At 58.3% G+C, this 133,649-nt stretch overlaps 6 protein-coding genes across 13 annotated transcripts in view; 3 read left to right on the top strand and 3 right to left on the bottom strand.

Annotated features, from left to right (window-relative positions):
- Positions 1-11,353, bottom strand: part of LOC135192466 (tumor necrosis factor receptor superfamily member 10A-like) — a 16,215-nt gene extending 4,862 nt beyond the window's left edge. The window contains exons 1-4 of the mRNA XM_064175612.1: positions 10,725-11,353; positions 2,571-2,679; positions 1,755-1,883; positions 1-77 (exon numbers count right to left, since the gene is read on the bottom strand). The exon at positions 1-77 is cut by the window's left edge and continues 38 nt beyond it. Coding sequence (XP_064031682.1) covers positions 1-77; positions 1,755-1,883; positions 2,571-2,679; positions 10,725-10,790 — 381 coding nt within the window. The 5' untranslated portion in view covers positions 10,791-11,353. The remainder of the gene's footprint in view (positions 78-1,754; positions 1,884-2,570; positions 2,680-10,724) is intronic.
- Positions 11,354-20,399: 9,046 nt separating this feature from the next.
- On the top strand, positions 20,400-33,689 carry CHMP7 (charged multivesicular body protein 7). Of its 3 annotated transcripts, XM_064175506.1 has the most exons (11): positions 20,400-20,766; positions 24,053-24,227; positions 25,508-25,693; positions 26,704-26,837; positions 27,208-27,256; positions 27,698-27,817; positions 28,457-28,555; positions 29,587-29,647; positions 30,791-30,943; positions 31,822-31,924; positions 32,043-33,689. In XM_064175506.1, exons 1-10 carry the CDS (start codon positions 20,477-20,479, stop codon positions 31,875-31,877), a joined length of 1,323 nt encoding a protein of 440 aa, XP_064031576.1. In that variant the 5' UTR covers positions 20,400-20,476; the 3' UTR covers positions 31,878-31,924; positions 32,043-33,689. The 3 variants fall into 3 exon arrangements, with proteins under 3 accessions (XP_064031576.1, XP_064031575.1, XP_064031577.1); XM_064175505.1 differs by having other exon boundaries at positions 31,822-33,689; XM_064175507.1 differs by having other exon boundaries at positions 20,401-20,766; positions 30,794-30,943; positions 31,822-33,689.
- A 6,880-nt stretch (positions 33,690-40,569) lies between these two features.
- Positions 40,570-48,641, top strand: R3HCC1 (R3H domain and coiled-coil containing 1). Its single transcript, XM_064175448.1, has 8 exons — positions 40,570-40,681; positions 41,303-41,432; positions 42,920-43,057; positions 43,303-44,455; positions 45,062-45,234; positions 46,120-46,190; positions 47,702-47,797; positions 48,048-48,641. Exons 2-8 carry the CDS (start codon positions 41,338-41,340, stop codon positions 48,203-48,205), a joined length of 1,884 nt encoding a protein of 627 aa, XP_064031518.1. The 5' UTR covers positions 40,570-40,681; positions 41,303-41,337; the 3' UTR covers positions 48,206-48,641.
- A 1,232-nt stretch (positions 48,642-49,873) lies between these two features.
- Positions 49,874-94,641, bottom strand: LOXL2 (lysyl oxidase like 2). Of its 2 annotated transcripts, XR_010308974.1 has the most exons (15): positions 94,535-94,641; positions 88,728-89,155; positions 86,300-86,475; positions 73,656-73,867; positions 68,489-68,711; positions 65,684-65,867; positions 61,617-61,768; positions 60,600-60,767; positions 57,374-57,539; positions 56,040-56,283; positions 53,962-54,077; positions 52,890-53,026; positions 51,880-51,991; positions 50,970-51,174; positions 49,874-50,636 (listed from the first exon to the last, which is right to left on the bottom strand). XR_010308974.1 is itself a non-coding variant. In XM_064175447.1 (14 exons), exons 2-14 carry the CDS (start codon positions 89,086-89,088, stop codon positions 51,095-51,097), a joined length of 2,331 nt encoding a protein of 776 aa, XP_064031517.1. In that variant the 5' UTR covers positions 89,089-89,155; positions 94,535-94,641; the 3' UTR covers positions 49,874-51,094. The 2 variants fall into 2 exon arrangements, 1 of the variants encoding a protein (XP_064031517.1); XM_064175447.1 differs by having other exon boundaries at positions 49,874-51,174.
- A 9,908-nt stretch (positions 94,642-104,549) lies between these two features.
- ENTPD4 (ectonucleoside triphosphate diphosphohydrolase 4) lies at positions 104,550-119,797 on the bottom strand. Of its 3 annotated transcripts, none has more exons than XM_064175566.1 (14): positions 119,726-119,797; positions 117,864-117,973; positions 116,589-116,786; positions 115,368-115,573; positions 114,171-114,321; positions 113,972-114,075; positions 112,610-112,669; positions 111,445-111,599; positions 109,759-109,925; positions 108,870-109,194; positions 108,333-108,418; positions 107,937-108,098; positions 105,928-106,465; positions 104,550-104,743 (listed from the first exon to the last, which is right to left on the bottom strand). In XM_064175566.1, exons 2-13 carry the CDS (start codon positions 117,869-117,871, stop codon positions 106,237-106,239), a joined length of 1,851 nt encoding a protein of 616 aa, XP_064031636.1. In that variant the 5' UTR covers positions 117,872-117,973; positions 119,726-119,797; the 3' UTR covers positions 104,550-104,743; positions 105,928-106,236. The 3 variants fall into 3 exon arrangements, with proteins under 3 accessions (XP_064031636.1, XP_064031638.1, XP_064031637.1); XM_064175568.1 differs by having other exon boundaries at positions 111,469-111,599; XM_064175567.1 differs by lacking the exon at positions 119,726-119,797 and adding an exon at positions 119,354-119,662.
- A 9,873-nt stretch (positions 119,798-129,670) lies between these two features.
- The window catches only part of SLC25A37 (solute carrier family 25 member 37), a 16,523-nt gene continuing 12,544 nt past the window's right edge, over positions 129,671-133,649 (top strand). For all 3 annotated transcript variants that reach the window (XM_064175681.1, XM_064175680.1, XM_064175679.1), the window contains exon 1: positions 129,671-129,946. In XM_064175681.1, coding sequence (XP_064031751.1) covers positions 129,737-129,946 — 210 coding nt within the window. In that variant the 5' untranslated portion in view covers positions 129,671-129,736. The remainder of the gene's footprint in view (positions 129,947-133,649) is intronic.

The raw sequence follows: 133,649 nt of genomic DNA, 5'->3' as shown, positions 1-133,649 counted from the left end.
GGGGGAGCAGAAGGTGCCGTTCCTGCAGGCACACTGAGTGTTCCTGGTGGCTTGGCAGGGACTCAGCTCCACCTGATCTGCAAGGAGAAGAGAGATGGCTCTGCCCCAAGCCCTCCACCTCACATTCCTCCACCCACTCCCTGCCTTAACCCACAGGCCTGAGGAACACCAAGGCACAGAATCCTGGAAGGGCAAAAACACCCAACCAAGCCCAGGGTGACTCGGGGCCAAGGCTGGGCTGTAAGCAGCCAACTGCACTCTGTGATGGACTCCCAGGCACAAGCCAAGCTCCTGGGAGATGCTCATGCCCCTGCCCTTCACCCTAGGCATGGTTGGGATCTCTGGTGCCATGGACTACCATGAGGGTGGGGGAGGAGTGGAAGAGGTTGCCCAGGGAGGTGGTTGAGGCTCCATCCCTGGAGCTATTCAAGGTGAGGCTCTGGGGAATCTGATCTAGTTGAGGATGCTCCTGCTGACTTGCAGGGGGGCTTAGACTGGATGAGATTTGGAGAGCACCACAAGGCTCAGCCAGTTCCAACCTCCCTGCCATGGGCAGGGACACCTCACACTAGAGCAGGCTGCCCACAGCCTCACCCAGCCTGGCCTTAAACACCCCCAGGGAGGAGGCAGCCACAGCCTCCCTGGGCAGCCTGTTCCAGCCTCTCACCACCTTCCTACTGAAGAGTCATAGAATGGTTTAGGTTGGAAGGGACCTCAGGGATCACCCAGTTCCAACCACCTCCCATAGGCAGGACACCTCCCACCGGAACAGGTTGCTCAAGGCCTTGAACACCTCCAAGGAGGAAGCAGCCACAACCTCCCTGGGCAACCTGTGCCAGTGTCTCACCACCCTCACCAGGCTGGATGAAGCCTTGAGCCAGCTGGGCAGGTGGGAGGTGTCCCAGCCCATGGCAGGGAGGTTGGAACTGGAAGCTCTTGAAGGTCCCTTCCAACCCAACCCATTCTGTGGATCTATGCTCTGAAGAGAGCTGCAGCTCTGGCACAAACCTCTGCACTCCAGCCCCAGTCTGAGCCACTCACTGGGGATGCTGCAGGTGACCAGGAACAAGGACATGAGCAGAGTCCTGCACCTGGGGAGGGAGAATGAACTGCAGCAGCACAGGCTGGGAGGGGACTGCTGGAGAGCAGCCCCAAGCAGAGGGAGCTGGGAGTGCTGGGGGAGAGTATCCCTGGCACAGCAATGTGCCCTGGGGGCCAAGAGGCCAATGGGGTCCTGGGGGGCACTGAGCAGAGTGTGTCCAGCAGAGCCAGGGAGGTTCTCCTCTGCCTCTGCCTCTGCTCTGCCCTGGGGAGACCTCCTCTTGAGAGCTGCCTTCAGTTTGGGGCTCCCCAGTGGAAGAGGGACAGGAACTGCTGGAGAGAGTCCAAGGGAGGGCTGTGAGGATGAGGAGGGGAGTGGAGCAGTGCCTGGGGAGGAGAGGCTGAGGGCCCTGGGGCTGCTTAGGCTGCAGAAGAGAAGACTGAGAGGGGATTGAATCAATGTTTGGAACTCTCTGAGGGCTGGGGGTGAGGAGGGGGGGACAGGCTCTGCTCACTGCTCCCTGGGACAGGAGCAGCAGCAGTGGATGGAAGCTGCAGCACAGGAGGTTGCAGCTCAGCACAAGGGCAACTTCTTGGCTGGAAGGGTCCCAGAGCCTGGCACAGGCTGCCCAGAGAGGTTGTGGAGTCTCCTTGTGTGGAGCCTCTCCAGGCCTGTCTGGATGTGTTCCTGTGTGCCACAGCCCTGCTCATACCTTCCCGGCACACCTGGCAGCGCAGGCACTTGGGGAAGTCGTTTGGGTACTCAGTGAATTCACTTTCATTGCAGGGCAAACACTTGGTGAAGCATTTTCCTTCCTCACAGTGCCTCTCAGCATGTTGACCTGTAAGAAGAGGTGGAGGAGAAGGCAATGAGCCTGCCTGTGATCCTGCAGCACAGGATGTGCAACAGGCAGAGGGGCAGTGGGCTGGAAGTGGAGCAGGGGAGGCTCAGGGTGGATATTCAGGAGCAAGTTCTGCTCTAGGAGGCTGATGGAGCACTGCAACAGGTTGCCCAGGGATGGTGTGGTGGAGGCTCCATCTCTGGAGAGATCCAAGGTCGGGTTTGCTGGCACTCTGAGCAGTCTGGTGTAGATGGGGGTGTCCCTGCTGGCTGCAGGGAGCTCCAGAGGTCCCCTCCCACCCAAAGCATTGTCTGATTCTAGGGCAGGATGAAGAGGTCTTTGCAGAGAGGGAGTTGATTCCACTGCCAGCAGAGCAAAGAGGCAAATCAGGAACCAACCAAAGGAAAATTCCAAGTCAGGCTCAAGAGGGCTCTGGGCAACCTGATCTAGCTGAGGATGTCCCTGCTGACTGCAGAGGCCCCTTCCAACCCAGACCATTCTGTGATTCCAGGAGACTGTTCCCTCCATGAGTCCTCAGACCTCATGGCTGTGGAGCAGGGGAGAGCTGGAGCCCCTGCTGCCTCCTCACAAGCAGCAGGGACACACTGGCTCAGCAGGCAGAAGCATCAGGAGGCTGACCATGGTGTGACCAAGCTTCAGTGTCACCAAGGTTTGAGTCCATCTTACCAGCAGGGCACTTCTTGTAATAGTGCTCAGTGTCTCCAGTTGGCTCCAAGGGATCCAACTTGTCCCTTCTCTTCAGTGCTGCTGCAGCAGCAGCTCCCAGAGAAACCTCCTGTTAGGAGCACATGGAAGAACCTGGGTTAAAACCCACCCCAGAGTCATGGGGCAAGGGAAGAAAGAGGTGGGCAAGAGGTGCCCTGCCCAGTGTGCCTGAGGAGAGCAGGAGAGGAGCTCAGGGCCCCTCCCTGCAGGTGTTCAAGGCCAGGCTGGATGAAGCCTTGAGCAATGATGGAGCTTGAAATCCCAAACACAGCTCCAGGCTGGGTGGGGAATAGCTGAGAGCAGCCCTGAGGAACAGGACCTGGGGGTCTGGGCTGGGGGTTCAACAGGAGCCTGCAGTGTGAGTGCAACCAGGTCTCCCCTCAGCCTCCTTCTCCCCAGCACCCTCAGCTGCTCACAGAACCAAGCAGGGTGGCAGAGAGCTCCAAGCTCACCCAGCCCAGCCTAGCACCCAGCCCTGCCCAACCAACCAGAGGCTGGAGGTGAGGAGGAAGTTGTTGGCAGAGAGAGTGATTGGCACTGGGATGGGCTGCCCAGGGAGGTGGTGCAGTGCCCATGGCTGGAGGTGTTGCAGCCAAGGCTGGTTGGGGCACTGAGTGCCATGGTCTGGTTGGTTGGGCAGGGCTGGGGGCTAGGCTGGGCTGGGTGAGCTTGGAGCTCTCTGCCACCCTGCTTGGCTCTGTGAGCAGCTGAGGGAGCTGGGGAGAGGGAGGCTGAGGGGAGACCTTGTGGCTCTCTACAGCTCCCTGAAAGCAGGCTGGAGCCAGGCAGGGCTTGGGCTCTTCTGCCAAGGAGCAAGGGCCAGGACAAGAGGAAATGGCCTCAGGTTGGCCCAGGGCAGGTTTATGTTGGCCACAAGGAACAATTTCTTCCCCTCCCTGACAAAGCCTGGCCCAGGCTGCCCAGGGCAGTGGTGAAGTCCCCATCCCTGGGCTGGGGAGGGTGTCTCAAAGCCATAGAGCTGTGGTGCTGAGGGTTGGGTGGTGCCCTGGGGCAGTGCTGGGTTAAGGCTTAGACTCCAGGACCTAAAAGCTCTTTTCCAAGCAAAACAATTCCCTGACTGCAGGCTGCACCTTCCCCTTCCCCTCTCCCGTGCTAAAACCTGCCTCCTCAAGCAAATATTTCTCCTGTGAGTCAGAAGCTGCCTTCAAAGGCTGAAACAATAGAGGAGCAACTTGTCTGGCTGTCCCCTGGGCCAGCCTGGCCATCTATGGAGCATATCAACCCCCCTCCCCCACCAAGACACTTCCCACACTGGTCCAAGGGAAGGGTGTGAGCTTCCAAAGCAGCAGTGCCAGAGCTGCTGAGGGTATTAATCATAGAACCAAGCAGGTTGGCAGAGAGCTCCAAGCTCATCCAGTCCAACCTATCCCCCAGCCCTATCCAGTCAGCCAGACCATGGCACTGAGTGCCTCATCCAGGCTTGGCTTCCACACCTCCAGGGACGGTGACTCCACCACCTCCCTGGGCAGCCCATTCCAGTGCCAATCACTCTCTCTGCCAACAACTTCCTCCCAACATCCAGCCCAGACCTCCCCTGGCACAGCTTGAGGCTGTGTCCCCTGGTGGCCCACACAGCGCTGCTGAGAGCAGCCAGGCCACCCAGAGGACAATCTTAACCCCCCACTACCAACCCTCATCCAGGCTGGGAACGGGGCCAGAGCCAGACCCTGACCTGGAGACCCAAACCTACAGCACCACAACAGCTCCTGGCCCCGCAGCGCACAGAGCCGCAGGATGCTCTGGGTCAGAAGGGATCTTAGAGCTCATCCAGTCCCAACCCCCCCTGCCATGGGCAGGGACACCTCCTGCCAGCCCAGGCTGCTCAGACTCCCATCCAGCCTGGGCTTAAACACCTCCAGGAATGAAACATCCATGACCTTCCTGGGCAACCTGTGCCAGGGTCTCCCCACCCTCACTCTAAAGAGTTTCCTCCTCGCCTCCAGGCTCAGTCTCCCCTCTCCCAGCTCAGAGCCCTTGGCCCTTCTCTTCTCACTCCAAGACAGTCCCTCCACAGCTCTTCTGTACTGGAAGGCTGCTCTAAGGTCTCCCCAGAGCTTTCTCTTCTCCAGCCCTAACTCTCTCAAGCCTGCCCCCAGAGGGGAAGGTTCTGCAGCCCTCTGACCATCTTGGTGGTCTCCTCTGGACCTTCTCTGACAGTTTCTTGCCCTTCCTGTGCTGGGGTCTCCAGAACTGGACACAGTAGTCCAGATGAGGTCTCATGAGAGCAGTGCTGAGCAGCAGAATCTCCCTTGAGAGAATCACAGAGTGCCAGGGGCTGGAAGGGGCCTCCAAAGCTCATCCAGCCCAACCCCTTCCCTGCCAGAGCAGGATCACCCAGAGCAGATCACACAGGAACACATCCAGGCAGGGCTTGAATACCTCCAGAGAGAGAGACACTCCACAACCCCCCCTGGGCAGCCTGTCCCAGGGCTCTGTCACCCTCACAGTGACATCACCTCCCAGCTCTCCTTGACCTGCTGGTCCCACACCTTTTGGTGCAGCCCAGGACAAGCTTTGCTCTCACTCCTTGTTTGTTCCAGCTGGGAGTGCTGCCAAGTGTAGAAATTGCTTTCCTAAGGGAGGATTCTTGCTTTTACCTCTCAGTTTTCAGGGTCTTACCCACTCTGGTCTTTAGAAGTCCTCAGGGACTGAAGCTGGGCAACCTGTCCCATCCCCTCACTGCCCCCCCCCCCAAAGTGAAACCGCTTTTTTCTTCCCCATTCAAACAGTGCCAGGCTGAGAAGGTGACCAAAGCATCATCCTGTCACTATCAGCCCTTTGGAAAGGCCTCTTCAGCACAGGATTTTCACTGCTGCTCAGCAAGCAGCAAGGCAGCAGAGCTTGCACAAGTGCTCGATAAGGTTATCAGCCCACAGCACCTTCCCCAGCAAGTGCAGTTCAAGTGCCTCATCCTACCAGAGAGCCCTGGGCAGGCAGAGGCTGCCAGCCCTGACTCACCTATCAGCCTTGCAAAGCATGGCAGAGCCCAGGCTGGGAGCTGTGGGCGAGTCAGGATGGCACTCAAGGCTCATTTGTTCACTCACAGCAAACAGCCAAAGAAAGCAGAGCTGCCCCAAGGCAGAGGAATCAGCAGGCAGAGGAATCTCCACCACCCCCAGCAGCTTTTGCCTTCTGGCAGGAAAAAAACCTTTGGGAAGCATCAAGCTTTGAATCACAGAACCAAGCAGGGGGGCAGAGAGCTCCAAGCTCACCCAGCCCAGCCTAGCACCCAGCCCTGCCCAACCAACCAGACCATGGCACTCAGTGCCCCAGCCAGCCTTGGCTGCAACACCTCCAGCCATGGGCACTGCACCACCTCCCTGGGCAGCCCATTCCAGTGCCAATCACTCTCTCTGCCAGGAGCTTCCTCCTCACCTCCAGCCTCAACCTGCCCTGACACAGCTTGAGGCTGTGTCCCATTCCTCTGGCCCTGCCTGCCTGGCAGCAGAGCCCAACCCCACCTGGCTACAGCCTCCCTGCAGGCAGCAATGAGCTCTGCCCTGAGCCTCCTCTGCTGCAGGCTGCACCCCCCCAGCTCCCTCAGCCTCTCCTCACAGGGCTGTGCTCCAGGCCCTTCATCAGCTTTGATTCTTGATTTGGTTTCCTCCTGAGGTGATCCAGATGAAAGGATTTTAGGGTTCTGTGATCCCAAGGCAGCAGCTGGACCCCTGCTTACTCAAGGAGCAGCTTTGTTGGTGCAAGGCTGCTGGAGGGCTGGAGCAGGCTGCCCAGAGAGGCTGTGGAGAGAGCTTCCAACCCCACCTTGGCCACTGTGATCCTGGGGCAAGCTGCTGGGGGTGTCCTGCTGGAGCAGGGTGGGGTGGGACTGAATGACCTTCAGAGGCCCCTTCCAACCTCCACCATGCTGGGATTCTAGGATCACAAAATGGGTCTGGGGTGGAAAGGTCCTTAAAGATCATCTGCTGGTTTCAACTCCCCTGCCATGGGCATGGGCACCTCCTGCCAGACTAGGTTGGGCAAGGCCCTGAACACCTCCAAGGAGCAGGCAGATGCAGCCCTCAGTGACTCCTTACCGAACTCCTGACCACCAATGCCCACTTCACTCAGCATCAATATGTCTGAAGTGCCCAGTTCTGGAGCTCCTGGCACAAGAGGGATGTGGAGGGGCTGGAAGGTGTCCAGAGCAGGGCCACGAGGATGAGCAGAGGGCTGGAGCAGCTCTGCTGTGAGCAGAGCCTGAGGCAGTTGGGGCTGTGCAGTCTGCAGAGGAGAAGGCTCCCAGGGGACCTTATTATGACCTTTCAGTATCTGAAGGGGGCTACAAGAAAGCTGGGGAGGGACTTCTGAGGCTGTCAGGGAGTGACAGGCCTGGGGGGAGCAGAGCAAAGCTGGAAATGGGGAGAGTGAGGCTGGAGGTGAGGAAGAAGTTGTTCAGCAGGAGGGTGGTGAGAGCCTGGCAGGGGTTGCCCAGGGAGGTGATGGAAGCCTCATCCTTGGAGGTGTTCAAGGCCAGGCTGGCTGGGGCTGTGGGCAGCCTGCTCTGGTGTGAGGTGTCCCTGCCCATGGCATGGAAGTTGGCACTGGCTGAGCCTTGTGGTCCCTTCCAGCCCTGCCTGATTCTATGATTCTAAGAGAAGCTCTTGGCCAAGAGTGCTGAGACCCAGGGATAAAAAGAGATGCCAGGAGACTGCAGGCATCTCAGCCCCCCCTGGGGTGGCTCTGCTTCAGGTCTGACAATTCCTGGGGGTTTCCCACTGGAATTTGAGCTCCAGCAGCAGCTCTCCACGGGCTCATGTCCAAGTATGATGCAAGCAAGGAGAGGTGAGCAGAGGAAGGAGCTGGAGCCACCGGATCGCGTGACTGTCACACGGCCACCATAGCCCTGGGTGGTTCCTTCTCCCCTCATCTCTTACTGAAGAGGGGGAAAAAGGCAACAAGTATCTTAAATAAGGTAAAAAGTAGCTTAAAAAAGGCCTCTCAAATGTATCTCGAAAAAGGTATCTCAGGGGGGCTACAAGAAAGCTGGGGAGGGACTTTTGAGGCTGTCAGGCAGGGAATGGAGCAAAGCTGGGGATGAATGGGGAGAGTCAGGCTGGAGGTTAGGGAGAAGTTGTTGAGCAGGAGGGTGCTGAGAGCCTGGCAGGGGCTGCCCAGGGAAGAGGTTGAAGCCTCATCCCTGGAGGTGTTTAAGGCCAGGCTGGATGAGGCTGTGTGCAGCCTGCTCTGGTGTGAGGTGTCCCTGGGCATGGCAGGGGGTTGGGACTGGATGGTCCTTGTGGTCCCTCCCAGCCCTGCCTGATTCTCTGGTTCTGTGGAGATGGGGACAGGGCCCCTGGCTGAGGCAGCCCTGACTGATCCTATGACTCTATAAGGTGGTCAAGAGTGTGCCCTGAGGTGATGGTTTAACAAGGCTTGGCTCTGTCAGGCAGGATCTAAATGAGCTCTGATGGACAGCACAAGGAAGGAACTGGATGAGGAGCTGAGGTCTTCAACCTGGTCCAGGCACTGCTGAGTTCCACCACAGCAATCCCAATATAGGAGCTGCAAGCCCAGGGCAGCAGCTCTGCTGGGCTTCCCTGTGGCAGCTGAGGCTTTGGCCCAGCCTTGGGATCTCTGGGATAAAAGACAAGGCAAAAGATCCCTGGAACAAAGGTCAGAGTGAGATAAAATCCATTAGGGGATCCAGGGGATACAAGTCAGGGCAGAATCCCTGAGAGAAAACTGAAGACAGAAGCCCTGAGATAAAACCCAGGGCAGGAATTCAGGGATAAAACTCAGGGCAGGGTCCAAGGGATAGAGCTCAGGGCAGGGTCCCTGATATAAAAGCCTGGGCAGGATCCCTAGGATAAAAGTCAGAGCAGGATAAAATCTAGGGCAGGATCCTGGAGGTACAAGTCAGGGCAGAATCCCTAGGACAAAACTGAGGGATAAAGCTGAAGGCAGAAGCCCTGAGATAAAACTCAAGAATAAAATTCAGGGCAGGATCTTTAGGATCTGCTTGCCTGGGCAGGTTCCCTGGGATAAAACTCAGGACAGGATACCTGGGATAAAAGCCTGGGCAGGATCCTTGGGATAAAACCCAGAGCAGGATCCCAGAGTAAATTTCAGGGCAGGATCCCCGGGATACAATGGAGAAGAGGATCCCCCTGAGTTCAGGTGAGACAAGACCCAGGGCACTCCTGAGCTCTCAAACCACCCCAAATCCCAGGGGACATGAGAGAGGTGCAGGTGGGATTTAGTGTCCCTAAAACCCCAGCAGCAAGAAGAGTTTGGGCATCATCCAGGCAAGGTGCAGAGGCAGCACTGCTGGCAGCTGCCCACATCACCCACCCTGCCCCTTTCACAGAATCACAGAACCAGGCAAGTTGGCAGAGAGCTCCAAGCTCACCCAGCCCAGCCTAGCCCCCAGCCCTGCCCAACCAACCAGACCATGGCACTCAGTGCCCCAGCCAGCCTTGGCTGCAACACCTCCAGCCATGGGCACTGCACCACCTCTCTGGGCAGCCCATTCCAGTGCCAATCACTCTCTCTGCCAACAACTTCCTCCTCACCTCCAGCCTCAACCTGCCCTGACACAGCTTCAGCCTCTGTCCCCTTCCTCTGGCCCTGCCTGCCTGGCAGCAGAGCCCAACCCCACCTGCTGCAGGCAGCAATGAGCTCTGCCCTGAGCCTCCTCTGCTGCAGGCTGCACCCCCCCAGCTCCCTCAGCCTCTCCTCACAGGGCTGTGCTCCAGGCCCCTCCCCAGCCTTGCTGCCCTGCTCTGGGCACCTTCCAGCACCTCAGCATCTCCCTGCAATGGAGCAGCCCAGAACTGGACCCAGCACTGCAGGGGTGGCCTGAGCAGTGCTGAGCACAGGGGCAGAAGCAGCTCCCTTGCCCTGCTGCCCACACTGCTCCTCAGCCAGGATCCTCCAAACCTCTCGGGCAGGCAGAAGATTCCCGAGCCAGAGGCAAGAGGCAGTGGAAATCCCCTCCGGACCCCGCGGGGCCAAGTTCCAGCCCCACATCACCTCCCAGCCTCACGTCACTCTCCCTGCCCCACACCCAGCCTTCGAGCCGCCCGTGCCGGTGCCTCCTGCGCTCCTTACTTCCACCTTGTGTCCGTGCCCCCCCCAGGCACCCGCAAACCTGCCCGGCTGAGCGCCCCCCCATAGCCCAGCTGCCCTCCCGTGGCTCCTGCCCAGCTGAACATCTCCCCCTTGGCCTGCGCTTGCCCAGGTGAGGACCCCCAAAGCCTCTGTGCCGTGGAAGCTGTGCCATAGGATCAGCCACCCCTCCCCCCCCCCAGATATTCTGGACCAGGCAAGCCCCTTCCTGCCCCCCAAAACAGGTGAACCCCCTAACTCCTGCTCCCCTCCACGGCCCCTGGACTAGGCAAGCCCCCCCCATGCCCCCCAGAACAGGTGAACCCCTAACTCCTGCTCCCCTCCATGGCCCCGGGACCCGGCGACCCCCCCATACCCCCCCAGAAAGAACAGGTGAACCCCTAACTCCTGCTCCCCTCCACGGCCCCTGGACTAGGCGAGCCCCCCCCATGTCCCCCAGAACAGGTGAACCCCTAACTCCTGCTCCCCTCCACGGCCCCGGGACCCGGCGAGCCCCCCCATGCCCCCCAGAACAGGTGAACCCCTAACTCCTGCTCCCCTCAATGGCCCCAGGACCAGGCGAGCCCCCCCAGAACAGGTGAACCCCTAACTCCTGCTCCCCACCACGGCCCCGGGACTCGGCGAGCCCCCCCAGAACAGGTGAACCCCTAACTCCTGCTCCCCTCCACGGCCCCGGGACCCGGCGAGCCCCACTATAGCCCCAGCTGCCCCCCATAGCCTCTGACCCACGCAAGCTCCAACCCCCGCGATCCTCCCCCCCCTTTGCTCCCTTACACTCCAGGGGCTCCCCCATTCACACCTCCCCCCTAAACCTCAACCCCTGAACCCCAACCAGCCCCTACCCACCCCTACACCTCTCTCCCTCCCTTACCCACCCCCTCCGCTCCCCTCCAGCCCCTCGCTGGCTCCGTTCCCAGCCCGGCGGCTCATGCCCGGGCATGCCCAGGCGGCACCGACAGGGGTCCTGGCACCCCCCGCTCGGCACCCCCCTGCCCCCCAGCCATGCCCGACCCCATCCCCACGCACCGTGAGCAGCAGCAGCGGCGGCAGGAGGCAGAGCCAGCGAGGATCGCAGCGCGGCACGGAGCGCATCTTGCGCGTGGGGCAGCGGAGCCGCACCGGGCACAGGGCACCGGGCACGGCTCGGGGCTGCCCGGGCAAGGCTTTGTCACCACGGGACGGGCAACTCCGAGGGGGAGGACTGGAGTCGCATGAGAGCGAGGAGCTTGGCGGGATGAGCTTATATGGGCGGAGGAGGGGAGGGGAGGGGAAGGGGAGGGGAGGGCTGGAGAAGGACTCTCCCCCGAGCGACTCGACCCAACCTCCTCCTGCCAGCGCCGCCAAGCCACAGCAAGAGTTGGGTGTGGGGTTTGGTAACAGCCTGCCCGGCCCGGGAGGTTGAACTGACTTTTCACAGCACTGTTACTCTTTAACCGCATCTCCTTTCCCCCTTCCCTTTCCTTCTTCCCTTTCCCCCTTCTTCCTTTTTCCCTTTTTCTTTCTTCCCTTTTCATCTTCTTCCTTCTTCCCTTTATCCCTTTTCCCCTTCTTCCTTTCTTCCCTTTTCCCTTTTCTCCTTTTCCCCTTTTCCTCTTCCCTTCTTTCTCTCTTCCCCTTCATTCTTTCTCCCTTCTTCCCCTTTCCCCCTTCTTCCTTTCTTCTCTTCTTCCTATTTTCTTCTTCCCTTCTTCCCTTTTCCTCTTCTTCCCTGTCTTCCTTCTTCCCTTTTCCCCTTCTTTCTTTTCTTCCTTTCCTCCCATCTTTTCATTCTTTCTTCCCCTCTTCCTTTCTTTGCTTCCCATTTTCTCTCCATTATCTCTTTCCCCCTTTCTCTTCTTCCTTTTCTTCCTTCTTCCCTTTTCCCCTTCTTCCTTTCTTCCCTCCTTCCCTTCTTCTTTTCATCCTTTCCCCTTTCTTCCATTCTTTGTTTCTTTCTTCCTTTCCTCCTTTTCTTCCCTCTTTCCCTTCTTCCTTTTTTCCCTCCTTCCCTTCTTCCTTTCATCCTTTCCCTTTATTTCCATTCTTCCTTTCTTTGTTTCTTTCTTCCTTTCCTCCCTTTCATCCCTCTTTCCCTTCTTCGTTTCATCCTTTCCCCTTTCTTCCTTTGTTTCTTTCTTCCCTTCCTCCTTTTCTTCCTTTCTTCCCTTCTTCCTTTCATCCTTTCCCCTTTCTTCCTTTCTTCTCTTCCCATTTTCTCCCTATTTTCTCCTCTTCCCTTTTCCTCTTCTTCTCTGTCTTCCTTCTTCCCTTTTCCCCTTCTTCCTTTTCTTCCTTTCTTCCCATCTTCTTTTCATCTTTTCTCCTTTCTTCCCTTCTTCCTTTGCTTCTTCCCATTTTCTCTTTCCCCCTTCTTTCTCTTCTTCCTTTTCTTCCTTCTTCCATTTTCCTCTTCTTTCTCCCCTCCTTCCCTTCTTCCTTTCATCCTTTCCCCTTTCTTCCTTTCTTCTCTTCCCATTTTCTCCCCATTTTCTCTTCTTCCCTTTTCCTCTTCTTCCCTTTCTTCCTTCTTCCTTTTTCCCATTCTTCTTTCTCTTCCTTTCTTCCCTCCTTCCTTTCCCCTCTTCCCTTCCCTTTTCCCATGCCAAGGCTGATCCCCAACCCCGCCCAGGAGCCAGCAGGAATGCTGCTTCCAGGGTGTTTCACAACCTGATGTTCTTGTCCCCATCCACCAATTTTCTTTTCCAGGGAAAAAAAATGACTCACCCAGAGGTGCCCTGGTGAGGAATCCTGGCTGCTGAGGGGCCCCTGCTGGGGCACAAGGGGCTGCAGGAGCCCTGGCAAAGACTCCTCTTGTTGGCCCTGGGAAATTCCACCCACTGCTGTCGCTGGTTTGAGGTTTATTTGCAGGCTGAGACTGAACTGAAAGGGAAAAGGATCAAAGTGTGGAACCTTTGGACTGCTCTGCCAGGCCCCAGCTGGTTCCCCTGCACTCAGGTTATCTGCAGGGCATGTGAGAAACCACTCTTGGCTAAATCAGAACCTTACTGGCACCGTGGAGATGTGGTGGGATGGCTCCTGCCACAGGCTGGCAGGGGTGGGAAGGGACCCAAAGAGATCACAGAGTCCAACCCTCCCTGCCAGAGCAGGACCATACAATGCAGCTCAGGTTGGGATGGGGAGGGTACAGGCTCCCCAGGAAGGGCAGGATTTAGGGATTGGTGTTGAGGCTGCTGCTGTTTGAGAGCTTTGCTGGGGATGTGGACAGCAGGAGAAGGACATCCTCAAGTATGTCTGCTATGAGAGTTGGGGCTCTGCAGCCTGCAGAGGAGAAGGCTTCCAGGAGACCTAGGAGTGACCTTCCAGGATCTGAAGGGGGCTCCAGGAAGGCTGGGGAGGGACTGTTGAGAAGGGTTGGTAATGGCAGGAGGAGGAGGAATGGGTTTGAAGTGGCAGAGGGGAGATGGAAAGTGGATGTTAGGAAAGGGTTCTTGACAGTGAGGGTGGGGAGAGACTGGCACAGGCTGAGGGTGCTGAGACCCTGGCACAGGTTGTCCAGGGAGGTTGTGAGCACAGAAGCACAGAATGTGATCAAAGCTGCTTAGCCTGCAGAAGAGAAGACTGAGAGGGGATTGAATCAGTGTCTGGAACTCTCTGAGGGCTGGGGGTCAGGAGGGGGGGACAGGCTCTGCTCACTGCTCCCTGGGACAGGAGCAGCAGCAGTGGATGGAAGCTGCAGCACAGGAGGTTGCAGCTCAGCACAAGGGCAACTTCTTGGCTGGAAGGGTCCCAGAGCCTGGCACAGGCTGCCCAGAGAGGTTGTGGAGTCTCCTTGTGTGGAGCCTCTCCAGGCCTGTCTGGATGTGTTCTGTGTGCCCTGAGCTGGATTGTGTGGCCCTGCTGTGGCAGGGGGTTGGACTGGATGAGCTCTTTGGGTCCCATCCAACCCCTAACAACCTCTGAGCCTATGATCCTGTGCAAACTCCTTACACCTGCCCAACCTGGCCTTGAACAGCTCCAGGGAGGGGACATCCACAACCTCCCTGAGCAACCTGTTCCAGGCTCTCCTCTCCCTCACTGTAAAGAACTCTTTCCTGATCTCCACTCTGAATCTGCCCTGTCCCAGCTCAAAGCCATTGCCCCTACTCCTCCTGCACTCATGGCAGAGTGAGTGCTGAGCAATGGAAACCTTTTTCTTCTCTCAGACCCTGGGGCCTGTCTATGCCAACAATAATTCAACTGAACTGAGAATCAGAATTCCTCCTGCATTTCCTGGGTGGGTACTTCCATTACAAGCCCCAAAAGCATGCAGGGCCTTTTGTTTAACCCAAACCATGTGTTCTAGGCACCACTGACTGCAGCTGAAGTCATTTTTGGGTCCTTGGAGAACAATTCACTGCTCAGTTAGGTCAGGAGAAGTGCAAATCTGCTGTGGGTATTTGGTAGGATGAAGCCAGGCTGCAGGATCAGCCTGATGCTGCTGAAGGAACTGCTGAGGTTAAATTCAGAAGGGAGGAGGTTGGGCATGTGGCCAAGGGGACACTCAAGAGGAGCTTTCCACTTCACACCAGGGCTTACACTGGGCCCTCAGGAGCACCTCACAGAAGTTTAGAATGGCTCAGGTTGGAAGGGACCTCAGAGAGCAACAGCTCCAAGCTCCCTGCCACAGGCAGGGACATCTTCCAGGTTGCTCAAAGCTTCATCCAACCTGGCCCTGAACACGCCCAGGGAGGAGCCATCCACAACCTTCCTGGGCAGCCCCTGCCAGGCTCTCACCAGCCTCCTGCTGAACAACTTCTTCCTCACCTCCAGCCTCACTCTCCCCATTTCCAGCTCTGTTCCATCCCCCCCAGTCCTATCCCTACCCGACAGCCTCAAAAGTCCCTCCCCAGCTTTCTTGTAGCCCCCTTCAGATACTGAAAGGTCACAATAAGAGTGCTCAAGACCTCACCCAGCCTGGCCTTCAACACCCCCAGACACAGGCAGCCACAGCCTCCCTGGGCAGCCTGTGCCAGGCTCTCCCCACCCTCATCCTTCCTCCTCAGCTCCACTCTCACCCTGCTCTGCCTCAGCTCCAAACCATTTCCCCTTGGCCTGGCTCTGGGCACCCTCAGCACAAGCCCTTCTGTAGCCTTCCTGCAGGATCCTTTCAGCTCTTGGCAGCAGCTCTGAGGTCCCCCTGGAGCCTTCTCCTCTGCAGGCTGCACCCTCCCAGCTCCCTCAGCCTGTGCTCACAGCAGAGCTGCTGCAGCCCTTGGATCACCTTTGTGACCTCCTCTGGCTGCCTCCAGCAGCTCTGTGCCCTCCACCTGCTGGGGACAGCAGCGCTGGACACAATATTCCAGGTGAGATCTCACAAGAAGAGCATCAGGAAGCCAATCTTCAGCATCCTGCCCTTGTGACCTCCTCCTCCACACTCGTGATGGAGCTGTGCTGCCTTCTCCTTCCATCTCCCTCTCCCCACCTGCAAACAAACTGAGTTATCTGCAGGGCCAAACCCGAGAGAATCGTTTTGCACAGCTCCCAAAACAAAGCCAGCTTTGTGGCTGGCCTCTGCTCTGTTTGTCTAAGCTACTGCAGGAGGCCAACCCTGCTCCCCCTTTCCCACTCCCCACCACCCCCAAGGGCTGGGACGCTCCAGCAGGTCCCAGCTACGTCACTGACCCACCAAGCAAGAATTTCCACCCTGCTTGCTCTGGCACTCAGACTGCTTCCATTTAAGGCTGGTCTGCAGGGCAGGCTCTGGCCATGGGTGGAAGTGTGGGGTGTGTTTATCAGCCAGAGACAGAGCTCCCCACAGAGCCCCCCACTCCTTATCTCCTCCAGCCTGCTCATCCCCACGGCTCCTTCTCAGCCAGGAGCCCCCTCCCTAGAAGCTGGGGAGGCTGCACTGCAGCAGAAGCACATTGAAGGGTGGGAGAGAGGATCCACTGTGGGTTTGGGAGATCAAATTCCTCTCCCCTGCTTCCTCAGTGCTGCTGCAAGTGGGAAATAAAAGAGGTGTAAGGGTTTGAGCAGCACCATGGCTCAGGGAGAAAGGAGACTGAAGCCCAGACTGGCCAGGGGGAAGGGAAATTTGAGCTCTAAATGCCTGAGGAAGGGGAGAGTGGAGTCCAAACTGCCCAGGAGAAGGGAGATTGGAGCCCAAAATACCTGGGCAGAAGGGAGATTGGAACCCAGACTGCCCAGGAGAAGGAAGATTTGAGCTGAGACTGCCCAAGAGAAGGCAGATTGGAGTCCAGACTGCCTAGGAGATTGCAGATTGGAGGCCAAACCACCCAGGAGAAGGGAAATTTGAGCCCAAATTGCCCAGGAAAAGGGAGGCTGGAGGCCAAAGTGCCGAGGCAAAGGGCTGCTGGGGAAGCTTGGTCTTATCAGCCACAGTTAGTGGTTAACCCCACAGGAGGCTGCCTGCCCCTGTGGCAGTTCAGACCCTTGAACTCTTTGTATCCTGTCTGGTGCAGCATCTGTTTGCTCATCAACCATCTCTAGAAGAGCCCGGGGGGTGGTGGTGCTGAAGGAGGCTCTAATCTCCCCTTCCAGAGCATCTTCCTCTTAACTGTGCCCCTCAGCACACCCCGGGAGGGGCTGGGGTCTGTGCTGCCTGCCTGTTGTTTGTGCTCATCCTCATACTGCTGCTGCCTCCAGAAGCACAGAACCAGGCAGGGTTGGAAGGGAGCACAAGGAGCAGCCAGTGCCAACCCCCTGCCATGGCCAGGGACACCCTACCCTAGAGCAGGCTGCACACAGCCTCAGCCAGCCTGGCCTCAAACACCTCCAGGGATGAGGCTTCCACCACCTCCCTGGGCAGCCCCTGCCAGGCTCTCACCACTCTCCTGCTCAACAACTTCCTCCTCACCTCCAGCCTCACTCTCCCCACCTCCAGCTTTGCTCCATCCCCCCCACTCCTGCCACTCCCTCACAGCCTCAAAAGTCCTTCCCCAGCTTTTTTGAAGCCCCCTTCAGATCCTGGCAGGCCACAAGAAGAAGCTGAGGGAGCTGGGGGGGTGCAGCCTGCAGCAGAGGAGGCTCAGGGCAGAGCTGATTGCTGCCTGCAGCTGCCTGCAGGGAGGCTGGAGCCAGGTGGGGTTGGGCTCTGCTGCCAGGCAGGCAGCAACAGAAGAAGGGGCCAGACGCTGAAGCTGTGCCAGGGCAGGTTGAGGCTGGAGGTGAGGAGGAAGCTCCTGGCAGAGAGAGTGATTGGCACTGGAATGGGCTGCCCAGGGAGGTGGTGCAGTGCCCATGGCTGGAGGTGTTGCAGCCAAGGCTGGCTGGGGCACTGAGTGCCATGGTCTGGTTGGTTGGGCAGGGCTGGGGGCTAGGCTGGGCTGGCTGAGCTTGGAGCTCTCTCCCACCCTGCCTGACTCTCTGACTCTCTGAGTCTGCGTTTTCTGTTTGCTTTGTGTTTTTTCCACGTGCTAGGATCCCAGGGGAGCTCACTCACACCATCACTTGGCTCTGCTCCTGGCCAGACATGTGAGTCCCCAGCCTGGCAGCCTCCAGCAGCACAGGTTCAAGGCTGAATGCTCCCAGGTGCATAAACACAACCCCCGCGGGTCCTCTGAACAAGCCTCCAGGTCAGACGCTGCCTTTGTGCTTCCTGCACTCGGTGTTTGCTCTGCTGCCTGCAGCCAAACTCTGCCCTCCTTCAGCAGGGAAGAGCTGAGCTGCTTTTGGGGCTTGGCAGAAGGGCTGCTGGAGGTGGCAGCTCCTCGGTGGTGTGAACTGCTGCACTGCTGGCAGAGGAAGTCGGCTTGGGGCTAGCACTGAAAGGATTAACATGAAATTTTAAGCTTGACACAGAAAGCTTGGGAGGAGGTAAAAATAGACTCTTGGCTCTGCTGAGTCATCCTCCTCACTTACAGCCAGGAGCAGGGTGTGGTGGAAAGGCTGCTCTGAGACCTGCTGGGCACCCAGCACCACAGAGCTCTGGAAGTGCTGGAGCAGGTCCAGAGGAGGGCAATGAAGCCTGGGAGAGGCTTGGAAGTCTGCAGTGAAGGAGGCTCCACAACCTCCTTGAGGAGCCTCTTCCAGTGCTCTGTGACCCTTCCAGTCAAGAAGTTCTTCCTCGTCTGGAGGTGGAACCTCCTGTGCTGTAGTGTAGATCCATGGGGAAGAGCCTGGAGAATAAATCTGATGAGGAGAGAGTGAGGAAGCTGAGGATGGGCAGTGTGAGGAAGAGGAGGCTGAGGGCAGAGCTCATTGCTGTCTGCAGCTACCTGAAGGACACTGTGGAGAGGCTGCTGCTGGGCTCTGCTCACAGGGGACTGGAGGCAGGAGAAGGGGAATGGCCTCAGGCTGAGCCTGGGGAGGTTTAGATTGGACTTCAGGAAAGAGTTTTTCCTGGAGAGAGTGGTCAGGGAGTGGGATGAGCTGCCCAGGGAGGTGCTGGAGTCACCCAGCCTGGATGTGCTCAAGGTCCTGTCCAACTTGGCTCTGAATACTGCCAGGCTTGGCTGGAGCCTGCACAGCTTCTCTGAGCAGCCTGTTCCAGTGCCTCAGCATCCTCATGGGGAACAATTTCCTCCTAATGTCTCATCTCAGTCCAGATTCATTCCAAGCCTTTGTACAGAGTCCCTCTCCAGCTCTCCTGTAGCCTGTTTCAGATGCTGGAAAGATGCTCTGATGTGTCCCTGGAGCCTTCTCTTCTCCAGGCTGAACAATCCCAACTCTCTCAGCCTGTCCTCACCACACCAAGTGCTCCAGCCCTCAGATCACCTTGGTGGCCTCCTCTGGACCTGCTCTAACAGTTCCACCTCACAGAATCATGGAAGGTTAAGGGCTGGAAGGGAGCTCCAAAGCTCAGCCAGTCCAATCCCTGCCAGAGCAGGAGCACCCAGAGCAGAGCACACAGCAGCACAGCCAGGAGGGTTCTGAATATCTCCAAAGAGGGAGGCTCCACAGCCCCCCTGGGCAGCCTGTGCCAGGCTTCTGGAACCCTCACAGGGAAAAAATTCCTCCTCATGTTAAAGTGAAACTTCCTATGGCTCAGCTTTCACCCAGTGCCCCTTGCCCTGGCACTGGCATCCCCCAGCAGAGGTTGGCACCACCCTCCTGGCACTCACCCTGCACATATTGATAAACACTGCTGAGGTCACCTCTCAGCTCCTCTGCTCCCAGCTCCCAGCCCCAGCTCCCTCAGGCTCTGCTCCTCACAGAGCTCTTCCATTCCCTGCAGCATCTCTGGGGCTCTGTGCTGGGCTCTCTCCAGCAGTTCTGTGTCCCTCTTCAACTGGGGGGCCCAGAACTGGACACAGCACTGCAGATGTGGCCTCAGCAGGGCAGAGCAGAGGGGCAGGAGAACCTCTCCTGACCTACTCACCACAGCCTTTCTGACCCACCCCAGGCTGGCATTGCCCCTCCTGGTCCCCAGAGCATATTCACAGCATCACAGAGTGCCAGGGGCTGGAAGTGACCTTGAAAGCTCATCCAGTCCAACTCCCCCTGCCAGAGCAGGAGCACCCAGAGCAGAGCACACAGGGACACAGCCAGGCAGGGGTTGGGTAGCTCCAGAGAGAGATACGAGGTCACAACTTGGCAGATCTCTCCTTGCCTTCCGGAGACAGCCTGCAGGTGGCTAAAGGGTTAAAGCTGCTGGCTGCACACCACAGCTCTGACTCAGAACCGGTCAGAGGAACAGCAGCAGGACCTGCAGATGCTCCTCAGGGAAACCAAACAGCTCAGGGAAACTTGGAAAGCCCAAGCACAGTGATGGAGGCGTTAACGGCTCCGTCTCCAGCACCCCAGCACTGATTAACCCCTGAGTGTCCTACCAGGGGCAGGGCACCCAAGTGCTGAGCTCCCACACATGATTTGGTTCCCCTTTGCTCCATAACAAGGCCAAGTGTCAGGTCCTGCACCTGGGTGGGTGCAAGCCCAAAAGTACAGCTCCAGGCTGGGTGAGGAATGGCTGAGAGCAGCCCTGAGGAGCAGGACCTGGAGTTGTTGTGGCCAAAGTGCAGAACCTGCCCTTGGCCTTGTCCAATCTCATCCCCTTGGCCTCTGCCCACCCATGCAGCCTGGCCAGGTCCCTCTGCAGGGCTCTGCTGCCCTCCACCAGCTCCACAGCTGCTCCTAGCTTGGTGCCATCTGCAAGCTGCCTGCTGCTGGACTCCATCCCTGGCTCCAGCTCATCAATATAGACACTGAACAGAGCAGCAGCACAGGTTGGCACCAGCAGCTGCACAGCTGCCCCTGGCTTGGTGTCATTTGTCTCAGCCACTCTGGCCCCATCCTGCAGTGCTGCTTGGGGTTGTTGTGGCCAAAGTGCAGAACCCTGCCCTTGGCCTTGTTCAGTCTCATCCCCTTGGCCTCTGCCCACCCATGCAGCCTGGCCAGGTCCCTCTGCAGGGCTCTGTTACCCTCCCGCAGCTCCACAGCTGCTCCTAGCTTGGTGTCCTCTGCAAACTTACTGCTGCTGGACTCCATCCACAGCTCCAGACCATCAATGAAGACACTGAGCGCCAGCCCCGGCAGGAGACGCTCAAGGGGTCGGGATCGGGCAGCACCTGACCGTGTTTGGGGCGCTGAAGAGCGACCCCAGCCCAGCCCAGCCCAGCCCCGGCCGCGACCCCTCCGGCCCCCGCCAGCCTCCCCCCCCCCCGCATGCCGGGACGGCGGCGGCAGAGCGCAGGACGCATGCGCAGGGCCGTACCATTGCGGTCGGCTCGGAGGAGGGGGGAGTGTGGGGGGGGCGGGAGCGCCGTGGCGCAGCCCACACAAAGGCGGCCGCGGGGGGGGGGAGGGCTGAGGCGCGGCGCGCGTGCGCCCTGCGAGTCACCGCCGCAGGCTGCTGCGTCCCGGGCGGGCGGAGGCCGCGGCCGAGCCGGGGGCTGGCGTAGATGTGCAGCCCGGAGCGGGCGCCGCCTGGGCCGGCCCCGGCGGGGGACCTGCCGCCCGAGTGGGAAACGGACGACGAGCGCATGGCTTTTCTCTTCTCGGCTTTCAAGCAGAGCCGTGAGGTGAACAGCACCGAGTGGGACAGCAAGATGGCCTTCTGGGTCGGGCTGGTGCTGGCCCGCGGCCGCCGCCGGGGGGTGGTGCGGACCTGCCTGCGGGAGCTGCAGCACAGCTTCGAGCGGCGAGGCAGCCTCCCGCTGGGCCTCGGCACTGTCCTCCGGGAGCTCCTCAGGTACCTGTGGCTGCGGGTCGGGGAGGGGGGGGGGGGGGGGGGCACTGCTGGGTCTCCTCAGGTACCTGTGTCGGGGGGGGCACTGCTGGGTCTCCTCAGGTACCTGTGTCGGGGAGGGGGGGGGGCACTGCTGGGTCTCCTCAGGTACCTGTGTCGGGGGGGGGGGGCACTGCTGGGTCTTCTCAGGTACCTGTGTCGGGGGGGGGGGGCACTGCTGGGTCTCCTCAGGTACCTGTGTCGGGGGGGGCACTGCTGGGTCTCCTCAGGTACCTGTGTCGGGGGGGGCACTGCTGGGTCTCCTCAGGTACCTGTGTCGGGGGGGGCACTGCTGGGTCTCCTCAGGTACCTGTGTCGGGGGGGGGCACTGCTGGGTCTCCTCAGGTACCTGTGTCGGGGGGGGCACTGCTGGGTCTCCTCAGGCACCTGTGTCGGGGGGGGCACTGCTGGGTCTCCTCAGGTACCTGTGTCGGGGGGGGGCACTGCTGGGTCTCCTCAGGTACCTGTGTCGGGGGGGGGGGCACTGCTGGGTCTCCTCAGGTACCTGTGTCTGGGGGGCACTGCTGGGTCTCCTCAGGTACCTGTGTTGGGGGGGGCACTGCTGGGTCTCCTCAGGTACCTGTGTCTGGGGGGGCACTGCTGGGTCTCCTCAGGTACCTGTGTCGGGGGGGGGCACTGCTGGGTCTCCTCAGGTACCTGTGTCGGGGGGGGGGGCACTGCTGGGTCTCCTCAGGTACCTGTGTCTGGGGGGCACTGCTGGGTCTCCTCAGGTACCTGTGTTGGGGGGGGCACTGCTGGGTCTCCTCAGGTACCTGTGTCTGGGGGGCACTGCTGGGTCTCCTCAGGTACCTGTGTCTGTGTGTCGGGGGGGGCACTGCTGGGGCTTGCAGCCCTCCCGTTACGAGGGGGCTGGAGGGCAAGGAGGGCCGCAGTGGGCTCTGTGGGAAGGGGCAGCTCAGCCAGCGGGCAGGGGAGCTGTGAGGAAGGATGGTTGCAGGAGGAGGGGGTGCGAGGGAGCTCTGCGCCGTGGCTGTGGGCAAGCAGAGCTCCGTGCGGTGCCAGCCGGGAGGATGCGGGCAGGGAGCTCCGTGCGGTGCCAGCCGGGAGGATGCGGGCAGGGAGAGCGCTGCAGGTGGTGGGTGAATGGAGGGGGACGGGAGGGGAAGGCTCGGTGCTGTCCGCGGAGGGGTGGCTGTGCCTGCCAGCGCTGAACGCTGCCCGTGTGGGAGCGCACGGAGAGGCTTTTGCGGCTGTGCCAGGGCTAGGAGAGGAGAGCGCAGAGAAGGGAATGTGAGATGATGCTCCAGGGTCTGAAGGGGGCTACAGGAAAGGTGGGGAGGGACTTTTTAGGCTGTCAGGGAGTGACAGGGCTGGGGGGAATGGAACAAAGCTGGAAATGGGGAGAGTCAGCCTGGAGGTGAGGAGGAAGTTGTTGAGCATGAGGCTGGTGAGAGCCAGGCAGGGGTTGCCCAGGGAGGTGTTGGAAGCCTCATCCCTGGAGGTGTTTGAGGCCAGGCTGGCTGAGGCTGTGGGCAGCCTGCTCTGGTGTGAGGTGTCCCTGCCCATGGCAGTGGGGTTGGAACTGGCTGAGGTTTAAGATCCCTTCCAGCCCTGACTATGCTGTGCAAGGGGAGTTCAGGAAGCCAGCGCAAGGTGAAGCATGAGCAGGGAGCTGAGGAGCTCTGCCTGAGGGTGCTGGGAGGGCAGCAGGCTGTGGGGAGGTGCTGTGCTGAGAGAGCCTGGCGCAGGAGGAGCTTTGTGTCCCGTTGTGGTGTTCCCTGAGCCGGTTGTTTTGGTGATCCGGCTGGGAATGGCATGTGTAGGGGGTGGGGAGGAGGATACGGTGTGCTGGTGTTTGCAGCCTGGTCTTGTGTGTTGTCAGACTGAAGTCTGTGTTGCCAATCTCCAGCCTGGGACTGACACCCTGGGTCTTAGGGCTGTGACTGTTCTCAGATCCCAGAGGTCTTTTTTGGGCTTGCAGTTCCCCACTCAAGCACCCTGAAACGTGCAGCTGAGCCCCTCTAGGAGCTGACCTTCCCTGGCAGTGGCTTTGCTGGATGTGCCTCACCAGTTTCAAGGCAGGAAGCTGGGAGAAGCTTGTGAAACTGGAGAAAACAGAAGTCAGCAAAGGAGTTTGGTGTCCAGGGGAAGCTGCAGGCCTCTGTTGGCTTCCATACCCAGTAGCAAACCATCAGACTTTAGCTAGAAGCTAACTTCTGCCTAGGAAGTGCCCCTGGGGATGTGGATGTCCAAAGCACAGAGCAGCTAAACGTTGTGCATGCTGGCAACTCTGCTTGCTGGCAGGGGAAGAGTTCAGACAGATCACAGGATATTAGGGGTTGGAAGGGAACCAAAGAGATCCTCCAGTCCAACTCCCTTGCCACAGCAGGACCATCCAGTCCAGCTCAGGGCACACAGAACACATCCAGACAGGCCTGGAGAGGCTCCACACAAGGAGACTCCACAACCTCTCTGGGCAGCCTGTGCCAGGCTCTGGGACCCTTCCAGCCAAGAAGTTGCCCTTGTGCTGAGCTGCAACCTCCTGTGCTGCAGCTTCCATCCACTGCTGCTGCTCCTGTCCCAGGGGGCAGTGAGCAGAGCCTGTCCCCCCCTCCTCACCCCCAGCCCTCAGAGAGTTCCAAACATTGATTCAATCCCCTCTCAGTCTTCTCTTCTGCAGACTAAGCAGCCCCAGGGCCCTCAGCCTCTCCTCCCCGGGCACTGCTCCACTCCCCTCCTCATCCTCACAGCCCTCCCTTGGGCTCTCTCCAGCAGTTCCTGTCCCTCTTCCACTGGGGAGCCCCAAACTGAAAGCAGCTCTCAAGATGAGGCCTCAGCAGGGCAGAGCAGAGGCAGAGGAGAACCTCCCTGGCTCTGCTGGACACACTCTGCTCAGTGCCCCCCAGGACCCCATTGGCCTCTTGGCCCCCAGGGCACATTGCTGTGCCAGGGATGCTCTCCCCCAGCACTGCCAGCTCCCTCTGCTTGGGGCTGCTCTCCAGCAGTCACCTCCCAGCCTGTGCTGCTGCAGTTTATTGTCCCTCCCCAGGTGCAGGACTCTGCTCTTGTCCTTCTTGAGCCTCATTTGGTCACTCTGTGCCCAGCTCTGTCTCTGCAGGTCTCTCTGGATGGCCTCACAGCCTGCAGCTGTCTTAGCTAAGCCTCCCACTTTGTTGTCAGCAGCAGACTTGCTGAGCAGACTCTGTCTGTCTGTCTGTGCCCTCATCAGTGTCAGGTGAAGGGTTTAGGAGTGTCCATGTTCAGCTCTGTGTTGATGTCTCTTCTCCAGACGGGGCAAGCTGCAGAGGGAGTCAGACTTCATGGCCAGTGTGGACAGCAGCTGGATCTCCTGGGGTGTGGGAGTCTTCATTCTGAAGCCACTCAAGTGGACTCTCTCCAGTGTGCTGGGTGACAGTAAAATACCTGAGGAAGAGGAAGTCCTGATTTATGTGGAGCTGCTGCAGGTGAGTGGTGCTGGAAAACTCAGGAAGCATTTTATGTGCCAGCAGGGGGGGTTCAGGGTTGATTTGATCTTCACTTGCACCTCTCAGAGGTTTAAAAGCCTGTAGAGAGGGATAGGTGGGAGTATCTCAGGGGTAAGAAGTAGTTGATGCCTACAGATGTTCCTTGAAACTGCTGGAATGACTTCACTGCCTTCCAGGAAATGGGAAGGGAAGGCAGGGAGGGTGCTGGGAGGCTGCTGGAGAGCTCAGCTTGGAGCCACCTGCAGGTGTGGTGTGGATGGAGGGAGCCACCTGCAGAGGCTCTCAGTCCAGTGCTCACTGAGCTGACCTCAGAATCATGGAATCACAGAATGAGGCAGGGCTGGAAGGGAGCACAAGGAGCAGCCAGTGCCAACCCCTGCCATGCCCAGGGACACCCTACCCTAGAGCAGGCTGCACACAGCCTCAGCCAGCCTGGCCTCAAACACCTCCAGCCATGGGGCCTCAACCCCCTCCCTGGGCAGCCCCTGCCAGGGTCTCACCACTCTCCTGCTCAACAACTTCCTCCTCCCCTCCAGCCTCACTCTCCCCACCTCCACCTTTGCTCCATTCCCCCCACTCCTGCCACTCCCTCACAGCCTCAAAAGTCCCTCCCCAGCTTTTTTGGAGCCCCCTTCAGATGCTGGCAGGCCACAAGAAGGTCCCCTGGGAGCCTCCTCTGCTCCAGCCTGCACAGCCCCAACTCTTTCAGTCTGTGCCCACAGCAGAGCTGCTGCAGCCTCTGAGCATCCTCCTGACCCTGCTCTGGACACACTCCAGCATCTTTAGGGGTGACTTTTGGCCTCCCCAATTCTAAGAGAGACAGGGATCTGCTGGAGAAGTTCCAGCAGAGGGCTCTGAGGATAATGAGAGACTGACACAGGTTGAGGGTGCTGAGACCCTGACACAGGTTTCCCAGGGAGGTTGTGGAGCACAGAAGCACCCAATATGATCAAAGATCATATTGGGTGCTTCTGTGCTCCACAACCTCCCTGGAGGTGTCTAGGACCAGGCTGGATGAGTCCTTGAGTGACCTCTTCCCCTGGGAAGTGTCCCTGCCTATGGCAGAGTGGTCAGAACTGGCTGAGCTTTGCGCTCGCTTCCAACCTTAAACCATTCAATGGTTCTCTGACTTCTCACCTTCAGTGCATGGGAGGAGGGGGGGGTGGGGGGGGAGAGCAGGTGTTGATTTGGCAGCTGTTGGGTGAGGATGAAGACTTCTGTGGTGTAAACTCAGCCCCAGCCCTGCTGCTTGCTCACAGGAGAAGGCAGAGGAGGTTTATCGCCTCTACCAGAACTCGGCGCTCTCCTCCCACCCTGTCGTCGCCCTCCCCGAGCTGCGTTCCCTCTGTGCCAGTGTCTGTCCAGATGAGAGGACCTTCTGCTTGCTGCTCCTCCAGCTTCAAAAGGAAAAGAGGGTCACAATCCTGGAACAGAATGGAGAGAAGGTACAGGGTAAAGGTGACTGCTTTTGGGTGGTATTGTCCCTGTCTCGCATTTTACCTGGCTGCAGAGGGCAGGTCGCTGGCTCAGTGTGGCTCTTCTGAGTGTGGAAAGGTCAATTCTGTCTGCTCCAAGCTTGCAGCTTGGCTCTGGATGAGTTGAAATCCTCCTCCTGGCTTTACAGGTCCTTGAAACAGGTCCTTTGTGCTATGGAATTGAGCAGCTAGAAAAGGGGCAGGCTCAGGGGTGGCTTGGGGGAGCCATAGGGTGAATTGTGGGGGGCCATAGGGTGGCTTGGGGGAGGAATGGGATGGCTTGGCTTGGGAGGGCCCTAGGGTGAATTGTGGGGAGTATAGGGTAGCTTGGGGGTGCCATAGGGTGGATTGTGGGGGGCATAGGGTGGCTTGGGAGGGCCATAGGGTGGATTATGGGGCCCTAGGGTGGCTTGGGAGGGCCCTAGGGTGGATTGTGGGGGGCATAGGGTAGCTTGGGGGAGGCATAGGGTGGCTTGGGAGAGCCATAGGGTGGATTGTGGGGGGCATAGGGTGGCTTGGGGGAGCCATAGGGTGGCTTGGGAGGGCCCTAGGGTGGATTGTGGGGGGCATAGGGTAGCTTGGGGGAGGCATGGGCATGGCTTGGGAGAGGCATAGGGTGGATTGTGGGGGCCGTAGGGTGGCTTGGGGGAGGCATGGGCATGGCCTGGGAGAGCCATAGATTCCTTCAGGTTAGAAGAGACCTCAAAGCTCATCCAGTGCCACTCCCCTGCCATAACCAGGGACCCCTCCCACCAGCCCAGCTTGCTCAAGGCCTCATCCAACCTGGCCTTGAACACCTTCAGCAGGGAGGTTTAGTTGAGAGGTGTCCCTGCCCGTCGCAGGGAGGTTGGACTGGATGATCTCTGAGGTCCATTCCAAGCTGGGCCACTCTGTGATCCTTCCCTCAGAGTGAAAGCATTTGCAGGGCAGGCAGAGCTTGTGGAGAGCAGTGTCTGGAGCTGGTGATTCTCTCTCCTTAGATAGTGAAGTTTGCTCGAGGTCTTCATGCCAAAGTCTCCCCCATGAACGATGTGGACATCGGAGTCTATCAGCTGATGCAGAGCGAGCAGCTGCTGTCACAGAAGGTGGAGTCCCTTTCCCAGGAAGCAGAGAAGTAATTCTGGGGGAAGGGTGGTGGGAAGAACATCTGTGTGCTCTGGACACCTCTGTATTGCTGTGGCATAGTTAGAAGGAAGCTGCTGGCTGAGAGTGCAAGTTGCATCTTCCTGTCAGGCAGAGTCGTGGGGCAGGGCAGGTTTGGCAGCCTTTTGTTCTCCTCTCCCTCTGAAAACAACGTGGCAAAGAAAAAGCTTTTCCAAGGCTTTGGAATGGGTTCAAGGACTGCTGTGGAGAAGTGACAATGGCCTAAAGGGTGGGTAGGCAGCTCTGGATTTAGAGCAGGGCAGTGAGGCTAGGGGTTGATTTGTGCAGTGGCTGCTGCTTGGCAAAGCACTGAGTTGCTTCTCCCCCTTGAACCCCTGCAGGTGTAAGGAAGATGCCAGAAGTGCTTGCAGAGCTGGGAAGAAGCAGCTGGTAAGTACCCCTCTGCCTGGGAGTTGTCTAGGAGCTGAGCTGGGACTGAGATCATGACTGGACGTGAAAGACCTCAACTTAGCTGTGCTGAAGTGGTGCTGGGACTCAAAGTCTCTCTGTGCTGAAGATGAGAATTGATTTGAGATTCACCATGAGAGTGGTGAGAGCCTGGCAGGGGCTGCCCAGGGAGGTGGTGGAGGCCCCATGGCTGGAGGTGTTTGAGGCCAGGCTGGCTGAGGCTGTGTGCAGCCTGCTCTAGGGTAGGGTGTCCCTGGGCATGGCAGGGGTTGGCACTGGCTGCTCCTTATGGTCCCTTCCAGCCCTGCCTGACTCTGTGGTTCTAACTAGACCCATCCGGCTCTGGGCACTGCTGTTCTTGCACTCTGCCTTTGGCTGCTGCCTGCTGTTGTTAACCCCAGGCTGTGGCTCTGCTGTCTGCAGGCACTGAGGTGTTTGAAGTCCAAACAAAGGACAGAGAGACGCATCCAGGAGCTGCACTCCAAGCTGGATGCAGTGCAGGGCATCCTGGACCGGATCTATGCCTCCCAAACTGACCAGATGGTAACTTTGGCTCTTTCTGCTTCTCATTTTTAGCTCTTCACATTCCTGCTGCTCTACCTGCTTGTGGTCTGAGGGGTGCTGCTGGTGGGACTTTAGGAAACAGCAACTCTGCTGTTGGGGTGTGGAAGGCAAGAAACTTGCTTGGGGGAGCTCCACTTGGCTGCTTCTCTGAGGGGACTTGCTTGGATAACTGACCTTGAGAGAGGCCAACATTGCCTGCTGGGGGTTCTCACTTAGCAGATTCAGACTGGGTCTTAGGAAGGAGGTCTTCAGTGGGGGAGACACTGGCACAGATTGCCCAGGGAGGTTGTGGGTGCCAGGATGAGGGAAAATGGCTTTGAGCTGGGAGAGGGGAGACTGAGTGGTGATGAGGAAGGAATTTGAGGGTGGGGAAGGCACTGGCACAGGTTGCCCAGGGAGGTTGTGGAGCACAGAAGCACAGAATGTGATCTTTGATCACATTCTGTGCTTCTGTGCTCCACAACCTCCCTCGAGGTGTTCAGGGCCAGCTTGGATGAGGTCTTCAGCAACCTGGGCTGGTGGGAGATGTCCCTTGGCCTTGACAGAGTGGTTGGAGTAGATGATCTCTCAGGTCCAATCCAAACTGGGCCATTCTATGATGTTTCTTCTCTTTTAAAGGTATTTAATGCATATCAGGCTGGCATGGGAGCTCTGAAACTGTCCATGAAGGATGTTACAGTGGAGAAGGCAGAGAACCTGGTGGATCAGATCCAAGAGGTGCTGAAAATAAGAGGGCATCAAAAGGGTTCTGTCCAGTGAGGGTGGAGGAGACCCTGGCACAGGTTGCCCAGGGAGGTTGTGGAGCACAGAAGCAGTCCTGTGTTTTAGTCCCCAGTTCAAGAGAGACAGGGAAGTGGTGGAGAGAGTCTAGTGGGGCTGTGAGGATGACGAAGGGACTGGAACATTACAGTTGAAGAAGGACAGGGATCTACTGGAGAGAGTCCAAGGGAGGGCTGTGAGGATGAGGAGGGGAGTGGAGCAGTGCCTGGGGAGGAGAGGCTGAGGGCCCTGGGGCTGCTTAGTCTGCAGAAGAGAAGACTGAGAGGGGATTGAATCAATGTTTGGAACTCTCTGAGGGCTGGGGGTCAGGAGGGGGGGACAGGCTCTGCTCACTGCTGCCTGGGACAGGAGCAGCAGCAGTGGATGGAAGCTGCAGCACAGGAGGTTGCAGCTCAGCACAAGGGCAACTTCTTGGCTGGAAGGGTCCCAGAGCCTGGCACAGGCTGCCCAGAGAGGTTGTGGAGCCTCTCCAGGCCTGTCTGGATGTGTTCTGTGTGCCCTGAGCTGGATTGTGTGGTCCTGCTGTGGCAGGGGGCTTGGACTGGATGAGCTCTTTGGGTCCCTTCTAACCCCTGATACTGTGATCTCTTCTGTGGAGAAAGGCTGTGAGGCCTGGGGCTGGTTAGTGTGGAGCAAAGAAAGCTGAAAGGAGACTTTATCAGAGTCTGGGGGGATCTCAGAGCTGCTGCCAAGAGCTGAAGGGATCCTGCAGGAAGGCTGCAGAGAGACTTTTACTGAGGGTGCCCAGAGCCAGGCCAAGGGGGAATGGTTTGCAGCTGAGGCAGAGCAGGGTTAGAGTGGAGCTGAGGAAGAAGTTGTTGAGTGTGAGGGTGGTGAGAGTCTGGCCCAGGCTGCCCAGGGAGGCTGTGGCTGCCTCCTCCTTAGGGGTGTTCAAGGCCAGGCTGGGTGAAGGCTTCAGCAGCTGAGTCCAGTTTGTTTCATACCAAACACTTTGTCCTTCTCCTCAGCTTTGTGATACTCAAGATGAAGTAGCTCAGACTCTGGCTGGAGTGGGGATCAATGGTCTAGGTAAGTCTTGGGGTTCATCTGGTCAGCTCAAGGGAGGTTCTCTTCTTCCTCTACTCTGCCCTGGTGAGGTCACAGCTGCAGTCCTGGCTCCAGTTCTGAGCTCCCCAGGGGCAGAGGGACAGTGAAGGGCTGGGGAGAGTCCAAGGCAGGGTGGGGAGATGCTGAGGGGCCTGGAGCAGCTCTGGGGGAAGCAAAGGCTGAGCCCTGGGGCTGAGAGCCTGCAGGAGAGCAGCTGCAGAGGGCATCTGAGCAGTGCTGAGCAAGAGCTGAAGGAGCTGTGGGGGGCAAGAAGCTGGGGCCAGGCTCTGCTGAGTGGTGCCCAGTGCCAGGCTAAGGGGCAATGGGCACAAACTGAAACCCAGGAGAAGGAGAAAACTGTTTGGTGTGAGGATGTTGGAGCTGCCCAGAGAGGTGGTGGAGTATTCTCTGGAGAGCTTCCAACCCCCCTGGCCACTGTGCTGCTGGGCAAGCTGCTGTGGCTGACTCTGCAGGTGAGGTTGGACTGGATGATCTTTGAGCTCCCTTCCAACCATTCTGTGCTCTCCAGAGCTCCTCTCCACCCCCCTGCCATTCTGTGTGATTCCTGTGATCTTCTCTTGGCAATGCCTTTGTGCTTCCATCCCTTCTTTGCTCCCTCCCCACGTGTCCAGTCCTTGCTGGGAGGATAAGCACTTAATGAAACACCAAGGCTGCTGCTGCTGCCTTGAAAAGAGGCTGAGGACTGACAAGAGAAGTTCTCTGACAGTGGGTTGCAGGAAAATCAGCATTTGGGCACCTGCAAATCCTTGCAGCCTCTCAGTGCTGCTGGGGTTCACTTCAGAGCTGCCCCATGTTGGTTTAACTCTGCTTTTAGAGTGGCTCCTGCTGTAAGTGATGTTCTCTTCCCTCTGGCCCCTGTGTTGCTGCAGCTTTCTTGTCTCTGCTGAAAGCTTTTCTTGCCCTTTGATGCCTCAGCACAAGGGAACAGCTTCTCCCTGAGATCAGGAGGGAATTTACAGCTGCAGAAGCAGAAGGAGTTCCTTATGATGATGGATGAGAGTAATCATCACTCTGTTAGACTTGGGCTGCAGTCTGTGCTGCTGACAGAGGTCTGTCTGTGCTGCTGCTTGTTTCTGCTCAGGGTTTCATGTTTGCTTTGTTCAGCAGAGATGGACACAGAGGAACTGGAGAAGGAGCTGGACAGTCTCCTCCAGGACTCAGCTAAGGAGCCTCTTGTGTCTCAGAGTGTGCTGAATCCACCCATTTCTGATGCTGAGCTGGAAGCTGAGTTGGAGAAGCTCTCTGTTTCTGATGGAGGTATGGATGGCAGCAAGTGGTGCTAAGCCTGCTGCTGGCAGAACTGAAATCTGAGCCAGAACCTTACCCACTTCAGTGACATCCTTGAAAGCCAACTCCTGTGTCTTGGCAGCTCCTAGAAATGCTCCTTAGCATGGGGCATGAGGAAGTGAGAAGGCTCTGTGAAGGGAGTCAGTGCTTAGACTAATGAATTTCCACTGTCATTTAAGGCCTGGAGGGAGCCAGGAAGTGGTTTGGGAATCTTCTGCTGGGGGGGTGCAGCCTGCAGCAGAGGAGGCTCAGGGCAGAGCTCATTGCTGCCTGCAGCTGCCTGCAGGGAGGCTGTAGCCAGGTGGGGTTGGGCTCTGCTGCCAGGCAGCCAGGGACAGAAGAATGGGACACAGCCTCAAGCTGTGGCAGGGCAGGGTGAGGCTGGAGGTGAGGAGGAAGTTGTTGGTAGAGAGAGTGATTGGCACTGGAATGGGCTGCCCAGGGAGGTGGTGCAGTGCCCATGGCTGGAGGTGTTGCAGCCAAGGCTGGCTGGGGCACTGAGTGCCATGGTCTGGTTGGTTGGGCAGGGCTGGGGGCTGGGTTGTGCTGGGTGAGCTTGGAGCTCTCTGCCAGCCTGCTTGGTTCTATTGTGAGGCATTTCCTCGGGGCAAAGGCTGATTAGGCACTGGAGTGGACTGCCCAGGGAGGTGATGGAGTCAGCATCCCTGGAGGTCCTTGGTGGCCTGGATGTGGCACTTGGTGGCCATGGATTAGCTGATGTGGTGGTGTGAGGCTGGACTGGCTGATCCCAGAGGTCTTTTCCAGCCTCGGTGATTCTGTGATCCACGTCACTGATTTGCCTGGCACTCTTCCTGCTCAGAACTGATCTCTTGCCATTCTCTTTCTAGATTTGGCACAAAAGACTCCCTCTGAACCCAAAACAGCTCTGGGACTGAACCTCTAAAGACCCAACAGTGTCCTGTTGCTGCAGCTCAAGAAGTTGGCTTAAAGGTTCCTTTACTAATGACTTAAAACTTCTGGAAGAGAGGAGTTGGGGGTGGGGGAGGGGTGTGTGTGGGGGGAGAACCACTTCCCTGCTCTTCATGGACACCACTTTGCTCAACAACAGGATCTCCTGCCATGACAATCCACTCTGGAACTGGCCCCAGCTGGTGTTTGTCATCTCTGTGCCAACATCTGCACTGCTCTCAAGTGGACTTGTGGACCCTTCCCCTCTTTCCCCTCCCCAAGTCACTCAGTGACATTCGACCTTCCCTTCTGGGGATGCAGCTCAAGATCCTGCCCAGAGAAGGCAAAACTTCTATGTCCATAGCAGTGCTCCTTCCTTTTGAGTTCGGTTTGGTTCTCTTTGGCTTTGTTTTGGGGGTTGTTTTTTGGTTCCTTTGAGGGTTTTGTTGCCCCTATGCCGTGGCTGATGTTGAGGAGCTGAGTTGCAGTTGCTCAGCAGTTGGCTGGTTGTGCCCCTGTGGTTGTTTTAGACACTTGAGCCACCTGAGTGCTGTCCCCTTTGATCATGAAGTTAACCTTCAGCACCTCTTGATAGTTCTCCTCCCCCTGGCCCCTGTCTGTATCTTTGCACGGTCGTGGACAGCTGAACACTGTAACCGTTTGACTCTAGGAGGTTTTGGTGCTGCTTTAGAGGGCAGCAGTTGCAAGCACAAGACAAAATTAGATCCACACTGAAAAGTAATTCCTCTTTTCTCTACTGACACTAAGGCCTTAAAGGGGAGACCTGCAAAAGATGGGAAAGGAAGGAATTTTCTCCCTTACAGAGGTTTGTGGGCACCAAGGATGCAGCTTTCTGCTTGCTCTGACTTGGCAAACAAGCCAAAGCAGCTCAGATTTCATCTCCCTTGGTTGCAAGGGAGCTGAAGGATGATCTTCAGCTCCCTTGATCTTGGGAGCTGCAGGATGATCTGCTTGGAGCTCTTGGAGCTGAGTGGGAGGGGGAAAGGGATGCAGCCTTTTGCCTTTTGAGAGGAGAGGGCTTCATGTAACAGCTTTGACCTTGCCTTCAGCCTTGATGTTGGTCATAAGTTACCTAAAAGCCCCTCCAATAAAACCCTGGAGGTGTTCCTAAGGCTAAGAAAAGCCTGAGCAGGGCTACTGAAGGTTTGGGTTTGGACCATGAGATGTGCAGTGATCATCTTTTGCAGGTCACCTTTTTATTCTGCCTGTGCACATGGAAGCCTGGTGTCTGAGATGGAGAAATGGCTCCTTTCAGGAGGGGAATGTGCTGTGAACTGGGCTTCCTGCACACACAGCCTGTGCCTGGCAAGGGCAGGGACTGGCAGACTGTTGGTCCAAGCAGTCCTCCTGTCCCTGACCCTGGAATGTATCCCTGGCATCCTTTCTGCCCTGCTTCCTGAGCTCCACGTGGATAGGGGCAGCTTGGAGGAAGGTGTGAACAATAAACCAGGGCTGGGCTTGCCAGGTCTGGTTCACTACTGCTGACCCAGGGCTGGGCTTGCCAGGTCTGGTTCACTACTGCTGACCCAGGTTTAAGCCCAGAGGAGCAGGGAACAAAGCCCAGGTGCCACTAAGGCTGCTGGCTTGGCTCTGGTTTCCTTGTGGCTTTGTCCCAGAGGGCAGATCCCTGCCAGAGAAGGTGTGCTGGAGCCAGCAGCAGTTTCCCCTCAACACATGGAGCGGTGTGAGGTGACTTGAAGCTCTCTAAATCCTTTCCTTTGTAAAAGTGAAGGGGAGAAAACCCTCTGTGTTTTCTGCCTGCCTGTAATAAAAGGGAGGAATCAAACTCCCTTGTGGTGCCTCCTTTATTTCCCCTTTGTGCCCACAGCTCCCTGCCATGTTAGTGCTGTTCCAGCTCTGCTTCTGCATCTATAAAACCTGTCTGCTGAAACTAAATGGGTGCTTTCCTGGGCTCCTTTTGTCACAGACCACCCTGAGGAACTGCTGCCCCAGCCTTGGATTTCCCTCAGCCTCTGCTCTGGCTCTAACTAAGCCCAACACTCCCTGGCTTTAAGCTGAAGTCTGTTTTGTTTCACTTAGGAGCCTCTTCTCTTTTCTTCTTGTGCTGCCTTTGCTGCTTTGTCTTTGCTTCTGCCACTTCTTTTTCCTGTGCACTTCACAGATGTGCAGGCTCAGGGCTCACAGAATCAACAGAATGGGGCTGGGGTAGAAGGGAGGTTAAAGCTCACCTGGTGCCAAGCCCCCTGCCATGGGCAGGGACACCTCCCACTAGCTCAGGTTCCTCAAGGCCTCATCCAACCTGGCCTTGAGCACCACAACCTCACTGGACAACCTGTTCCAGTGTCTCACCACCTTGACTGCAAAGCACAAACAGGCCTTTGGCTGTGGCCATGGAGGAAATGGCTGTGCTGGGTATTTAAAGCCCCTTCCTGACCCCCAGTCACTACTTAAACCTTATTCTGGGATAGATTTTTCTGTCCAGCTTCTTCTGGTGGTAATTCAGCAGCACAGCAGAGGTGCCTGGTGCTGCATTTCCCCCCTCTTGACTAAAGACAGCTTAGATGGAGTTAACCTGGTGTAGCAACCACTCAAACCAAATTACTTCTACTTCCCTGTGACATGAAGATACCTCGAGTAAGCTTTGGCCTTGCAGGCAGTCAAAGCTGTTTCCTCTGGCCAAGAGGTTTGATTGGAACTGGCATGTTGGTCCCTGGAGAGCTCCTGTGGTTTGTTGCAGGGAGGAGGAAGCTTCTTGTGCTCCTCTGCTGATGTTCTCCACGGTGCAGCTCAGGTCTTGCCTCCAGCCAGCATCACTGAGCCTTGCTTTATAGGATCTGACTCTGCCTCCTTTTTCCTCACTCTCAGAACTTGTCCCCAGCTCTGGAAGTGCAAAGTGATTCCTGCAGGAATAAACCCCTGCAGCTCTGTAAGGGATCTGACTGAGTGATCTCTACTCTCTCTACACCCCCTGCAGCTCTGTAAGGGATCTCTACTCTGAGAGAGGCACCGAAGAGTTAAAGCCAAGCAGCTGCTGCTTGATTTGAAGTGGTTTGTAATTGTCTTCCTTTGATGCAAAGTGGGGAGGGGGGCAGAGATGTAATCAGGATGGCTGAAGGGAGGATTTGAAGTGTATTTTGGTGAGACAGCAGGGAAAGGGAAATAAAAGGGCAGCTTCTTGCTGGGTGAGGAAATTAAATAGAAAAGCCTAGAGCTGAATTGCCACCAGACTTGGAAGCAGATCACATCAGAGTGGTGTTTAAAATAGTCCTTCAGTTGATTCTTGGAGGGGGAGGTAGGGGGGGAGGGAAATAGCAGGTGCTTAAGTGAGGAAATGGAGCAAGTGCTCAGCAATCTAATGCAGCAGAGCAGCTTGCTCTGGAGAGAAGGATGCCTCTAGATGGCAGGAGGAGTTGGGTCCTGCAGCTGGGTTGGGTGCAGAGTGGGTTGAGAGTAGCCCTAAAGAAAGAGGCTTGGGGGTGCTGGGTGCTGAGCAGCTCCCCAGCAGCCAGCAGTGCCCTCCTGCAGCCCTGAAGGAAGAGCCTTGGGGGTGTTGGGTGCTGAGCAGCTCCCCAGCAGCCAGCAGTGCCCTCCTGCAGCCCTGAAGGAAGAGCCTTGGGGGTGTTGGGTGCTGAGCAGCTCCCCAGCAGCCAGCAGTGCCCTCCTGCAGCCCAGCAGGCAGCTGTGTGCTGGCTGCAGGCAGAGCAGTGTGGGCAGCAGGGCAGGAGAGGGGATTGTGCCCTTTGGCTCTGCTCTGCTCAGACCTCACCTCCAGTCCTGCCTCCAGTGCTGCTGTCCCCAGCAGGAGGAGGACTCAGAGCTGCTGGAGGGAGGCCAGAGGAGGTCACAAAGATGCTGCCAGGGCTGGAGCAGCTCTGCTGTGAGCACAGGCTGAGGGAGCTGGGGGGGGTGCAGCCTGCAGAGGAGAAGGCTCCAGGGGGACCTCAGAGCTGCTGCCAAGAGCTGAAGGGATCCTGCAGGAAGGCTGCAGAGAGACTTTTGCTAAGGGGATGCAAAGCCAGGCCCAGGGGGAATGGTTTGGAGCTGAGGCAGAGCAGGGTTAGAGTGGAGCTGAGGCAGAAGTTGTTCAGGTAGTGAGAATCTGGCACAGGGAAGTTGTGCTGCCTCCTCCCTGGGGGTGTTGAAAGCCAGGTTGGATGATTCCTTGAGCAACCCGAGCTAGCAGAGAGCTGTCCCTGCCCATGGCAGGGGTTGGCCCTGGCTGAGCTTTGAGCTCCCTTCCAGCCTGAGCCGTCCAGCGCTGAGCCATGAGGCGGCTGCGGCTGCCCCCTAGCGGCGCCTCCTGGCACAGGCAGCTGGCAGGAGCAGGCTGCAGACGGTGGAACTAATGAGGCTTAATTAACCAAAGCCTTCCGAATTAAACGCTGCGAGGCCTTGGCAACAAGTGTCTGCGACCTGTCACAGAGCAAGCTGCTGTTTGCTTTGGGAGGGAGCTCCTTGCCGCTGGATCTCCGCGGGCGTAACGATGCTCTTGGTTGAAAGTTGTTCTCGGGCAGCTCCTGCACCCATCTGGGCTCACCAAGCCTGAGTGGCAGGGTCAGGTTAATTAAATCTCTGTGTGTGTGTGTGGCTGAGCTGATTCTGTGTGGATTGGCTGCTGCTTTGCCTCTGAAGTGCTGTCTGTGACAGGCAAAGGCAGAGCTCTCATCAGCACAGCAGCCACACAGCTAAGGAGGGAATCAATGCTGCTCGGGGGGGGGGGGGAGGTGTTTCAGCTGCATTTGGGAAGCTTTGGTTGCTCTTTTCCCACCTTGGCCACTTCTCAAAGGCAAGTCCCCACTGGAGCAGCTGTTCAAGAGCTGTCCCCTGGAGCAGCCTTACCCCCTGAAGGGGTTTGTTGTGATGGTTTGGGTTTTTTTTTCTTGCCTGAAGAAGCCTTTTTTGCTTGGAGAGGATTTAATTACAAAGGGATGGATTCCAGGGGTCCTAACCCTTGGTGCAAGAGGGCAGAGAGTTGCTTCTCAGTCTGAGTAAGAAAAGGAGGAGTTCTGGTGGGGGGAATACCTCCAGAGCTGCCCTCACCCCCACTTCTGCAGTCTCATGATGCTTGTGATTTGAGGCCTTTCAGGCCCAGCAGACCACCAGGTTGTGTCCTCCCTTTCCTTCCTTAGTATCACAGCAGGACTGAGGCTGTCCAGCTTTGCTCAGCCCTTGGGTGAGGAGAAGAGAAGGTGGGCAAGGGTGGTGAGGGCAGCTCTTGGGGGTGCCCACTGTTTGCTGCCAGGGCTGGAGGCTGCACTGCAAGGACACCTTGCTGTATTTCCAGCTGCTGGGGCAGTCAGTGAGGTGATAGCTGCTGTGGGATTAGGTGGGAGTGAAAGAATGATGCACTTGGAAGAATCCTGGAATCATTTGGGTTGGAAAAGACCTTCAAGATCCTCAAGTTTAACCCTCCTCTAGCTCTAGAGCAGATCCATTTTATCACCTTACTGATTTATTCAGGGGCAAAGTGGTTACCCAAGGGCTGCCCAGCATCCTCCCCTTGGCCCTGTACAGCTTCTGCTGAAGGAAAGAGCCTGAAAAGTGCTTTTGTCTGCTGCTTTCAGAAGGAAAAAGCTTCCAGGTCTGTACAAATTTTACTTTCTGTGTCTTTTTTTCCCTCTTTCTTCCCCTCCCTTATGGATTTAAAAGGATTCTTGCAGTGGAAATGAAATGCCAGCTCTGGGGGGAGTAACTGGTTTAGGATGCATTACCCATGCCTGTGCAGTGCATTTGGCTGCCCCTCATTCAGAAGTGAAGCAGACAATTTCCATCCTGGCCCCCAAATCCCACTTGGGTGTTGGTGGTTTTATCCCTTCCATCCTATCACCTCATTCCCAAGCGACCTGCCCTGGCAGCTGTGGACTGCCAGTGCCATGGCTCTCAGCTGGCAGAGGATGGAAGTGAGTGGGGTGCGGGCAGAGAGAGCTCTCAGCTGCGTGGCAGGCAGAGGGGAGAGCAGCCAGCAGAGCAGCCTGGCTGCTGAGCAGAGAAGGTCCAGCTGCAGAGAGATGTTGAGGTGCTGGAAGGTGCCCAGAGCAGGGCAGCAAGGCTGGGGAGGGGCCTGGAGCACAGCCCTGTGAGGAGAGGCTGAGGGAGCTGGGGGGGTGCAGCCTGCAGCAGAGGAGGCTCAGGGCAGAGCTGATTGCTGCCTGCAGCTGCCTGCAGGGAGGCTGGAGCCAGGTGGGGTTGGGCTCTGCTGCCAGGCAGGCAGGGACAGAAGAAGGGAACAGAGGCTGAAGCTGTGTCAGGGCAGGTTGAGGCTGGAGGTGAGGAGGAGGTTGTTGGCAGAGAGAGTGATTGGCACTGGAATGGGCTGCCCAAGGAGGTGGTGCAGTGCCCATGGCTGGACGTGTTGCAGCCAAGCCTGGCTGGGGCACTGAGTGCCATGGTCTGGTTGGTTGGGCAGGGCTGGGGGCTAGGCTGGGCTGGGTGAGCTTGGAGCTCTCTGCCCCCCTGCTTGGTTCCATGCTTCATTCTGTGCTCTCTGTATGTAGCTGTTAATATTTGCAGCCCACTCTCAGTATCTGCCCCTGTGCTGTGCTAGGCTGTGGCTATAAAGCTTCCTTCCTTAACTTCCAGCTGGCTGAGTCTAGTCTGAGTGATTTCATTGTGGGGGGGGTGTAAGTAACTCCCAAACCATCCCAGACCAGGAGGGATGGATGCAGGGACACAGCTGCAGGTCCCTACCCTCTGAGGAGGTTGAGGATGATGTGGCTGTTGGTCTCTCTGGGCAGAAGTTTGTCTTAGTAGGCAGTAGGCAGCCAGAGTGACTCAGGGGGTTCAGAGATGTGGGTTTCTGGCCTGCAGTTTCAGATCCACCCGGGGTTGGCAGCAGAGACCTGCTGGCTGCTCCCTCCAGCTGAGCCATGGAAAAATGCTTTCTGCAGAAGACCAGAAGGCAAAGGCTGAAATTCCACCGTCCTTGGCACCTCAGCTGAGCAAGCAGAGACCTGTGTGGTCTGCTGAGTGTCTCCCCCACAGCCCATGCAGTGCAAACGCAGCTGTGCTGGTGGGGACAGAGCCTGCTTTGGTCCTCTCCAAGAGGCTACCAGCCCCAGGCTGCTAAATGGACACCATCCAAATGCCACCACTTGGTGGGAACTGCTGCTGGCAGAACTTGGCTGCTGCTGCTGCCTTCTGCGTGGTGGGACCCTGCTGTGCTGCATGGGACAGGCAGCTCTGGGGTGGGCTGTGCTGGGAGGAGGAAATGGCCTTGCTGGGAGAAGCCTCTTGGGCTCACCTCTGCCTCCTTTGCTCAGGCAGGTTATTGTCCTGCAGGTCTGGGCAGGCAGACCTCACCCGGGGCCCTGAGGCTTTGCTTGCTAAGCAGCTTGGCTGGAGCATGTTGCAGGGAAGGATTCTGCATAGCAAAGCTTGGTCCTGGTGCCTGGAGCAAGAGGCAGCCTTGCTCTGCTGGGACACGCATGGCCGAGGGCAGCCAGGGATGAACAAGATGAGTGAGACCTCACCTTGAGTGCTGCCTTCTGTTTGGGGCTCCCCAGTTGAAGAGGGACAGAGATCTGCTGGAGAGAGTCCAAGGGAGGGCTGATGAGACCTCACCTGGAGTCCTGCATCCAGCTCTGGAGCCCCTGGGCCAAGAGGGCTGTGGAGATGCTGGAGAGTGTCCAGGAGGATGCTCAGAGGCTGCAGCAGCTCTGCTGTGAGCACAGACTGAAAGAGTTGGGGCTGTGCAGGCTGGAGCAGAGGAGGCTCCCAGGTGACCTTCTTGTGGCCTTCCAGGATATGAAGTGGGCTACAAGAAAGCTGGGGAGGGACTTTTGAGGCTGTGAGGGAGTGGCAGGAGTGGGGGGAATGGAGCAGAGCTGGAGGTGGGGAGAGTGAGGCTGGAGGTGAGGAGGAAGTTGTTGAGCAGGAGAGTGGTGAGAGCCTGGCAGGGGCTGCCCAGGGAGGGGGTTGAGGCCCCATGGCTGGAGGTGTTTGAGGCCAGGCTGGCTGAGGCTGTGTGCAGCCTGCTCTAGGGTAGGGTGTCCCTGGGCATGGCAGGGGTTGGCACTGCCTGCTCCTTGTGCTCCCTTCTAACCCTGCCTGGTTCTATGGTTCTGTGATTTTTGGCGTGCATTTAACTTGCACAGGGAAGCTGCCCCCGAAGAGATGTTTCAGCTTCAGGAGGAAAGGGTTTAGCAGAGCAAGGAGCGAGAGAGAGAGGGGAGGAGATGTGGCTGCTGGAGGCTCTTGACCTGCCTGATTTAGCTTCCACTTTGGAGCTCCAGCAGCCGTTTTTCTCATCAGCCAAAGGCCAGGGCTTGGCCTTCAGGGAAGGCAGCACCAGGCAGGTGCACTTCCTAGCCGCACCTCCCGCCCTGCCCGGGGTCCCTCGCAGCTGCCCCGCTCCGGCTGCCAGCACCGCGGCTGGGCCGGGGGCAGCGCTGGGAAGGAGCCGGCGCCGGCGGCCGCGGCCGAGCGCGGAGCCAGGGGGCGGAGCTGAGGGAGGAGCTGAGGGAGGAGCTGAGGGAGGAGCTGAGGGAGGAGCTGAGGGAGGAGCTGAGGGAGGAGCTGAGGGAGGAGCTGAGGGAGGAGCTGAGGGAGGAGCTGAGGGAGGAGCCGAGCCCCGGGCAGGGGCGGAGCTTCCCGGTGGGAGGAGCCGGGGCTGGAGCCTCAGGCCTAGCGCAGAGCCGGGGGGAGGAGCCGAGGGAGGAGTTGAGGGAGGAGCCGGGGGCGGGGCTGCGCGGTGGGAGGAGCCGCGGCGGGGGCAGGGCCCTGGGCCGGGCGCAGGCGCCGCAGCTGCGGGAGGCGTTGGGCCCGGCCTGGCGCTGAGAGCGGCCTCGGGGGGAGCGTTGAGCGGGGGCCACCGAGCCGGTAGGGTGCAGGGGGTGTGGGGTTGTGCCGGGAGAGGCGGTTTGGGGGCGCACGGAGCCGTGCGGGGCGCCGCGGATGGGTGCGGGGAGGAAGGGGTGCTGGGCGTGCATGGGGATTTGGGGGGAGGGGGAAGGGTATTGACGGGGAGCTGCGGGGGGGTCACGGGGAGCTGGGGTGCGTGGGTATGGGGACGGGGAACAGGGTGCTGGGGGTGCGTGGGAATGGAAGGGGGAGGGCAGAGGGGCGCAAAGAAGAAGCAGCAGGTGGTGCCGAGGGGGCAGAAGGAGAAGCAGGAGGCATTGGGGTGCCCAGAGCCGCGCATGGGTGCGGGGGGGGGGGGCGCAGGGTGCTGCCGAGGGGCGCACGGAGCTACGCGGAGCGCTGGGAGGGCTGCGGCAGGGGGCTGGGGGCGCAGCGGGCAGGGGGGTGAGGGGGTGCCCGTGGCAGTGCGGCTCCGCAGGGTGCCGAGGGGCGCAGGGAGCCGCACGGGGTCGGGGCTGCAGCTGGGTGAGAGGTTTGGAGGAGGAGGAGGAGGAGGAGGAGGAGGAGGTGTGCCGAGTGCCCATGGGGGGCATCTCCGCTGGGGCCACCTCTCCATGCGTCCTCCCCGTCCCTCCCCAGGCCTCCTGTTCCCTGCCACCCTGGCGCTGCGCTGCATGGACGGAGTGTTCCTGTCGCCCAACGAGGATGAGTTCGTGGGCAGGATCACGGAGGAGCTGGAGCACTTCATGCTGCAAGGGCAGCACCACAGGTAGGTGCTGAGCCTCGGTGCTCACCTTCCCACCCTGCCCCCCCCTTATAAGCTAGCTGCAGAGGGGTCTTTGCACAGGGTGACCCCTGCCCTACCGCTGCCTGCAGTCCCTGGGTGGGTGGCACAGTCCCTGGGTGGGTGGCACATGCCCCCTCGGGAGCACTGGCATCTTGTCTCCTGTTCTGTGTCAGCTCCTTGGGATGGAAGTTCCAGCTGGGTTGGTGCAGCAGTGTTTGGAGCATGGCTGCAAGGTCTGGCAAGCTGCAGGGCTCCAGCCTGGCTGGCAGCATCTCTGCAGGCTGAGCTTCGCCGCTGGGGTTAGTCTCTTTGTGCTCCTCCGAGCAGAGTAGCTGTGGGTGCTGGTGCCTGTTGCAGCACCACCTCCTCATCCAGGTGGTGCTGGGCACAGCTGGGCCGAGCTCAGTGTCAGCCTGATGAGTTTCAGAGTGGAACTGTTTCACTTCCCCTCTCTGTCAGGGCTTTCCTGCTGGCAGGATCCTCTCCCGTGGCAGCAAACCCCATCCTGTAGGATTGCTGCAACGTTTTCCTTTCACCAAGCTGAAGTTACCTGGACCTGAAACACTGGAAAGGGTTGCCCAGGGAGGTTGTGGAGCACAGAAGCACAGAATGTGGTTAAAGGTAGTGCTCCACAACCTCCCTGGAGGTGTTCAGGACCAGGTTGGATGAGGCTTTGAGTGACCTCTTCTAGTGGGAGCTGTCCCTGCCTGTGGCAGAAGGGTTGGAACTGGCTGAGCTTTGAGCCTCCCTGGGAAACCTATGCCAGTCTCTCACCACCCTCAGCCTGTGCCAGTCTCTCACCACCCTCACTGCAAACAACTTCCTCACAGCCACTTTCCATCTCCCCTCTGCCACTCCAAACCCATTCCTCCTCCTCCTGCCCATCCCAAGCCCTTCTCAACAGTCCCTCCCCAGCCCTCCTGCAGCCCCCTGCAGACCCTGCCAGGCCACTCCAAGCTCTCCTGGAAGCCTTCTCCTCTGCAGGCTGCACAGCCCCAACTCTCTCAGCCTGTGCTCAGAGCAGAGCTGCTGCAGCCCTCTCAGCATCTTGGTGGCCTCCTCTGGACTGGCTCCACCACTTCCATGTCCTGCTTGTGTTGGGGGCTGCAGGGAGGTGGTGGAGTCCCCAGCCCTGGAGGTGCTGAAGAAACCTGTGGCTCTGGCACCTGGGGACAGGGTTTAATGTCTATGGTGGCCTTAGGCTGATGCTTGGACTTGATTCCTCCTCCTGCCATTCCCACACCATCTCAACAGTCCCTCCCCAGCCCCCCTGGAGCCCCCTTCAGACCCTGCCAGGCCACTCCAAGCTCTCCTGGAAGCCTTCTCCTCTGCAGAGCCCCAACTCTCTCAGCCTGTGCTCGGAGCAGAGCTGCTGCAGCCCTCAGGCAGCCTGAGAGGAACAACTCATGCTTGGGTTCCTTGTTCCTTCCTGCCAGCTGCTGATGCCTTGGGCCCCTCTCTGTCCCCAGGGTGCTGCTGTTCCCTCCCCTCTCCAGCCGCCTCAGGTACCTGATCCATCGCACCGTGGAGAGCCTGGATCTGCTGAGCAGCTTCTCGGTGGGAGAAGGCTGGAGGAGGAGGACTGTCATCTGCTACTCTGCTGTCAGGTGTGCTCTGGGACCTGCCACCCTGCTCCTCTTGCCCCTCCTGCCCTGGGGTTTTGTGGCACAGCCTCCCTGGGCAACCTGTGCCAGTGTCTCTCCCACCCTCACCCTCACCCCTCCAGCTGTGGCCTCAGCAGCGCTGAGCACAGGGTGGGCAGGATCTGATGCTTTTCCTCTTGCCTCTTTCCCCCCACACCCCCAGCCCCCTGCCTTCCTCAGCTCACACCTTGCCCTTCTCTTGCTGCCAGGCTGCCCACCGAGCCCAGACCCAGCGAGCAGAAGCCCAGCAGCAACCCCCCGCGGCTGCTCCGCCCTGCGCAGCCCTGGGGCCGGGGGGGCCGAGGCAGTCGGCAGCGGCACGGAGGGGACGTGCATGGGGACAGCCCTCGAGCCTGCGTGGGGTCGGGCAGGATCCAGAGGCCCCCCAGGAGGAAGCCAGACAAAGCCTTGTACGTCCCCAAGGCCATGCGCAGGAAGGCTGAGTGGGGCCAGCAGGAGAGCCCAGCGGCAGCGCGGCCAGGAGAGCTCTGCCCCGCAGCTGCCCTTGGGGATGCCCAGCAGGAGCTGGGCGAGGCTGAAGGTAGCTCGGATGGAGTCTCCTTGCCCCTCGGTGCGCACCAGGAGCCTGCTGAAGAGTGCCCTCGGGGAGGCAGCGATGGCAGCGGCGCTGAGCCTCCTGCGGGCGGCCCCGCGGGGGAGAGCAGCTGCGGGCAGGAGAGGCAGGACAGAGACTGCTCAGGTTCCCTTCCTTCTGTGCACGACAAAAGCCCAACTGCAGCTGAGGAGCAAGCTGGGAGCTGTGGCAGCGTTGTGAGCCCAGAGGGTAGCGAGGTCCTGTGCCAGCTGCAGCCTGAGGAGCAGCCCGGGCAGGATGGCAGTGCCCAGGAGCGTGGTGAAACCTCCTCCCCGTCGGAAGGTGCCAGCAGGAGCTGCTGCCTGGGCCCCGAGGGAGCAGAGCTGAGTGCTGCTGTGTCGCTGCTGCTGGAAGCCCAAGATAAGAGCTGTGCTGCTGCCAGCAGCCTGCAGACAGGTGCAGAAGTGTCCAAGGACTCTCTGAGTGCTGGCACACAGGAGGGAGCCTCCTCCAAACTGCAAAGCCAGGATCGAGAGTGCCCCAGGGGTGTCCAGCTGGAGGCTGACCACAACCCCCTAGAAGCCCCAAATGAGCCTTTGGCTGTGCCTGAACCAGAGCCATCAGCTGCTGAGGAGCAGAAGCAGCCCTGGGTGGATGCTCCTGGGCAGAACCAGAGTGGGAAGGTGCCTGTGGCAGAAGAGGAGGACAAGGAAGCTCCAGGCCTGTGGGATGAGCTGCATTTGCCTGCAGGAGAGAAAGAGCAGGGCAGAGGCAGCCCTGGGTGGAGCAGCCCCGAGGATGACTGCACTGCAGAGCTCCTGGCAGAGGTTTGGCCATGGGGGGAGACTTGGGAGGGCATTTATGGGGGCTCAGGGGCTGACTGGGGAAAGGTGGGAGGAGAGTCCCTGGGCTGGGGACAGGCTGAACCTGTTGGCAGGAGCATGGCCCCAAAAACTGTTTGCAGGGAGCAAGGTGGAGCTCTGTGAAGTGGAACCTGGAGCTGGTTGAGCAGAGCCTGAGGGGGTTGGGGCTGTTCAGGCTGGAGAGGAGAAGGCTCCCAGGGGACCTTCTTGTGGCCTTGCAGGATCTCAAGGGGGCTACAAGAAAGCTGAGGAGGGACTTTTGAGGCTGTCAGGGAGGGATAGGACTTGGGGGGAATGGAACAAAGCTGGAGATGGGGAGAGTGAGGCTGGAGGTGAGGAAGAAGCTGTTGGGCAGGAGGGTGGTGAGAGCCTGGCAGGGGTTGCCCAGGGAGGTGGTTGAGGCCCCATGGCTGGAGGTGTTTGAGGCTGTGTGCAGCCTGCTCTGGTGTGAGGTGTCCCTGGGCCTGGCAGGGGGTTGGCACTGCCTGCTCCTTGTGCTCCCTTCCAGCCCTGCCTGGTTCTGTGATTCCTTGGGGTTAATTTGGGGTTGCTTTGTTGAACCTTTCTCAGATCGTGGGGAACTTAACTGTGAAGGACATCAGCATTGAGAGGCTCAACTTGGACTATTCCAGCTATGGGAGTGCCCAGCTCAACGAGGGGGATTTTGGCCATGTCACTGAGATTTATGACTTCTCCCCATCCATGAAGACAGAGCAGCTGTTGGAAGTGTTCTCAGACTTCCAGTGAGTGCTTCAGGGGCCTGGGGGGCAGCAGTGGTCAGACCTGAAGGCACTACAGAACCTGCTTCACCTTCATGCCCTCCTCTCCTCCAGTTTCTGTGCCTTTAAGGATGTTTTCCTGCAGTTCATGCATGATTTAGGACCCAACCAGGTCCTCAGGGCTCTGCCATGCACCCACTTAGCAACCTGCAGGCTTCATAGAACCAGAATCAGGGACTGGGTTGGGTTGAAGGGACCTTTAAAGCTCATCCAGTCCAACTCCCTGCAGTCAGCAGGTTGGTGCCAGCCCCCAGCCCGAGCAGGTTGGTGCCAGCCCCCTGTCCAGAGCAGGTTGGTGCCAGCCCCCAGCCCGAGCAGGTTGGTGCCAGCCCCCAGCCCGAGCAGGTTGGTGCCAGCCCCAAACGACCTGAAGTGGTTCCAGGCCTGGGGCAGCTCCCACATCTGTGGACAACCTGGGCCAGGCTCTCCCCACCCTCGTGTCAAACATTTCTGCCTTCTCTCCAGTCTGAATCTCCCTCTCTGAGCTCAAACCATCCCCCCCTGGCCTGCCCCAACAGGCCCTGCTCAGAAGTCTGTCCCCAGCTCTTTAGGTCCTGAAAGGCCACCAGGAGAAGGTCTCCTTGGAGCCTTCTCCTCTCCAGGCTGAACAATCCCAACACTCTCAACCTGGCCTCACAGCTTGCAGTCCTCTGGCCCCTCTAAGGTCCCTTCCACCCCAAACCACTGCAGCATTCCCTGTTTCCATCCCCTTCCCCTCGTGGTGCCTGAGCAGAGTGGTTTGAACAGCAGCAGCTTTGCTCTCCAGAGGGCTCTGAAGGGTTTCCCTGTCTTGGGGGTTTGATTTCTCCTGAGTCAATCTTCTCCTGCTCTCTTCTGGTTCTGTTACAGTGAGAGTGGCTTCAAAATCCAGTGGGTGGATGACACACATGCCCTGGGGATCTTCTCCAGCCTGTCCACAGGTAGAGTGGCTCCATCCCTGGCTGGGCTTCCTCTGCTCCCTGCAGCCACTCTGCTTTGTGGTGTGCCTGCCCTGTGCTGCATGTGGGCTGAGCCCTTGCCCAGGGTGGTGAGGGAGCACCACAGCTTCCTGCCTGTGTGCTTGGAGAGCTGCAGTTGGCCTGGTGGAGTGGGAGGACAGCAGGATTTGAATTGGCCTGGGTAATGAGCTGGATGCATGTGGAGGGACTTTGTGCCCTGCTGTGCAGCTGGGAGTTAATTTTGGGGTCCTGCTTAGGTTTTTGTTTCTCCCCTCATGTAACTGGACAGAATTCCTGTGAGCCTGCAGTAACCTCCTGGGGACCCTGGGAGGGTGGCACAGAGGTCACTGAACCTCCTGGCAAAGTGACCTCCTTGGGGGTGAACACTCCCAGGCTCAGGGCAAAGCCATCCCAGGGGAGGCTTCCTTCCAGCAGTGTGTGTGGTCCAGAAGCTCCTGTCCCTTCCTTGGGTTTAGTCTAACAACAACAGCTTTGGCTTTTAGAAGAGGTTTATATTTCCTTGGGACTCTTCCTATGTGAGGAGCATGGGATGGAAACCTGAGGTGACCACAGTGAGTGCAGCTGTGGAGAGTAAGTCTTGAGGTTCAGCAAGTGCAAGGTCCTGCAGCTGGGTTGGGCCAGGCTGGGTGCAGAGTGGGTTGAGAGCAGCCCTGAAGGAAGAGGCTTGGAGGTGTTGGGTGCTGAGCAGCTCCCCAGGGGCCAGCAGTGCCCTCCTGCAGCCCTGAAGGAAGAGGCTTGGGGGTGTTGGGTGCTGAGCAGCTCCCCAGCAGCCAGCAGTGCCCTCCTGCAGCCCAGCAGGCAGCTGTGTGCTGGCTGCAGGCAGAGCAGTGTGGGCAGCAGGGCAGGAGAGGGGATTGTGCCCTTTGGCTCTGCTCAGACCTCACCTCCAGTCCTGCCTTCAGCTTTGCTGGCCCCAGGAGAAGGACACAGAAGCTGCTGGAGGGAGGCCAGAGGAGGCCACGAAGATGATCCAAGGGACCTGGGGGTGTGCAGCCTGGAAAGGAGAAGGCTCCAGGGGGACCTCAGAGCTGCTGCCAAGAGCTGAAGGGATCCTGCAGGGAGGCTGCAGAGAGACTTTTGCTGAGGGAGTCTAGAGCCAGGCCCAGGGGAATGGTTTGGAGCTGAGGCAGAGCAGGCTGAGAGTGGAGCTCAGGAAGAAGCTGTTGAGTGTGAGGGTGGTGAGAGCCTGGCCCAGGCCGCCCAGGGAGGCTGTGGCTGCCTTCTTCCTGGGGATGTTCAGTCCCAGGTTGCATGAGATGAAGCAGCTGAGTCTAGCTGAGAGGTGTCCCTGCCATGGGCAGGTTGGAGCAGCTGAGGTCTCTTCCATCCTTAGGCCATTCTCTGGCTGAGATGACAGCACAGCAGCTGCTGCAGCTCAGCTTTTCACTGCTCTTAGACCCTGTGCTGAGCTTTTTCTCCCCCTCAAAGCCACCAATATCCCCTCTCATTTCAGCACTCTTTGTTCCTTGCAGCATCTCAAGCCCTGGGACGTCGCTACCCTGCGTTAAAGATCCGACCCCTGATCCATGCCACGAAGCAGTCCAAAGCCAAGGCACTCCAGAGGCCAAGTAAGGCAACCTCTTGTCTTCATCACTACTACATTACTATCAGTAGTCCTGGGTTAGCTCTGTAGAGGAGCTAAGAACAAGTGTCTGAGTGGCTGGGGGTGAAAGGATTTGCTCCCACGCCTGAGTTAGGTCTGTACAGGAGGTAAGGAAACAGCAACCAAACCTTTTATCTGCCAGTCCTGTGCTTTAGCCCCAAACCTCTCCCTGAACCAGCACTAATTTACTGTTTCTTCACTCTTTTTCAACCCAGAACTCCTTCACCTTGCAAAAGAAAGACCTCAGACCGACACTGTGGTGGCCAAGAGGTTGGTGAGCAGGGCTCTGGGCTTGAAGAACAAGCAGCAGGCTGCTGATGGTGGCTCAGGCACGGATGTGATGCTGCCAGAAAGCTTGGAGCAAGAGGAATGAAACCATCCCAAGCTCAAAAACAGAGCAAAGATGTCTGGAGGAGGAGGAGGGCTGTGAAATTTCATCTGCATGCAGAACACTGTTTGAGTTGCCATGAGGATGTTCTCTCTTGGAAAGAAAAGGTTGGGAAGGGACAAAGTTTGCTGTTTAAATGAGAATCTTGAGCTCAAGAGCCAAGGTTGCTGTCAGCTCTTCCTTAGCATCTTGCCCTGCTCTCTTTTCATCTCATCCCTTGCAAATAGCAAGGATAAAGCCTGCTCTGGAAGCTTCAAATTCCATTAGGTTAAGAGAATTGGATCTTGGTGGTCAAACTTCAGCTGAGCATCTGCAGGAGGCACCAACAGAAAGAGCTGTTTAATGTTTACTTGGTTGTAATGTTACTGTTAAAGCTGTTCCCCAGCAGGGAGGAGCAGTGAATAAAGCAAGTTTCAGGGTTTGGGGGTTTTGCCTCCTCCTTTGCTTGATCTCTGAGGAGCCTGAGTGGGTTTGTGGCAGTCTGGGTGAGGAAATCATAGACTCAGTCAAGATTGGAAGGGACCACAAGGAGCAGCCAGCTCCAACCCCCTGCCGTGCCCAGGGACACCCTACCCTAGAGCAGGCTGCACACAGCCTCAGCCAGCCTGGCCTCAAACACCTCCAGCCATGGGGCCTCAACCACCTCCCTGGGCAGCCCCTGCCAGGCTCTCACCACTCTCCTGCTCAACAACTTCCTCCTCAAAGTGTCAGGCACAGCTGAGGAAAAGCAAACCCAAGCCTGGCAGTGGTGATTTTAGTCGGAGCCTGGTGTGAAGAGATGCTGCCAGCCCCCTCCTTGTGGCAGCTGCAGCAGAGCATCCACCACAGCTCAGGTTCAGCATCCTGAGACCAAAATGGAGTTGTCCAACTTAGAGAGTCAGAGTGTCAGAAAGGGTGGCAGAGAGCTCCAAGCTCACCCAGCCCAGCCTAGCCCCCAGCCCTGCCCAACCAACCAGAGCATGGCACTCAGTGCCCCAGCCAGCCTTGGCTGCAACACCTCCAGCCATGGGCACTGCACCACCTCCCTGGGCAGCCCATTCCAGTGCCAATCACTCTCTCTGCCAGGAGCTTCCTCCTCACCTCCAGCCTCAACCTGCCCTGCCACAGCTTCAGCCTGGGTCCCCTTCTTCTGGCCCTGCCTGCCTGGCAGCAGAGCCCAACCCCAGCTGGCTACAGCCTCCCTGCAGGCAGCTGCAGGCAGCAATCAGCTCTGCCCTGAGCCTCCTCTTCTTGTTAGCTTTAGCCACTGGCAGAAGTCACAGAACCATAGAATCAGGCAGGGTTGGAAGGGACCACAAGGCTCAGCCAGTTCCAACCCCCTGCCATGCCCAGGGACACCCTACCCTAGAGCAGGCTGCCCACAGCCTCAGCCAGCCTGGCCTCAAACACCTCCAGCCATGGGGCCTCAACCACCTCCCTGGGCAACCCATTCCAATGACAAATCACTTAGGAGGAGGCTAAAAACCTTCCCTAGATGCCACCACCTGGGCCAGAGGATAAAGAACAGGATTGCTCCTGCCAGGCTTTAGGAAAAGACTTTCTCACATCCCTGTGAGGTAGGTTCTGGAGAGCAGAAGTTAGATGGAACCATGGATTAGGTCCATTTAACCAATCCATGCTTCCATTTGGTTCAATCCCCACCTGGATTGGGGTCAGCTGTGAGCATCTCACTGACTTCAGCTGCTTGCAGAAGTCTTTTTTTTGTGCAAACACAAAGGAGCAAAACCTCAGCAGCAGGAAGGGTGAAGGAAAGCCCTAAGGTGCCAGGGAGGAGAAGCAGACAAATGGCAGCTAAAGCAGTTTTGGTTGTCTGGGTAAAACATCTTTTATTCAAGTAGCTGTGTCTGGAAGAAGGAGAGAATCAATTCTGTTAGCACTGTGTGTCCTCAAACAAACAGAGGCCACACTCTTAGCACCATTGTGAACTTCACACAGGTATGGGCTGGGCCAGCACAGGTCCAGATCCCTGCTGCTGAAAGCATGAAGTTACCTCTGTAAGGTACAGTGATGCTGCTACGATGCCTCCAACTCAATCCCATCTTTGGACCACAAGAGAGACTTTTAACCCAGCTTCCCAAAGCAACCTTTTTAGGTGTGCATAGGTGAAGAGCTTACTGTGCAGTGGGAATTCCCAAGCCACTGGACTCAGGAGAGCTGCAGAGGCTTCAAGGTGCTGCCTGCATGGAGCCCTGATTGATGGGCTGGGAGCAAAGAGTTCTGCAGGCTGCTGCGGGGAGTTGGTTCCCTGCGGCGTTAACTCACTCTTCAGCCTGCTTTGCCCAGGAGAAGCTGCTCCAGTTGGGGGTTGGGGTTTGGATTTTCCTGTGTTTCTTTGCTCAAATGGAGGAAGGAGGTGACAGCTGTGCTGAAGAAGAGGCTTCTGCATCAATGCTGCAGCCAAGCTTGAGTCAAAGAGCTTAAAAGACACCAAGATAAATGCCTTGAAGGAAGCCAACGGCGAAGACACATTGAGGGTGCTGCTGCCCAAACCAAGGCAAACTCTTGCTTGCTGCAGCCTGGAGCTGTGGCTGTGAGCAGAGAAGGTGCTGCAAAGTGCTGGGAGAAGGTTGGAATGGTGGAAGGTTGGAATGGTGGAAGGAAGTTGGAACTCTGAAGGGATGGAGCCAAGTGTTGAGCTTCAAAGCCTGCTCCTAACTACCTCAGCAGCAAGAGCCGAGAGCGCCAGGAGGCAGAGGGTGATCTGAACACCTAAAGTGGGGAGGAAGGCACCTGGGAGACAATAATTTACCTTGCTAATGAAGAGTTTTGATTGGTTTTGCTTGATTTGTTTCTTCTTTGTGCAGTGGTTTAGGGAAATCACTGAAGCAGGAGGCCCTGGCTTCGTTAAGTAGTGGGCTGGGAGGCGCCGCTGCTCTACCGGGTGCCCACCCTGTTATTTGTCAGTCCACTGAAGTGATCAAACTTCTGCTCTGTCTCCTCGCTGAAGGAGCCACCTGGGGAGTTGACAAAGAGAAGCACAGGCTTGAGCAGGAGGCAGCAGGGAGGCAGCTCACAGCAGGCTGCAGGGGCTTGCACCGCCTCTGAAATCCTAGAGCGGGTTGGAAGGGACCTTAAAGTGCCAACCCCCCTGCCGTGGGCAGGGACACCTCACACTAGGTCACAGCCTCAGCCAGCCTGGCCTGAAACACCCCCAGGGATCAGGCTTCTACCACCTCCCTGGGCAGCCCCTGCCAGGCTCTCACCACTTTCATGCTGAAGAACTTCTTCCTCAGCTCCACTCTAACCCTGCTCTGCCTCAGCTCCAAACCATTCCCCCTGGGCCTGGCTCTAGACCCCCTCAGCAAAAGTCTCTCTGCAGCCTTCCTGCAGGATCCCTTCAGCTCTTGGCAGGCAGCTCTGATGCCCCCCTGGAGCCTTCTCCTCTGCAGGCTGCAGAGCATCTTTGTGGCCTCCTCTGGCCTTCCTCCAGCAGCTTCTGTGCCCTTCTTCCTCTGGGGACAGCAGAACTGAAGGTGGGATTGGAGGCGAGGCAGAGCTGCTCCAGCCCTTGGAGCATCTTTGTGGCCTCCCTCGAGCAGCTCTGTTCTCCTTCTGCTGGGGCCAGCAGAGCTGGAGGCAGGATTGGAGGTGAGGCCTGAGCAGAGCCAAGGGGCACAGTGCCCTCTGTGCCCACCCTCCCCCTGCAGTCCCCCCCTCACCTATGTGGCAGTTGTACATCCAGATGCGCTGCCCATCGTAGCGGCTCCTGCACTTCATCACATTGTTGGAGTAATCTGACTCAGCCACCTCATAGTTGGGGTTGATGACAACCTGAGGAGTGAGGCAGAAGCACAGCATCAAAGTTCTGCACAGCTGGGCTGGGGATGACACTTCCTAATCAAGCAGGGACATGGAACTATTGGAGCCAGCCCAGAAGAGGCCACCAAGGTGCTGAGAGGGCTGCAGCAGCTCTGCTCTGAGCACAGGCTGAGAGAGTTGGGGCTGTGCAGCCTGCAGAGGAGAAGGCTTCCAGGAGAGCTTGGAGTGGCCTGGCAGGGTCTGAAGGGGGCTGCAGGAGGGCTGGGGAGGGACTGTTGAGAAGTTCTGGGAATAGCAGGAGGAGGAGGAATGGGTTTGGAGTGGCAGAGGGGAGACGGAAAGTGGCTGTGAGGAAGAAGTTGTTTGCAGTGAGGGTGGTGAGAGACTGGCACAGGTTGCCCAGAGAGGTTGTGGATGCCAGGAGGAGGGAAAATGGCTTTGAGCTGGGAGAGGGGAGATGAGGAAGGGAATTCTTGAGTGAGAGACTGGCACAGGTTGAGGGTGGTGAGAGACTGGCACAGGTTTCCCAGGGAGGTTGTGGAGCACAGAAGCACCCAATGTGATCTTTGATCTTTGATCACATTGGGTGCTTCTGTGCTCCACAACCTCCCTGGAGATGCTCAGCACCAGCTTGGATGAGCCCCTGAGTGACCTCTTCTAGTGGGAGCTGTCTCTGCCTATAACTGGCTGAGCTTTGAGCCTCCTTCCAACCTAAACCATTCAATGATTCTAAGATGGAGAAGAAAAATCTCTTGGCAGTGGCAAGCTCAGGGGAGGAGATGCCCAAAGGAAGCAGCTGCTTGAGTCCTGTCACACAGCAGCAGAGTCCTGCCACTGCTGCTGGAGAAGACAGAAGCCACAGCAGTGTCTCAACCCTTCCCCACCCTCCCCTCCTCTTTGTCCCCTGTACCTGGAAAAGGTAATCCCCTGGAGGGACGTCGGTGATGTCTATCCACTGGCAGTCGATGTCGTGCCTGTAGACATCCCAGCAGCCCACTGTGATGCCCTGCTCCCCAAAGTTGGCACATTCATACTGCTTCTGCACATCTAAACCACGGGAGAGAGAGGGGCAGAAGGTCTGGGCTCAGCCTTGGTGGGGCAGGAGGTGTCCCCTTTGCAGCCAGGTTGGGCTGAGAATGTCTCACCCACGACCAGGGCAGAGGGAGGCAGAGTTTTAGAACCAAGCAGGGTGGCAGAGAGCTCCAAGCTCAGCCAGCCCATCCCAGCCCCCAGCCCTGCCCAACCAACCAGACCATGGCACTCAGTGCCCCAGCCAGGCTTGGCTGCAACACCTCCAGCCATGGGCACTGCACCACCTCCCTGGGCAGCCCATTCCAGTGCCAATCACTCTCTCTGCCAACAACTTCCTCCTCACCTCCAGCCTCAACCTGCCCTGACACAGCTTCAGCCTCTGGCCCCTTCTGCTGGCCCTGCCTGCCTGGCAGCAGAGCCCAACCCCACCTGGCTACAGCCTCCCTGCAGGCAGCTGCAGGCAGCAATCAGCTCTGCCCTGAGCCTCCTCTGCTGCAGGCTGCACCCCCCCCAGCTCCCTCAGCCTCTCCTCACAGGGCTGTGCTCCAGGCCCCTCCCCAGCCTTGCTGCCCTGCTCTGGGCACCTTCCAGCACCTCAACATCTCCCTGCAATGGAGGAGCCCAGAACTGGACATAGCACTGCAGGGGTGGCCTGAGCAGTGCTGAGCACAGGGGCAGAACAAGTTGAGCTCCATGGAGCTGCCACAGACAGTGAGGAGCTGCAGGAGAAGTGTTTTGGGGTGAAATGGAACAATCCAGGGTAAGGAGCTGAAGTCTCAGCCTCTGGGACCTCCAGAGACCATTCCACACAGATGCCACCTCCAAGACTGGTTTCTAGCTCCTGCCAGGCCCCTTTCCAGCTATGCTCAGGACTCTGACAGCACCTCTGAAGCCATCACCTGTGTGGGGACAGCCCTGAACTGGCAGCAGAAAGGGCCCTGGGCAGATACCTGCTTCACATTCAGTGTCCTCCAGGCAGAAGCTGGCTTTGTGTCCTTCAGCCACCTTGGTCCCATTGAGGTTCAGCAGATCATAGTGGGTAAACACCTCCATGCTGTGGTAATGCCTGCAAGGCACAGAGAAGCAGAATCAGCTTTGGGATCCAGGGACCCAGGTTGGGTCAGTGGAATGAGGTTGATCAAGGTCAAGTGCTGGGTCCTGCACTTGGGGGTCACAAGGCCATGAAGGCTTCCTGGGCAGCAGGTTGTGGAGCCTCCATCTCTGGAGACTTCCAAGCCCTGCCTGGTTTTGTTCTTGTCTGACCTGCAGGGGATTGTAGCCCTGCTCTGGCAGGGGCAGCTGGACTTGGTGGTTGTGGAATCATAGAATGGTTTAGGTTGGAAGGGATCTCAAAGCTCAGCCAGAGCCACGAGGATGAGCAGAGGGCTGGAGCTGCTCTGCTGCGAGCAGAGCCTGAGGCAGTTGGGGCTGTGCAGGCTGAAGAGGAGAAGGCTCCCAGGGGACCTTATTGTGGCCTGCCAGGATTTGAAGGGGTCTACAAGAAAGCTGGGGAGAGACTTTTGAGGCTGTCAGATAGGGATAGGACTGGGGGGGATGGAACAAAGCTGGAAATGGGGAGAGTGAGGCTGGAGGTGAGGAAGAAGATGTTCAGCAGGAGGCTGGTGAGAGCCTGGCAGGGGCTGCCCAGGGAGGAGGAAGCCTCATCCCTGGAGGTGTTTGAGGCCAGGCTGGCTGAGGCTGTGTGCAGCCTGCTCTGGTGTGAGGTGTCCCTGGGCATGGCAGGGGCTGGGACTGGCTGAGCCTTGTGGTCCCTTCCAGCCCTGCCTGACTCCATGACTCCTGCATGACTCCTCTGTAACTCCTCCGTAACTTCATTACTCCTCTGTGACTCCTCTTTAACTCCTCCATCACTCCTCTATACCTCTTTTGTGCCTCCTCTATAACTCCTCTTTAACTGCTCCGTGCTTCCCCCGTCTCCCGCGGCGCAGCGCAGCGCAGTGCGGCCGGCGGCGGCAGTCCCGCACTGACCGGCAGCTGTCCCGCACTGACCGGCAGCTGTCCCGCACTGACCGGCAGCTGTCCCGCACTGACCGGCGGCAGTCCCGCACTGACCGGCGGCAGTCCCGCACTGACCGGCAGCAGCTGCAGTGACCGGCGGCAGTCGCATTGATCGGTGCAGAGCCGCACTGACCGGTGGCAGCTGCACTGACCGGCGGCGGCTGTCCCGCACTGACCGGCGGCAGTCACATTAACCGGCGGCCCCGCACTGCCCGGCGGCAGTCCCGCACTGCCTGGCAGCTGTCCCGCACTGCCCGGCGGCAGTCCCGCACTGCCCGGCGGCAGTCACATTAACTGGCGGCAGTCACATTAACTGGCGGCAGTCGCATTAACGGGCAGCAGTCGCATTAACCGGTGTCCCCGCACTGCCCGGCGGCAGTCGCATTAACCGGCGGCAGTCGCATTAACCGGTGTCCCCGCACTGCCCGGCGGCAGTCGCATTAACCGGCGGCAGTCGCATTAACCGGTGTCCCCGCACTGCCCAGCAGCAGTCACATTAACCGGTGTCCCCGCACTGCCCGGCAGCAGTCGCATTAACCGGTGTCCCCGCACTGCCCGGCAGCAGTCGCATTAACCGGTGTCCCCGCACTGCCCGGCGGCAGTCGCATTAACCGGTGTCCCCGCATTAACCGGCGGCAGTCGCATTAACCGGTGTCCCCGCACTGCCCGGCAGCTGTCCCGCATTAACCGGTGTCCCCGCACTGCCCGGCAGCTGTCCCGCATTAACCGGTGTCCCCGCACTGCCCGGCAGCTGTCCCGCATTAACCGGTGTCCCCGCACTGCCCGGCAGCTGTCCCGCATTAACCGGTGTCCCCGCACTGACCGGTGGCAGTCACATTAACCGGTGTCCCCGCACTGCCCGGTGGCAGCCACATTAACCGATGGCAGCCACATTAACCGGTGGCAGTCGCATTAACCGGTGTCCCCGCACTGACCGGTGGCAGTCACATTAACCGGTGTCCCCGCACTGCCCGGTGGCAGTTGCATTAACCGGTGTCCCCGCACTGACCGGTGGCAGTCGTGCCAGACCCAGGCGTGGCGGCCGTTCCTGGGGCGAAAGTCGGCCTGGCCGTTGTTGTGGATCTGCGAGGAGAAGCGCAGCAGGCGGCGGTAGCCCGAGGTCAGCGAGGTGTTGACGGCCGAGCTGGCCAAGCAGTTCTCCTCCAGGGCGCACTGCAGCATGAACATGGGTCTGTCCTCCAGGTAAGCTGTCTGCTCCACCAGCTCCGCGTTCAGCACCAGGTCGGGGGCAGCTGGGGGCGGGGAGGGAGGTGGAAAGAGGGAAGGAAGGTTTGAAAGAGCGGCAAAGGCTTCCTGAGGTTGGGTTGGAAGGAAGATGAAAGCTCATCCAGGTGCCAACCCCTCTGCTGTGGGCAGGGATAGCTCCAACCAGCACAGCTTGCTCAAGGTCTCATCCAAGCTGGTGCTGAACACCTCCAGGGAGGTTGTGGAGCACAGAATCAACATCTCCAGGGAGGTTGTGGAGCACAGAAGCACCCAATGTGATCTTTGATCACATTGGGTGCTTCTGTGCTCCACAACCTCCCTGGGAAACCTATGCCAGGGTCTCAGCACCCTCAACCTGTGCCAGTCTTTCACCACCCTCAGCCTCTGCCAGTCTCTCACCACCCTCAGCCTCTGCCAGAGTTTCACCACTTTCAGCCTGTGCCAGTCCAAGATGCTGTGGCTCTGTGCCACTGGAACAGCTCTTTGGTGTCTGAGCATCTAAACGTTGCAGGCTCATGAAGAGGTTTAAGTTGGAAGGGAGTTTTAAAGCTCATCCAGTGCCAAGCCCTCTGCCATGGGCAGGGGCAGCTCCCACCAGCCTGAGTTGCTCAAGGTTGCTCCATCCAGCCTGGCCTTGAACCCCTCCAGGGAGGGTGCACTCACAGCCTCCCTGGGCAGCCTGTGCCAGTGTCTGCTCACCCTCACTGGCAGGAATTTGCCTCCCTGGGCAGCCTGTGCCAGTGTCTGCTCACCCTCACTGGCAGCAACTTTGTCCCCATCTCCAGCCTCAATCTGCCCTCCTCAAGCTTCAATCTATTCCCTTTTGTCCTATCACTCCCAGCCCTTGTCAAAAGCCTCTCCCCAGCCCTCCTGAAGCCCTTTAGGTACTGGAAGCTTCTCTAAGCTCTCTCTGGAGCCTTCTCCAGTCTGGACAGCCTCAACTCCCTGAGCCTCTCCCCGGAGCAGAGGTGCTCCACATCCCTGCAGCATCCTGGTCCAGCGGTACCTATGAGAGGTGGGAGCCAATCCCTCCCTCAGCCCCCACAGGCAGCAATCTGCCACTGCTGTGCCACGTCCCAGGGTGGCGAAAATGAAACCAAGCCCTGAGCGACTCACTCTCTGAGCAGGACACCCCAGCAGCAAAGCGGCCACCTCCTCTGGGGCAGGAGACGTCAGCTCCGTCGTGGCGGCAGTGAGCCAGGGACATCTCCGTCCCCGAGCACTTGACGCCGCTCATCACCACGCTGTCAGCACTGACATCTCCGTGCCAATACCAAGTTTCCTGGGCAGAAAGAAAGGCATTTCAGACACCCCAGGGTTTAGTGGGTTCCTAGGGAGGGGATGTTCACCCCCTGGGACCTGTGTTGTCCTTCCAGGAAAGCCTAAGGAAAGAGCCCACACTCCTGAGGAGGTGGATGATGGAGGGGAGGAGAGCCCAAGCGCTGGGCAGCCTGAGGCTTTCCAGCCCCAGTCCCAGGCTGCATGCCCTGAAGATCTGACCAGTCCTCTCCCTGTTGCTGAGCTGCTCCCAATCCCTCTCTCTGGTTCTGAGCTGCTCTCAATCCCTCTCCCTGTTGCTGAGCTGCTCTCAATCCCTTTCCCTGATGCTGAGCTGCTCTCAATCCCTTTCCCCTGGTTCTGAGCTGCTCTCAATCTCTTTCCCTGGTTCTGAGCTGCTCTCAATCCCTTTCCCCTGTTGCTGAGTTGATCTCAATCCTTTTCCCTGTTGCTGAGCTGCTCTCAGTCCCTCTCTCTGGTTCTGAGCTGCTCTCAGTCCCTCTCTCTGATTCTGAGCTGCTCTCAATCCCTCTCTCTGGTTCTGAGCTGCTCTCAGTCCCTCTCTCTGGTTCTGAGCTGCTCTCAATCCCTCTCTCTGGTTCTGAGCTGCTCTCAGTCCCTCTCTCTGGTTCTGAGCTGCTCTCAGTCCCTCTCTCTGGTTCTGAGCTAGTTTTAATCTCTTTCCCCAGTTCTGAGCTAGTTTCAATCCCTCTGCCAGTTGCTGAGCTGGTTTCAGGCTCTGCCTGCTTTGAACCCAGCTGTGAACTCACTTTTCCACCCTGCTCTACCCATCCAGCTGACGAATTCATCCCTGGGCTGTTTCGAGCCATGGAGGCTGTGCCTTTGGGAGTGATGCCCAGAACTAAACCACATCTGCCTTGTGACAGCTGTGCACTGGGGAGGGCCACAAGTAAGCCCAGGGAGCAGGGGAGGGAGGCAGCAAGAACAGCCACGCTGGCGATGCCAGTCGAGAGGAGATGCTGGAGGAGAAGCAGGACTAAGGAGGTCTCTGCTCTGCCTCCTTTGCTTATGAAGGGGGATTCAGAGATGCTCAAACCCTCCTCCCTGCTCCTCTTCATCACCCAAGCTGTGAGTAGGACAGAAAATGAACTCTCCCCCCACCCCCAAGCCCCAACACAACATCCCCTGCCAAAACCAAGCACCCTACACCTTGGTGAAGCTGCAATTGCAAAGCTCTGGAGAAGAAGAGGGACGAAAGAAGTGTGTGGTGGGGGAGGGAAACCCACCCAAAGCCACCCAAACCCACCCAATCCCACCCAAATCCACCCAAACCCACCCCCATCAACCAGATCTGTGGGTGTCAGAGGTGGGAGCAGGTTTCCAGGGAAAGCTAAACCCTCCTGTCCCATCAGTCCCATTGCTGCAGGCTGTTTGGTAACCCTGACAGCAACCCCCTCCACACCCCCCCCCCAAGCCTGCCCTGCTTTGCACTCTGCAGCTTTATGCTGCTGGAGCTGCTGCAGCTGTGCCAGGCAAAAGAGCCCTTTCTGTGCTACAGCTAAAGGAAAAAGTGGCTTGGTTCTTGCTGGCCTCTCAAGGCTGTGCCAACAGAGGCAGGCAGCTGGAAAGAAGCTGTCCTCAGCCTTCCTGGGACGTGGCTGCCCTCAGCTCTTCTGCTCTGCCTGGCAGCCAGGCAGGAGAATCAGCTGCAGGCAGCAGCTGGCATGCAGGGGCTGCTGCAAGAGCAGAGTGGGCAGCTGCAGGCTCCTTGCTCCTGGGCATCTGACCCCAGTGTGTCCCTCAGGGGAAGGGAATCAGAGGATGATGAAGATGCTTTAAGGTCATCAAGTCCAACCTTCTACCCAGCACCACCATGGCCACCAAACCCTGTCCCCAAGGGCCATGGAGAGGTTGCTGCAGTAGCAGCATTGGGCAGCTGCAGGCTTCCAGCTCCAGAGCATCTGAGCCTTCATCAGGGTCTCTGCAGTTGATGCCTTGAGGCTGAGGGCTGTGGCCCTGCAGTTCACTGACAGGTTGAATCAGGCTGGAAGGGACCCTCAAGGCTCACCCTGCAGCCAGCAGGAACATCCCCAGCTAGAGCAAGTTGCTCACAGCCCCAAACAACCTGACCTGCAACAGTGCCAGGCATGGGGCAGCTCTGGCCTCTCAGGGCAACCTGGGCCAGGCTCTCCCCAGCCTCAGTGTAACGAAATTCCTTCCTTTTCCCCAGCCTATGGCCAGGTTGTGAGCAAACATTGCCCCCTCAGCCTGCAGACAGGTTGGGTTGTGAGGTTTGCAGACCTCAAACCTCAGGAGGTCCACAGGGGCTGGTGTAGGGTAGGAGGAAACCCTCTCTGTGCAAGCTGGGCCAGGCTCTCACCACCCTCACTGCACTGTCACAGAGTGCCAGGGGCTGGAAGGGACCTCCAGAGCTCATCTGTCCAACTCCCCCTGCCAGAGCAGGAGCACCCAGAGCAGAGCACACAGGGACACAGCCAGGCAGGGGTTGGATATCTCCAGAGAGGGAGACTCCACAGCCCCCCCTGGGCAGCCTGTGCCAGGCTTCTGCCACCCTCACAGGGCAAAAATTCCTCCTCCTGTTTCCATGGAACTTCCTCTGCCTCAGCTCCCACCCAGTGCCCCTTGGCCTGTCCCTGGGCATCACCCAGCAGAGCCTGGCTGCAGCCTCCTGCCACTCCCCTGCACACAGTACTAAACCTTACAGAGTCACAGCACCCTGCAGGCTGGCAAAGCCCCTCAGGGTCACCCAGCCCAACCTAGGACCTGCTCTGCAAGAGTCACCTTAAAGCATAGCCCCAAGCACCACACCCAAACGAGCCTCGAACACCCCCAGGGTGGGCGACTCCAGCACCTCCCTGGGCAGCTCATCCCAGCCCCTGACCACTCTCTCCTTTCCTAACGTCCACTCTAAACCTACCCAGCCTCAGCTTGAGGTCATCTCACATTCCTGAGCTCACCTCCTCTCCAAGCTGCAGGGTCCCAGCTCTACCTATCGACCCTTCCTCCCCCTCCTCCTCCTCCAGCAGCTCCCACCCGGGCTCGCCAAGGCCACCAGTGCCGAGGGGCGGGCAGGGGCACTCACCTGGAAGGCATGGCTGGCAAAGCCCAGCCCCAGCTGCCTGCACACCACCATGGCCTCCACGGTGCCCCAGCCGTCGCTGCAGACGGTGCCCCAGCTCAGTGTGCCGTTGCGCTCCGCCAGCACCTCCACCCTGCCCTCGTAGGGGTTGCGGCCACCGCTCAGGCGCAGCTGCAAGGGAGGCAAAGCTCCAGGTAGCAATCAGAGCCAGAGAGTCAGAGAACCAGAGCCAGAGAGTCAGAGAATCAGAGTCAGAGAATCAGAGTCAGAGAATCAGAGGCAGAGAATCAGAGGCAGAGAATCAGAGGCAGAGAATCAGAGGCAGAGAATCAGAGGCAGAGAAGCAGAGGCAGAGAATCAGAGAATCAGAGGCAGAGAATCAGAGGCAGAGAATCAGAGGCAGAGAAGCAGAGGCAGAGAAGCAGAGGCAGAGGCAGAGAATCAGAGGCAGAGAATCAGAGGCAGAGAATCAGAGAATCAGAGGCAGAGAATCAGAGGCAGAGAATCAGAGAATCAGAGGCAGAGAATCAGAGAATCAGAGGCAGAGAATCAGAGGCAGAGAATCAGAGAATCAGAGGCAGAGAATCAGAGGCAGAGAATCAGAGGCAGAGAATCAGAGGCAGAGAACCAGAGGCAGAGAACCAGAGGCAGAGAATCAGAGGCAGAGAATCAGAGGCAGAGAATCAGAGGCAGAGAATCAGAGGCAGAGAATCAGAGGCAGAGAACCAGAGGGTCACTGCACAGCTTGCAGCTGAAGAGGCACCTCAAGCACCACAGAGACTTGTGAGTGAGTGGAGCTCAAAGCTCAGCACAAAAGAGGACCTCCAGCCTTAGTCACCCTCCAGACCCAATGCTGATGGCAAAATCCACCCTGGGCAGGCAGAGGTGACACAGTTCCTGCTCACACACCCTGCACAGCAAACCAGGTGACCTTTAAAGGTCCCTTCCAACCCAAAGCTTTGTAGGATTCTCTCATGCTCCAGGGTGGAAACAGCTCCCCAGAGCCTCTCAGCTGCTCACCTGGTTCTGGAAACCCATGGCTGGAACATTGCATCTCACAGCAGCATCTTCTTCATGGTTGCAGCCCTGGGACTCTATGTTGAACTTGCAGTCTGTGAGGGACTTCTCAAAGCCTGTGCAGTCGATTTCATTCAGGTGGATTGGACCCATGCCTGGGGGAGGGAAAGAAGAAAAGAGAGCCCTGAGCCTCTGTCCTTGCTGCTGTGTGCTGAAGGGATGGCCAAGAACAGTTTGTTGTGTCACAGGCATAGAATGGGTTTGGGTTGGAAGGGGTCTCAAAGAGCATCTCATTCCAGCCCCCCTGCCATGAGCAGGGACACCTCCCACCAGCCCAGGTTGCTCCAGGGTCCATCCAACCTGGCTTTCAACACTGCCAGGCTTGGAGCCTCCAAAGTTTCTCTGAGCAACCTGTTCCAGTGCCTCAGCATCCCCCAGGGGAAGAGTTTCTTCCTCATGGCCAATCTCAATCCAGCATCTTCCAGTCTGAATCAGAGAATCACAGAGCCAAGCAGGCTGGCAGAGAGCTCCAAGCTCACCCAGCCCAGCCCAGCACCCAGCCCTGCCCAACCAACCAGACCATGGCACTCAGTGCCCCAGCCAGCCTTGGCTGCAACACCTCCAGCCATGGGCACTGCACCACCTCCCTGGGCAGCCCATTCCAGTGCCAATCACTCTCTCTGACAACAACTTCCTCCTCACCTCCAGCCTCAACCTGCCCTGACACAGCTTCAGCCTCTGGCCCCTTCTGCTGGCCCTGCCTGCCTGGCAGCAGAGCCCAACCCTACCTGGCTCCAGCCTCCCTGCAGGCAGCTGCAGGCAGCAATCAGCTCTGCCCTGAGCCTCCTCTGCTGCAGGCTGCACCCCCCCAGCTCCCTCAGCCTCTCCTCACAGGGCTGTGCTCCAGGCCCCTCCCCAGCCTTGCTGCCCTGCTCTGGGCACCTTCCAGCACCTCAGCATCTCCCTGCAATGGAGGAGCCCAGAACTGGACACAGAAGCCATCTCCCCTGGTCCTGCCTCTCCCTGTGTTTGTACAAAGTCCCTCCCCAGCTCTCCTGTTGCCTGCTCCAGCTACTGCAAGGCTGCTTTAAGGTCTTCTTGGAGCCTTCTCCTCTCTAGTCTGAACACCTCCAACTCTCCCAGCCTGCCCTCATAGCAGAGCCCTTTCAGCCCTGCTGTGGCCTCCTCTGGTCCCTCTCCATCAAGTCCCTGTACTGAGGACTCCAGAGCTGCCCCAGCACTGCAGGGGGGGTTCAGCAGAGCACAGCAGAGGAGCAGAATCCCCTCCTTGCCCCTGCTACTGGGGATCAGCCCAGGGCAGGGCTGGGGCTAGGCTGGCAGCACTCAGTGCTGCCTCATGCTGAGCCTCTCCTCCCCCAGCACCCCCAAAGTCCTTCCCCTCAGGGCTGCTCTCTCTAAATTGTCCTCACAAGTGGCCTCTAGAACTCAAACCACAGTGACCTCGGTGATTTCTTGCCCAAAGCAAGCAAAGAGCTGAAAAAAAAGGATTATTAACAACTGGAGCCTCCAGTTCCTTCCAGCAGCAGCTGGGATGCAGGCACAGAGGAGCCAGAGGAAAAGGCCAAGTTTCCATTCTTGCATAGCTCACAAGCTTCAGCTGAAGGAATTCACCAACCATGACCTTTTGGCTTTGTGTCTGTGCTGGAATCAGCTCCCAGGAGAGCTTTGACATTTAAGTGGGACACAGAGACCAAAAGAGGGCTCACAGGATCACCCCAGCACAAGGAGGACATGGAACTGCTGGAGGGAGGCCAAAAGATGCTCCAAGGGCTGAGGCAGCTCTGCTGTGAGCACAGGCTGAGGCTGCTGGGGGTGTGCAGCCTGCAGAGGAGAAGGCTCCAGGAGGACCTCAGTGCTGCATTTTGGCATCTGAAAGGGGCTACAGGGAGGCTGGGGAGGGACTGCTCAGAAGGGCTTGGGGGGCTAGGATGAGTGGCAGTGGTTTGAAGCTGGAGCAGGGGAGGTTTAGGTTGCACAGCAGGAGCAAGTTCTGCCCAGGGAAGGTGGTGAGGCACTGGCACAGGCTGCTCAGGGCTGTGGACGAGGTCCCATTCCTGGAGACATCCAAGCTCAGGCTCGATGCAACAACCCTGGGCAGCCTCCTCCAGCCGGAGGTGTCCCTGCAGCCTGCAGGGGGTTGGCCGAGATGAGCTCTGAGGCTCCCTCCCCACCCGACGCCATCCGCGAACCTCACTGCGGAGCTGCTGCAGATGCAGAGGCGAACGCAGAGCTCCGCAGCCAGGAGCATCCCCTGGGACACAGGAGCAGAGAGCTGAGCCTGGCCCAAAGCCTTCCCTTCCCACCCTCGCTGTGATGCTCCAGCTGCTGCAGAGGCTTCCCCAGGAGCTGGCAGCCCAGAGCACAGCCTGGCTGCGGCACCAGGGCAGCAGGGCAGCAAGAGGCTGCCACAGGAGGAGATGCTGTGGCAATGGGCAGGCTGCGGGAGGTGGCAGGGCACAGCCTGTTCCCTCCCTCATGTGGCAGCCTCTTCCCCCTCCACCATGCTTGGGCTGCTCCTTCCAGCAGCTGAGCCCAGCAGCAGCTTCCTGCATCCCACCCCAAGAGGCTTTCTGGGGATGATCCCAAGGGACAGGTCACGTTTTAGAGGCTTTCCAAGCCTCTGGCCAGCACCACTGTGCTGGACACGTGCTGGTGGTTTCCCTGCCCTCCCCTCCAAACCATCCTGGCCTGGAGGACGTTTCCCTCCTGCCTTGAAGTCTCCCAGTCGAGGATTTGGGGTTGTTTTCTTTAGGCTTGGCTTGTGGATCAGGAGGTGGTTGGGGAGAGTGTTCCTTAGGCTTGGAGTTAGCATTTTTGCCACTGTCTGGGATGTGAACCAGCTGCCCAAGGGAGGAAATCCAAACCCAACCCCTGCTTCAAGTGTCCTTCTGTTTACAGGGAGCTGAACTCATGCTCTGGGCATCTGAAGAGCAGATCCTGGAAGCATCTTTGCCAGGAACCTTCTAGCAATGTATTACACCATGGGGTGGATCTAGAGGAGGCCTAAAGAGAATTGGAGAGCAATGGAGGAGACAGCAAGGCCAAGGGGATGAGATTGGACAAGGCCAAGGGCAGGTTCTACACTTTGGCCACAACAACCCCAAGCAGCCACAGGCTGGGGCCAGAGTGGCTGAGAGCAGGCAGGCAGAGAGGGCCCTGGGGGTGCTGTGAGAGAGGAGCTGCAGAGGAGGCAGCAGTGCCCAGGTGGGCAGCAGAGCCAATGGCATCCTGGGCTGGCTGAGGAGCAGTGTGGGCAGCAGGACAAGGGAGCTGCTTCTGCCCCTGTGCTCAGCACTGCTCAGGCCACCCCTGCAGTGCTGTGTCCAGTTCTGGGCTCCTCCATTGCAGAGAGATGCTGAGGTGCTGGAAGGTGCCCAGAGCAGGGCAGCAAGGCTGGGGAGGGGCCTGGAGCACAGCCCTGTGAGGAGAGGCTGAGGGAGCTGGGGGGGTGCAGCCTGCAGCAGAGGAGGCTCAGGGCAGAGCTGATTGCTGCCTGCAGCTGCCTGCAGGGAGGCTGTAGCCAGGTGGGGTTGGGCTCTGCTGCCAGGCAGGCAGGGCCAGCAGAAGGGGCCAGAGGCTGAAGCTGTGGCAGGGCAGGTTGAGGCTGGAGGTGAGGAGGAAGCTCCTGGCAGAGAGAGTGATTGGCACTGGAATGGGCTGCCCAGGGAAGTGGTGCAGTGCCCATGGCTGGAGGTGTTGGAGCCAAGGCTGGCTGGGGCACTGAGTGCCATGGGCTGGTTGGTTGGGCAGGGCTGGGGGCTGGGATGGGCTGGCTGAGCCCTGAGCAATGCTGCCTTGGCAGGGGGTTGGGACTGGCTGATCTCTGGAGCTCCCTTCCATCCCCTCCCACTCTCTGTCGCCTTCAAGGCATCTCCACTGCCTCCCCAAGTCCTCTATTCCACTTCAGTCTCAAGACCCAAGAGACTCCCTTAGGGCAGAGACCAAACCTCTGCTGCCCAGAGCAGACTCCCTCTGCTCCCAGCCGCGCCGGAGGCTCCGGAAGGTGGAACAAAGCAGAGCTGGTCCTAGGAGCTCTCAGATGGCCTTACCTTGCCCAAGCCTTGCTCCTGTGATGGCTTCCTTGGCACTGCCAAAGCCCAGCTCTCTGCACACCACGCTGGCAGACACCAGGTTCCAGTTGTCATCACAAACTGTTCCCCACTCTCCATTCTTCAGCACCTCCACTCGCCCCTCGCCGGTGTTGGCTCCACCTTTCAGCCTCACCAGTGGCTGCTGCAAAGGCAGAGAGAGAGGAGTTGGCACTGCCCAGGAACGAGCAATTCCCTTCTCTGCAGCACCTGGCAGCAGGGGGAACTTGTGCCCCCCCCTCCAAAGTATTACCCCTAAGGCATCTCCAAACGACCACCACAGCGTGGGAGGCTAAAAGGGCTGGGTGGAGGTCTTGGACTTAGACCTTCAGAAGTCACTTCCTTGCTGTTGGGGTTCTGGGGAGTTTGTTGCCCCTCAGCTCAGCAGGAGGGGAGCACAGAGCCACCCCCAGCCTGCCCTGGGACATTTAGAGCTTCCTTCCCACTCAGACCATTCATGGAGTGGTAGAGGTTGGAGGGGACCTTCAGCGATCACCCAGTCCAAGCCCACCCCTGCCAAGGCAGCAGCAGCCAGGGCAGGGCACACAGGAGCACAGCCAGGGGCAGTAGGAAGCTCTGCACACAAGGAGACTCCACAACCTCCCTGGGCAGCCTGCTCCAGGCCTCCTGCACCCTCACACCAAACAGGCTTCAACTCCTCTTCAGGGTGGAACCTCCTGAGGTCCAGTTTGTGCCCCTTGCCCTTTGCCCCTGGGCAACACTGAAAAGAGCCTCCAGGGCAGTGTCTGGAGATGTTGCCTGGCACCTTCTCAGCTCCCACTCCTGAAGCAAGAGAGACACAGGGCTGAGGGCTGCAGCCAAGGGTGGCAGAACCCCCTCTGAGCCAGCACTAAGGACCTCCAGGTGCCAAGACCACCCCTCTCTCCTAGAGGACATCTGAACTTCCCTTGGCACCCAGGGGCACACTGAAGGTCCCTTGGCACCTGTAGGCTTACTGAAGGTCCCTTGGCACTTAGAGGCTCACTGAAGGTCCCTTGGCACCCAGAGGACACACTGAAGGTCCCTTGGCACCCAGAGGACACACTGAAGGTCCCTTGGCACTCAGAGGCACAGTGAACTTCCCTTGGCACCCAGAGGACACAATGAAGGTGCCTTGGCACCCAGAGGCTCACTGAAGGTCCCTTGGCACCTATAGGCTCACTGAAGGTCCCTGGGCACTTAGAGGACACATTGAAGGTCCCTTGGCACCTATAGGCTCACTGAAGGTCCCTTGGCACCTAGAGGCACATTGAAGGTCCCTTGGCACCCAGAGGCTCACTGAAGGTCCCTTGGCACCCAGGGGCACATTGAACTTCCCTTGGCACCCAGAGGACACATTGAATTTCCCTTGGCACCCAGAGGCACAGTGAACTTCCCTTGGCACCCAGGGGCACACTGAACTTCCCTTGGCACCAACCCACCCCACTTTTGCTGCAGCTTCAGCTGTTCCTCCCCACTCAGCACTGCCACCACCACCACCACTAAGCCTCTCCAGGGCTGCTTTCCAGCAGCCTTCTGCACATCTGAAGAGGTTTTGTTAAGCTCCACTCAGCCCTGTCCTTGCTGGACTGCCCAAGCAGAGCTCCTCAGCCTGTCCCGAGTCCCTCAGGGCATTTCTTTGCAGAGGGGAAATGCCAGCTTGGACCCTTTGCACTTCCTGGAAAGAACCCAGCAGTGCTTAAGTGGCTGTGAAACTGCAAAGCCCAGCAGCAGCTGGGCAGGAGTTCAAGTGGCTTGGCCAGAGGAGCTCAAACAGAAACGTGACAGATGGATTTGCTTGCTGCTTGCTCTCAGCCCTGCCAGCTGCAGCCACCAGCCACTCTCCCACCCTCTAGAGCCTGTAGGCAGAGGCTCAGCATTGGCAGGGGCTCAGCTGGGCTTGTAGGGAGAGGAGGAGTGCAAAGAGGAAGCAACAAGGTCGGCATGAACCAGCAGTGTGCCCTCATGGGCAAGAAGGGCAATGGGCTCCTGGGGGGCATGGAGAAGAGTGTGGGCAGCAGGGCAGGGGAGGGTCTGGTGCCCTCTGCTCTACCCTGCTGAGGTCACAGCTGCAGTGCTGGGGCCAGGTCTGTGCTGCCCAGGGGCAGAGGGACAGGGAAGGGCTGCAGAGAGTCCAGGGCAGGCTGGGCAGATGCTGAGGGGCCTGGAGCAGCTCTGGCAGCAGCAAAGGCTGAGCCCTGGGGCTGAGAGCCTGCAGGAGAGCAGCCCCAGAGGGCATCTGAGCAGTGCTGAGCAAGAGCTGAAGGAGCTGTGGGGGGCAAGAGGCTGGGGCCAGGCTCTGCTGAGCGATGCCCAGTGCCAGGCCAAGGGGCAAAGGGCACAGAGTGGACCCCAGGAGGTTGGATGTGAAGAGGAGGAGGAAGTTGTTTGTTGTGAGGGTGCTGAGGCCTGGAGCAGGCTGCCCAGAGAGGCTGTGGAGCCTCCTTGTGTGCAGAGCTGCCAACCCCCCCTGGGCACTGTGCTGCTGGGCAAGCTGCTGGGGGTGCCCTGCTGGGGCAGGGGGGGCTTGGCCTGGGCTGCTCTGCAGAGCTCCCTTCCCACCTCACCATGCTGGGTTCTGGGCTTTGCCCCAGAGCTTGGAGATTTCAATTCCTCTCCTTCCTTACCCCCTCCCCACCCCACCATGTGCTGGCATCCTGTGACATCTGCACAACAGCTGCTTCCTGCTGCCAGGACACACATCTTGGGGCCCTGCAGCTGAGGACTGATGAGGAAGTTGCATCCCTCAGGCTGTTCCCACAGGTTGCAGTTTGCTTCCCTGCTCACCTCCTGCCTGAAGGCTTTTCGGAAGCCACTGTGGCTGCTGGGGGCAAAGGCTCGGCCTGGGACACAGCTGACAACTGCAGGCATCCCATTGCCACAGGTCGTGTTCTTCTCTGCATCCACCTGGAGGTGATTGCCCAGCTTGCAGCTGGAGATGTGAGCTTCATTGCCACTGCAGTCCATCGAGTAAGACCAATAATGCTGCTTCCTTCTGCTGGCAAACATCCTGCAAGGAGGGACAGAGAACAGGGCAAGGAGCCTCAGGAGCCCAGGGGGAAACTGCCCTGGCAGAGCTACAGCTGGGGAAGGACAAAGGTGTGGAGGTCAAATGAGGGTGATGAGCATCAGCTGAAGGCTGAGCCATCCACCCACACAAGGACCCTCTGCTGGGTGGCACAGGTCAGAGCCCACAGTGCAGCCTGGGCAGCAATCCTGCTCCTGAAGGAGAGGCACACAGCAGATCCCTGCCCTCTGCAGGGCTCAGGCAGTGTCCAAATAGTGCAAATCAGAGAGAGGGGCAGAAGGTCTGGGCTCAGCCTTGGTGGGGCAGGAGGGGTCCCCTTTGCAGCCAGGTTGGGCTGAGAATGTCCCACCCACGACCAGGGCAGAGGGAGGCAGAGCTTTAGAATGATGGAACCAAGCAGGCTGGCAGAGAGCTCCAAGCTCAGCCAGCCCAACCCAGCCCCCAGCCCTGCCCAACCAACCAGACCATGGCACTCAGTGCCCCAGCCAGCCTTGGCTGCAACACCTCCAGCCATGGGCACTGCACCACCTCCCTGGGCAGCCCATTCCAGTGCCAATCACTCTCTCTGCCAGGAGCTTCCTCCTCACAGACAGCCTCAACCTGCCCTGACACAGCTTCAGCCTCTGGCCCCTTCTGCTGGCCCTGCCTGCCTGGCACCAGAGCCCAACCCCACCTGGCTACAGCCTCCCTGCAGGCAGCTGCAGGCAGCAATCAGCTCTGCCCTGAGCCTCCTCTGCTGCAGGCTGCACCCCCCCAGCTCCCTCAGCCTCTCCTCACAGGGCTGTGCTCCAGGCCCCTCCCCAGCCTTGCTGCCCTGCTCTGGGCACCTTCCAGCACCTCAACATCTCTCTGCAGTGGAGGAGCCCAGACCTGGACACAGCACTGCAGGGGTGGCCTGAGCAGTGCTGAGCACAGGGGCAGAAGCAGCTCCCTTGTCCTGCTGCCCACACTGCTCCTCAGCCAGCCCAGGATGCCATTGGCTCTGCTGCCCACCTGGGCACTGCTGCCTCCTCTGCAGCTCCTCTCTGCCAGCACCCCCAGGTCTCTAGGTCCAACTTGACCGTTTGCTGCCCTCTTGGACTGCAGTGCCACAGAAGGGGAGCAGAAGGAGCTTTACACACTGGAAAGGACCTGGAGCTGCCTTCATTCATTGCTGCTACTCCACACCCGGGCAGCATGGAGCAGCTCTGCCCCTGTCCATGTGCTCAGAGTGGGAGTGAGACCCTGCAGGAGCATTTCCAGAGGGCTTTCTCCACAGACACGTGCAGGGGGAGCAGACAAGAAACAGCCTGGCTGGGATGCCTCAGAATAGCAAACAATGACCTCACCCTGGAAACTTCATGAGGCATCAACATCTGGTTGCTATTAACAGCCCCTGGTAAGCTGGGGGGAAGGAGGCAGAGAGTGAGGAAAGAGAGGCAGAGAGAGGGGAAAGAGGCAGGCAGAGAGGGGAGAGAGAGAGGGGAAAGAGAGGCAGAGAGAGGGGAAAGAGAGGCAGAGAGAGGGGAAAGAGAGGCAGAGAGAGGGGAAAGAGAGGCAGAGAGAGGGGAGAGGCAGAGAGTGGGGAAAGAGAGGCAGGCAGAGAGGGAAGAAAGAGGCAGGTAGAGAGGGAAGAAAGAGGCAGGCAGAGAGGAGAAAGAGAGGAGAAAGAGAAGCAAAGAGAGGGGAAAGAGGCAGAAAGGGGAGAAAGAGGTAGAGAGGAGAGAAAGGGGCACAGAGAGGAGAAAGGCACAGAGAGGGCAAAGAGAGGCACAGAGAGGGGGGAAAGAAGGGAATGAGGAGAAGGAGGCAGAGCGAGGGGCAAGAGGAGAAAGAGGCAGAGGGGAAAGCTCCAGCTCGTTTTCCTAGGAAGAGAGAGAGGAAAGGAGGAGGCTGCAGGATGATCCTTGCAGACCCCCACTCAGGGCATCCCTGTGGGTGCCTTTGCAGCCCTCCCCTCCCCAGGCAGTCCTAGGCCAAGCTGGAGTCCAAAGCGTTTCTGTTGGTGGGAGAAGATGAAGCTTCATCACCCCAGCTTTGATCCAAGCCCCAGGTGAAGGCCAAGGGCTGCTGGAAGGGTTCAGCTAAAGGAACCTTGCTATGGAAATGCCTCTGAGGGGACTCAAGGAGCAGAAGCCAAATCCTCACAGGCATGCCAGGGAAATCACCCCCAGGAGGAGCAGGAGCTGGAGCTGCTCCCCAGGGGGGTGAGCAGGAAGCTCCTACCCTTGAGAGGTTCTCCAGGCACTGACTGAAGGCAACAATTCTGCTGCCCTCAGGCTCAGGGAGGCAGGAGAGAAGCCAAAACTGCCAGCTCCTGCCCAAACCCTTCAGCCCTAAGCTTTGCTAGGGGCAGCCCAGCCCAGGAGGAGTTCTGCTACAGGCACAGCAGTGATGAACTGCCCAAACTCCTGATGGCCAGGAGCAGGCTGGTTACACTGGGAGGTGCTCTCTGGGATGCCTTGGGATGGAGCATCCTGGAACTGCTGAGATCCTGCATCCATTTCTTTGCCAGGTCCTGCAAGGATCTGCCTGGGAGGCTTTGAGAAGGCTTCGGCTGTGGCGCAGGAGGCTTCAGGTCCAGCTCAGGAGGCTTCAGGTCTGGTGTAGGAGGCTTCAAATCCAGTTCAAAGGGCTTCAAGTCCAGCTCAGAAGGCTTCAAGTCCAGCTGTGGAAGGCTTCAGGTCTGGCTCAGGAGGCTTCAAGTCCAGTCCAGAAGGTTTCAGGTCCAGCTCTCTGCCTTAGCCCTCTCCAGTCCAAAGCTTCCACTCTCCCTCAGAATCCATCAGGTCCCCTTGAGAAGCCATCAGGTCCCCTTGAGAAGCCATCAGGTCCCTCTGAGAAGCCACCAGGTCCCCTTGAGAAGCCACCAGGTCCCCTTGAGAAGCCATCAGGTCCCTCTGAGAAGCCATCAGGTCCCTCTGAGAAGCCACCAGGTCCAACTCTCTCCCTTAGCCCTCCCCAGCCACAAACTTCCACTCTCCCTAGCAGCAGATTGGATTCAGTTCTATTCCCCTTTCCCCAGCAGAGCAGGAGCTGGGAGGAGGAGCTGACAAGTGGTGCCTATAGAAGATGCCTTTGAAGAGGGAAGATGGAAACAAGGCTGAGATTTGTTGGACTTCCTACCATAAATCCTGCTGTCAGCTTCAGAGCCTGAGCTACATCCAGGAATAAAAGCCTGGCTCTGGGACAAGGATGAACTAAGTTGTTTTCTTGCAAGCAGGACCCATCTGCAAACCATTTCACCTCCCAGCACTGTGCAGAAGCAGAGGAGCAGCCTGCTCAGCCTGGAGCTTGTGGGGAGTGGGATATGGGAAAGAGGAACTCATGGCCAGCAGAAACCTGAGCCCAGCCCAGCTGGAGGATGGTGTTAAAGGCAGTGAGGAGACCATTTCTGAGCCTTCAGACTCAGAGAAGCACAGAACCAGGCAGGGTTGGAAGGGAGCACAAGGAGCAGCCAGTGCCAACCCCTGCCATGCCCAGGGACACCTCACACCAGAGCAGGCTGCACACAGCCTCAGCCAGACTGGCCTGAAACACCTCCAGGGATGAGGCTTCCACCAACTCCTGGGCAACCCCTGCCAGGCTCTCACCACCCTCATGCTCAGCAACTTCTTCCTCACCTCCACTCTGACTCTCCTCATTTCCAGCTCTGTTCCATCCCCCCCCAGTCCTATCCCTCCCTGACAGCCTAAAAAGTCCCTCCCCACCTTTCTTGTAGCCCCCTTCAGACACTGCAAGACCACAAGAAGGTCTCCTCAGAGCCTTCTCCTCTCCAACCTGTGCTGTCATCAGCCTCCACCACAGACCTGCCTCTTTCTGCTCTGCTCCCTAGCAGGGACAACCTTAAAGCAGATGCAGAAAGACTTAAGTGAAACTTGGCCTCGTTTCTTTCCTGATCTAGAGAGCAAAAGAAAAGCCTCAGCAGGTCAAAGGGGAGAACTGAGTCCTCCAGGCAGGAGCTGAGCTTTTCCTGCCTGCTCCTTTTGGCCTCTGCAGTTGCTATTTCTGCAGTCTCCCCCTGGAGCTGGCTGGCCAAGCTTCAGCTCCTTCACTGCTGAGGTGTTGAACGATGGAAGAGGTCCATGGGCTGGAAAAGCATGAAGCTACAGAGCAGAGCAGCACGAAGAAGTCATGGAACCATAGAGTCAGGCAGGCTGGCAGAGAGCTCCAAGCTCACCCAGCCCAGCCCAGCACCCAGCCCTGCCCAACCAACCAGACCATGGCACTCAGTGCCCCAGCCAGCCTTGGCTGCAACACCTCCAGCCATGGGCACTGCACCACCTCCCTGGGCAGCCCATTCCAGTGCCAATCACTCTCTCTGCCAGGAGCTTCCTCCTCACCTCCAGCCTCAACCTGCCCTGCCACAGCTTCAGCCTCTGGCCCCTTCTTCTGTTGCTGGCTGCCTGGCAGCAGAGCCCAACCCCACCTGGCTACAGCCTCCCTGCAGGCAGTAATCAGCTCTGCCCTGAGCCTCCTCTGAGGAAAGGGAAAAGGAAAAGGAAAAGGAAAAGGAAAAGGAAAAGGAAAAGGAAAAGGAAAAGGAAAAGGAAAAGGAAAAGGAAAAGGAAAAGGAAAAGGAAAGCCCAAGCAAGCATTTTCCATCCCAGCCCTGTGATTCTCTCACCTCTTAGGTCAGGACCCACCAAAACCCTCCAACTGCTCCTCTTGCACCAAGTCGAGGAGCAAAACCCTTCCCCTGCCCGCTGCAAGGAAATGCTTTGACATCCCAAATGTTTACACAGGAGAAGGGGGGAAAAAAACCCCAAACCCTGATCTGAAGGAATGAGGCAGCCCAGGGGAGGGGAAGTGAGGGCTTAGATTCTCCTCCCTCAAGGTCTCCACTGCCCTCTGAGGGTTTGCATCTCAGCACAGGGCTCCAAGCGCTCAGATGCAGAGAGAGAGAGAAGCAGGCTTGGGGGGGCTCACCCAAAGCTCTGCTCTTACTTGTAGACATTGGTGTTGTATTTCCTCTCACTGGGGAAGCCAAACATGCCACAGACCACTCGGGAGTTTTTCATGCTCCAGTGCTTGTCACATATCTGCTTCCAGGTCCCTTCATCCTTCACCTCCACGTAACCCTCCGTGACCGGCACTCGCTTGCGGTAGGTGGCCAGGATGGGTCGGATCCTGATGTCCTCCACTTGGATGTTCATGTTCTGCAAAGCAGGAGAGTGAAGGCAGAAAAGGCAGAGCCAGGATGAGAAGGGGTTAGGTTGGAAAGGGAGGTCAAGGATCAGTCAGTTCCAGCCCACTCTGACATAGGCAGAGACACATCCCGCGAGGAGAGGTTGCTGAAGGTCTCATCCAAGCTGGTGCTGAACACCCTCCAGGGAGGTTGTGGAGCACAGAATGAGGAAGGGAATTCTTGAGAGTGAGGGTGGGGAGAGACTGGCACAGGTTGAGGGTGCTGAGACCCTGGCACAGGTTGCCCAGGGAGGTTGTGGAGCACAGAAGCACCCAACGTGATCTTTGATCACGTTGGGTGCTTCTGTGCTCCACAACCTCCCTGCAGGTGTTCAGCCCCAGGCTGGATGAGACCCTGAGTGACCTGTTCTAGCAGGAGATGTCCCTGCCTATGTCAGGGACAGCTGGAACTGACTGATCCTTGACCTCCCTTCCAACCTAACCCATTCTATGCTACTCCAAACGCTGGCAGGAGCTCAGGGAAGCAGAAGCCCTGGCAAGGAAAAGCTTTTGGGGCTCTCACAAAACCACTGAACATCTCTTCCCCTGCCTCTGGGGTCCCTGTGTGCTGACATCAACATTTCAGTACATCCCCAAGCCAAATTCCTCCTCCAGCTGAAGCCTTTGCTTGGAACAGCAAACTGAGTCATGGGGGTTGGGATGGATTTCACATGCAGAGCCTACGTGAGGGCACTTCACAACCCATCCTTGCAGGGACCTAAGCCCAGAAGCTAAATGCTGCCTGGAAAACAAAACAGCTTCTGTGGCAAGCAGCTTGCCAAAGAGCTACTGAAAACGTTCAGAGCTTGCTTTGCAAGTCCAAAATGTAGGAGCCCCAACCTGGTTGGGCTGAGAGTTACGTCAGGACTCAGGAATCCTCCTCCCTCCTCCCCATCCCCTGCTCAGATTCAATCGCTTGGAAGTGGGGGGGGGGGGGGATGCCCAGAGCTTTAAAAGGGGCATGGGCCTCTGGTGAGGGTTGGGCAGCACAAGGAGGTATTGAGGTCAGGGAAGGCAGAGGAGGACGTGCAGAGTCCTGCAGCTCACACGTGGCTCGCCCATCCTCCAGATGCTGCGCCCACGCTGATGCAGCTACCAGACCGTGGGCACTGAGGAGCCAGCTGGGGAGAAGGAGCTGGCTGGGGCAGGGAGAGGGGCAGCAGCTCCTCCTCACCCACTGCTCTGCCCCCAGCCCCTTGGGGAAGTCACTGAAAGGGGTTTTGATTCACCTCAAGGGCTTCTGGTTCCACTCACCTAAAGGGGATCTCATCCCTCCCACCTAAGGAGTCCTAATTCCTCTCTCCCAAAGGCATCCTAATTCCCCTCACCTAAAGGGGTCCTAATTCCCCTCACCTAAAGGGGTCCTAATTCCCCTCACCTAAAGGGGCTCTCATTCCCCTCACCTAAAGGGGTCCTAATTCCCCTCACCTAAAGGGGTCCTAATTCCCCTCACCTAAAGGGGTCCTAATTCCCCTCACCTAAAGGGGCTCTCATTCCCCTCACCTAAAGGGGCTCTCATTCCCCTCACCTAAAGGGGCATCCTAATTCCCCTCACCTAAAGGGGCATCCTAATTCCCCTCACCTAAAGGGGTCCTAATTCCCTTCACCTAAAGGGGTCCTAATTCCCCTCACCTAAAGGGGTCCTAATTCCCCTCACCTAAAGGGGTCCTAATTCCCCTCACCTAAAGGGGTCCTAATTCCCCTCACCTAAAGGGGTCCTAATTCCTCTCTCCCAAAGGCATCCTAATTCCTCTAACCTAAGGGGTCCTAATTCAAATCTCTCCCCCAAAGGGGTCCTAATTCCTCTCTCCTAAGGGGTTCTGATTCCTCTCACCTAAGGAGCTGTGATTCTCCTCACCTAAGGGGTCCTAATTCCTGTCTTCCAAAGGGGTCCTAATTCCTCTCACCTAAGGGGTCCTAATTTGAATCTCTCTCCCAAAGGGGTCCTAATTCCTCTCTCCCAATGGGTCCTAATTCCTCTCACCTAAGGAGTTCTGATTCTCCTCACCTAAGGGGTCCTCATTCCTCTCACCTAAAGGGTTCTAATTCCTCCCACCTAAGGGGTCCTCATGCCTTCCTTTTCACTCTGTTCCTCTTTTTCTTCCCTCCCCTGTGGCTGAGGCTCCATCCCTGCAGCCATTCCAGACCAGAGGTGCCCCTGAGCAGCCTGCTCCAGCTGGGGGTGTCCCTGCTGCCCGCAGGGAGGTTGGACAAGAGACCTTTGAGGATCCCTTCCAAGCTGATGCAATCTGGGAACCTGTGAATCCACTTGGATTGAGCATGGCCTGCTGAAGATCCAGAGCCTGCTGAAGTCCCCATCCCTGGAGGTGTTTAAAAGGAGAGTGGATGAGGCACTTAGTGCCACTGGTTGGTTCATTAGAAGGTGTTGGGTGATAGGTTGGACTCAATGACCTCAAAGGTTCTTTTCCAACCTGGTTAATTCTCTGACTCTATTGAGAAGAAGAGGCCCAAGGAGAGAGCCAAAGCTTCCAAGTGCACTGGAGAAGCACAGGAGAGGAGAGCAAGCAGGCAGAAGATGTGCAGTGACAGCTGGAAGAGGCTGAGACAGCCTGAAGTGAGGTTCTCCACCTGTGTCTGCAGGGCACATCCACCCTAGATCGAGCCCTGAGCATCTCTGCCACACATCAGCCTCAGCCTCACCACACAGTGAAGTGCAAGCAGGAGACTTTCCATGCCAGACCTGAGCAGCAGTGTGCTGGAACCCACCTGTGGCTTTCACTTGACAGCTGCTTCCATCCCACTGGAATTTAGGCAGGTCAGAGGCCACAGTCCTCGGCAGGGTGGAGGAGGAGAGTGTTTGGCTGCCAGGGTGACCTCACACTCAGCAGGGGTGGCCAAGGTGGCTGTGCTTCGTGAGGAAGCTGCATGACAGCTCCTGCTCACCCCACATGAACCATGCAGAGTGCTCCAGAGGAGAACCTCTGCTCTGAGGACAGGCTGAGAGACCTGAGGGTGTTCAGCCTGGGGAAGAGAAGGCTCCAAGGATAGCTTAGAGAAGCTTTCCAGTACCTGAAAGGGCTGCAGGAGAGCTGGAGAGGGACTTCAGACAACAGCCTGGAAGGACAGGGTGAGGGGGGATGGCTTCCAGCTGGATGGAAATTGGATGTGAGGAAGAAGATGGTGAGGCACTGGAACAGGTTGCTCAAAGGAGCTGTGGAGGCTCCAAGCCTGGAAGGGTTCAAAGCCAGGTTGGGTGAGGTGTTGAGCAGGCTGACCTGGGGGGCTCTGACCTGGTTGGTGTTCTTCAAACCACTCAACCTGCCCCTGCCTTGGCACTTGTGCATGGTGACCAGCAAGGGCCACCCAGTCCAACCAGTGAGTGGAGAAGACACATCCAGACCAGCTCTGGGCTCCTCAGCCTTCCCCATGGTGTGGACTGGGGGGAATGGAGCAAAGCTGGAAGTGAGGAGGTTCAGATTGGAGGTTTGGTTGGGTGGTTTGGGTTCTTTTTTTCATCCTTTAACCTTCCAACACCAACGTGGAGAGCAGCTTGGGCTGATGGAGAAAACAGACTCCTCACAAAGCCCCAGCAGCAAACAGTCCTTAATGGCTCCAGCAGAGCTCTCTCACATCAGGCTCTGCAGGCTGGGGCTGGCCACGTGGAGACAAACTCCTACAGCAGAGCTGTCACAGCCACCAGGGAACCTCAGCCCTGAAAGCTCTGCTTAGGCTCACACTTCCAGCCAGGCTCTGGAGCCACAAGAGGGAAGGTCATGGAATGGTTCAGGCACAGAGCTGGACACAGGCACCCCTGGAGTGCTGTGTCCAGTTCTGGGCTCCTCCATCCCAGAGAGATGTTGAGGTGCTGGAAGGTGCCCAGAGCAGGGCAGCAAGGCTGGGGAGGGGCCTGGAGCACAGCCCTGTGAGGAGAGGCTGAGGGAGCTGGGGGGGTGCAGCCTGCAGCAGAGGAGGCTGAGGGCAGAGCTGATTGCTGCCTGCAGCTGCCTGCAGGGAGGCTGTAGCCAGGTGGGGTTGGGCTCTGCTGCCAGGCAGGCAGGGCCAGCAGAAGGGGCCAGAGGCTGAAGCTGTGGCAGGGCAGGTTGAGGCTGGAGGTGAGGAGGAAGTTGTTGTCAGAGAGAGTGATTGGCACTGGAATGGGCTGCCCAGGGAGGTGGTGCAGTGCCCATGGCTGGAGGTGTTGCAGCCAAGCCTGGCTGGGGCACTGAGTGCCATGGTCTGGTTGGTTGGGCAGGGCTGGGGGCTAGGCTGGGCTGGGTGAGCTTGGAGCTCTCTGCCACCCTGCTTGGTTCTGTGATTCCATGAGTAGATGGAGCCAGAGGCAGAGGCCTCACACAGGCTCCTGGACCTGGTTGGAATCATAGAATGGGTTGGGTTGGAAGGGAGCTCAAAGCTCAGCCAGACCCAAACCCTCTGTGCCACAGGCAGGGACAGCTCCCACTAGAACAGGTCACTCAAGGTCTCATCCAACCTGGTGCTGAACACCTCCAGGGAGGTTGTGGAGCACAGAATGGGATCAAAGCTCACAACGATGTGATTTGGGTTGGGACATGCAACACTGCCACCAAAACAAGAGGAGGGAAGTGGCAAAGCCTTCTGGGCTGGGCTCTGCTCCCCTCCACCCCACACCCAGGAGCCACACTGCTGCTGCCCTCCAGCCACACCAGCCCAGCCCAGGAGCCAACCTGCTTACCCAACCAATGGATCTCACTTTCAGACAGCCAGAGAGGGGGGTGAGGGGGGGTTGGGTTTGAGCTCTCACAAAAGGATTCCTGGCTTGGAAAGCTTTCCCATGGGCCTCAGCCTCTTTTGTTCCCAAGCTCTGAACCAAACACTTCCCCAGGGCTCCAGCTCCCCTTGCAACAGCTGACACAACTTTCATCAGGGTTCCTTTCCCCTCTTGCACTCTGGTTTGTGCTGGCAGAACAGTTCCTGCCAGGGCAGCACAGGTGGTTGGTGTCCTGCTCTGCTGCCCAAGCTCATCCATCCTCTTTCTTTCTCTACCAGCCTGGAGGCTGTGCAGTGATTGATGCAGGGCAGGAGATGCCCTTCCTAGTAAGGCAGCTGCTGCCTCCCAGCCTGCAGGCAGTACCCTGGGGCTGAAGCAGCAGCTCCTGCCTGAAAGCAAGCCCCAGCAGCTGGCATCTCAGCTGGGCTCTTCAGAAGAGTGCCTCAGAATCACAGAATGGAGCTGGTTGGGAGAGACCTCCAAGCTCATCCAGTCCAGTCCTCCAGCCAGCACCAAGGCCATGCAGTGCTTGAGCACCCCTGGGGTGCACTGCCCTGGGCAGCCTGTTCCAAGGGTTGAGAACCCTTCCAGGAGAGAAATATTTCCTAGCATCCAGCCTGAACCTCCCCTGGGGCAGCTTGGAACCATTTGTTCCAAGTGCAGGGTTCTGCACTTTGGCCACAACAACCCCAAGCAGCTCCAGGCTGGGGGCCAGAGTGGCTGAGAGCAGGCAGGCAGAGAGGGCCCTGGGGGTGCTGGCAGAGAGGAGCTGCAGAGGAGGCAGCAGTGCCCAGGTGGGCAGCAGAGCCAATGGCATCCTGGGCTGGCTGAGGAGCAGTGTGGGCAGCAGGACAAGGGAGCTGCTTCTGCCCCTGTGCTCAGCACTGCTCAGGCCACCCCTGCAGTGCTGAGGGTGGCAGAGAGCTCCAAGCTCACCCAGCCCAGCCTAGCCCCCAGCCCTGCCCAACCAACCAGCCCATGGCACTCAGTGCCCCAGCCAGCCTTGGCTGCAACACCTCCAGCCATGGGCACTGCACCACCTCCCTGGGCAGCCCATTCCAGTGCCAATCACTCTCTCTGACAACAACTTCCTCCTCACCTCCAGCCTCAACCTGCCCTGCCACAGCTTCAGCCTCTGGCTCCTTCTTCTGGCCCTGCCTGCCTGGCAGCAGAGCCCAACCCCACCTGGCTACAGCCTCCCTGCAGGCAGTTGTAGTCCATGTTCCTGCTCTCCTGATACAAGATTCCCTGTGAAAGCCTGGCTGGGGCACTGAGTGCCATGGTCTGGTTGGTTGGGCAGGGCTGGGGGCTAGGTTGGGCTGGCTGAGCTTGGAGCTCTCTGCCACCCTGCTTGGTTCTATGATCCACTCCAACTGCTCTTTTCCTGCCTCATGCCTGACCTATGCCAGTGCTCCACAGACACTGAATCCCATTCACCTCCTCCAGGCTCTCCTGGTGCCCCAAACAAAGACCACAAAGGCTGCTCCATGGGCAAGAAATGATTTCCCTTCCCCCACTTAAGAGCACAACACCAAAATCTTTCCACACAGCCTTTGCTCATCCCAGAAGCATCTTCCCTGCTGCACAGAGAACTTTCAGTCTCAGCTGACTGAGTTTTTCCCTCCCTCCCTTCAAGATGACTTTTTAGGAAGCTAAAAAGCCAGGAATGGGCAGAATCTGTTTAGATTTAGACCTCTGGACCTGTGCCTCTGAGTCACTCACAAGGTCCCAGCTGTTAAATCAACACAGTCAAAGAGATGCTGCAAGACAAAGCTGGGGGTGGAGGTGGGGGTGGGGAGCAGTGATCCCCTGGGAACATCCTGCTGGAGTGGACTGCACTTTTTGTTCTGGCTTGGTGCAGGACAAAAGGGTGAGAGGGCTGAGAGTGCAATCCAGGATTAGCATCCAGGATAGCATCCAGGAGCAAATGGTGCAGGCTGACAGAGGACAAAAGCTGAAGCCTGTGCTAAGCCCTCAAAGGCCTCAGTGGCAGCCTGGGGAGTGGCAGTGCCAAGCAGGCTGGTGAAAAGCACAGGGCACAGAAGGGAGAGAAGGCAGAAGCAGTGAGCCCTGGAGGTGCTTTGACAACCTCAGCCAGGGGTGAGAAGCTGCTCCCAGTCGTGGTCTGAGCAAAGCTTTCACATTCTCTATTTCACAGGACCATTGAGGTCACAGGATCAGGTCAGGGTTGGAAGGGACCCCAAGGAGCAGCCAGTTCCAGCCCCCTGCCATGGTCAGGGACATCTCACACTGCATAGAATCAGGTCAAGGTTGGAAGGGACCTCAAGGATCAGCCAGTTCTGACCCCCTGCCATGGGCAGGGACACCTCACACCAGAGCAGGCTGCACACAGCCCCATCCAGCCTGGCCTCAAACACCTCCAGGGATGAGGCTTCCACCACCTCCCTGGGCAGCCCCTGCCAGGCTCTCACCACTCTCCTGCTCAACAACTTCTTCCTAAATAGAAGTCAGAAAAGACCTCTTAAGACCAAGTCCAATCCTCAACCCCAAACCACCTTCAGAACTCTCTGCAAACATTTGCACTGAGGACAGAGCCTGCAGGAGAGCAGCCCCAGAGGGCATCTGAGCAGTGCCCAGCAGGAGCTAAAGGAGCTGCAGGGGGCAAGAGGCTGGGGCCAGGCTCTGCTCAGTGATCAGGGCTCAGGCAGTGTCCAAACAGGGAGCTTGGGCAAGGAGCTACAGGAGAGAGTCCAGGGCAGGCTGGGAGGATGCTGAGGGGCCTGGAGCAGCTCTGGCAGCAGCAAAGGCTGAGCCCTGGAGCTGAGAGCCTGCAGGAGAGCAGCCCCAGAGGGCATCTGAGCAGTGCTGAGCAAGAGCTGAAGGAGCTGTGGGGGGCAAGAGGCTGGGGCCAGGCTCTGCTCAGTGGTGCCCAGTGCCAGGCCAAGGGGCAGTGGGCACAGAGTGGACCCCAGGAGGTTGGATGTGAAGAGGAGGAGAAAGTTGTTTGTTGTGAGGGTGCTGAGGCCTGGAGCAGGCTGCCCAGAGAGGCTGTGGAGCCTCCTTGTGTGCAGAGCTGCCAACCCCCCCTGGGCACTGTGCTGCTGGGCAAGCTGCTGGGGGTGCCCTGCTGGGGCAGGGGGGGGCTTGGCCTGGCAGAGCTCCAGAGCTGCCTCCCCACCCTGACCACGTTGGGGTTCTGTGCACTGCAGTTCAAGCCACAGCAAAGCCCTTGCAGCCCCTGGGCTTTGAAGTGAGACCTTTTAATGCTTCACACACACCCAGGAGGGGAAAAAAGAAGTCCAGGAATAGCAGCAGGGCCCTGGCAGGCTCAGCCAGACCTTGTCTGGCCACCGTCTGGCCAGGTCTGGTCTCAGCTCCCAGCTCTATTTGTGCCCCTGGAGTGGCTGCAGCTATTTGAGCCATTCCCAGGCTGTCCCAGCTGAAGCCTTTCTGTGTGCACAGGGCAAGAGGGAGGACAACAAATATTGTGTCAAGGATGCTTCTGGGGGGGACTCAGTCAAAGAGCCCCAAACCCTGCATTGATTGGAGAAGGGAAAACATGGGAAAGGGAGATCAGAGCCTGTGGTCTGCAAATGGCAACACCAATGGCTCCATGCACTGCTGGGGGAAGCCAGGATGGCATTGCCTGCTCCTGGGGGGGTGTGGACACACATTCCACCTTCCCCCCTGCCACAGCTCCTGGCACCCTGCAGAGACCTTAGGAAAACATTTAAGGAGCTGTGCACACATTTGCACTGCAGGGTTTGGCAGCCTGCAAGTTTGCTGCTGACACCAAAGTGAGAGGCTTGGCTGGGACAGCTGCAGGCTGTGAGGGCATCCAGAGAGAGCTGGAGACAGAGCTGGGCAGAGGGAGCTGGAGAGACACAGCTGGGCACAGGGAGCTAGAGACAGAGAGCTGGGCACAGGGAGCTGGAGAGACAGAGCTGGGCACAGGGAGCTGGAGAGACAGAGCTGGGCACAGGGAGCTGGAGAGACAGAGCTGGGCACAGGGAGCTGGAGAGACAGAGCTGGGCACAGAGAGAGCTGGAGAGACAGAGCTGGGCACAGGCAGAGCTGGAGAGACAGAGCTGGGCACAGGGAGCTGGAGAGACAGAGCTGGGCACAGAGAGCTGGAGAGACAGAGCTGGGCACAGAGAGAGCTGGAGACAGAGCTGGGCACAGGGAGCTGGAGAGACAGAGCTGGGCACAGAGAGAGCTGGAGAGACAGAGCTGGGCACAGAGAGAGCTGGAGAGACAGAGCTGGGCACAGGCAGAGCTGGAGAGACAGAGCTGGGCACAGGGAGCTGGAGAGACAGAGCTGGGCACAGAGGGACCAAATGAGGTTCAAGAAGGACAAGAGCAGAGTCCTGCACCTGGGGAGGGAGAATAAACTGCAGCAGCACAGGCTGGGAGGGGACTGCTGGAGAGCAGCCCCAAGCAGAGGGAGCTGGGAGTGCTGGGGGAGAGCATCCCTGGCACAGCAATGTGCCCTGGGGGCCAAGAGGCCAATGGGGTCCTGGGGGGCACTGAGCAGAGTGTGTCCAGCAGAGCCAGGGAGGTTCTCCTCTGCCTCTGCTCTGCCCTGGGGAGACCTCCTCTTGAGAGCTGCCTTCAGTTTGGGGCTCCCCAGGTGAAGAGGGACAGGAACTGCTGGGGAGAGTCCAAGGGAGGGCTGTGAGGATGAGGAGGGGAGTGGAGCAGTGCCTGGGGAGGAGAGGCTGAGGGCCCTGGGGCTGCTTAGTCTGCAGAAGAGAAGACTGAGAGGGGATTGAATCAATGTCTGGAACTCTCTGAGGGCTGGGGGTCAGGAGGGGGGGACAGGCTCTGCTCACTGCTGCCTGGGGTAGCCACTCGCAGGCCACTCAAAGCCTCCTGAGCTCATTCCAGAGAGCAAACATCACTCGGGCAAGCCGCAGAGCCCTGCAGGGTGATGCTTCCTCTGCTGAATGTGAGCTGTGACACGCAGCAGCCTTCCCAGGGCTGTTAGGAGAGGGCAGGGACTCGCAGCTCACATTCACACAAAGCCTCTGCTCCTCCTCCTCCTCCTCCTCCTCCTCCTCCTCCTCCTCCTCCTCCTCCTCCTCCTCCTCCTCCTCCTCCTCCTCCTCCTCCTCCTCCTCCTCCCTGGCTTGGACATTCTGACCCTATGAGTAACCCTGCTCAGCATCTTCCACCCCAGCTCTGCTAGCTCCCAGCTCAAAGCCATCCCATCCAGCCTGGTGCTGAGCACCTCCAGGGAGGTTGTGGAGCACAGAAGCACCCAATGTGATCTTTGATCTTTGATCACATTGGGTGCTTCTGTGCTCCACAACCTCCCTGGGCAAACCTGTGCCAGGCTCTCACCACCCTCAACCTGTGCCAGTCTCTCACCACCCTCACTTCTCCCTCACAGCCACTTCCAATCTCCCCTCTGCCACTCCAAACCCATTCCTCCTCCTCCTGCCATTCCCACACCTCCTCAACAGTCCCTCCCCAGCCCTCCTGCAGCCCCCTTCAGACCCTGCCAGGCCACTCCAAGCTCTCCTGGAAGCCTTCTCCTCTGCAGGCTGCACAGCCCCAACTCTCTCAGCCTGTGCTCACAGCAGAGCTGCTGCAGCCCTCTCAGCATCTTGGTGGCCTCCTCTGGGCTGGCTCCAACACTTCCACGTCCTGCTTGTGCTGGGGGCTGCAGCTAAACCAGGGCCACCAAGTGCCACATCCAGTCTGTGGCTCCACCACTTCCCTGGGCAGTCCATCCCAGTGCTTCCTTCCCACCCCCTGCCCCCTCAACCAGTTTGGTGTTTTCCCTCACCAGTGACCCTGAGCCATCACCGTGGGCAGTTCCTTGTCCCCCCTCAGTGGATGTCTTCATCCACACACAGCAGCCAGGGGGTGGGAAACACAACTCCTCTTACATCAGTGTCCCCTGAGAGCTCTGGGGGGGTGACTCAGGCTGCTGCCTGCCTGAGCTGCTTTGCTCTCATGATTCATTTTCCTTCCACGTGAAGCTAAATCCTTGCCCCTCTCACCAGCACCACCCCCAGCACCACCACCTAGCCCTCAATTACCCCCCCATGTGCTCAACTCATCAGCCAGCCCCCAGAGCTTAGCTAATGGAAAAGCAGAGCCCTGCAAAGCTGCTGTGATTAATTCCTGCAGCAGCTCAGAGGGAAGTGGCCTCTGTCTAGACCAAAGCAGCTTTTTCTTCCCAGGCCTCTGCTCTGAGGCTCTGCTGTGGCTTGGGGGGGAAGTAGGAGGCTGCCAAAGCCATCCCTGATGTTCCATGAGCTCGACTCAGCCCTCTGAGCAACAACAGAGCCTTTGACAGGGGCAGCTCAGCAGCCTCCCTGCCCTCCAGAGCCAAGGGAAGGCAGATCAGGGCAAGGCAAGGAAGGGGACAGAATAGGATGGAATGGGACAGAGTGGGATGGAATAGAACAGAATGGAATGGAATAGAATAGAACAGAACCAAGCAGGGTGGCAGAGAGCTCCAAGCTCACCCAGCCCAGCCTAGCCCCCAGCCCTGCCCAACCAACCAGACCATGGCACTCAGTGCCCCAGCCAGCCTTGGCTGCAACACCTCCAGCCATGGGCACTGCACCACCTCCCTGGGCAGCCCATCCGAGTGCCAATCACTCTCTCTGCCAGGAGCTTCCTCCTCACAGACAGCCTCAACCTGCCCTGACACAGCTTCAGCCTCTGGCCCGTTCTTCTGTTGCTGCCTGCCTGGCAGCAGAGCCCAACCCCAGCTGGCTACAGCCTCCCTGCAGGCAGCTGCAGGCAGCAATCAGCTCTGCCCTGAGCCTCCTCTGCTGCAGGCTGCACCCCCCCAGCTCCCTCAGCCTCTCCTCACAGGGCTGTGCTCCAGGCCCCTCCCCAGCCTTGCTGCCCTGCTCTGGGCACCTTCCAGCACCTCAACATCTCGAGGCTGTTTCCTCTCATCCTATTGCTTGTTACTACACTACCTGGGAGAAGAAGCTGACCCCCAGCTGGCTCCAGCCTCCTTTCAGGGCAGCTGTAGAGCCAGAAGATCTCCCCTCAGCCTCTTTATCCTCAGGCAAGGCTCACAGGCACATGCAGCAGCTCTGCAGGGCCACTGCACTGCACAGCTTGCAGCTGAAGAGGGACCTCAAGCACCACAGAGCCTTGTGAGTGAGTGGAGGAGCTCAAAGCTCAGCACAAAAGAGGACCTCCAGCCTTAGTCACCCTCCAGACCCAATGCTGATGGCAAAATCCACCCTGGGCAGGCAGAGGCGAAACAGTTCCTGCTCACACACCCTGCACAGCAAACCAGGTGACCTTTAAAGGTCCCTTCCAACCCCCTTCAGGCTCCTTTCAGGGAGCTGTGGAGAGCCAGAAGGTCTTTTCAGCCTCCTTTCCTCCAGGCTGAACACCCCCAGAAGCTCCCTCAGCTGCTCCTCCCCAAGCCTATTCTCCAGACCCTTCACTGGACTCATTTCCCTCCTCAAACCCCCACTTACAGAGCATCAGGAATCCATTTTCCTCCTGACCCTTGTGCTCTAACCCCCTCTCTTCCAAGTGATCCCATGCACAGCTGAAACTGATCTCTGGAAGGGAGCATCTTCAGCCAGCACCTAGGAGCTGGGCTCAGTGCTCTCAGAGGGCTCTGCCAGCCTCAGTGATGCTGTGTGGTTCTGCTGAGCTGCACTCTCAGCAGTCTGCAGCTGCCCGGGGAGCAGCAGGCAGCCCAGAAGGCTCTGCCCCTGCAGCCTGGGGGAGGAGGTTGCTCTTTTACCTCTATTTGGTTCAGCAGGGAGCTGTCGAACTTGAAGCCAGGGATCCTCTTTTCACTGCAGACCACTCCCACGTCCTCGGTGTGCTTGCAGTCAGTGACTCCCCAGCCGTTGGAGGTGCAGGCTGCCAGGGTGGTCTCCTTGCCAGTGCAGTGGACGTTGTCCAGCCAGATCTTCCCTGGAGGGCAAAGCAGAACAGAGCTGAGGCTCACGAAGAGGCCAAATCCAAAAGCAAGCAAAGCTGCTGGGCTCCTGCTCTGCTGGCAGGGGGGGGAAGAGGTGACCTGAATGAAATGGCTAAGGGATGCACCCAGGTGGCACCAGGATGGAAGGCAGCCTCAAAGGGCATCCTGCCCAACCTCCCTGCAGGCAGCAGGGGCACCCCCAACTAGAGCAGGCTGCCCAGGGCCACAGCAAGCCTGACCTTGGATGTCTCCAGGGATGGGACCTCAACCACCTCCCTGGGCAGCCTGTGCCAGGGTCTCACCACCCTCACAGTGCAGAACTTCCTCCTGATGTCCAACCTAACTCTGCCCTGCCCCAGCCTCAAACCATGGCCCTGGTCCTGTCCCTTCTGAGCAGTCCCTCCCCAGCCAAGCCTGGCTGGGGCACTGAGTGCCATGGTCTGGTTGGTTGGGCAGGGCTGGGGGCTAGGCTGGGCTGGCTGAGCTTGGAGCTCTCTGCCAGCCTGCTTGGTTCTAGGACTCTAAGTGACCTGCTCTGCTGGCAGCCACTGCAGAGCATGCAAATGCCACCAGGTCCCCTTGCTGTGGCTGATTAGATCCTGCCCCACTCTAATCATGCTCACCAAATCATCCCTCCTGCCTTTCAGGCTTCATCCCTCCTCTATCAAATCCTTATTCAAGCTCTCATAGGAGGCAGCTCAAAAAGTTTCTTTCCCCACAGCTGAGATGTTCCAATCCCTTCATCATCCTCACAGCCTCCCCTGGGCTCTCTCCAGCAGATCTCTGCCTCCCTTGGACTGGGGAGCCCCAAACTGGACACAGGATTGCAGCTGTGGCCTCAGCAGGGCAGAGCAGAGGGGCAGGAGAACCTCCCAGCCCTGCTGGCCACACTCTCCTTGCTGCACCCCAGGATGGCATTGGGTCTCCTGCCCAGGAGGGCACAGTGCTGCCTGGTGGACAATTTGCTGCCCACCACCACTCCAACTGTACTCCAAGGGTTAAATCCCACAGCAATCTCCCTCTGGTTTGTCTCCAGCTCTGAAGTCCTCTCCCTCACTTAGAAATCTCCTCCCCTCTGCCCTCCAAGAGCCAAAATCCACAGCCTGGCCCAACCCTGCAGCTTTCCCCCACCTCAGCCAAGTCAGCTCTGGAGCCCTGCTCACCCTTTTTGTGGGCAGCTTTATAGGTGTGAGCAGTGAGTGGTGCTAAGTGACAGCCACACACAGCACCTCCAGCCCTGCTGCCCTGCCAAACAACCTGGCTGTGGCTTCCACCAGCGTGCCAGGCTGCAGCCCTGGCAGGGGGAGAAGTCATCTCCAGAGGTCTACCTTTAAACTAACAGCAGACAGCAACGAGGTTCTCCCCCTGAAACCCTGATTACACTGGAAGGAAACCACAGAGCAGCATCCTACAGCTCCCTGGGGTGGAAGGGACCCCTCAAAAGTGGCCCCCTGCAGCCAGCAGGGATGTCCCCAGCTAGAGCAGGATGTCCCCAGCTAGAGCAGGCTGCTCACAGTCACATCCAGCCTGATCTTGAATGTGCCCAAGGGTAGGGCCTCAAGCACAGCCCTGGGCAACCTGTGCCAGTGTTGCCCCAGCCTCACAGCAAGGACCCTCCCCCTGGTGCCCAACCTGACCCTGCTCTGCTCCACTCCCAAACCACTCTCCCAGGTCCTGTTCCTCAGGGCTGCCTTGGAGGCTCAGAGGATGTCAGAGGTTAGAAGGGACCCAAAGAGCCCATCCAGTCCAAGCCCCTGCCAGAGCAGGACCACACAATGCAGCTCAGGGCACACAGAACACATCCAGACAGGCCTGCAAAGGCTCCACACAAGGAGACTCCACAACCTCTCTGGGCAGCCTGTGCCAGGCTCTGGGACCCTTCCAGCCAAGAAGTTGCCCTGGTGCTGAGCTGCAACCTCCTGTGCTGCAGCTTCCATCCACTGCTGCTGCTCCTGTCCCAGGCAGCAGTGAGCAGAGCCTGTCCCCCCCTCCTGACCCCCAGCCCTCAGAGAGTTCCAAACATTGATTCAATCCCCTCTCAGTCTTCTCTTCTGCAGACTAAGCAGCCCCAGGGCCCTCAGCCTCTCCTCCCCAGGCACTGCTCCACTCCCCTCCTCATCCTCCCTGCCCTCCCTTGGACTCTCTCCAGCAGTTCCTGTCCCTCTTCACCTGGGGAGCCCCAAACTGCAGGCAGCACTCAAGAGGAGGTCTCCCCAGGGCAGAGCAGAGGCAGAGTTGACTTTACCTTCTCCTTTGCCATACTTGGAGCTGGGCAGCCAGGACACAGCCTCCACATAGCCCAGCTCCCTGCAGACCACATGCGCGGCGTGGATGGAGAAGTCATCGTCGCACACTGTGCCCCACTCCCCGCTGTAGAACACCTCCACCCTGCCCTCGTTGTGCTTCCTCTTCTGCCCTGCCAGCCTCAGCTGGATCTTGGGGACGTTGGCTGCTCGCTGAGGGGCTTGGTAGACTTGTGGGGGTGGCTCAGGGTAGTCAGGGAGGTAAGGCCAGTGCTCGTACTGGGCGAAGGCTGGCAGGGTGATGGAGAGGAGGAGCAGGGTGAGGAAGCAGTGGTTATGGGGGAAGCCCAGGGATGGTTCCATGGTCAGTGCTCACGGGTCTCAGAGCCAAATCCTCTTGCTAGCAGCTGCTGGTCAGTGCAGGGAGGGCCTGAAATGGAAGAGAAAGTTCATAGAAGGATAGAGCCAAGCAGGGTGGCAGAGAGCTCCAAGCTCACCCAGCACAACCCAGCCCTGGCCAACCAACCAGACCATGGCACTCAATGCCCCAGCCAGCCTTGGCTGCAACACCTCCAGCCATGGGCACTGCACCACCTCCCTGGGCAGCCCATTCCAGTGCCAATCACTCTCTCTGCCAACAACTTCCTCCTAGCATCCAACCTGAGTCCAACCTCTCTGGGCAAGGCAGGTTAAAACCCCCCAGAGGCAAGCAAAGGGAGGTTAAAGCCCCCAGAGGCAAACAAAGGAAGGTTAAAGCCCCCAGAAGCAAGCAAAGGGAGGTTAAAGCCCCCAGAGGCAAGCAAAGGCAGGTTAAAGCCCCCAGAGGCAAGCAAAGGGAGGTTAAAGCCCCCAGAGGCAAGCAAAGGGAGGTTAAAGCCTCCAGAGGCAAGCAAAGGGAGGTTAAAGCCCCCAGAGGCAAGCAAAGGGAGGTTAAAGCCCCCAGAGGCAAGCAAAGGGAGGTTAAAGCCCCCAGAGGCAAGCAAAGGGAGGTTAAAGCCTCCTCTGCTCCTCTTTTTGCCCTCCTCTGACCCTCTTTGTGCCCCTCCTCTTCCCATCCTTCTGCCCCTCCTCAGCTCCCCTGGACCCATCCCAACCATTCCACATCCTTCTGTCATCTTTGCCAGGAGGCTCAGCAGGGCCAAGCTGAGAGGTTCAACACTTTGGAGCTCTGTTTCAAGGCACTGGAAAACCCATCCAGAAATCAGCCCTCTGCAATCCCACATTCCACCTGCAAGAAGCAAATCCCAGAGGCTTTCTCCCTAGGATCAGGATCCTGCCTGCTTCAGGAGACAACACAGCAGTGTGTGCTAGCAACCACAGCTCCTTCTTTCCCCCCCTCCAGGTCATGTTACCATCTTGCTCCAAAATAGTTCCACCTTCAAGCATGGAAAGACAAAGCCCTCACAGTGCTCACATGGCCCCAGAAAGAAAACCTCCCATCCCCTGAGGTCTTGTTTATTGAGGTGCTTCAGAGCAACCATTCAGGCAGAGTCACAACAGTCAGGAGCAGCAGAAGGCTGTGGAATGTGAAGGCAGGGAGAGGTTAGCAGCTTCTGGAAGGAAGAGCAAAGCAGGCAGAGGGGATTCAGGGAAGCACAGAATGGTTTGGGTTGGAAGGGAGCTCAAAGCTCAGCCAGTTCCAACCCTCCTGACATAGGTAGGGACATCTCCTGCTAGAACAGGCTGCTCAAGATCTCATCCAGTCCAGTGCTGAACACCTCCTGGGCTGGCTGAGGAGCAGTGTGGGCAGCAGGGCAAGGGAGCTGCTTCTGCCCCTGTGCTCAGCACTGCTCAGGCCACCCCTGCAGTGCTGTGTCCAGTTCTGGGCTCCTCCATTGCAGAGAGATGCTGAGGTGCTGGAAGGTGCCCAGAGCAGGGCAGCAAGGCTGGGGAGGGGCCTGGAGCACAGCCCTGTGAGGAGAGGCTGAGGGAGCTGGGGGGGTGCAGCCTGCAGCAGAGGAGGCTCAGGGCAGAGCTGATTGCTGCCTGCAGCTGCCTGCAGGGAGGCTGGAGCCAGGTGGGGTTGGGCTCTGCTGCCAGGCAGCCAGGGACAGAACGAGGGGACCCAGGCTCAAGCTGTGCCAGGGCAGGTTGCGGCTGGATGTTGTTAGGAAGTTGTTGGCAGAGAGAGTGATTGGCACTGGAATGGGCTGCCCAGGGAGGTGGTGCAGTGCCCATGGCTGGAGGTGTTGCAGCCAAGCCTGGCTGGGGCACTGAGTGCCATGGTCTGGTTGGTTGGGCAGGGCCGGGTGCTAGGCTGGGCTGGGTGAGCTTGGAGCTCTCTGCCAACCTGCTTGGCTCTGTGATTCTATTCTATGATTCTCTTCTGTGCTGTGCTCTGCTCAGACCCCACCTCAGAGCAACCTACCCAGGCTGAACCTCCCAGGGGCTGATTTCAGCTCAGGCTGGGCAGGATGTTTGGGGTTTGGTGGCTGCTGCCTTTCCTGCAGAGCTCCTTCCCCTCTCTCTCCCTCTCTGAAACAGCCTCCAGATTTCTGAATGAGGTCATCCTGGAAGTGCACATTTTGGTCTCCCCCATTCCAAAGCATCCAAGCAGACCACTCCAAACCTATCAACCAAAGGCAGTGCAGAGCTGGGAAATCTCTCTGGCTTCTCCTGGCTCCCCCAGCCTGCAGCTCAGGCCATGAGACACTTCCCCAGCACAGCATTAAAGTGGAGTTTAAGGCTGGAAGGCTCCTGCCAGCTGCTGACTCAGCCCTTTTTCAGGACTCCAGCCTGAAGCCCTGGAGGCAGCAGATGCCCCTGGGCTGACAGGGAGCTGTGGGACAGTTCAGTTCCAAACCAGCACTGAGCATTTACTGCTTCACAGCCTCAAGCCCAAAGCAGGAGAGGCAGAGACCTGCTGGAGAGAGCCCCACAGAGGCTGTGAGGATGATGAAGGGAGTGGAAGATCTCTGCTGTGGAGACAGCCTGAGAGCCCTGGGGGTGGTTGGTGTGGAGAGGAGAAGGCTGAGAGGGGATCTGAGCAATGCCTGTGACCATCTGAGGGGTGGGGGTCAGGGGGGCAGGTGCCAGGCTCTGTTGGGTGGTGCCTGGGGATAGGACAAGGAACAGTGGGCACAGAGTGGACCCCAGGAGGTTCCACCTCAGCACAAAGAGAAACTTGTTTGGTGTGAGGGTGCAGGAGGCCTGGAGCAGGCTGCCCAGAGAGGTTGTGGAGTCTCCTTGTGTGGAGCCTTCCCAACCCTCCCTGGCTCTGTTCCTGTGTGCCCTGCCCTGGGTGATGCTGCCCTGGCAGGGGGTTGGGACTGGCTGATCTCTGGAGCTCCCTTCCAGCCCTTGGCTCTGTGAGTTTCATTTCATCCCAGCAGGGAGGCAGTGCAAAGCCCTAAGTGTGATCTCCCCCAGCTCACACAGCCCAGAGCTGGAGGCTTGCCACAGCTCTGCCAGCTGCACCAGCTCAGACACCTTGGTGCATCTCCTGCCCATGCCTTACAGGACCTGAACAGGTCACACTCTGGAGTGGTTGGCAGAGGACAAGTCACAAGGGACACAACTTTGAAGAGAATCACAGAGCCAAGCAGGGTGGCAGAGAGCTCCAAGCTCACCCAGCCCAACCCAGCCCCCAGCCCTGCCCAACCAACCAGACCATGGCACTCAGTGCCCCAGCCAGCCTTGGCTGCAACACCTCCAGCCATGGGCACTGCACCACCTCCCTGGGCAGCCCATTCCAGTGCCAATCACTCTCTCTGCCAAGACCAGGGGCAGAAGGAGCTCCCTTGCCCTGCTGCCCACACTGCTCCTCAGCCAGCCCAGGATGCCATTGGCTCTGCTGCCCACCTGGGCACTGCTGCCTCCTCTGCAGCTCCTCTCTGCCAGCACCCCCAGGGCCCTCTCTGCCTGCCTGCTCTCAGCCACTCTGGCCCCAGCCTGGAGCTGCTTGGGGTTGCTGTGACCAAAGTGCAGAACCTGCCCTTGGCCTTGTTCAGTCTCATCCCCTTGGCCTCTGCCCACCCATGCAGCCTGGCCAGGTCCCTCTGCAGGGCTCTGCTCCCCTCCAGCAGCTCCACAGCTGCTCCTAGCTTGGTGCCATCTGCAAACTGCCTGCTGCTGGACTCCATCCCCTGCTCCAGACCATCAATAAAGATACTGAACAGAGCTGTGCCCAGCACTGATCTCTGGGGGACACCACTGGTGCCAGCCTCAGTGTCAGACATTTCTCTCTTCTCTCCAGCCTGAATCTCCTTCTTTTAGCTCAAACCATCCCCTCCTTGTCCTGCCACACCAGGCCCTGCTCATAAAGCCTGTCCCCAGCTTTTTCTGCTCAGCTGCTGGCAGGCTGAGGGCTGTTTTGCACAGGGCTGGGAAGCCCAAGCAGAGGCAGCACAAAAGGTTTTGGTTTTGCTCCTTTTTTTTCCAGCAGGGATTGAATTGTTTTGCACCTTCTGCCAATGAGAAACATCTGCACCAGAGCCTTTTGCTGTGAAAGAGAAGAAGTTGTCCAGAGAGGAGAACTCAAACTGCCTCTGGAGTGGAGCTGCTAACATTTACACAACGCTGCTGGCATGGAGCTGCAGTTGCTGCTCTCGGATTGAGCTTACTTTAACAGCAGCAACCCAAAACAAAAGCACTGCCTGGGCTTGCAGAGTGCTTGCAGCAGAACTTTCTGCCCTCAGGTTGCACCAGGGGAGGGTTAGAATGATAGAGCCAAGCAGGGTGGCAGAGAGCTCCAAGCTCAGCCAGCCCAGCCTAGCCCCCAGCCCTGCCCAACCAACCAGACCATGGCACTCAGTGCCCCAGCCAGGCTTGGCTGCAACACCTCCAGCCATGGGCACTGCACCACCTCCCTGGGCAGCCCATGCCAGTGCCAATCACTCTCTCTGCCAGGAGCTTCCTCCTCACCTCCAGCCTCAACCTGCCCTGCCACAGCTTCAGGCTGTGCCCCCTGGTGAGGGAGAAACTTGGAGATGTTTGAGCTCATTCATCATCTGCAGCAATAACTCCATCCTCAGAGCTCACAGCTGCCTTCCCCCAGCGAGGGCACACAACATCCAGCCCGAGAGGCAAGAAGGGAAGCTCCAAGAGCAAACTTTCAACCTTGAAGAGAGAGAAGTTGGAGATAGATAATGAATGAGCTTAAACCTTCCACCTCCAGCAATAACTCCATCCTCAGAGCTCGCAGCTGCCTTCCCCCAGGGAGGGCACACAACATCCAGCCCGAGAAGCAAGAAGGGAAGCTCCAAGAGCAAACTTTCAGCCCTGGAGAGGGAGAAGCTTGGAGATGTTTAAGCTCCTTCATTATCCCTTTCATCCCCAGCAATAACTGCATCGTGAGAGCTTGCAGCTGCCCTCCCCCAGCAAGGGCACACAACATCCAGCCCAAGAAGCAGGAAGGGAAGCTCCAAGAGCAAACTTTCAACCTTGAAGAGAGAGAAGTTGGAGATAGATAATGAATGAGCTTAAACCTTCCACCTCCAGCAATAACTCCATCCTCAGAGCTCACAGCTGCCTTCCCCCAGGGAGGGCACACAACATCCAGCCCAAGAAGCAAGAAGGGAAGCTCCAAGAGCAAACTTTCAGCCCTGGAGAGGGAGAAGCTTGGAGATGTTTGAGCTCATTCATCATCTGCAGCAATAACTCCATCCTCAGAGCTCACAGCTGCCTTCCCCCAGGGAGGGCACACAACATCCAGCCCGAGAGGCAAGAAGGGAAGCTCCAAGAGCAAAGTTTCAGCCCTGGAGAGGGAGAAGCTTGGAGATGTTTAAGCTCGTTCGTTATCCCTTTCCTCCCCAGCAATAACTGCATCCTCAGAGCTCGCAGCTGCCCTCCCCCGGGCACTTGGCTTTACCTTGGAGTCAGTGGTAGGCAGCGCTGGGGGTGACCTGGGTCTGGTCCTGCTTCTCTCTCCCGGGCTGAGCTCCGCGTCCGAGCTGTTCCTCTGGGCGGCTGGGAAAGCAGCCTGCAGGCAGAGCAATGTGCTGGAGGAGCTGCTGCTTCCTGCCAAATTTCACTCGAGTGAGGCGAGCAAACCCCTCCCAAGAGCCAGCCCCTTCAGCCTGCCTGCTACCAGGAGCTCCTCTTGTAACCCGAGCAGAGCTGAGGGCAGGGAAGAAGTGGGGAGGGGGAAAAACAACCCATAATAAATCAAAATCCAGCATCTAAGCAAAGCTGGGAGGAAGGAGGTTGGTTAGGAGCAGGAATGCTTGCCCAGGAGCTTCCCGGAGAGGAAAGGTTTTAAGCATCAGAGCAGGGGAAGGGTAAGAAGTGAGACTTTGTGCAACCTCACTTTGGGTCAGAGCCTCAAGGGGCTGAGCTCGACAGACCCTACAAAGTGCAGGGTCTGAGAGCACAGCAGCTCCAAACTGCCACCCCTGAGAGCACAGCAGCTCCAAACTGCCACCCCTGAGAGCACAGCAGCTCCAAACTGCCACCCCTGAGAGCACAGCAGCTCCAAACTGCCAGCCCTGAGAGCACAGCAGCTCCAAACTGCCACCTCTGAGAGCACAGCAGCTCCAAACTGCCACCCCTGAGAGCACAGCAGCTCCAAACTGCCACCTCTGAGAGCACAGCAGCTCCAAACTGCCACCTCTGAGAGCACAGCAGCTCCAAACTGCCACCTCTGAGAGCACAGCAGCTCCAAACTGCCACCTCTGAGAGCACAGCAGCTCCAAACTGCCACCTCTGAGAGCACAGCAGCTCCAAACTGCCACCTCTGAGAGCACAGCAGCTCCAAACTGCCACCCCTGAGAGCACAGCAGCTCCAAACTGCCACCTCTGAGAGCACAGCAGCTCCAAACTGCCACCCCTGAGAGCACCTCCAAACCTCCAATCCCTGACAGCAGCTCCAAACTGCCACCCCTGAGAGCATCTCCCAACCTCCAACCCCTGAGAGCACCTCCAGACCTCCAACCCCTGACAGCAGCTCCAAACCCCCACCCCTGAGAGCCCCTCCACACCCCCATCCCTTCCTGTAAGCCTGCAGAGGTTTGCAGCACAGCATCACCGCAGCCACCCAGGCATCATCCACCTTAACCCTTCAGCATCCAGCAGGAGCTCAGCTTCATACTCAGAAATCCTGCACTGAAGAGCTCAGAACTGTTCCAGCTCAGAATTACTCCAGTTAAAAGCTCAGAATTAGCCAAGCTGTGAATTATCCAAGCTCAGAATTTAGTCGAGCTCAGAACTATCCAAGCTCAGGGTTAGTCAAGCTCAGAATTAGTCAATTTTAAAGCTCAGAATTAGCCAAGGTCAGAATTAGCCAAGGTCAGAATTAGTCAATTTTAAAGCTCATTATTAGTCAAGCTCAGAATTATCAAGCTCAGAATTAGTCAATTTTAAAGCTCAGAATTAATCAAGCTCAGAATTAGTCAAGCTCAGAATTATCCAAGCTTAGAATTATCCAAGCTCAGAATTAGTCAGTTCTAAAGCTCAGATTTAGTCAAGCTCAGAATTAGTCAATTTTAAAGCTCAGAATTAACCAAGCTCAGAATTAGTCAGTTTTAAAGCTCAGAATTATCAAGCTCAGAATTAGTCAAGCTCAGAATTATCCAAGCTAAGAATTAGTCAATTCTAGAGCTCAGATTTAGTCAAGCTCAGAATTATCCAAGCTTAGAATTATCCAAGCTCAGAATTAGTCAGTTCTAAAGCTCAGATTTAGTCAAGCTCAGAATTAGTCAATTTTAAAGCTCAGAATTAACCAAGCTCAGAATTAGTCAATTTTAAAGCTCAGAATTAACCAAGCTCAGAATTAGTCAATTTTAAAGCTCAGAATTAATCAAGCTCAGAATTAGTCAGTTCTAAAGCTCAGAATTAGTCAAGCTCAGAATTATCCAAGCTCAGAATGAGTCAATTCTTTGACCCCATTCTGTGCTTCTGTGCTCCACAGCCTCCCTGGAGGTGTTCAGCACCAGGCTGGATGAGACCCTGAGTGACCTTGTTCTAGCAGGAGCTGTCCCTGCCTGTGGCAGGGGAGTTGGCACTGGCTGAGCTCTGAGCTCCCTTCCAACCTAACCCATTCCATGACTACTCCAACGCCTGCCCAGGTGGAGCATCCTTTTGGGGCAAGCCTCACCAGGACTTCTCAGGTGCACCAGGAGGAAAAAGGAGCAGAGCAGGACCTGCCCAGAGGGAGCAGAACCTCCCAAGAGCAAAACTATTTCAGCCTGGCAGGATGCAGCAGGGGCAGAGGAAGGAATGTGGTGAGTGTCTGTGAGCCAGGGCAGGGAGCACCATGACAGCCTGCCCCAGGAATGTCTGCAGAGCGCCCGGGTCGGGTGAGGATATGAGCAGAAAATCCCATCCAGGGCTTGCAGCTGATGGAAAGCTTTGGCTGGGGGCGTAAAAGGGAAGCATTCAGCAGCAGCTCAGCGAAGGCAACGCTCACGGATCGAGGGAATCTGCTGCCCCCTTGGCCACGGAGTCAGAATTAACCAAGCTGGAAAAGACCTTTGGGGTCGGAGAACGGTTTAAAGTTGGAAGGGACCTCAAAGGTGATCCAGTTCCAACCTCCCCCCCGGCATAGGCATGGAGCTGCAGGGGAATTGCAGGGAGGTTCACATTGCAGCTGGGAAGAGAATGATAGAATGAGGCAGGGCTGGAAGGGAGCACAAGGAGCAGGCAGTGCCAACCCCTGCCATGCCCAGGGACACCCTACCCTAGAGCAGGCTGCACACAGCCTCAGCCAGCCTGGCCTCAAACACCTCCAGCCATGGGGCCTCAACCCCCTCTCTGGGCAGCCCCTGCCAGGCTCTCACCACTCTCCTGCTCAACAACTTCCTCCTCACCTCCAGCCTCACTCTCCCCACCTCCACCTTTGCTCCATCCCCCCCACTCCTGCCACTCCCTCACAGCCTCAAAAGTCCCTCCCCAGCTTTTTAGGAGCCCCCTTCAGATCCTGGCAGGCCACAAGAAGGTCACCTGGAGCCTCCTCTGCTCCATCCTGCACAGCCCCAACTCTTTCAGGCTGTGCTCACAGCAGAGCTGCTGCAGCCTCTCAGCATCCTCCTGGCCCTGCTCTGGACACTCTCCAGCATCTCCACAGCCCTCTTGGCCCAGGGGCTCCAGAGCTGGATGCAGTTAGCAAATCAAAGCCTGCATTCTGCAGGACAAAAGTGCTGCTCAGAGCAGAGCTGAATCCCCTCCATCAGGCAGCCACTGCCAGCCCCACACCAGGCTCCTCCACCTTCACTTCATTGCTTCTTGGTTTCTGTGGGCTTTGAGGGCAGCACAGAGCCACATCCCACCCTGGGACATTTGGAGCTTCCTTCCCACTCAAACCATCCACAGAGTGGTGGAGGTTGGAAGTGGCCTGTAGAGATGAGACCAAGCTCCCTGCCAGGGCAGCATCACCCAGGGCAGGGCACACAGGAACACAGCCAGGGAGGGTTGGGAAGGCTCCACACAAGGAGACTCCACAACCTCTCTGGGCAGCCTGCTCCAGGCCTCCTGCACCCTCACACCAAACAAGTTTCTCTTCATGCTGAGGTGGAACCTCCTGGGGTCCACTTTGTGCCCACTGTTCCTTGTCCCATCACTGAGCACCACCAGAGCCTGGCACCTGCCCCCTGACCCCCACCCCTCAGATAGTCACAGGCATCACTCAGATCCCCTCTCAGCCTTCTCCTCTCCACACCAACCACCCCCAGGGCTCTCAGGCTGTCTCCACAGCAGAGATCTTCCACTCCCTTCATCATCCTCACACCCTTCAACAAATCTCTGCCTCCCTTGAACTGGGAAGCCCCAAACTGGGCACAGGATTGCAGCTGTGGCCTCAGCAGAGCAGAGGGGCAGGAGAACTTCCCCAGCCCTGCAGGCCACACTGCCCTTGATGCACCCCAGGATGAGTCCTTCCATGAACCACACTTGTAGAGGTACCAACAGTGGCATCCTGGGCTGGCTCAGGAGCAGTGTGGGCAGCAGGACAAGGGAGCTGCTTCTGCCCCTGTGCTCAGCACTGCTCAGGCCACCCCTGCAGTGCTGTGTTCAGTTCTGGGCTCCTCCACTGCAGAGAGCTGCTGAGGTGCTGGAAGGTGCCCAGAGCAGGGCAGCAAGGCTGGGGAGGGGCCTGGAGCACAGCCCTGTGAGGAGAGGCTGAGGGAGCTGGGGGGGTGCAGCCTGCAGCAGAGGAGGCTGAGGGCAGAGCTGATTGCTGCCTGCAGCTGCCTGCAGGAGGCTGTAGCCAGGTGGGGTTGGGCTCTGCTGCCAGGCAGGCAGGGCCAGAAGAAGGGGCCAGAGGCTGAAGCTGTGTCAGGGCAGGTTGAGGCTGTCTGTGAGGAGGAAGTTGTTGTCAGAGAGAGTGATTGGCACTGGAATGGGCTGCCCAGGGAGGTGGTGCAGTGCCCATGGCTGGAGGTGTTGCAGCCAAGGCTGGCTGGGGCACTGAGTGCCATGGTCTGGTTGGTTGGGCAGGGCTGGGGGCTAGGCTGGGCTGGGTGAGTTTGGAGCTCTCTGCTACCCTGCTTGGCTCTCTGACTCTCTCAGCCATGCAGCTCAGCACCATTTCAGGTCCACGTCCCTTACCTAAGTGTTCCCTCCTGCACCTGCCTGCAGCCCACACCTTGCTGCATGGACAAGCCAAGACTGGTTTGGACCAAGCCAGTCACAAGCCTGGGTCTGTGCTCCCCCACATTAGCCACACACCATTAGGTGCTGTAATCTCTCTCATTTTCAGTTCTTTGCAGAGTGGAAGCCTCATTGCCTCCCCAGACCTCCTGTTCTCACCCTGTAGACTCTCTGGAGCCACAGGTCAGCCTGACCCTCGCAGCTGACACAGCAGCCCCACTGAGCTGCCTAAAGGTAGGGAGAGGTCATCTAAGTGGTGCTGGGGGCCATGGTCTAGCCCCAGGACAAGCAGCAATGGATAGAAGCTGCAGCACAGGAGGTTGCAGCTCAGCACAAGAGCAACTTCTTGGCTGGAAGGGTCCCAGAGCCTGGCACAGGCTGCCCAGAGAGGTTGTGGAGTCTCCTTGTGTGGAGCCTCTCCAGGCCTGTCTGGATGTGTTCTGTGTGCCCTGAGCTGGGTTGTGTGGCCCTGCTGTGGCAGGGGGCTTGGACTGGATGAGCTCTTTGGGTCCCTTCCAACCTCTGACATCCTCTGAGCCTCCAAGGCAGCTCCACTCCTCCCACCCCACTGCTTCCAGGCTCTTGTGAGCTGCCAGGCAAGGAGCAGCCAGCAGCTGGATTCCACCTCCTGCATCCACTGCATCCTGCTCTTTACACCTTCTCTTTTCCCCAGGCTGTTGGTGCTGGGAGGGCTGCAGCTCAGCCTGGTCTCAGATGCACAGATCCTGCTCCCAGCTCTGCTCCTCCACTCAGCTGTGCTTGTGGAGCAGTCACTGAGCTCCTAGCAGCTGCTCCTTCCCCTTGCTGCCTTGCTCTGCCCCACCTGGTGCTTAGCTGGGGCAAGCAGAAGGTTCTGTTTGCCCCTGGCAGGGGGGTTGGAGTTGAGCTCTTTGGGTCCCTTCCAAGCCCTAACACCCTCTGCTCCTCTGCTCCTGCCCTGGCAGAGTTAGAGAAGGGTTGGAGGAACTGGAGTTAGCTCTGTGAGCTAATCAAGAGGCACCTCAGCCACCCAGGAGATGAGCAGAGCAGGGCAGGGCAGAAAGGAAGTCCTGCCCCTAAAAAACGAGGTGAAGAGAGATTCCTAGACAGGAAAAAATGAGTTTGAGGGCTGCAGCTGCAGCCAGAGGGGGCTGCCCCAGTGGGAAGCAGGGTGAGGCAATGCCACATGTGCAGGGCAACGACTCCCACCTCCACCACACCACCCTGCCAGGAGCTTGGGAAGGAGATTTGCACTTTGTTCCGTTATCCCAAGAGGTCCTGGAGGTTCCCATCCCCTCCCACTAGATGGCAAGAGGCCCCCTGCGAACAGCAGAGCCTCTGCAGCACAGCCTTGGTGGCCAGGGGGCAACAGCCAGAGAAGGGATTGCTGGCCCTGAATCCCTGGAGACTGGAAGGGACCCTCCAGAGACCATCGAGTCCAAACCCCCTGGCTCCAGCAGCATCACACAGGGATGGGTTTGGAATCCCTCCAGAGAAGGAGACTCCACAACCATTCTGGGCAGCCTCTTCTCACCTGGGCAGCCTTCTCCTCATCTTCCTGGCTTCCAGTTTAGGGCAAGGAGCAACTGGGAGCTGTTGCAAGAGCCTGGCAGCTTCTTCTTGACCCCCAACCCTCAGCTGCTTGCAAACAGGAATGAGGCTCTGGGCAGCCTGATCTGGTGTGAGGTGTCCCTGCCCATGGCAGGGGAGGTTGGAGCTGGCTGAGCCCTTCCAGCCCTGACTGCTGCTGTGATTGTATGGCACATTAGGATGAGCACTGAGCAGATCAAGCTGGTCTCATGCCCAGCCCAGCTGGGTTACTTCCACAGAACCAAGACCCTTGGGATCATCAGGGAATGGTTTAAGTTGGAAGGGAGCTCAAAACTCAGCCAGTTCCAACCCCCCTGGCATAGGCAGGGACAGCTCCCACTAGAACAGGTCACTCAAGGGCCTCATCCAACCTGGTGCTGAACACCTCCAGGGAGGTTGTGGAGCACAGAAGCACCCAATGTGATCAAAGATCACATTGGGTGCTTCTGTGCTCCACAACCTCCCTGGGCAACCTGTGCCAGGGTCTCAGCACCCTCAACCTGTGCCAGAGTTGAAGCCTTTGCCCTCCCCCTGAAGGCTTTTGCAGTCTCTCTGCAGCCTTCTTGCAGCCCCTTTCAGGTACTGCTGTTAGGTTCCCCCCACCCAGAGCCTTCTCTCTCTTCTCCCCTCAGCTCCCCCCAGCCTGTCTTCATAGCAGAGCTGCTCCAACCCCCCCTGATCGTTTCTTTGTGGCCCTCCTCTGGACCTGCTCCATCAGCTCCATGTCCTTCCTGCACTGAGACCTCCAGAGCTGGACACAGTCTGTAGGAGATGCTCCCATTTCTGTAACACCTTTCATGGCTGTGGGACCAGCAAGGAGCTAAGGACCTTGAGACTCTGCCCCTTGGCTCTGCCCTGCTCAGACCTCATCTCCAATCCTGCCTCCAGTGCTGCTGTCCCCAGCAGGAGGAGGGCACAGAGCTGCTGGAGTGAGGCCAGATGAGGCCACAAAGATGCTCCAAGGGCTGGAGCAGCTCTGCTGTGAGGACAGGCTGAGGGAGCTGGGCTGGTGCCCAGGGACAGGGACACAGCAAGTCCTCAGGAGGCTCATTTGGGCTTTCAATGAGCTTCATGCATTATTTGGTAGCAACAATGGCAGAAACAATAGGACAGGCCAGAACGAGGTGCCCCAGCTCAGCCATGCCATCAGCTCCCTGCTGTTGGCTGTCCCCTGCCCTAAGTGCTGCAGGGGCAGGAAATCCTTTTGTTTCCACCAGCTGCAGGCTTGGGGTCCTTGGGAGAACCACAGAGTGCCAGGGGCTGGAAGGGACCTCCAAAGCTCAGCCAGGGCCAACCACCCCCTGCCAGAGCAGGAGCACCCAGAGCAGAGCACACAGCAGCACAGCCAGGCAGGGGGGGGAAGGTCTCCAGAGGGGGAGGCTCCACAGCCCCCCTGGGCAGCCTGTGCCAGGCTTCTGGAACCCTCACAGGGAAAAATTCCTCCTCATGGGTAAATGAAGCTTCCTCTGCCTCAGCTCCCACCCTTGCCCCTTGGCCTGGCACTGGCATCCCCCAGCAGAGCCTGGCTGCAGCCTCCTGCCACTCACCTGCACACACTGAGAACCATTGCTGAGGTCACCTCTCAGCTCCTCTGCTCCCAGCTCCCAGCCCCAGCTCCCTCAGGCTCTGCTCCTCACAGAGCTCTTCCATTCCCTGCAGCATCTCTGGGGCTCTGTGCTGGGCTCTCTCCAGCACTTCTGTGTCCCTCTTCAGCTGGGAGCCCAGAACTGGACACAGCACTGCAGATGTGGCCTCAGCAGTGCAGAGCAGAGGGGCAGGAGAACCTCTCTGGACCTACTCCCCACAGCCCTTCTGACCCACCCCAGGCTGGCATTGCCCCTCCTGGGCACCAGAGCACACTGCTGGCTCCTGCTCACCCTCCCACCCACCAGGACCCCCAAATCCTTTTAGAATCATAGAATCAACCAGGTTGGAAGAGACCTCCAAGATCATCCTCTTCCCCTTTGCTGCCTTCCAACAGCTCAGTCCCCAAGCAGCCACAGGCTCCCTTCCCTTCCCCACCCTCTGCACCATCCCTGCCTTTCCTCATGGCTCTACTTTTGCCTCCCAACCTCCCCCTTCCATTAGAGGCTTTCTTTGCTTTGAAGGTTTTCCACACACAATCCCCAGCCCAACAAAGAGAAGAGTGATGTGGTTAAGAGGCCATGAAGCCAAAAGCTTCACCTGCCCATTCCAGGTCAGTGGGAGAGGTCAGAGAGCAGTGCCCTTGCCTCTCCCCCCTGCTTTTCTGCATGCCTTACCTCTCCCTTAATGCACCTGGAGAAAGGAGAAGGTGAACAAGAGCAGCAGAAGAAAGCAAATCAAAGATGTTAATGCAGGACCAGACCCAAACAAACAAACACTGCCATTGTGACTTAGGAATCCAAGGCCAGGAGCAGGCACTGAGTGAAACCAAAGGCTCTTAAAGGAATCCTGTTCCCCCCTGGGGTTGTTGCTTGCTGTAGACTCTTCACAGCAAGTTTGTGTCCAGGCTTGGGATGGAAATTGCTTGCTTGGGTTCTTTCTTTTAGGGCTGGGGGATAGGTTGGACTGCATGACCTTGGAGGTCTCTTCCAAGCTGGTTGATTCTATGATTCCCTTCCCTTTCCTTTCACCTGGGGTTGCAAGGACAAGATGAGTTCAGTCTCCTCCTCAGGAGAGCTCACAAACAGCTTCCTCCTCTTAGAATCACAGAATCAGGCAGGGTTGGAAGGGACCACAAGGTTCAGCCACTTCTAACCTGCCTGCCACAGGCAGGGACACCTCACACCAGAGCAGGCTGCCCACAGCCTCAGCCAGCCTGGCCTCAAACACCTCCAGGGGTGATGATTCCAACACCTCCCTGGGCAGCCCCTGCCAGGCTCTCAGCACCCTCCTGCTGAAAAGCTTCTTCCTCATCTCCAGGCTGACTCTCCCCATTTCCAGCTTTGTTCCATTCCCCCCAGTCCTATCCCTGCCTGACAGCCTCCAAACTCCCTCCCCAGCTTCCTTGTAGTCCCCTTAAGATACTGACAGGTCACAACAATGTCACCAGAGAGCCTCCTCTGCTCCAGCCCGCACAGCCCCAACCCCCTCAGCCTCTCTTCCACACCCCCTGAGAGAGGTAAAAATAACCCAGACTGAAACACCCCCAAACCTCACCACTCTGACACTGCAGTGCTGATTCCTGGGGCACCACAGGCAGTTTTCAAAGCAGCTAAGAGGTCATTTTGCAGACACAGGCACCAAAAAGCTCAGCACCCCTGTAAAACACACCTAGGCTTGGCCCTGAGCTGATTGCTGCTGAAGATCTGGGCCTCCTCCCTAGGGTTTGAAGCTCCTGAAGGGAGTCACACATCTGTCAGCCTCAACACAGCAAAGGCCAAGGTGCAAGGAACACCCCAAAGGCTGTTTTACTTCAAGGCTGCTCTCAACCCACACTCTGCAATCAGCCTGGAGCTGTGCCTTAACTGCTCTGCCCCAGCTGCAGCACCTTACAGCTTGTTGAAGCTCCTGCAGCTGGCACTGGCTCACTCCTGAGGCCTGTCAAGATCCTTCTGGAGGGAGTCCACAGCATCACACAACTTGGTGGCAGCAGCAAACCTGCTGAGGGTGCCTCAGTGCCACTGCCAAAGCTGCCACCCAGCACTGGAGCCAGAGCAGCTCACACCTAGAAGAGAAGAGACTTTCACCAACTGGATCTGGTGAGAACAGAAATGACCCTGGGCACCAAACCAGCCACAGCCCAAAGCAGCTCATAGAAATCTCACTTTTAATCGTGGACAATTTCACCTTCAAGTAAAATCAACCTGGTTTAAATAAAATATAAATTAAAACAACCCAGAGGACTCCACAAAGAAAAGACACTGGGGCAGGACTGACTTGAGCAGGAGCAAAAGCTGAGGCATGTTCCAGTTCTCTTCAGCTTGCTGGAGATTGAGGGAGGTCTCTGAAGGGTTAGGAAACAGAAAGCAAAAGGATTCAGTGACTGTGGCCACCCTGGGGAGATTGCTTAGAATCAGAGAAGCAGCAGGATGGAAGAGAGCTCCAAGCTCACCCAGCCCAGCCCCCAGCCCTGCCCAACCAACCACACCATGGCACTCAGTGCCCCAGCCAGCCTTGGCTCCAACACCTCCAGCCATGGGCACTGCACCACCTCCCTGGGCAGCCCATTCCAGTGCCAATCACTCTCTCTGCCAGGAGCTTCCTCCTCACCTCCAGCCTCAACCTGCCCTGACACAGCTTCAGCCTCTGGCCCCTTCTGCTGGCCCTGCCTGCCTGGCAGCAGAGCCCAACCCCACCTGGCTACAGCCTCCCTGCAGGCAGCTGCAGGCAGCAATCAGCTCTGCCCTGAGCCTCCTCTGCTGCAGGCTGCACCCCCCCAGCTCCCTCAGCCTCTCCTCACAGGGCTGTGCTCCAGGCCCCTCCCCAGCCTTGCTGCCCTGCTCTGGGCACCTTCCAGCACCTCAACATCTCTCTGCAATGGAGGAGCCCAGAACTGGACACAGCACTGCAGGGGTGGCCTGAGCAGTGCTGAGCACAGGGGCAGAAGCAGCTCCCTTGTCCTGCTGCCCACACTGCTCCTCAGCCAGCCCAGGATGCCATTGGCTCTGCTGCCCACCTGGGCACTGCTGCCTCCTCTGCAGCTCCTCTCTGCCAGCACCCCCAGGGCCCTCTCTGCCTGCCTGCTCTCAGCCACTCTGGCCCCAGCCTGTAGCTGCTTAGGGTTGTTGTGGCCAAAGTGTAGAACCCTGCCCTGGGCCTTGTTCCATCTCATCCCCTTGGCCTCTGCACTCCCATGCAGCCTTCCAGCTTCCAAGACAAAAAGGGGAAACTCTCCCAAATGAAAACCCCAAAGTGGAGCAGTGTTTGTGGAAGCACAGCACTGGGTGCACCAGAATTGCCTTCTCCCATCAAGACATTGACTGCAGAGCACCAAAGCTGACCTAAAAGGTTTGGTTTTCTCACTGCATTTTCTTTTCTTGGACTTGGAGGAGACTTAGAATTGAGAGGTGACAGCAGCTGTGGAAGCTGGCAAGGGAAAGAAAACCTCCTTCAGAGCTTCACTCACCCTGACCCAGCACTCACACTCTGCTTCCCTGACCCCGCTGAGCTCATGCCGCTGCTACTCACCAGCTGCCAGCCAGCTCCTGCTCACCCCAGGACACACAGAAAGTGCAACATGTTAAAAACTAAAGTGATAACAAGAGTGATTTTAGGCAGATGGTGCCTGATGGGACTAAGCCAAGCTGACCACCTTCTCCCATCCTCCCAAAGTCCAGCTGCATCCCTCCCAAAGTCCAGCCGCATCGCAACGCTCCGGCGCGAGCTGCTGCTTGGGGATGGTTGAAAGGGACAAAAAGGAGGAACCCTGAGGCAAAAATGGCTTTGTGTGTGTGTGTAGCAAGTCCAACAAAAGCACATCTCCATCACAGCATCTCCTCAGGGCCCTGGGATCTTCTGTGGTGGGAGGCCTTCCTCCAGCCAGAGGGCAGGGGAGGAGGAGGAGTTGCGCAGCATGCGGCGGTGGATGCGGCGCAGGCGCAGCAGGTAGAGCAGGATGGAGAGCAGCACGACCAGGAAGCAGGCAGAGAACAGGTAGTGGTTGTACACGAAAGAGAAGCTCCTCCAGTGGGAGTGGCTGCCACGGAAGTTCTCTTGCTGGATGTCTCTGTGTGGAAACCAAAAGGCATAGCAGGCACCAGGGGCAAACCCAACCAGGCCTCCCCATCCTCCTCGGCACAGAGCGCTGCTGGCGCAGGGACCCAGAGCTTGGGGTTGGAAGGGACCTCTGGGGACCATGGAGTCAGCAGGGCACCCACAGCAGCACAGTGCCCAGGAGGGGTTGGAAACTCTCTGGCAGCCTGCTCCAGACCTTCAGCAGCCTCACACCAAACAACTTCCTCCTCCTCTGCACACGCAACCTCCTGGGGTCCACTTTGCGCCCACTGCCCTTTGGCCTGGCACTGGGCACCACTGACAAGAGTCTGGCCCCAGCTTCTTGCCCCCCACAGCTCCTTCAGCTCTTGCTGAGCATTGCTCAGATGCCCTCTGGGGCTGCTCTTCTGCAGGCTCTAGGCCCCAGGGCTCAGCTTTTGCTCCTCCCAGAGCTGCTCCAGGCCCTTCAGCATCTTCAGGGTCCTCTGTTGGACTCTGTCCAGTAGCTCTCTGTGTCTCCTGAACTGGGGAGCCCAAACCTGGACATAATGCTCCAGATGTGGCCTCAGCAGAGCAGAGTTAGTGCAAGAGTCTTTAGAAAGTATCACTGAAACTACCTGAAACCTCATGGAATGGCCTAGGCAGGAAGAGAGCTCTGAGGTCATCTGCTCCACCCTCCCTGCCATGGGCCTCTGCCTCTCAACTCGACTTGGCTGCTTACAGCCCCAGCCAGCCTGGCCTCAAACACCCCCAGGGATGAGGCTTCTACCACCTCCCTGGGCAGCCCTTGCCAGGCTCTCACCACTCTCCTGCTCAACAACTTCCTCCTCTCCTCCAGCCTCACTCTCCCCACCTCCAGCTTTGCTCCATTCCCCCCACTCCTGACACTCCCTCACAGCCTCCAAAGTCCCTCCCCAGCTTTTTTGGAGCTCCCTTCAGATCCTGGCAGGCCACAAGAAGGTCACCTGGGAACCTTCTCCTCTGCAGACTGCACAGCCCCAACTCTTTCAGGCTGTGCTCACAGCAGAGCTGCTGCAGCCTCTCAGCATCCTCCTGGCCCTGCTCTGGACACTCTCCAGCATCTCCACAGCCCTCTTGGCCCAGGGGCTCCAGAGCTGGATGCAGCACTCCAGGTGGGCTCTCAGCAGAGCAGAGCAGAGGGGGAGAATCCCCTCCCTGGCCCTGCTGGCCACACTGCTGCTGCTGCAGCCCAGGCTCTGCTTGGCTCTCTGGGCTGCAAGTGCACACTGCTGGCTCCTGCTGAGCTTCTCCTCCAGCAGCACCCCCAAGTGCCTCTCCTCAGGGCTGCTCTCCAGCCTGGCACTGCCCAGCCTGGAGTTGTGCTTGGCAGTGCCTCCACCCAGCTGCAGAACCTTGCATCTCCTCTCCCTCTACCTATCAGCTGCTTTGCTATCACCACACTTATTCCCTTCCCACTTTCCACCCAGCTGCTCTCGGCAGCCCCTGCAGAGCAGAGCTGGTACCTCAGCGGCAGGAAGCGCGTTCGGTAGAGAATGGCCCCCAGGGTCCACTGCACCTCTTTGTCATAAACCTGCAGAGCTGTTTTCAGATTGCTGTAGGTGACAGGAAATGAGAAGCCACTGTGGAACACTTCATACATCCAGGCAGACTTAAAGCACTGGTACCTAGGGGCAGAGAGTGGCAGAAGGTCAGAGCAGTGCTTAGAACTCAGAGGATGCAATCGTGAGCGGTTTGGGGTTGGTTATTTTTTCCCTCCCCTTGGCTGATGCAATATTTAAAGGTCCTATTCACACCTCTCCACCAGTTAATTAACTGGATCATTTGGCCATCACCTCGACCTCTCCATCCCTGGCCAAGTGTGGCTGACTGAATGTGCTGAACAAACACAAAGCACTTACTTCAATCTGTGGAGATCAGCGTGCGAGGCGTAAAGCCCCCGGTCAAAGCGCTCCCGCAGCACAGACCACTTCGTGGCACAATAATCCTTCAGAGGCAGAGGGGAAAGAACAAAAGAGGAAGGTTTTAGCCTTGCTTCTGCCTTCAGAACCACAGAGTGCCAGGGGCTGGAAGGGACCTCCAAAGCTCAGCCAGGTCCAACCACCCCCTGCCAGAGCAGGAGCACCCAGAGCAGAGCACACAGCAGCACAGACAGGCAGGGGGGGAAGGTCTCCAGAGGGGGAGGCTCCACAACCTCCCTGGGCAACCTGTGCCAGGGTCTCAGCACCCTCAACCTGTGCCAGTCTTTCACCACCCTCAACCTGTGCCAGTCTTTCACCACCCTCACTGCAAGCAACATCTCCCTCACATCCAGTTCCAACCTCCCCCCTGCCACTTTAACCCCTTTCATCCACCTCCAAGTCCTCTTTTTCCAGTCAGCAGCTTTCCAGCAGCCTGCAGCATGGCACTGGTCCAAGCCTCTCCCAGGCAGACTTTACCTTTGCAGCTTTAGTGAACTTAGCAGCATTGTAATCCCCTCCCATGCGTAGCACATCCTCAGTGCAGTAGTAGAACTCTGAGAAGCCATAGAATTCACTGTTCTGGAAGTGCACAGCAGGTTGGTAGACCCCATTAAGAGAAGTTTGGGTCTCATTGGTCTTGTTCATGAAGGGTTGGATGAGTTCCCGGCAGAGCTGGAAGTCTCCTGTCCCCCGCAGGTACAGGACCTGCCCCTTCTGCTTGATTTCATCCTCAGCATCCAGGGGCAGGCAGGGATCTAGGTAAGGGGAATCAGAAGTCAGCCCAGTCTGTGTGCCCAGCAGCCTGCAAGAGAGAGCAAGCAGAGGAACCACATCAGGAACACCCAACAGCAACACAGAGCTGCCTCATCTCCAGAGCCTGCAGCACTCTGTGCAGCACAGCCTGGAAATCAGAGAACCAAGCAGGGGGGAAGAGAGCTCCAAGCTCAGCCAGCCCAGCCTAGCCCCCAGCCCTGCCCAACCAACCAGACCATGGCAGCACTCAGTGCCCCAGCCAGGGATGGCAACTTCACTCTAACCCTGCTCTGCCTCAGCTCCAAACCATTCCCCCTGGGCCTGGCTCTGGGCACCCTCAGCCAAAGTCTCTCTGCAGCCTCCCTGCAGGATCCCTTCAGCTCTTGGCAGCAGCTCTCAGGTCCCCCTGGAGCCTTCTCTCCCCCAGCTCCCTCAGCCTGTGCTCACAGCAGAGCTGCTCCAGCCCTGGCAGCATCTTTGTGACCTCCTCTGGCCTCCCTCCAGCAGCTCTGTGCCCTCCTCCTGCTGGGGACAGCAGCACTGGTGTTCAGATAGGGGGTCAGTGAGCCTGGTGATGCTGAGAACCCACATCCCAGTGCCTGCAGCCAGCTACCTGTTCTTGAGCACTGTGCTGGCAAAGAGGCTGTCCTCATATCTCTGCCGTGCTGCATTTCCTCCAAAGCCAAGGAAGGTGGCAACATAGACCCTGTAGATGTGCTCAGTCTGATGAGCATCACAGCCCAGGTTGAATTCTGCCAGCAAGTTTTTGGCTACTTCCTCCTGCAGGAAACACAAGCACCAAGGAGAGGAGTAAATAACATCAACCATGTGCTAAAGGTGACACAACAACAACCATGAACAACTCTTCCTGGCTCCAATTGAGCTGAGGCAATCTGCTCTGCACTTCAATGCCCAGAGTTGAGAGGCAAACCTGAGAGCTTCTCTGCTAGTCCTGCTCTAGGCCATTTCTCCTGAAGTTAATGGGAGATGATTCCTGCAGCTTGGGCAGGCCAATCCCAGGCACAGCTCCAGGATGAGTGCAGAGTGGGTTGAGAGCAGCCCTGAAGGAAGAGCCTTGGGGGTGTTGGGTGCTGAGCAGCTCCCCAGCAGCCAGCAGTGCCCTCCTGCAGCCCAGCAGGCAGCTGTGTGCTGGCTGCAGCCAGAGCAGTGTGGGCAGCAGGGCAGGAGAGGGGCCTCCAGTCCTGCCTCCAGTGCTGCTGTCCCCAGCAGGAGGAGGACTCAGAGCTGCTGGAGAGAGGCCAGAGGAGGTCACAAAGATGCTGCCAGGGCTGGAGCAGCTCTGCTGTGAGCACAGGCTGAGGGAGCTGGGGGAGAGAAGGCTCCAGGGGGACCTCAGAGCTGCCTGCCAAGAGCTGAAGGGATCCTGCAGGGAGGCTGCAGAGAGACTTTTGCTGAGGAGGTCTAGAGCCAGGCCCAGGGGGAATGGTTTGGAGCTGAGGCAGAGCAGGGCTAGAGTGGATCTGGAGTTCATCCAGTCCAACCCTCCCTGCCCCAGCAGGGCACCCCCAGCAGCCTGCCCAGCAGCACAATGCCTGGGAGGGGTTAGAAGCTCTCCACACAAGGAGGCTCCACAGGCTCTGTGAGCAGCCTGCTCCAGGGCTCTGCTAGTCTTGAAGTGAAGAATTTTTCCCTTAAGTGGAACCTCCTGGGTTCGAATTTGTGCCTTCTGCCCCCTGTCCCTGGGCACCACTGAGCAGAGCCTGGCCCCAGGCTCTTGCCCCCCACAGCTCCTTCAGCTCTTGCTCAGCACTGCTCAGATGCCCTCTGGGGCTGCTCTCCTGCAGGCTCTCAGCCCCAGGGCTCAGCCTTTGCTGCTGCCAGAGCTGCTCCAGGCCCCTCAGCATCTTCCCAGCCTGCCCTGGACTCTCTGCAGCACTTCCCTGTCCCTCTGCCCCTGGGGAGGCCAGACCTGGACCCAGGACTCCAGCTGTGGCCTGGCTACACCTCACAGAAGCTCTTACCCAAGGACCACCACACAGCACCAAAACACAACCTCCTAAGCTTAACCCACATTTAAATCCCTTCATGCACACAGACACAGAACTCACTCCAGCTCCACTGAGCTGCATGAAGAAGCCACAAATGAATCCCTGAGCTGAGGAAGGACTCTGCCATCTTCCCTCACTTTGCTGTCTTGGCATGGGATGGAAATGGAGGGGAAGACTCAACACAAAACAAGGCGGGGGGGGGGAGGAAAACCAAACTCCAAACAAAGAGAACAAGGAGAATGCATTAAAATAAACCCAAAAGAAAAGGAGGAAGTTGCACAGATAATAACCTGCTGTGAAGAGGCAAAGCTTACAGTTTTAGGGACTTCATAGGCTATCTGGGTCGAGACTCCCCCCATGTCAAGGATACCCACTGTCCTCTTCCTGAAGATAGCCTCCTTGTTCTCACTGCCTGGCACATGGACCTCCACGACTGCTTCATCCTCTGGGGAGAAGAAGAAAGGCAGTGAGAAATAACCCCCAAGGTAAGGCCTCACTTCTGGGTTTGGGTTGCAACTTCACATCGAAACCGAGGCCACAGCAGCTTCGTCCTGAGGCAAAGGGCAAAACTCCTGCAGAGGTTCTCAGCCTGGGTCTGAAACTGTCCTTTTAACTGCTCCACTTAGGCTTTCATGGCCTGGGAACAGCTCTGTTCATTTCTGGGCTCTGCAGCCACACAGAGGACAAAACAGCAGCTTGGAGCTCACAGAATGGCTCAGGTCGGAAGGGATCTCAGTGCTCATCTGCTCCAACCTCCCCTCCATGGGCAGGGACACCTCTCAGCTAGACTCAGCTGCCAGAAGCTTCATCCAACCTGGCCCTGAACACTCCCAGAGAGGAGGCATCCACAGGCTCCTTGGGCAACCTGTTGCAGAGTCTCAGCACTGCAGCAGCAGTGCTCTGCTGCAGCTTCCCTTCTGGGTTTGGGTTGCAACTTCACATCAAAACCGAGGCCACAGCAGCTTCGTCCCGAGGCAAAGGGCAAAACTCCTGCAGAGGTTTTCAGCCTGGGTCTGAAACTGTCCTTTTAACTCCTCCACTTAGGCTTCCTTGGCCTGAGAACAGCTCTGTTCATTTCTAGGCTCTGCAGCCACACAGAGCCTTCTCCAGGCTGAACACCCCCAACTCTCCCTGCCTGGCTTCATAACAGAGCTTCTTAAGCCCTGAGAGGCCACCAGGAGGTCTCTCTGGAGCCTTCTCCAGGCTGAACACCCCCAACTCTCCCTGCCTGGCTTCATAACAGAGCTTCTTAAGCCCTGAGAGGCCACCAGGAGGTCTCTCTGGAGCCTTCTCCAGGCTGAACAACCTCAACTCTCCCTGCCTAGCCTCATAAAAGAGCCCTTCCAGCCCTGCCAGCATTGCTGTGGCCACCTCTGGCCCTGCTCCAACAGGTCCCTGTGGCAGGAATGTATTTGGGAGTGCTCCCTAAAATCCAGTTCCCAGTTCAGTACTCACCATCATCTGTGTGTTCAAATCTTCCAAGCACAAAGTTGATGCCAATCCAAGCATAAACTCCTGTGTGGATAAGAAAAAGGATTGAGGCACTTCAGGAATCTCTGACACACAACATCCTGAAACAAAGAGGCCTTTCTGCAGGGCACTGAGGATAATCCCTGCTCAGCTTGCATCATAGAAACCCCTCACAGGTAAAAGGTTCCTGATCAGTGCTCCTCATCCTCCTCTCTCAAGTGCTCTGAATCCAAATTCAGTACATTGAAGCAAAAGTGATTTGAAAGTGATTTAGAGCTCTGAAAGAGCCTTGGGGGTGCTGGGTGCTGAGCAGCTCCCCAGCAGCCAGCAGTGCCCTCCTGCAGCCCTGAAGGAAGAGCCTTGGGGGTGCTGGGTGCTGAGCAGCTCCCCAGCAGCCAGCAGTGCCCTCCTGCAGCCCAGCAGGCAGCTGTGTGCTGGCTGCAGGCAGAGCAGTGTGGGCAGCAGGGCAGGAGAGGGGATTGTGCCCCTTGGCTCTGCTCAGACCTCACCTCCAGTCCTGCCTCCAGTGCTGCTGTCCCCAGCAGGAGGAGGACTCAGAGCTGCTGGAGGGAGGTCAGAGGAGGCCACAAAGATGCTGCCAGGGCTGGAGCAGCTCTGCTGTGAGCACAGGCTGAGGGAGCTGGGGGGGTGCAGCCTGCAGAGGAGAAGGCTCCAGGGGGACCTCAGAGCTGCTGCCAAGAGCTGAAGGGATCCTGCAGGAAGGCTGCAGAGAGACTTTTGCTGAGGAGGTCTAGAGCCAGGCCCAGGGGAATGGTTTGGAGCTGAGGCAGAGCAGGGTGAGAGTGGAGCTGAGGAAGTTCTTCAGGATGAGGGTGGTGAGAGCCTGGAACAGGCTGTGGCTGCCTCCTGCCTGAGGTTGTTCAAGGCCAGGTTGGATGAGGCCTTGAGCAACCTGGTTTAGTTAAGAGGGAAGGGAAACAGGAGCAGATGATCTCTGAGGTCCTTTCCAACCCAACCCATTCCACAGTTCTATGACTTTAACCCTCTTGGTGACCTGATCCAAACACAGCTCCATCAGAAACCACTTTTTCCCTGCCAAGTCTCTTCCATCCATCCCTCATGCCTGATTCTTACCCCTCCCTCCCCACAGACAGAGAAAACCAACTCAGATTCCTGCTGAACACTGCTGTTATTCCCTCTGCTAACTAGAAAACAGTTAGCTGAGTCAGAAGATGCCAGCAGATGATCCTCTCCACCTTCCATATGTTGCAACTTAGGGATTAGGTCTCTTAATCACCCTAGAGTTTGAAAAGCCATTTCAAACAGTCAATAAATGAACCCAAGAGGCATTGTGAAAGCAATAAAGAGAACCAGAATGGAGCTCACCCTCCTGCTTCCCTGAAATCACCTCTGCATGGGAGTCTGAAAAGAGGAAATCAAACTGCACAGGGATATCAGTGAGCAGATCTTCCAGAATGGCCTTCTGCTGGCTGCAGAGGGGAAAACAAAAGCACATTTGGCAGAGTTAAGAGACAGGCAGAGCAGGACTGGGGTGGAAAAGGCTGAAAAGGAGGCAGAAAATCACCTTTCTGGCAGAATCCTCATCCCTGCAGTGCACAGGATGTAGAGAGGAGTCTCTTTGTGCTTGGCACGGGGCACATGTTCAGCAGCAAAGCTGAGCAGTGGGGAGATGTAGTCACTGACCTTGTCTGGAGAGCTGGCAAACTCAGAAATGCCTGCAGAGAGGGAGAAGGAGAAGGGAAGCAGCTCAGCTGGGAGCTGGACAACCTGGAGAACCAACAGGGAAGGAACCAAGAAGCCAAAGGCAAAGCCATGGGAATCACTGCTAGGGATGCAGCTAGGATTGGCTCATCCTCCCTGCAAGAACCAACTCCCTGCTGGTGGATTGGGCTCAGAACTGCTCCAGAGGGCTTTACAGAAAGCCAGGTACTGATGCACCAGCTGAGCCAGGGAGGTTCTGCTCCCCCTCTGCTCTGCCCTGCTGAGGCCTCCTCTGGAGAGCTGCCTTCAGTTTGGGGCTCCCCAGGTGAAGAGGGACAGGAACTGCTGGAGAGAGCCCAAGGGAGGGCTGTGAGGATGAGGAGGGGAGTGGAGCAGTGCCTGGGGAGGAGAGGCTGAGGGCCCTGGGGCTGCTTAGGCTGCAGAGGAGAAGACTGAGAGGGGATTGAATCAATGTCTGTAACTCTCTGAGGGCTGGGGGTCAGGAGGGGGGGACAGGCTCTGCTCACTGCTGCCTGGGACAGGAGCAGCAGCAGTGGATGGAAGCTGCAGCACAGGAGGTTGCAGCTCAGCACAAGGGCAACTTCTTGGCTGGAAGGGTCCCAGAGCCTGGCACAGGCTGCCCAGAGAGGTTGTGGAGTCTCCTTCTGTGGAGCCTTTGCAGGCCTGTCTGGATGTGTTCTGTGTGCCCTGAGCTGGGTTGTGTGGCCCTGCTCTGGCAGGGGCTTGGACTGGATGAGCTCTTTGGGGTCTCTTCCAGCCCCTGACATCCTCTGAGCCTGTGAACTCAACCAGCAACTGTCCTGAGCCACAGAGAATTCCCCTTCCCACCCACCCAGAAACCTGCCAGGCTCATACCTTAAGCTGCCTGCAAACCAGACCCAAAGAGATCTGGAGCAGTATCACACTGACAACTCCCAAGTGTCCTTCTCCCAGACACGTGGAAAAGCCCAAGTTAGGCTAAGTCACTCCCTAGAAAACCACCCCCAAGGCTCCTCTCTGCCCACAGAGGCCAACCCCAAGGTTGATTTCTTCCCAGGACCTGGTTTAATTTTCATCACCACTGGTTTCCTGGCTTTGTCTCTCATCTGTTTGATGTCCAGCAGGTCGTGAGGGTTGCCATTGTGCCTGGGCCAACAGTACACAAAGATCCTGGAGCCACTGCTGCCACAGTCCACAACGATGCCATAGTTGAGATTGGGGTTGTTGGTGTCTGTGGCTTCTGTGTCAGTTACTCTGGCAAGGTACCTGGAAGAGACCTAAATGTTACTCAGGTGGCAAGGAAATTCCATAGGGAAGCAGATTCAGAGCAGGAACCCCATAACAAAGGAAGAGTGAAGGGCAGGACTCTTTCAAGCAGTTCCCTGAGGTCCTTCTGGAAGTGAGGGGCTCAGAACTGGACACAACATTCCAGATGTGGCCTAAATGTTACTCAAATGGGAATGAAATTCCATAGAGAAGCTTTTCTCCACAGTAGATTCAAAGCAGGAACCCCACAAGAAAGGAAGAGTGAAGGGCAGGACTCTTCCAAGCAGTTCCCTGAGGTCCTTCTGGAACTTAGGGGCTCAGAACTGGACACAACATTCCAGATGTGGCCTCAGCAGGGCAGAGCAGAGGGGCAGGAGATGCTCTCTGGACCTACTCACCACAGCCCTTCTAATCCACCTCATCTTTCACAGACAGGACCTGTCAGGGCTTTCTCTTTGGCCTCCAAACTACGTGGAATGGGTTAGGTTGGAAGGGAGCTCAAAGCTCAGCCAGTTCCAACCCTCCTGCCATAGGCAGGGACACCTCCTGCTAGAACAGGTTGCTCAGGGTCTCATCCAGCCTGGTGCCGAACACCTCCAGGGAGGTTGTGGAGCACAGAAGCACCCAATGTGATCTTTGATCACATTGGGTGCTTCTGTGCTCCACAACCTCCCTGGGCAGACCTGTGCCAGGGTCTCACCACCCTCACTTCTTCCTCACATCCACTTCCAATCTCCCCTCTGCCACTTCAAACCCATTCCTCCTCCTCCTGCCATTCCCACACCTCCTCAGCAGTCCCTCCCCAGCCCTCCTGCAGTCCCCTTCAGACCCTGCCAGGCCACTCCAAGCTCTCCTGGAAGCCTTCTCCTCTGCAGGCTGCACAGCCCCAACTCTCTCAGCCTGTGCTCAGAGCAGAGCTGCTGCAGCCCTCTCAGCATCTCCTCTGGGCTGGCTCTAACACTTCCAAGTCCTTCCTCATTTCATTGCCCACCCCAAGGCCCTCTCCAGCTCTCACCTGTGGAACCTTTTGTCCCTGTAGGCTCGCCCATACTTATTCCTGATGAGCACCACGGAGTAATAGAGCAGGGAGACTGCAGCAGCAAGAATTCCTATCACCAGGATCTGTCTCAAAGTGGTGTTGAGGACACGTGGACATCCCACTGGTGAGATGCTGAAGTGCCAAGAAGCAGGAAGCAAACAGGAGATGCTGATCCTAAAATTCAAAGAGGATAATCTGCTTTGAAATTTGACTTTAGTATCTCCCCCCCAAAAACCAAGCAGAACCTATTTTAAACCATTTTAGCTCCTCTGCTCTAGCTCTGCTCTGGAGGGCAAATCAGAGCCTAGGCTGCATCAGGAGAAGTGTGGCCAGCAGGGTCAGGGAGGGGATTCTGCTCCTCCTCCTGCAGGGTGGAGACAGTGCCAAGCACAACTCCAGGCTGGGCAGTGCCAGGCTGGAGAGCAGCCCTGAGGAGAGGCACTTGGGGGTGCTGCTGGAGGAGAAGCTCAGCAGGAGCCAGCAGTGTGCACTTGCAGCCCAGAGAGCCAAGCAGAGCCTGGGCTGCAGCAGCAGCAGTGTGGCCAGCAGGGCCAGGGAGGGGATTCTGCCCCTCTGCTCTGCTCTGCTCTGCTCTGCTCTGCTCTGCTCTGCTGAGAGCCCACCTGGAGTCCTGCATCCAGCTCTGGAGCCCCTGGGCCAAGAGGGCTGTGGAGATGCTGGAGAGTGTCCAGAGCAGGGCCAGGAGGATGCTCAGAGGCTGCAGCAGCTCTGCTGTGAGCACAGCCTGAAAGAGTTGGGGCTGTGCAGGCTGCAGCAGAGGACGCTCCCAGGTGACCTTCTTGTGGCCTTCCAGGGCCTGAAGGGGGCTCCAAAAAAGCTGGGGAGGGACTTTTGAGGCTGTGAGGGAGTGGCAGGAGTGGGGGGGATGGAGCAAAGCTGGAGGTGGGGAGAGTGAGGCTGGAGGGGAGGAGGAAGTTGTTGAGCAGGAGAGTGGTGAGAGCCTGGCAGGGGCTGCCCAGGGAGGGGGTTGAGGCCCCATGGCTGGAGGTGTTTGAGGCCAGGCTGGTTGAGGCTGTGTGCAGCCTGCTCTAGGGTAGGGTGTCCCTGGGCATGGCAGGGGCTTGGCACTGCCTGCTCCTTGTGCTCCCTTCCAGCCCTGCCTGGTTCTGTGATTCTACTCAAGACACTGCTCCCATCTTTGAATTCATTCATCATCAAGCCACGCATTTAACATTAGGTTCCCTGGCAGCTCCTTTGGGATTCTCATCTACCCATTCTGGGGGTTCTTACCTCCCCATTTTGGGTGTGACCAGCAGAGAGAAAGCCCAGTTGGTGCTCAGACATCAGCCAAGCCACCTCAGCCTACAGCAGCCTTTCTCAAAGCCATGGCTCTTCTGTTCCTGAAGGACAAAGAAAACAGAGATGATCTTTTAGCCTTCCAAAGAGGACTAGCAGCAGACCCAAGGAGCTGATCCTTCCCCTCTCCTCTGGCCAGACCATATTTGGAGTGCTGGGTCCAGCCTAGAAGCTCCCCAAGCCAAGAAATACACAGAGGAAGTTTATTGTAGGTCTGCAAAGGTGCTGAAGTACCTCTCAAATGATGAGAGGCTGCTTGAAGTGGAGAGGAGGCACCTGCCTGAATGCAGATATGTCAAGGACAAGAGAGGTTCTCCTGCCCCTGTGCTCAGCACTGCTCAGGCCACCCCTGCAGTGCTGTGTCCAGTTCTGGGCTCCTCCATTGCAGAGAGATGCTGAGGTGCTGGAAGGTGCCCAGAGCAGGGCAGCAAGGCTGGGGAGGGGCCTGGAGCAGAGCCCTGTGAGGAGAGGCTGAGGGAGCTGGGGGGGTGCAGCCTGCAGCAGAGGAGGCTCAGGGCAGAGCTGATTGCTGCCTGCAGCTGCCTGCAGCGAGGCTGTAGCCAGGTGGGGTTGGGCTCTGCTGCCAGGCAGGCAGCAACAGAAGAAGGGGCCAGAGGCTGAAGCTGTGTCAGGGCAGGCTGAGGCTGGAGGTTAGGGGGGCTATAGGAGGGCTGGGGAGACTGGCACAGGTTGAGGATGCTGAGACTCTGGCACAGGTTGAGGGTGCTGAGATCCTGACACAGGTTTCCCAGGGAGGTTGTGGAGCACAGAAGCACCCAATGTGATCTTTGATCACATTGGGTGCTTCTGTGCTCCACAACCTCCCTGGAGGTCTTCAGCCCCAGCTTGGATGAACCCCTGAGTGCCCTGCTCTAGCAGGAGCTGTCCCTGCCTATGCCATGGGATTGGAGCTGGCTGAGCCTTGAGCTCCCTTCCAACCCAACCCATTCTGTGCTTGTGTAACCTACACCTGCCCTGCTGCAACCTGAGGCTGTTTTCTCCCAAGATCTGGCAGCTCATCAGGACACTCAGCGAACAGAAACCTCCCACCAGGAGGACGGAGAGACGCTGGAAGGGATTGCTCTGCATCATCTCCACCCTCAGGCACATTCAAAGCCTGGCTGGATGCTGATCCTGCCCAGGCTGACTCTGCCTGCAGCACTGCTCTGCTCAGGGAAAGGAGTTCGGGCAGAGAGAGCAGAGCAGCTGCGGCAGAAGCTTTCGCTGAGCTGAGCCTCTTCAGCTCCTGCTGCCACCTGCTCAGCTCATCCTCGCCGCGCAGACTCCGGGAGCAACGCAACAGCAGCACCGCTTCGAGGCAAAGATCACCACACAAACGCCGACACCTCAGGCCAGGGCTTTTCGCCCTCTCCCCGGCCCCTCCGGCTGCCCTCACAGCTCTGCCACCCGCGGCCTGCCCTTACCAAAGCTCCTGCCCGAGGCGCCGCCAGCTCCCTGCGCCGCCGCCACACCGCAGCCGCCCGCTCCCGCTCCCAGTGAGGCCCACAAAGCCGCAGGGAGCGAAACGCGCAGCGTGACAGGCCCCACGGGGCCGTGGGGATGCCAAACCTCTGCTCCACAGGCCCAGCAAAGCAGAGCTCGGGCGGCGCGGCCCTGCCCGGCCCCTCACGCCGCTCCCCACCACCGCAGCGGCACCCCCCCGGCCACCGGGGCCCACCCGGGGCGTTCAGACACGCTCCTCCCAGCCACGGCCAGCCCCGCAGCAAGCCTCCGTTCCCCGTTCCCAGCCAGGAAGCTGGAGTGGGCAGCGGCGGCCGCGGCCGCCCCACACTCACCTCCCGCCGCAGCGCCGCATAGCAACCGGCCACGGCGCCACTTCCGGGTCCCGCCGCCGGACGTGACGCACGCACGCACGCACGTGGTGCTGCCGGGAGTAGGCGGGGAAGGGATTCCCCGGGGGCGTGGCCTTCTTTGGGAGGTGGAGACAGCCTGGCAGGGGGCGTGACCAAGAGCGAGGTGTGATCGTGATTGGTCAATATAAGCGTGGGGGCGGGACCAGTTTTGGGCGGTGGAGCCATCTGGGCAGGGGGCGTGACCAAGAGCGAGCTGTGGTGGTGATTGGTCAATATAAACGCGGGGGCGTGACGTGTGGTGGGCGGTGCAGCCAGCCAGGCAGGGGGGCGTGACCAAGAACGAGGTGTGGTCGTGATTGGTCAATAGATGAGTGTGGGCGTGACAAGGACTAAAGCGTGGTCGTGATTGGTCGGGGGTACGAGTGGGCGTGCGGCCCAGGGGCTGCGGGAGGGCTGCGGGCAGCGCTGTGCCGGTTCGCATTGAGTGCTGCCAGCCCTAGCCCTGCCCTGCCCTGGGCTGGTCCCCAGCAGCGTGGGCACCAAGGGGCAAGGAGGGGATTCTGCCCCTGTGCTGTGCTCTGCTGAGAGTCCCTCCCTGCGTTGCTGGGGCCAGCTCTGGACCCCCCAAGGGAAGGACAAGGACAGTTAGACCTGGGCCGTAGGAGGCCACGAAAATGACCCTGAGGGCTGGAAGCTTTCTGCCGTGAGGGAGCTGGGGGGGTGCAGCCTGCAGCAGAGGAGGCTCAGGGCAGAGCTGATTGCTGCCTGCAGCTGCCTGCAGGGAGGCTGTAGCCAGGTGGGGTTGGGCTCTGCTGCCAGGCAGGCAGGGCCAGCAGAAGGGGCCAGAGGCTGAAGCTGAGGCAGGGCAGGTTGAGGCTGGAGGTGAGGAGGAAGTTGTTGTCAGAGAGAGTGATTGGCACTGGAATGGACTGCCCAGGGAGGTGGTGCAGTGCCCATGGCTGGAGGTGTTGCAGCCAAGGCTGGCTGGGGCACTGAGTGCCATGGTCTGGTTGGTTGGGCAGGGCTGGGGGCTAGGCTGGGCTGGGTGAGCTTGGAGCTCTCTGCCAGCCTGCTTGGCTCTATCCTATGAAGGGCAACCTGCTGGCAGAGCAAGCAAGGATCACTCCTGCGCGTTGCCACCAAGTGGCAGCTTCTGCCCACGCAGCTCCTTCAGACAGCTGGAAAGGAAAAGTTTATCTAAGGAGCGATCAAGGACTCGTCCCAGGAATGATCTGCTGGCAAGGCTGAGCAGCTTTGCCGGTGTCAGCTCCAGTCACGGAGTCCTGGGGTGAAGGTTCAGCCTCAGCCTGCCATGGATGTTCTCCCCCAGCACTCCCAGGTGGAGAACACATCTGGTTCTGAATTGGTGCCTGGAGAAAATGGCTTGGTGGAGACCCAGAGCAGCTCCACTGGGTTGGACTTTGGGCATCTCCATCTCCAAAGGAGAAATCACCTCTGGGGCAGGCACAGGTCAGCCCTGGTAGCCACTGGGCTGGAATTTAGCCATCAATCTCCAAAGCAAAACCAAAAACACCTCCAAGGCAGGCACAGGTCAGCCTTGGCAGCCACCAGGCTGGAATTTGGGCATCAATCTCCAAAGCAAAGCAGAAGCCACCTCTAGGGCAGGCACAGGTCAGCCCTGGCAGCCTGAGTGAGGTGTGTGCAGGGTGCTGGCTCCTATCTGAGGGGTGCACAGCATCTACCCCACCCCACCCTCCCAAATATCAGCTCAGGCTGTGCAGCAGGGTGAGCAGATACAGGAGAGGCAGCTGGTGCCTGGCAGTGCCTGTGGCTGCTGATCAAGGGGGGAGCACCTCTGAGCTTGTGGCTGCTGGGGGTGCCAAGGGGGATGTGGAGGAGGAGGGCACCTTCCAGCCCCTCAACATCTCTCTGCAATGGAGGAGCCCAGAACTGGACACAGCACTGCAGGGGTGGCCTGAGCAGTGCTGAGCACAGGGGCAGAAGCAGCTCCCTTGTCCTGCTGCCCACACTGCTCCTCAGCCAGCCCAGGATGCCATTGGCTCTGCTGCCCACCTGGGCACTGCTGCCTCCTCTGCAGCTCCTCTCTGCCAGCACCCCCAGGGCCCTCTCTGCCTGCCTGCTCTCAGCCACTCTGGCCCCAGCCTGTAGCTGCTTGGGGTTGTTGTGGCCAAAGTGTAGAACCTGCCCTTGGCCTAAGTGATGAAATCCATCAGGATGAAACAATCTGACCAAGTCCATGTGAGAAGCCAGTGGCAGGGCAGGACCATCCCAGCTTTAAAGGCATTCCCTGAGTGACAAACCAGAGGTTGGTTGTTTTTTTTTCTTTCCCCACCTTTCCAGGTATAATTTTGCTGACTGCTGGAAACAGAGCCCAGGTGGGGATGAAAATGAAGCAGAGCCAGAGCCAGACCCAGCAAACCCCCATGGGCTCCTCTTAGCTTTCTCTGCCCAGTGCCACCAGGCAGCCCCAGCAGCACCACCAGCATCTGCTGCACCTTTCCCATTGTTTCCTCAGAGCTTCAAACCAGAAAGGCAGGTTGAGGGGGGGGGGGGGGGGGGGGGGGGGTTAGGGGGGGGCTGTGAATATTTGGTCCAGGAAGTAAGACAAAAGACAACTTCAATTATACTCATTGGACATTGCCTCTCCCCTGTTCCATTAATCCCTTCAGGCAGGTCATGGTAAATGAGGTCAGACTATGTGAGAGCTGAAACGAAACCCAGAGGCCAAATTCCTCACATCCACACCTCCTCTCTCACCCAGCTTGCATAAATGATCATCTCTGCTGCCTCTGCCTGCAGAGCTTTGCTGGAGCTGCACTGCCCCAGCAGCAGCAGCAGCAGCAGCAGCAGTGTGGGGGCTCAGGTCTCTCTGATCACTAATGGAGTCCCCCAGGGATCAGGGCTGGGGGCAGTGCTGCTCAGCATCTTCATCAATGCCACTGATGAGGGCACAGACAGACAGAGTCTGCTCAGCAAGTTTGGTGCTCAGCTGGCACCAAAGTGGGAGGCTTGGCTGAGACAGCTGCAGGCTGTGAGGGCATCCTGAGAGAGGTGAAGAGACAGAGCTGGGCACAGAGAGCTGGAGAGACAGAGCTGGGCACAGGGAGCTGGAGAGGCAGAGCTGGGCACAGGGAGCTGGAGAGGCAGAGCTGGGCACAGAGAGCTGGAGAGGCAGAGCTGGGCACAGAGAGCTGGAGAGACAGAGCTGGGCACAGAGAGCTGGAGAGGCAGAGCTGGGCACAGGGAGCTGGAGAGGCAGAGCTGGGCACAGGGAGCTGGAGAGGCAGAGCTGGGCACAGAGAGCTGGAGAGGCAGAGCTGGGCACAGGGAGCTGGAGAGGCAGAGCTGGGCACAGGGAGCTGGAGAGGCAGAGCTGGGCTGGCTGCTCTCAGCCACTCTGGCCCCAGCCTGTAGCTGCTTGGGGTTGTTGTGGCCAAAGTGCAGAACCTGCCCTTGGCCTTGTTCAGTCTCATCCCCTTGGCCTCTGCCACCCATGCAGCCTGGCCAGGTCCCTCTGCAGGGCTCTGCTACCCTCCAACAGCTCCACAGCTGCTCCTAGCTTGGTGCCATCTGTAAACTGCCTGCTGCTGGACTCAGTCCTCTGGTCCAGATCATCAGTAAAGCTATTCTTGGCCCTGAGCTTGCTCTGTTAGCTGTAAGCCTCCAGCAGTACACACTGGCCATGAAATGGATCGTGTCAGGTGCTGCTGTGGTGAATCCAGGCACAGAAGGATGATCTGAGTTTATGCTGGGGTTGATGGGTTTGGGTTTTCCAGCACTGAGCTACCTAAGCAGCATCCTGCTCTGCTCAGGGAATCACAGAACCATAGAACCAGGCAGGGCTGAAAGGGACCACAAAGAGCAGGCAGTGCCAGCCCCTGCCATGCCCAGGGACACCCTACCCTAAAGCAGGCTGCTTTCAGCCCCATCCAACCTGGCCTCAAACACCCCCAGGGATGAGGCTTCCACCACCTCCCTGGGCAGCCCCTGCCAGGCTCTCACCACTCTCCTGCTCAACAACTTCCTCCTCCCCTCCAGCCTCACTCTCCCCACCTCCAGCTTTGCTCCATCCCCCCCACTCCTGCCACTCCCTCACAGCCTCCAAAGTCCCTCCCCAGCTTTTTTGGAGCCCCCTTCAGATGCTGGCAGGCCACAAGAAGGTCTCCTGGGAGCCTCCTCTGCTCCAGCCTGCACAGCCCCAACTCTTTCAGGCTGTGCTCACAGCAGAGCTGCTGCAGCCTCTCAGCATCCTCCTGGCCCTGCTCTGGACACTCTCCAGCATCTCCACAGCCCTCTTGGCCCAGGGGCTCCAGAGCTGGATGCAGCACTCCAGGTGGGGTCTCAGCAGAGCAGAGCAGAGGGGCAGAATCCCCTCCCTGGCCCTGCTGGCCACACTGCTGCTGCTGCAGCCCAGGCTCTGCTTGGCTCTCCGGGCTGCAAGTGCACACTGCTGGCTCAGGGAGGGCTGGAAATCAGGGGATGCCTTGCCCTAAGTAGGTCACTCCACCTGGAAGACAAAACAAGGCAGTTTGCTTCTTTTTGTGTGTGTGTGGTGGTTGCTGATGGAGAGATAGCAAAGGACTGGAACACTGCAGGTCCCTGGGGCTGAGATTTTCCCATGGCCACCTCAAGAATTGAGACTCTGGCACAGGTTACCCAAGGAGGCAGTGGAGGTCCTCTCCCTGGAGGTGTTCAAAGCCAGCTTGGATGAGGCCTTGAGCAAACTGGGCTGGTAGGAGGTGTCCCTGCCCCAACTCTCTCAGCCTGTGCTCAGAGCAGAGCTGCTGCAGCCCTCTCAGCATCTTGGTGGCCTCCTCTGGGCTGGCTCCAACACTTCCATGTCCTGCTTGTGTTGGAGGCTCCAGAGCTGCCCCCAGGACTGCAGGTGGGGTCTGAGGAGAGCAGAGCCAAGGGGCAGAGTCCCCTCCCTTGCCCTGCTGCCCAACCTATCCAGGCAATCCAATGATTCTCTGATTTTGGGTTTAATTTACCTTCCAGGATCTGAAGGAGGCTCCAGGAGGGCTGGGGAGGGACTGTTGAGAAGGGCTTGGGATGGCAGGAGGAGGAGGAATGGGTTTGAAGTGGGCAGAGGGGAAGAAGAAGTTGTTTGCAGTGAGGGTGGGGAGAGACTGGCACAGGCTGAGGGTGCTGAGACCCTGGCACAGGTTTCCCAGGGAGGTTGTGGAGCACAGAAGCACCCAATGTGATCAAAGATCACATTGGGTGCTTCTGTGCTCCACAACCTCCCTGGAGGTGCCCAGGACCAGGCTGGGTGAGTCCTTGAGCAACCTGTTCTAGTGGGAGATGTCCTCTGCCCATGGCAGGGTGGCTTAGAACTGGCTGAGCTTTGACCTCCCTTCCAACCTAACCCATTCCATGATTCCATGATTGGAAGAAGACCTCTGAGCTCCCTCAGCCCAACCCCCAACCTAACCCCCTCCACATCCTGTCATTTGCTGCTGCTTGGCACTGTGCTGCTGGAGGTGAAGTTGTTGCTGTTGTTGTTCCTCCTCCTCCTCCTCAGCCCCAGCAGGGTGTGGCAAGGATGATGCCCGAGCCAAAGTGGTGCTCAGCTGTTGGGAACTCGAAGATTTGGAGAGTGGAGGTGAAGAAAAAAACCCCAAGCCAAAGAGCAGAACATGTCCTGCTGGCTCCTGGAGATAAGCCCCAAGCTCTGTGGCTCCCAGAAGGTGTCCTCCTCCCAGCAGGACACTCCTGCCTTATCGACCTGAGTGCAGCTGTGGTGTCCTGCCCCTCCTGCCCAGCAAGAGCCTGTGATAAGCAAAACTGGGTCCTGCTGATCAGCTGGGAGTGCCAGGCAGATGGCCCAGGGCTTGCAAGCATCTTCTTTGGGCAGGGACTTAGGAAAGGAAGGAGAATTTCACTTCATTTTGCCAGTTGATGCTCAGCTCTGGTTGTGTTTCACAGAATCACAGAGCCAAGCAGGGTGGCAGAGAGCTCCAAGCTCAGCCAGCCCAACCTAGCCCCCAGCCCTGCCCAACCAACCAGACCATGGCACTCAGTGCCCCAGCCAGCCTTGGCTGCAACACCTCCAGCCATGGGCACTGCACCACCTCCCTGGGCAGCCCATTCCAGTGCCAATCACTCTCTCTGCACCTCCAGCCTCAACCTGCCCTGCCACAGCTTCAGCCTCTGGCCCCTTCTGCTGGCCCTGCCTGCCTGGCAGCAGAGCCCAACCCCACCTGGCTACAGCCTCCCTGCAGGCAGCTGCAGGCAGCAATCAGCTCTGCCCTCAGCCTCCTCTGCTGCAGGCTGCACCCCCCCAGCTCCCTCAGCCTCTCCTCACAGGGCTGTGCTCCAGGCCCCTCCCCAGCCTTGCTGCCCTGCTCTGGGCACCTTCCAGCACCTCAGCATCTCTCTGCAATGGAGGAGCCCAGAACTGGACACAGCACTGCAGGGGTGGCCTGAGCAGTGCTGAGCACAGGGGCAGAAGCAGCTCCCTTGTCCTGCTGCCCACACTGCTCCTGAGCCAGCCCAGGATGCCATTGGCTCTGCTGCCCACCTGGGCACTGCTGCCTCCTCTGCAGCTCCTCTTCCCCAGCTCCCTCTCTGCCTGACTGCTCTCAGCCACTCTGGCCCCAGCCTGTAGCACTGCTTGGGGTTGTTATGGCCAAAGTGGAGAACCCTGCAAACCTCAGGGGAGCTCCAGTGCTGGACAGGATGACCTGAGAAGTGGCTCTGGTCTGTCAGGCAGCAAGGGGACAGTTGCCCAAGTGCCACTTGTCTCAAAGGGAGCTGTTGCAATGCCATCTGGGGTCACTCTGTCTGTGCCCTGCACGGGATGACTCCTACTTGCCAGGCAAGGGATGGTTGGAGAGCACCCAAAATTCACAGCCTGCCAGTGTGACATGTGACAACAAAACCACAACCCAGACCAGACTCCCTGTCCTGTTTCTCACTCCCTAGATGATTGATGTCCCTTCCTCATCAGTACCTCAATGTGTGCACCTCTCTGTTGGCATCTTGAGTTGGGGTTCAAGAAGGACAAGAGCAGAGTCCTAAACCTGGGGAGGGAGAATAAACTGCAGCAGCACAGGCTGGGAGGGGACTGCTGGAGAGCAGCCCCAAGCAGAGGGAGCTGGCAGTGCTGGGGGAGAGCATCCCTGGCACAGCAATGTGCCCTGGGGGCCAAGAGGCCAATGGGGTCCTGGGGGGCACTGAGCAGAGTGTGTCCAGCAGAGCCAGGGAGGTTCTCCTCTGCCTCTGCTCTGCCCTGGGGAGACCTCCTCTTGAGAGCTGCCTTCAGTTTGGGGCTCCCCAGGTGAAGAGGGACAGGAACTGCTGGAGAGAGTCCAAGGGAGGGCTGTGAGGATGAGGAGGGGAGTGGAGCAGTGCCTGGGGAGGAGAGGCTGAGGGCCCTGGGGCTGCTTAGGCTGCAGAAGAGAAGACTGAGAGGGGATTGAATCAATGTTTGGAACTCTCTGAGGGCTGGGGGTCAGGAGGGGGGGACAGGCTCTGCTCACTGCTGCCTGGGACAGGAGCAGCAGCAGTGGATGGAAGCTGCAGCACAGGAGGTTGCAGCTCAGCACAAGGGCAACTTCTTGGCTGGAAGGGTCCCAGAGCCTGGCACAGGCTGCCCAGAGAGGTTGTGGAGTCTCCTTGTGTGGAGCCTCCCCAGGCCTGTCTGGATGTGTTCTGTGTGCCCTGAGCTGCATTGTGTGGTCCTGCTGTGGCAGGGGCTTGGACTGGATGAGCTCTTTGGGTCCCTTCCAACCCCTGACATCCTCTGAGCCTCTGATCCTGTGGCTTGATCCCAGATTGCCTCTGAATTGCACAGAGAGTGGAGCACAAAGCAGGATTTGGTGCTTGGAGAGGACCTTCCTCTTGGGCAGAGCATCCAAACAGGAATCCAAGCTCCACCAGCACAGGCAGTGGGGGAGGTCAGTGGTGTAACTGGTGGGATGAAGTAAGCACACAAACATCCAACAGCCCTTGCAGCCAGAAGTGAAAATGCCTGCAGCTGGCAACGATTAGGAGACAGGAACCCAACTCACACATCCCTCCCATCGTGCTGGCATCCCCTGACATCCTCTGATCCTGTGACCTCTGGCCACAGCAGCTCCTTCTGCCTTAAGGTGGCTCCCTGACATGCATGCAGGGCACAGAGAAGGAGGAGAAAGGATCCTTCATGCTCCTCAAGGTTAAAGTATAACCTGTCCCTACCTGGAAGCAGCAGCCTGCCTTCCAGCCTGACTCATCTCGCTCTTATCAGGGAGCAGGACCCAAGAGTGGAGGGGAAAAGGCTGATTAAGGGAGGGGACACTCATTTCCCCACCCTCCCCTGCCCTGCCAAAAGCACTGGGAGGAGATTAGCTGCTGTCAGCAGAGCAGAAACCCCAGATAAAGTCCGTGGAGCCCGAGTGGGAAGCGTTCCCCTTCGGGTCTGCACTCAGGCATTGCTCCCTTAGGAAAGGGAACTTTCATGCCCAGGGTGATGCCTTGCAGGGTGAGCACCGAGGAGCTGCTGCCTGCTGCTGGAGTTATCTGTGTGCATGTGGCCCTGCAGCTCCAAAAGGGCATCGCAGAGGCTTTAGAGCACAGAGTGAAGCCAAGCAGGGCAGCCTCTTTGTGGAGGCAACCAAGCCATGGTCATCCAGGTAGCCACTGGGCAAGCAAAGAGAAGGCTCCAGGGGAACCTTAACAGTGACCTTCCAGTAGATGAAATGGGCTACAGGAGGGCTGGGGAGGGACTTCTGACAAGGGCTTGTAGGGATAAGAGTGAGGGGGGAATGGATTGGAGCTTGAGGAGGGGAGATTGAGGCTGGGGATCACAGAATGGGTTAGGTTGGAAGGGAGCTCAAAGCTCAGCCAGCTCCAACTCTCCTGCCTCCTGCTAGAACAGGTTGCTCAAAGCCTCATCCAGCCTGGTGCTGAACACCTCCAGGGAGGTTGTGGAGCACAGAAGCACCCAACGTGATCAAAGATCACGTTGGGTGCTTCTGTGCTCCACAACCTCCCTGGGAAACCTGTGCCAGGGTCTCACCACCCTCATCCTGTGCCAGTCTCTCAGCACCCTCAACCTGTGCCAGTGTCCCAGCACCCTCAACCTGTACCAGGCTCTCCCCACCCTCACTCCCAAGAATTCCCTTCCTCATCTCCCTCTTTGATCCCATTCTGTGCTTCTGTGCTCCACAACCTCCCTGGGCAACCTCTGCCAGAGTCTCTCCAGCCTCCCTGTAAAGAAGAGCACAGAAGTGAGTGCCAGGGGTACGGTCACGCAGGGCTGTGCTTGCAGGGGGTGCCAGGGGAACGGTCAGCAAGACCCAGAGGCACCCAGAGTGCCCTCCCAGCTGGAGGCAGGGGAGCTCCAGGGGTACGGTCACGCAGGGCTGTGCTTGCAGGGGGTGCCCGGGGGTGTCGGTGCCAGGGGAACGGTGAGCAAGACCCAGAGGCACCCAGAGTGCCCTCCCAGCTGGAGGCAGGGGAGCTTCAGGGGTACGGTCACGCAGGGCTGTGCTTGCAGGGGGTGCCCGGGGGTGTCGGTGCCAGGGGAACGGTGAGCAAGACCCAGAGGCACCCTGAGTGCCCTCCCAGCTGGAGGCAGGGGAGCTCCAGGGGTACGGTCACGGAGGGGGTGCCAGGGGCAGGGGACAGGGAGGTGCCCGCGGGATGCGCTCCCGCCCCGCGGCCGCACTGCAGCGATCTCCACATGCTCGGCGCTGGCCGGGGGCAGCGCACCCCGCGCAGGCCACTCCCTGCTGGTCTATCCAATCACGTTCCCACATCCCCGCCCTCCTTTCCTCGCCATTCGCTCGCCTCCCTGCCAATCACTCCCCATCGCCCGCCCCGTGACGTCACTGACGGGTCCCTGGCGCGGCCCAATGCGGGGGGCGGGCGGGGAGAGCGGAGCGTCGCTATTGGCTGGAACGCGGTGGGGGCGGGAGCGGGAGCGGGCGTGGGCGCGGCCTTAAAGCGGCGCCGGTGCCGCCGCGGCCGGTCCCATCCGGTCTGCCGCCGAGCGCCGCGTCCCGTTCCGCCGCTACCGGGCGGATGGAGCTGAGTTGTGGAGTGGGGGGCAGCGCGGCGGCACCCCCGGGGCCTGGCCCGCCCCCCCCCGCCGCCGCCACCCCCGGGCAGCCAATGGAGAGTGAGGAGTACGAGAGCCTGCCCAGCGGCGCCTCGCTCGGCACCCACATGATGGCCGGGGCGGTAGCGGGCATCATGGAGCACACGGTCATGTACCCGGTGGACTCGGTCAAGGTGCGTGTCTGATGAGCGGAGGTTCGGGCTGGCCACCGAAAAACCTCCGGGAGCGGCCGCCGGTATGCATAAGATGGAACGAGATGTGCGACCGGGGGGTGTGCACCGGGTACCGGTGGGGCTCAGGAACGTGCGTGCGTGGACTAACGGGGGTGCCCGGCAGGGCGCATACACCGGGTACCGGGGGGTGTGCGGTAGTGCGCCGGTGGTGCGCGTACGGAGGGATGCACGCAGGGGATACCGAAGATGTACGGGAGTGCGTGTACGAGGTACCGGGAGTATGCAGGAGTGCACCGGGAGCGCTTGAGTGCTTGCACTGAGTACCGGAGGTGTACGGGAGTGCATGTCCAAGGTACCGGGAGTATGCAGGAGTGCACCGGGAGTGCTTGAGTGCTTGCACTGAGTACCGGAGGTGTACGGGAGTGCATGTCCAAGGTACCGGGAGTATGCAGGAGTGCACCGGGAGTGCTTGAGTGCTTGCACTGAGTACCGGAGGTGTACGGGAGTGCGTGTACGAGGTACCGGGAGTATGCAGGAGTGCACCGGGAGCGCTTGAGTGCTTGCACTGAGTACCGGAGGTGTACGGGAGTGCATGTTCAGGGTACCGGGAGTATACAGGAGTGCACCGGGAGCGCTTGAGTGCTTGCACTGAGTACCGGAGGTGTACGGGAGTGCATGTCCAAGGTACCGGCAGTATGCAGGAGTGCACCGGGAGTGCTTGAGTGCTTGCACTGAGTACCGGAGGTGTACGGGAGTGCATGTCCAAGGTACCGGGAGTATGCAGGAGTGCACCGGGAGTGCTTGAGTGCTTGCACTGAGTACCGGAGGTGTACGGGAGTGCATGTCCAAGGTACCGGGAGTATGCAGGAGTGCACCGGGAGTGCTTGAGTGCTTGCACTGAGTACCGGAGGTGTACGGGAGTGCATGTCCAAGGTACCGGGAGTATGCAGGAGTGCACCGGGAGTGCTTCAGTGCTTGCACTGAGTACCGGAGGTGTACGGGAGTGCACGGGATGCCGAGGGTATACAGGGATGCGTGCTCGTGGAGTACCGGGGCTGTGCGGGGATGCTCGCAGGGGGTAGCGGCGATGTGCAGGAGTGCCCTGGGTGCCAGGCTTTGCCCTGGTGCCAGCAGGAGAGCACACACCGAGGCCCGGGGTGCAAGGAGGTGTGCGAGGGGTGCTGGGATGCTGCGTGGAGGCAGCGGAATTGGGACTGTGCTGTTAGGGAGGAGCACAGAGGAGCTGGAGGTGGGTGAGGACTAAACTCCTGCAGTGTGACCCTGAGATGCCACCTCTGAGGTGTGCCATGGAAGCCACCCACCCCTGGGCAGCTGCAGCATCCTCGGTCCCGGTCAGCTTTGCACAGCCTGTGCAGTGTGCCAGTGCTGGGCCTTGCAAGAGCCTTCCTGGGGCTGCCTCCCCGGAGCTGGAGGTGCCAGCAGTGCCCTTCCAGCCTGGGGTGCTGGGTGGCTCTTCCCTGCCGTGGTGCTGCAGCCCTCAGTGCAAGAGGGGAGAGCTGGAGGGATGGAATGGTTCATGTGGTGGATGTGAAGGTGAATGCCAGAGGTGAAAGCCTCCTCCCTGGAGGTGTTTCAGGCCAGGCTGGATGAGGCTGTGGGCAGCCTGATCAAGTGTGAGGTGTCCCTGCCCACGGCAGGGGGATTGGCACTGGCTGCTCCTTGTGGTCCCTTCCAACCTTGGCTGGCTCTATGGTTAGGTGTGGTGAGAACCTGACCTTGTGCCTTTTCCCCTGGCACCATTGGCATCTTCATGCTGAGGGCTCAGGAAAGCTGAAGCCATAGAATCAGGCAGGTTGGAAGAGACCTCCAAGCTCATCCAGCCCAACCTGTCCCCCAGCCCTATCCCATCAACCAGACCATGGCACTGAGTGTCTCATCCAGTCTTATCTTGAGCACCTCCAGGGACAGCTGGTTGGGTTTTTACTGCAGAGCAGCTGCTTGAGGCTAACAAGCCTGCAGCAGAGGAGGCTCAGGGGTGACCTCATTGCTGTCTACAACGACCTGCAGGGAGGCTGTACCCAGGTGGGGGTTGGTCTTTTTTCCCAGGCAACCAGCAATAGAAGAAGGGAACAGAGGCTGAAGCTGTGGCAGGGCAGGTTGAAGCTGGAGGTGAGGAGGAAGTTGTTGGCAGAGAGAGTGATTGGCACTGGAATGGGCTGCCCAGGGAGGTGGTGCAGTGCCCATGGCTGGAGGTGTTGCAGCCAAGGCTGGCTGGGGCACTGAGTGCCATGGCCTGGTTGGTTGGGCAGGGCTGGGGGCTAGGCTGGGCGAGCTTGGAGCTCTCTGCCAGCCTGCTTGGCTCTGTGATAAGCAGCTCTTGGTGCTGTCAGGTCCTCAGGAGGGAAGACTTCACAGCATCATCTCTGTGGTAGGAAGCATCATGAAGGGAATTTCCTCCCTCTGCCCCACCAACCACCTCTGGTGGCTTCCAGAAGAGAAGCTTGGGAGAGGCCAAATGCCCTCTGAGGTGCTGGGTCGGTGGTGCTGACACATCCTCTGTGGTCTGGCTGGGACAGCTGCAGGCAGAGGCTCTCATTTCTTCACTCTTCAATGCAGGGCTCCCTGAAGGAGCAGAAGGGGGAGAGGAGAGGCAGTGCCTTTGCTTCGAGGTGCTGGAGGTCTTGCCAGTGTGCTGTGATAAGCTCTCAGGTTCAGTGTTTTTGGGGGGGTTTCTGCAGGTCTCTGCTTGCTGACTGCCTCATAGGCTTAGGATCACAGAATCAACCAGGTTGGAAGAGACCTCCAAGCTCATCCAGTCCAACCTAGCACCCAGCCCTGGCCAGTCAACCAGACCATGGCACCAAGTGCCTCAGCCAGGCTTAGGCTGCTCTTCACTGCAGGGTCTGTCTGTGGCCACCCCAAGCCCCCCACACCAGCTCCTCTCCCACCAGCTGGCAGGGGCAATGGACACAGATTGGACCCCAGGACCTTCCAGCTCAGCATGAGGAGAAACCTGTTTGGTGTGAGGCTGCTGGAGCCCTGCAGCAGGCTGCCCAGAGAGACTCTGGTGCCTCCTTCTCTGGGGACTTCCAAGACCTATCTGCTTGCCTTCCTGTGTGCCCTACTTGGGCGGGGGGGAGGTTGGAGTGGATGGTCTCCAGAGGTCCCTCCCAACCCCTGCCATCCTGTGGGCAGAGCAGCAGGTTGGCAGCCTGGGCTTGGTGGGGTGGTGGGTGAGGGCATTTCCTCTGCAGGGAAAGTGAAAGCTGTGGCTGGCTTCCCAGAGCAGGAGGTGCTGATCTCACTGGGCAGTGAATTCCTCAGCTGCTTCCGAGCTGGCAGTGCCCATGCCAGGGGATTGCCAGGGCAGAGCCTGGTGCTGGGAATTGCCTCGCTCAGCAAACTGCTGTGAGGTGCTTGGGAGCAGATAAAATTGCCCAGCTGTGGGCTTGGCTGCAGGAGATCTCCACTGGAGCTCAGCCAAGGTTACCCCACGTGTTTGGGGGGGGGTCAGAGTGGCAGCTTCAGGCTTTGGGTGCTGCTCTTGCTTTGTGCCTGCCTATGGGAAAAGGCAGGAATGAGCCCCAAAAGGGCTTTGATTTGAGGTGGGAGTAACCAAGCAGCACCAAAGCTTGCAGGAGCAGCTCTCACTTCAGCGTGGGCTGACAGCACCGTGGTGCTGTCCTCCTGCAGTACAGCACCAAAGCTCCTTCCTTCAGCTGGTTATTGGGCTCAGTCCTGG

This window comes from Pogoniulus pusillus, chromosome 42, assembly GCF_015220805.1.
Source record: "Pogoniulus pusillus isolate bPogPus1 chromosome 42, bPogPus1.pri, whole genome shotgun sequence".
Classification (NCBI taxonomy): domain Eukaryota; kingdom Metazoa; phylum Chordata; class Aves; order Piciformes; family Lybiidae; genus Pogoniulus; species Pogoniulus pusillus.
Note: the sequence above shows the minus strand (reverse complement) of the source record. Positions and strands in the feature narration are given on the sequence as shown.

Bases quoted from the DNA above. Each gene is read 5' to 3' on its own strand.
- CHMP7 (XM_064175506.1), top strand. From the start codon at position 20,477: ATGTGCAGCCCGGAGCGGGCGCCGCCTGGGCCGGCCCCGGCGGGGGAC. The intron at 25,694-26,703 runs GTACAGGGTAAA...CTCTCTCCTTAG, and splicing joins TGGAACAGAATGGAGAGAAG to ATAGTGAAGTTTGCTCGAGG. The intron at 26,838-27,207 runs GTAATTCTGGGG...GAACCCCTGCAG, and splicing joins CTTTCCCAGGAAGCAGAGAA to GTGTAAGGAAGATGCCAGAA.
- R3HCC1 (XM_064175448.1), top strand. From the start codon at position 41,338: ATGGACGGAGTGTTCCTGTCGCCCAACGAGGATGAGTTCGTGGGCAGG. The intron at 44,456-45,061 runs GTTTGGCCATGG...AACCTTTCTCAG, and splicing joins CTGCAGAGCTCCTGGCAGAG to ATCGTGGGGAACTTAACTGT. The intron at 45,235-46,119 runs GTGAGTGCTTCA...GTTCTGTTACAG, and splicing joins GAAGTGTTCTCAGACTTCCA to TGAGAGTGGCTTCAAAATCC.
- LOXL2 (XM_064175447.1), bottom strand. From the start codon at position 89,088: ATGGAACCATCCCTGGGCTTCCCCCATAACCACTGCTTCCTCACCCTG. The intron at 86,476-88,727 runs GTAAAGTCAACT...TTTGCCCTCCAG, and splicing joins CAAGTATGGCAAAGGAGAAG to GGAAGATCTGGCTGGACAAC. The intron at 53,027-53,961 runs GTATCTGCCCAG...CCCGTGGTTTAG, and splicing joins GGACACTGAATGTGAAGCAG to ATGTGCAGAAGCAGTATGAA.
- ENTPD4 (XM_064175566.1), bottom strand. The intron at 112,670-113,971 runs GTGAGCTCCATT...TTATCCACACAG, and splicing joins GATTTCAGGGAAGCAGGAGG to GAGTTTATGCTTGGATTGGC. The intron at 108,099-108,332 runs GTAAGTGCTTTG...CTCTGCCCCTAG, and splicing joins GCTGATCTCCACAGATTGAA to GTACCAGTGCTTTAAGTCTG.